At 35.2% G+C, this 144179-nt stretch overlaps 8 protein-coding genes and 2 long non-coding RNA genes across 14 annotated transcripts; 5 read left to right on the top strand and 5 right to left on the bottom strand.

The window, feature by feature from the left end:
* The first annotated feature begins 10157 nt into the window (after nt 1–10157).
* Nucleotides 10158–22021, top strand: LOC105320270 (uncharacterized). The gene is made up of 5 exons (XM_034482857.2): nt 10158–10383; nt 19562–19951; nt 20054–20204; nt 20743–21038; nt 21121–22021. The coding sequence occupies exons 1-5, from the start codon at nt 10374–10376 to the stop codon at nt 21222–21224; spliced, it is 951 nt and encodes a 316-aa protein (XP_034338748.2). The 5' UTR covers nt 10158–10373; the 3' UTR covers nt 21225–22021.
* Nucleotides 22022–40062: 18041 nt separating this feature from the next.
* On the top strand, nt 40063–52859 carry LOC105335137 (uncharacterized). The gene is made up of 7 exons (XM_011438893.4): nt 40063–40179; nt 46556–46622; nt 47087–47246; nt 47377–47600; nt 47775–48005; nt 50268–50345; nt 51414–52859. Exons 1-7 carry the CDS (start codon nt 40075–40077, stop codon nt 51665–51667), a joined length of 1119 nt encoding a protein of 372 aa, XP_011437195.3. The 5' UTR covers nt 40063–40074; the 3' UTR covers nt 51668–52859.
* A 5555-nt stretch (nt 52860–58414) lies between these two features.
* Nucleotides 58415–69761, bottom strand: LOC105335135 (conditioned medium factor receptor 1). 2 transcript variants are annotated; one of them, XM_066080695.1, is made up of 12 exons: nt 69639–69761; nt 69443–69503; nt 69271–69352; nt 68605–68753; nt 67157–67293; nt 66800–66911; nt 65624–65783; nt 64691–64870; nt 62355–62444; nt 61479–61623; nt 59397–59512; nt 58415–59085 (listed from the first exon to the last, which is right to left on the bottom strand). In XM_066080695.1, exons 4-12 carry the CDS (start codon nt 68653–68655, stop codon nt 58964–58966), a joined length of 1113 nt encoding a protein of 370 aa, XP_065936767.1. In that variant the 5' UTR covers nt 68656–68753; nt 69271–69352; nt 69443–69503; nt 69639–69761; the 3' UTR covers nt 58415–58963. The 2 variants fall into 2 exon arrangements, with proteins under 2 accessions (XP_065936767.1, XP_034338745.2); XM_034482854.2 differs by lacking the exon at nt 69639–69761 and having other exon boundaries at nt 69443–69632.
* Nucleotides 69762–69792: 31 nt separating this feature from the next.
* Nucleotides 69793–86653, top strand: LOC105335125 (phosphatidylinositol transfer protein alpha isoform). Its single transcript, XM_034482856.2, has 10 exons — nt 69793–69896; nt 70655–70685; nt 72590–72786; nt 73060–73159; nt 73748–73825; nt 74466–74546; nt 82060–82137; nt 83124–83219; nt 84991–85113; nt 85531–86653. The coding sequence occupies exons 1-10, from the start codon at nt 69868–69870 to the stop codon at nt 85582–85584; spliced, it is 867 nt and encodes a 288-aa protein (XP_034338747.1). The 5' UTR covers nt 69793–69867; the 3' UTR covers nt 85585–86653.
* A 962-nt stretch (nt 86654–87615) lies between these two features.
* LOC105335124 (ATP-binding cassette sub-family C member 3) lies at nt 87616–118419 on the top strand. 4 transcript variants are annotated; one of them, XM_034482850.2, is made up of 30 exons: nt 87616–87917; nt 104246–104428; nt 104889–105020; nt 105649–105777; nt 105989–106117; nt 106245–106339; nt 107865–108002; nt 108857–109117; nt 109288–109468; nt 109794–110114; nt 110354–110491; nt 110791–110937; nt 111551–111635; nt 111749–111818; nt 111973–112099; nt 112210–112386; nt 112512–112679; nt 112797–112989; nt 113105–113204; nt 113290–113404; nt 113499–113730; nt 113950–114260; nt 114487–114686; nt 115134–115254; nt 115369–115473; nt 115580–115723; nt 116424–116582; nt 116762–116928; nt 117010–117204; nt 117369–118419. In XM_034482850.2, exons 1-30 carry the CDS (start codon nt 87867–87869, stop codon nt 117751–117753), a joined length of 4959 nt encoding a protein of 1652 aa, XP_034338741.2. In that variant the 5' UTR covers nt 87616–87866; the 3' UTR covers nt 117754–118419. The 4 variants fall into 4 exon arrangements, with proteins under 4 accessions (XP_034338741.2, XP_065936765.1, XP_065936764.1 ...); XM_066080693.1 differs by lacking the exon at nt 87616–87917 and adding an exon at nt 90122–90390 and having other exon boundaries at nt 106278–106339; XM_066080692.1 differs by lacking the exon at nt 87616–87917 and adding an exon at nt 90122–90390.
* Nucleotides 96468–103819, bottom strand: LOC136274197 (RE1-silencing transcription factor B-like). The gene is made up of 2 exons (XM_066080696.1): nt 103629–103819; nt 96468–98040 (listed from the first exon to the last, which is right to left on the bottom strand). Exon 2 carries the CDS (start codon nt 98038–98040, stop codon nt 97339–97341), a length of 702 nt encoding a protein of 233 aa, XP_065936768.1. The 5' UTR covers nt 103629–103819; the 3' UTR covers nt 96468–97338.
* LOC136274199 (uncharacterized) lies at nt 110397–114057 on the bottom strand. The gene is made up of 2 exons (XR_010712525.1): nt 113926–114057; nt 110397–113771 (listed from the first exon to the last, which is right to left on the bottom strand). It is a non-coding gene; the product is annotated as an uncharacterized lncRNA (long non-coding RNA).
* Nucleotides 114452–115138, bottom strand: LOC136274198 (uncharacterized). Its single transcript, XR_010712524.1, has 2 exons — nt 114855–115138; nt 114452–114704 (listed from the first exon to the last, which is right to left on the bottom strand). It is a non-coding gene; the product is annotated as an uncharacterized lncRNA (long non-coding RNA).
* A 7610-nt stretch (nt 118420–126029) lies between the features above and the next one.
* LOC105346731 (large ribosomal subunit protein uL23) lies at nt 126030–133034 on the bottom strand. The gene is made up of 5 exons (XM_034482849.2): nt 132890–133034; nt 130453–130687; nt 128704–128880; nt 127502–127571; nt 126030–126095 (listed from the first exon to the last, which is right to left on the bottom strand). Exons 1-5 carry the CDS (start codon nt 132915–132917, stop codon nt 126081–126083), a joined length of 525 nt encoding a protein of 174 aa, XP_034338740.1. The 5' UTR covers nt 132918–133034; the 3' UTR covers nt 126030–126080.
* Nucleotides 133035–133127: 93 nt separating this feature from the next.
* Nucleotides 133128–143979, top strand: LOC105340450 (ras-related protein Rab-34). Its single transcript, XM_011446488.4, has 10 exons — nt 133128–133383; nt 133716–133805; nt 134944–135035; nt 135994–136059; nt 136357–136458; nt 136894–136958; nt 138389–138516; nt 139276–139366; nt 139950–140066; nt 140796–143979. The coding sequence occupies exons 2-10, from the start codon at nt 133737–133739 to the stop codon at nt 140858–140860; spliced, it is 795 nt and encodes a 264-aa protein (XP_011444790.1). The 5' UTR covers nt 133128–133383; nt 133716–133736; the 3' UTR covers nt 140861–143979.
* The last annotated feature ends 200 nt before the right edge of the window (nt 143980–144179 follow it).

Here is a 144179-nt window from a genome sequence, read left to right as displayed (position 1 = left end):
TTAGCCATCTAAACAATTTTTTATTCTTAAGTACTTCCATTCTCTACACAATACATTATCAAAAAATAGACTCGACGGAAACTATTTAAGAAGTTAAAAAAAAATGTTCTAAATTTCACAAACTTCCTGATAAATGTTTGATAAAGAAATAAAAGTCAAAGATTACTTTTTTCACATTTACTTCCAAATTAAATACTCAGACAAAAATAAACTTAGACAAAATTTATTTGCTTTAGTGATTGCCGATGTAGAAATTCCGAAATCAACAATATCTTGCTTATAATCAAACATGACTTATAACTCACATAACTGTTAAATGTAAATGCAATTAAATTATGCTTCTTGCAGCATATATTTACTTATTTGAAAGTCTTTGTAGTTTTGTTTCAAAAGCCCGAAATGTACGGAAAGGAATATTTGATCTTAAACACTGTAATTTAAAGTGTTCGTATTTTTCACGAATGGTAACTTCTGCCAACCTTTGAGCATGCAGGAATTCCAACTCTTGGGCTGACCAGGGAGCTTTCAAGGATGTAGAAATCGGGAAGCAAGTGGAAGTTCTTCGATGTCCGATGTCTTTATCAAATAGAATAGGGTCATCGTCAGCATTGTCATGATCGACGTATTTTGGGGGGAGTTCTTCGACTTTATTGTCATTGGTAGTAACCTCTTCTGATTGCTTTGTTTCTCCCTTCTTCGTACTTTTCTTTTCTGCACCTGTCAACATTTCAAGTTTATGTGGGATGGTGAAGTGCAAGCGATTTAACTGCAAATTGCGAAATCTAAAGCTGGCCAATTGCAACTTTGACAAAATCTCCAAGGCGATCAGTTTGTTTTTATCTACCGGTAGGTCGATCGTCAGTAAAGCTAACCTGTCATATTCGACATATTGGCCCTGCATCAAAAGTGCAATACAGCTGATATACGTCATTGTTATTACTAATTGTTCCATATCCATATTTTCTTTCTGGAGCCTTCGAAGGCACATTGTTAACCAAGGAAGAATCTTTGGGGTTTTCTTAATCTTACTTGGGTATATTAGCCCCCGTTTTTCCAATTCTCCTCTTACTAAATCTGATATTGTGACAAGTGTGTTTTCTGTGATATCTGTAGAACGTTTGTCATATACAACCGTCCAGAATTTATCATTAAATGACCAAGTCAGTGTCATATTCCCATGCCTGTCATATGTTGTAACAGCTGGAAAATGTTTAAGGTCAAGTTCAAGAATACCAGCTTTTATGACTTCTGCCACTGATATATTACTTTTATCCAAGAGCAGGTACAAGCTGGGGAAAACCATTTGGGAATTTGTTCTTCTGTTTGTTGTTAACAGTTTGACCAGCGATCTAATTGTTACAGCACCGACTGTCTTAAATGTTGTCTTGCAAGATTTTATCTCTCGTAGGAAATCTTCAAAAAGAACGTAACTGGCAGCCTTGCCAGTTTCGTGCAGGTCATGTAGTAAGGCAACAACCAAATGTCGACCAATGACTCCATAGCTGCCATCCAAGTGATCGTGCAATCCCACTGACCGTTTTATCATCTTAGATATGACCTCAGATGTTGTCCATATTTCTTGTGGGGGAATGCTATATTCGTTTTGCATACAGGTTGAGTACACTTCTAAAGATAGAAATCCATAGTGGTCAGTTGAACTTCTACTGGGACCAAGAGCTCCTGGTCCTAGATTGATAGAGTAAGATGTACTCCTTCCACAAAGTGGCTTTCCCCACAAAAGTTTTTCGGAGGCTAGTTCCAACTGATAGGATTGCCAGGTGGCACGCACATTTCCTGTTTTTTTATACTCGTTCAATAATTCTTTAAGTTCCTTGCAAATCCATAAACCCAAATGTCGAATGCATGTTAGAATATGCAAAGGAAAAGGCACCAACAGAGGTACAGTTTCTAAAAGTACTTCTAGATTGGTTAAATTAATAAAATCCATAGCATTTATATGGTCAGCAACTGAATCCTGCGAAACAACAAATTCAATCCTACATGTACTTCTCCTTAGTAATGTCCAGTTGCTTTGCAATGTAGATATATAATGATCAGCGTCGCGTAGGAATGCCTCTGCTGTCGATCGTGGGAAACACATACCTCCAACAATGCAACACGACACTGGATGATATCGACAATTGGGTTGACGATGTGGAATGTCAGCGTAAAGTTGAACAAACTGCACCTCGTGTGGAAAACGACAAATCGTCCGCAAACAAGTTTTGATATCCATTGGTCTTCCATCTAGATTGCTCTGATAGTTGGCACAGTCTTTGAATGATAAGCATGTACAAAGTGTTCCTCTGTGGCCGATGATTTGTTGCAATCCCGCAGTAGACCAAAGAAGATCAACTTCTTCAGAGTCTGACAGTATGTTTGCAGCAACATGGATAGTTGTACGCAATGTAAATTGGGTATTAAAATCTGACAATGATAATCCACAGGTCATTTTTTCACCAAAGCGGAAGCAAAATATGATTGGTCTCAAAAGTCCAGTTTGGGTCAGTTGGTTTAAAGATGCTTGCAAAGCATCGAGTATTGCATAACAATCGTCAGGTAAAATGAACATTTTTCGAACGTCATTTATGTCATTCTTTTCGAGAGTTCTTCTAGCCTCTCTACGCAAAGCAAGAGCCATTAGTGTATTTTTAAAATTCTCTCTCAGCTGAAGAAATGTGGCGAGGGCTTGTTGTCTCACTTGCTGAATGGATAATGCAACTGAATGCATCTGGTGCACAGGAATTAATGCTATCCAACATTCCCACCCTCTTTCATAAAATAACTGGAACCCTAAGCTGTTTGAGAAGGTCATAAGTTCGCTTTTACTGTATTCTGTTAATCTGACATGCTTTTCCAAAAAGCCTCTAACGTTCCGTAGACTTGCATTATCATTTGGAAACAGTGTGATATGTCTCACAGGCATTCTTATTGCGGCCAAAGATTTAAACTCCACAACGCATCCATCAATGTCAAAGGAATATCTCAACCATACTTCTCTTTCTACTTCATCGACTGTCAGGCATCTTCCAAAAATCCGATCATCCCTTCTTAAAAAGAGTTGTGGTGTTTCAGATACAGAATTGTACGCCTTGGCTAGGTTGAAATTCTCCAACACCGTTTCAGAAAAAGTTTGTTCCGTATCTTCCAAATCCATCTAAAATCTTAAAAAAATATGACACTAGTAATGAGCAAAGCTTAGAATTTTTTTTATAATATCTAATTTTCAAGCTGGATGATGATAAGAAATAATTACCCGGCATTATATCTGAATTAATTTATTTCTTAACAAAAATATATATTAAACTATATTCTCAAAGATCAACCGTGGGTTAAACCCAAGTATAGTCTAGGGTATATTCCGGGTTAAACCTAAATATAACTAAATATGACTTTACCATGGTTTAATCCAGGGTACACCCGGGTAAAACCCAAGGTATACACTGGGTTTAACCCAGGGTATACCCGGGTTTAACCCAGGGTATACCCGGGGTAAATCCAGGGTATACCCGGGGTAAACTCAGGGTATACCCGGGTTAAACCCAGGATATACCCGGGTTTAACCCAGGGTATACCCGAGTTTAACCCAGGGTATACCCGGGGTACACCAAGAGTATACCCGGGGTAAACCCGGGGTAAACCCAGGGTATACCCGGGGTATATCCAGGGTAAACCCAGGGTATACCTTAGTTGAACCCAGTGTATACACGGGTTTAACTCAGAGTAAAACAATGTTAGACCTTAAGCTTAATGAGCCAAACTTCTTAACGTAATTATCTTAATTAAGTAAATAAATTAAATAATATTAAATAACGATATTAAAAGATGCAATTACCTTTAACAAGTGAAAAATCCATATAATCCCAGAGTCACAATCTAAAGAATGATAAAAAACCAAATCATCAGATATTTATGGAAAGAAATGATTGACAGTCACGTGAGTAAAGGGGCGGAGTCCCGCATTCCCGCACACGCATCTCGTCAAAGTGCCTATACCCTAACCCTAACCCTAACCCCAACCCCAACCCTAACCCTAACCCAACCCAACCCAACCCTAACCATAACCCTAACCCAACCCAATCCTAACCCTAACCCTAACCCAACCCTAACCCTCACCCTAACCCAACCCTAACCCTAACCCAACCCTAACCCTAACCCAACCCTAACCCTCACCCTCACCCTCACCCTCACCCTAACCCAACCCTAACCCTCTAACCCTAACCCCCAACCCAACCCTAACCCCAACCCTAACCCTTCGGATAGCTTTAGCTTCATACCCACAGGGCGAAAAACCATCTTTAAGCAAGTCCTTAAAGGTGGCTTAAAGGTGACTTAAAGGAACTTAAAGGCTATACAACCTTTAAGCCGCCTTTAAGTCACCTTTAAGCAAGTGCTTATAGGTCCTTAATGTCCAAACGTCTTTAAGCTACCTTTAAGCCACCTTTAAGCCACCTTTAAGCATCTTTAAGTGGCATTTACGCTCTCTTTACACTGCCTTTACACTGTCTTTAAGTGGCCTTTAAGTCAATATTGATCAAGCTGAACAATAAAAACATATATTAAATGCAAAAGCTCTTTTATAGAGATGGGAGGGGGTCATCTGAGTGATAATATAATTTCCAAGGAAGGGTGGGGGGTGTTCCAGGCGGTTTTAATCGTCGCTCCATTAAACACAGATCGCTATCATCAGCACCGCTCTGATGGACACAGATTGCCGTTATAAAATTCTTTATAATTTTTTGGGGTTTCAAAATTATTGTAGGGATGAGCGCAGTCTCTGTATCTTGATATGTGCATAAAACTAATTAAAGTATGTTTGTTTCCTATTATAAATTAATCGGTGAAAAAAATATCTCTCTCTCTCTCTCTCTCTCTCTCTCTCTCTCTCTCTCTCTCTCTCTCTCTCTCTCTCAGTTCATCCGGTTATTTAACAAAATAAAGATAATGAACCAAAAATGCATGATTTAATTTGTTAATCGGTTTAAGGTTTGTATTTTTTTTTTCAATTTTCATTATTTCTAAATGCTAGATACATGTTAAAGATGAAAAGACTCTCAACTGCCTTTGTTATATCGGGCAGGATATTACTGCTTTGTTTGTCTAGACATAGTTTTGTTCGTTTGTGTATATCTAATTAGAGTCTATTGTTTGTCCAACTTAAGAAAACCCCTGGAACTAACACAGAATATACAAGATATACACAGCAGTTGTGTCGTGTGCCCAGGTGCATGTTTGTGTATATCTAATTAAAGTCTATTGTTTGTCCAACTTAAGAAAACCCCTGGAACTAACACAGAATATACAAGATATACACAACAGGTGTGTCGTGTGCCCAGGTGCACGTCAGGGTTTCTAAAGGCGTTGAATCTTAGTATGTACGAGTATACGATAAGTCTAGTGAATAAAAGTTAATTTACATTTGTAATTCATTTTCAAATTATTATTTCCTAGCTCTGGGTTTCAAAGATGTTACGTCTACAAATTAACGATACATGTATGTAAGAGTAAAATCTTGAGGCTAATCAATTAATGTACCAGTGATCATAAATAGGGGTTGATTATTTAAATATATGTATAAGGGTAAATATGTCAAATATGCCCGGCCTGGCACATCATACAATTGTATGTACAAGTCATTTGCAATTGCCACATGCAGTAAATACGTCACCGGTAATTGGTAATTTTGTTTGTTATAGAATTGATAGTTTAAAAACCATGTACATGTACATACAATTACATGTAAATATTTAAACATATTGGAACGGCGCTGCGATCATGAAAACTGGGAAATTGCGGGAAATTGAACAAATACCCTAATAGTATCAATGCATTTAATAAAAGAAATGATTTCATTTTCTTTTTTACATTTTTATAGCTATAAATTAGATGAACGTATATCTACTCGGTTTAAATTTATTAACTAAGAAAGCCTACTATAGTGAACCTAACGGTTTCCATTTAGGTATAATATATTTTTGTTCACTGAAGACCAAGTTCCGTATTTCATTCTAAATACATGCATGCCTGTAATTTATAAATTAGATATAATTGATTGTTACAAACTGAATGGTTTGTCAAAATCTTTTCAAGTAAACACATTCAATACAGTGATTCAATATCCACTGATATATAGGATATAAAAACGCTCATTCATATGTAAGTTGCCGTGGCGCAGAGGATGTGTGGTGATGCTAGTAAGCTAAGGGTCCCGGGTTCAACTCTCGCCGAGGCCTGTTTTTTTTTGTGTTTTTTTTTTCATTTTTCTTTCTAGAACAAAAACCGTTTTAATACCTTTTCTTTCATAAAGTTAATACATTTTGTTGGAAATTAAGCACAATATTGAATTAAATTTTTTTTAATGGCTTAAAGGTAGCTTAAAGGTAGCTTAAAGGTGGCTTAAAGGTTGCTTAAAGAAGTTTGGACATTAAGGACCTATAAGTTGTCCTTAAAGGTGGCTTAAAGGTGGCTTAAAGATAGTCTTTAAGCTGCCTTTAAGCCATCTTTACGCTTTCTTTAAGCCACCTTTAAGCAATACTTATAGCTTAAAGGTAGCTTAAAGGTGGCTTAAAGATCGTCTTTAAGCTACCTTTAAACACCTTTAAGCTATCTTTAAGGAGGACTTAAAGATGGTCATTCATCCTGTGACCGCAACAGTTAAATACTTTAACTCGATCGAATTCATATACGAGCTTACCTGCTTTTCTCTGAAGTCATTTTTGCAGATATTTGCTGTTGACTGAAATATAGCTGGAGATGGTGTGTTTCCGAAAACGTGAGCTTTCATTCGGTATTGTATTAAAGGTTTTTCAAAGTTGTTACCCTCGTACCAAAGAAATCTGAGGTAATCACGATGATCCTCATGAACACGAAATGCATAAAACATTTGCTGAATGTCACCACTGATAGCAATTGCATTTTCAGGGAAACGCATGAGGATTCCAACAAGGTTGTTTGTCAAATCTGGTCCAGACATTAACACACTGTTCAATGAAACGTCTTGAAACACAGCCGACGAATCAAATACTCCTCGGATTTGATCCGGTTTTTTCTAATTGTACACCCCAAAAAGGGGTAAATACCAGCATTCCCCAGGTATGTCGGAAGGAACAACTTCTGCTGCCCCACTAGGTAAGACTTTTGACATGAATGCAAAGAAGTGTTGACGTTTGTGATGATCTTTCTTTAAACTTGTGTTGAGGATCAAAGCACGTTTCCAGGCCTGTGAATAATTGTTAGACATCACTGGTATTGACTCATTGAAAGGTAATGGTGCGGACCAAAAACCATCAGTTTCTTTGTGGAACTCTGCGTCCATAAGAACTACAAACTTGCGGTCCTCAACAGAAGGTCCAATCTTGTTGTCAAATGGTGTTCGTATGAATATGTCATCATCATTGTCCTTGACAATTGCTATTGTTGTGACACACATGAAAGGTGGTGTACCTTCCGTCATTAAGAATATGCGTTTTGTTTATATTCACTTCCTCTGGAGGATGAACTTTACCAATACAAATTTCACCGATGACGATCCATCCTAGTGGAAGACGTTGAGCAAAGGGTTGACCTTGGCTGCCAGTAATTTGGTCGCGCACATGATGTACATCAGGTAAGTCACGTCCTATGAGCAGTTCAACATTCACATTGCGATCTTGGGGTGGTATGAAAGGTGCAATGCATTGTAGAGGCGGTTGTGATTGAGCGACTTTGGGAGTAGGTATTTCAAGATGTTCACTAGTCCAAGGCTTTGACACATAATCCGTTCACTCGGCATCCAGCAACTGTCGTTACACCGGAGCATGACGTAAGAGTGTAAGGTTTACATTCTCCTGTAACTCCGAGTCGATCTATCAAATAAGGGGACACCAATGTCCGGTTGCTCTGGTCATCGATTGTCGCATAAACACGGGTAATTTTCGCAGGATTTGATTGACAAAACACGTCCACTAAAACAATCTTCCCGCATGAACGACTCCCATGTTTTCCTTCTTCATACTCCCCGCCATTGTTTAAGGCAGTTTTCGCTGTTGAGACTGGTGTAGGGGATTCGGGTTTTAAAGGACGACGATCAATGTGCATCGCTGTAACATGATAAGGATTACCACAAATATCACATTTAATGTCCGCTGTACAAATTTTGGACGCATGACTTTGTGAGGCACATCGGAAACATAATTTCTTATCACGTAGACGCTCACGTAGTGATTTTCTTTTGAAGCCACGGCATTCGTTCAAAGAATGTCCAGCATTGTGTATGGGACAACGTGTTGACGAAGTTGGTGATACAATTTCAACTTTACGAGAAGTGACTGCGCCAGTAGGTCTAGGTTTGCTGTATGCCATGTTTGTGTTTGTGGATGGTTGACATACAAGTCCAGGATCATTACGGATTTCACACATTTCATGGATGATTTCGACAAAAAAGGGAAATGGAGGGAATGCTACATCATTCCGTTTTTTATATCCAGCTGCTTGAGAGGTCCACTTGTCTTGTAGAGATATGGGTAGTTTGGCAACTATGGGTAGTACTCCAGTAGATGAATTGAAGTAGCTCAGACAAATTTCGTATTTTGGATTAGTCATCGCCGATTCAATTTCGGTGAGAATGTCCACGACATCGTACAATTTGGCATGAACTTTTTTTTGTGATGGTTGGGAACGAGTGTAGTTTCTGTTTTAGAGCATGTTCCACCATCTCAGGTCTCCCATATTTATCGTTAAGTCTGTCCCAAATACGCTTTACACCTAGGCTAGGATTGTTGGTGTTTGCGGAGCGCAGTGTGCGTGCTAACTTTGACGACTCTGGACCCAACCATTTCACTAGTAAATCCATTTCCTCAAACTCTGTGACACCAAGTTCTAGTACTATTCTCTACAAACTAGTAATAATGTAGTCTAAAGACAATAATGTTCCCTTTTGTTGATACCAAAAGACATATAAGTATTTAATTTTTCTTCCACAAATTTTCTCTGTGGAAGAAAATCTAAATACTTATATGCCTTTTGGTATCAACAAAAGGGAAAATTATTGTCTTTAGACTACATTATTACTAGTTTGTAGAGACACTTTCTATATTTTATGTTCCGTAATCTATACATTTTTCATATATTATTTGTTTATGTACTAATTACGGCTATCAATGAGCTTTCTATAGACTCTCACCTTTATTTCATATGTTTTTGGCGCAATATTGCTGTATGACGTCACTTGCCAGACTGTATTCATATTGTGACGTCATAGTATATGTTCTACAAATATATGACTGGCGTCATGAGAAAAGGGCCCTTATCTTTCAACGTCACAATTATCAGAAAACAACGTCAAAGTTCGTGAACTTTTAACGTCAAAATCGCGCTAAAAAAATCCGGAAGTTTTATTTTATCCGGAAGGTAAAAGTTGCAAAATCCTGTTGTACAATTGTGTTATGCATTCAATGTTGATTATATGAAATAATATTCCGGAAAAGAAATTTTGAAGAATCGGATGCACTTATAATAGGTGATTTATACTGTCTTGTAAAAGTTCTTACTTAAATTACTGAATTAAAAGTCTTGATTAGTTCAATATTACAAAGCAGAAGTAAATCTTTTCTCGCATATTTAAATTGTAGCCAAATTTACCCCCTGCTTTCAAAACAGATCGATTGACACAACCGTATAAATATTTACTCGGAACTCTACATACACTATAGGTTACCTTGCTACATTCCATTCATGTTCCATTCAAAAGATATGAAGTTTTATTTTTTGAGGAAAAGTTATATGCGCTGTGTAAATTTGAACACGAGATCATGATTATAAAAACAATGTACTAATAACCCCAATGTGAAATTAACAAGAAATTCCAGAATGTATGCCTATTTATAGACATTGTTTACATGTTGCCATAGCAGGTATAAGGTGGTCTCGTAGAGCTTGCATTTTCGTACCGGTTGTATCGCCCTAAAAATTCAAATTTATATTTACTGTTTGAGTTGAGTAGGACTAGTTAATCGAATTTTTTTTTAATATATAAATCTGTTTATTAATGGTCTAACAATCAGTAAGTTTTTGAACGTAAATACACGTTATCAATCGTTCAATCGTTAAAAAAAAATTACAGGGAAACTGTTTCAATGTGAATCATCATGTAATTATTTTCTGCAGAAATTTATAATTATAAACAAGTTAAATACGATAAATAAAAAATGTGTACATTTCTAGGATCTTGATGAAGTGATTCGGGAATTCTTCCCGCAACAAGAACAAAACTCTTATCCTGATAATAGAGCAGACGATGAAGAAAAAATTGTCCCCGAATTGATAGAATCTGATGAAGAGTTCTTTATCAGACTTGCGTCAAATTTTTCACAAGATCATGAAGACGAGTTACAAGGATGTGCCGGGGTTAGTGGAAATTCTGATTTGAATCGTGCTAGAGATAAAATTTCAAGTGGTTGTTCTTGTCATTTTAATTGTTTTGACAAAATTCAATATGAAGAAATTAAAGATCATATACTTACTATGCGAGCACTTACTAGAGACGAAAAAGACATGTACATTATGGGAAAGCTAAAATGTAGAAATACTGGTAACTTCTTTCCAGAAAACTTTGTACAACTTAGGAAAGTTGGGCTATTGGTACTTTGCGGAACGGAACGGAACGGAACGGAACCATATAGAGGCCCCAAAAGGGGAAACAAGATTTTTTTTAAACGTCATTATTTCAATTTAACTTATCGTAAATGGAAGATTGTTTTACAAATTTTGCTGTTTTAATGAATTGTGTATTACATAAAATATGCTACTCATTGCTCTATAAGTCAATACACGCTTCTTTCCCGAGAAAACCTAAAGTCACTAGTTGTTTTATGATGTTTGATTGACACTGTAAATATAAAGTTGAGGTTTAAACCAGACTCAATTAATCTGTGTGTGTAACGTCGATGAAAATTACTTAAGTAATCTTTCTCCTGAATATATTTCTTCTGATTCCGTTCCGTTCCGCAAAATACCATTACCCGTGTGGATATTGGTATTTAACGGAACGGAACGGAACCGTTTAAAAATTTTTAAATAAAGGAAAACATCATACCAACTACTAGCTGTTTGTTTATTTCTATGTTCTTTTGAGATAAATGAAGCAAATCATTTCATCAATTCAAACATCTTGCATATGTGCATATCACTCCTGTGTTGTGTACAGCTATAACTTTTATTTCATCTATGATACTACATTACTTACACGGATGATATTACTAGTTTGTTCACCAAGCTAGCAATAACGCAATGTGCATCCCATATTACGTAGAATTCTAAAATATAACGAGCACATTCGCAAGGAAAAAGTTTAATATTCATCACTTACCATCCGTCTGATCAATTTTCTTCTGGTTCCGTTCCGTTCCGCAAAATACCATTACCCGTGTGGATATTGGTATTTAACGGAACGGAACGGAATCTTTCAAACTTTTTAAATAATGGAAAATATCATAACAACTACTCACCGTTCCTTGAATTTTTTATCAGATTCTTTAAAGACGAATGAGTCTATCAATCAAATCAATTCAGTCATCTTGTGTATTTGCTGATTATTAATTTTAGCGTTTGTCTGCGTGTGCTGCATACAACAACAACTCTGTTTTCATTTTTTTTTATCGATTTCATATCATTGTCACGACAGAACTAACTAGTTGGTTAATTAAGCTAGCAAAAACACAATGCTTAGATCAAGTAGAATTCATATTATACCAAGATCATTCGCAGCGCAGGGATAATATCGATAAAAATACTTGATAGTCTTATTTGAAATAAATTTGAATGAATGATGATATAACAAATGTTGTTACCATACTTATAAATAATTTTCTTCTGGTTCCGTTCCGTTCCGCAAAATACCATTACCCGTGTGGATATTGGTATTTAACGGAACGGAACGGAACCGTTTAAAAATTTTGATATATAAAATATATCATAACAACTACTAGCTGCTTGTTTATTTCTATGTTATTTTGAGATAAATGAAGCAAACCAACAAATCATTTCATCAATTCAAACATCTTGCATATGTGCATATCACTCCTGTGTTGTGTACAGCTATAACTTTTATTTCATCTCTGATACTACATTACTTACACGGATGATATTACTAGTTTGTTCATCAAGCTAGCAATAACGCAATGTGTAACCCTTATTACGTAGAATTCTAAAATATAACGAGCACATTCGCAAGGAAAAAGTTTAATATTCATCACTTACCTTCCGTCTGAACAATTTTCTTCTGGTTCCGTTCCGTTCCGCAAAATACCATTACCCGTGTGGATATTGGTATTTAACGGAACGGAACAGAATCTTTCAAACTTTTTAAATAATGGAAAATATCATAACAAGCACGGCATTTATTCAATCTATAACGAACATGTATTTGTTACGGGAGTTTACGGGAGATTTAACGAGTTTGTTTATCAAATTAAAAATACACAATGTTTACATCCAGTAGAATTTTATATTATATCAAACATATTCTGAGGGATAACATTATTTCCAAAAATAATTGATGGCTTTATTTGTAATACATTAAAATAGATATTAATATAAGAATATGGATTCCATACTTATTAATAATTTTCTCATGATTCCGTTCCGTTCCGCAAAATACCAATACCCGTGTGGATATTGGTATTTAACGGAACGGAACGGAATCTTTTACATTTTTTAAAGCCATCTCAGGGCTTTGTTCGTATGATCGGTTTTATAATAGAGATTAACTGCCACTGATCATGGCTAAATATACATTTACATGCTTTATATGTTAAAAATATAATGTGCACATTAAATGGATTGCATGTCACTGAATTTTCATATCCATGATACAGCAAGAGACAGATTATCATAATGTTGATTAAATGTGCTTAATCATGTGTCTCTGTATTCCGCTTGTAAGTTTGTGTTACTAATCAGTGTAGTCTAATTGCAACTTCTCGGGCCTTCCCGACAGGCTCGGAAAAAACATGAATGCATTAACATTACCGGATGTTAGAATTTTATACAAAATGGAGTTGCTTCCCATTTAAATAAGGATAGACTAAACAGCCTTGTGTGTCGTTTTTCGTGGTATAGTTTAGGATATATCGTTGGCTTTAATGAAGTCTATGTCAGATCTCAACAGATCATAGATTGTGTTGTATTTATATCAAGTTTTATAAAAATGGATGTTACCATGTACGCCTATCTAATACTTTCAATTGTGTCAATTTCAACTGTTACCCTCCAAAACAGGACTATTAATTTTTTTATACTGAATGTTTTAATTTTAGAGAACATTTTACTGCTTCTACATAGAAATGACGAGAATTATACAGCAAACCGTACGCGTATGTAACAGTTTGTGTGTTACCCGTTGCCAAGGGAGTTGCTAATGCTGAGGGTAATATAACGGATTATCAACTGCGTCTAAACCAATCAGATTTCAGTAAAAAAAAAATTTATTCGAACTTTCATGTACAAGTTATTCACATCTTATATACTAGTATTTAGTTTTACAGTGCATACACATCATATATTCACTTCATTTGAGATTTAGAATATAAGTATAATATAGACACAGTCACATACCGAAGATAAAAAAGCACATGTACAAACAAGTGTATACACCGACAGACAGACGTATATATGCACAAACAATCTCGAAAACTTGCTTTCAGAAATTAACATAGAATTATATAGAATTATAATAAAACAAAATACTCGGAAATGTATTTATTGGCCAATAAATCTCTCATCGACGGTAGAAACTAAAATATACATATAAAGACAAATGAATTCAAAGCACAAATCACACACCAACGCTAGATCAACATACAGACTTGAATCACAACGACAACTGATTACCCTTATGGCACGTCATACTATTACTTATTAGGTTAGTTACTGACTCACTACGCCTCGCCATCTATGAGATTGATCAACCCAATATATTTCCGTAGTGAGTCAGTAACTAACCTAATAAGTGTTTTGTTTTCCCAAGGACTATCAAGCGACATGTTTATTCACAAATAGCGATGATCTACGCAAAGCCATGTACAAGATGTCTAATATCTCGTGCAATTTAACTCATTTAAACTCTTCAAAATTTTCAATCTCACCTTTCAAATACTCTTTAAAAATCTTTGCTTCATCCATGTTTACTTACAATGTTTTGTTCCTATTCAATTTTGAATGTTTTCTCCCTTTCCTCTGCAGAGATTTGATCAAATATCGACGTTGCCATTTTGTTCTCCTCCAGACAAAACAATGTGACGTCAATATTCTAAGGGCAACTACTCTAATTTTAATGAATTTCAAAGGGCAACTACTCCAAATACATTAAGAACTTACGGCATGCGGTTTATGTATTGAATTCAATGAAATGTCGAAATGAGTAACGAAGCGTCGGCCAATGACGGCCATATTGCCTAATACTAGTATTATTTCTCACCGAACAAATATAGAGATATGTGCACGTGCTATGTTTAAACCAATGAAAGTGTAACATTTTAGTCCAAGGGAAAACAATTATATATTTTCTGCATAATAAACACATCGTTCCGAAATGTACTAGATACTCGCCAAACTTATCGAAAGCAACGGAAGTTGATGCAAACTCTCCATGTAATCACTGAGGAGATCCGAAAGCATTGGATAAACCAAGAGGAATATCTTTTCGCGGAATTTTTGCTCTCTCTGGATTTATCATACATTTTCGGAACATCTCAGTGATTATATGGAGAATTTACGTCACTCAAAAGTAAACTTCCGTTGCTTTCGATAAGTTTGGCAAGTATCTAGTACATTTCGGAAAGATGTGTTTATTATGCAGCGTACAGATGTAGTTAGACGATAGGAATAAGTAATTTTAACATTTTACAACCTATATATCGTCAGAAATCGTTGGAGAAACGGAAGAACTTGTTTAAAACATAGCTTGAAATGAGGACCCCCTATAAATCCAAAATGGCGAGTGTCGTCCCTTTACTTTTTTTAATGTACATTGAATAAACTTTTTTATCATGATTGAAACGGGGGGTTTCGGTGAATTTATTTATTGCAATACACAAAAATACACATAAGATTACCGATTTTAATCAATTTTTTCATCGGGAACAAATAATTAGGAAATTCACTATCCAACAACCAAGCCCCTGTGATTAAAGTATTCTCGTGCAAAATGTGACATAAAGTAAGCATTAAAGATTTTAATTGACAGATAACTGCAATGCGATAAGAATCTGTAATAAACAAAATACAAATAAAAATGACAGGTATTGGTTTCCATAGAAAAACAATTCAATAAAGCTTTCACATAGAATTAAGTAATGCAACATATCTTAAATATATTCTATAAATAAATTCATTCATTGAATAGAAAATAATGAGTTAAAACCGTAATCAATTGACTTTATTAAACTGACAGTACGTAATTATCAAGTTCAAAATGTAATGTTTGTCGACGAAATGGCGCACCATACTTGAAGCACATGGTAAACTAAAATCCATCGGTAACAAGAATATGCAAAACTAAGCATAGTTGACAATAAACACAGAGGTAAATTACATCACTAGAAGATTAATAATACATAATTATAACAGTCAAAACACTTACACAGTGGAATTCAAGGCTTACAAAAAACTGTAGTAATCGAGCGTTCAGAAATATGGCGCAGTACTCCACCCATAAACAAACAAGTCGTACACAAAATCTTTCGTACAAAATACATGTAGTAATCAAAATAAGATATGCACAAGACATAACAGAAATAAAAGTTAACGTTGTACACAAGATAAGCACACAAGATATTTATAATTTTATATTAATGAAATGGTTTGTTAGCTTGCTTCTTATATCCCAAAATGATGTTTTGATATTTTCCATTATTTTTTTTTTAAGATTCTGTTCTGTTCCGTTAAATACCAATATCCACACGGGTAATGGTATTTTGCGGAACGGAACGGAGTCATAAGAAAATTATTCAAAAGTTTCGTAACAACATTTGTTATATCATTATTCATTTCAATGTATAACAAACAAGCTATAGGTTAGCTTTTTAAAAAGAAAGTTAAGAAAGTCAGCCAGCGGAATATTATTTTAGGTCAAACATGAATACACAATCTATTAAAATACGGGTTATGTAGTTTTCAGAAGAATGATAATAGGCAAGTGTATTTTTAGTTTGCACGCTTATTTTCATGTCTGTATGAATATGTGCGGAGAGAAGCTTATATATTATAGCAAAGTCCTTACATTGTACGATTGCAAATCTACTTATTACTTAAAATTGTAATTTGCAAGATTGCACTCTGAATTTCATGGTCCTGTCGCAAACTACTGCCAATGCATTTTCTCTCCAATCTCACTAAGCTGATTCCGAAGACCCCGGCCCGTGAATGCAGACGATACTTATGGGCAGTCTTTCAAGATATATACATGTATCCAGTTTGACCTAGAATCTGCGAGTTTCTCTAACAAGGACTGTCTAATTCCTTCCCAGAATTTTAATTTACGGAAGCGCAATTGAAGTTTAATCCCAACTTAATAAGTCAGCCCACTCATAAGGCTATCAAGTATTTATTTTTAAAAATGATTATAACCCTGCAAATGGATTTGATATAAACTTCGACTTGATGTAAACATTGTCTTTCGCTAGCTTGATTAACCAACTAGCTAATTCTTCCTAAAATAAATCAAATGATTTATTATATAATGAATAAATGTTGCCTTTGTAAAATTATGTTTCACATTTTAAAAATTTTGAAAAATTCCGTTCCGTTCCGTTAAATACCAATATCCACACGGGTAATGGTATTTTGCGGAACGGAACGGAACCAGAAGAAAATTGTTCAGACGGAAGGTAAGTGATGAATATTAAACTTTTTCCTTGCGAATGTGCTCGTTATATTTTAGAATTCTACGTAATATGGGATACACATTGCGTTATTGCTAGCTTGATGAACAAACTAGTAATATCATCCGTGTTAGTAATGCAGTATCATAGATGAAATAAAAGTTATAGCTGTACACAACACAGGAGTGATATGCACATATGCAAGATGTTTGAATTGATGAAATGATTTGTTGGTTTGCTTCATTTATCTCAAAATAACATAGAAATAAACAAACAGCTAGTAGTTGTTATGATATATTTTATATTTCAAAATTTTTTAACGGTTCCGTTCCGTTCCGTTAAATACCAATATCCACACGGGTAATGGTATTTTGCGGAACGGAACGGAACCAGAAGAAAATTATTTATAAGTATGGTTACAACATTTGTTATATCATCATTCATTCAAATTTATTTCAAATAAGACTATCAAGTATTTTTATCGATATTATCCCTGCGCTGCGAATGATCTTGGTATAATATGAATTCTACTTGATATAAGCATTGTGTTTTTGCTAGCTTAATTAACCAACTAGTTAGTTCTGTCGTGACAATGATATGAAATTGATAAAAAAAATGAAAACAGAGTTGTTGATGTATGCAGAACACGCAGACAAACGCTGAAATTAATAATCAGCAAATACACAAGATGACTGAATTGATTTGATTGATAGACTCATTCATCTTTAAAGAATCTGATAAAAAATTCAAGGAACGGTGAGTAGTTGTTATGATATTTTCCATTATTTAAAAAGTTTGAAAGATTCCGTTCCGTTCCGTTAAATACCAATATCCACACGGGTAATGGTATTTTGCGGAACGGAACGGAACCAGAAGAAAATTGTTCAGACGGAAGGTAAGTGATGAAAATTAAACTTTTTCCTTGCAAATGTGCTCGTTATATTTTAGAATTCTACGTAATATGGGATGCACATTGCGTTATTGCTAGCTTGGTGAACAAACTAGTAATATCATCCGTGTAAGTAATGTAGTATCATAGATGAAATAAAAGTTATAGCTGTACACAACACAGGAGTGATATGCACATATGCAAGATGTTTGAATTGATGAAATGATTTGCTTCATTTATCTCAAAAGAACATAGAAATAAACAAACAGCTAGTAGTTGGTATGATGTTTTCCTTTATTTAAAAAGTTTGAAAGATTCCGTTCCGTTCCGTTAAGTACCAATATCCACACGGGTAATGGTATTTTACGGAACGGAACGGAATCAGAAGAAATATATTCAGAAGAAAGATTACTTAAGTAATTTTCATCGACGTTACACACACAGATTAATTGAGTCTGGTTTAAACCTCAACTTTATATTTACAGTGTCAATCAAACATCATAAAACAACTAGTGACTTTAGGTTTTCTCGGGAAACAAGCGTGTATTGACTTATAGAGCAATAAGTAGCATATTTTATGTAATACACAGTTCATTAAAACAGCAAAATTTGTAAAACAATTTTCCATTTACGATAAGTTAAATTGAAATAATGACGTTTAAAAAAATCTTGTTTCCCCTTTTGGGGCCTCTTAACTGGTTCCGTTCCGTTCCGTTCCGCAAAGTACCAATAGCCGAAAGTTGCAAGCAAGATTCTCCAAAATAGGGCTAGTGGTAACATTTCATGTTTGTGTTTGATTCATTAAAAAAAGAAGTTAACTAATACCTACTTTTATAACAATAAAATTTTAAGTCAAGAACATATTTCCTCATGGTCACTGATTGGTGGTCCTTGTCCAGTGACAAAAAACGCCAGCGATACATGTATAGTTTTGATGATAGGGAGGTCTGTAAAGTAGCTTTCCTTATCATACATGATCTTGGCGAAAAGCAGCTAAAAAATTTGTTGAAACATCTGAAAATAAATGGACCGGTTCCTAGGAACCATGGCAACAAAGGAAGAAAGCCGAAGCATGTCCTTTCATTTCTTGACATCAAAAGGGTGGTGAGTTTCATCATACGCTATAGTGAGGAATACGGGTTTCCCCTTCCAGCAGTGCCCCATGGAAATGCATCTGACGAAAATCCAGTCCTTCTGCCAGCATCCTCAACTAAAATTGATATCCATACTAGATAACAATCTGTTTGTGAGGAGAGCAATGAAAGGTATTGCATTTTTTTAAAAAATAAATTAAAATTTAGTTTGCGTGAGTGGCGTTTATGTTCCAATAAACACCAGAACAACATATGAATTTAAATGCTTTACTATCAAAGGTCTGTAGAACTTTCAACGTTTAAGAGCATATGGCTCCAATGTGTTCCTCACATCAAAATTGCCTCTCCACGAACTGATGTTTGTCCAAAATGCGAATTTCTAAGATGTGATGTGATAGGCGCTGTCTCAGAGGAGGAAAAACTAACTGCACTGGATGATTATAAAAGTCATGTAGAAATTTCCCAAGGTATATTAATATTTAAATAGACACTCGTATCCTTACACTTGCATTTATGTCCTTATCACCTTTTATCTGAAGATGTCTACAGATATATTGTAAAATATAAATGTATCAAAATAAATGTTGGTTCAAAAAATGTACATACTGAATTAACATTGTATAAAGATAAATCAAAACGACGAATAAGTGCATAACGCGTGAAAAATATAAATATATACATTCATACTAATTTTAATTTTTGAATGTTGTGAACCTTTTTAGCTGAACACGCAGTGTACCGTAAATGCGTTCACCTCGCCAGAGAGGAGCAGGCAGTGTATGGGCATCGTCCATTTGGCAGTCTACCATGCTCAAACGGTCTGGCGCATGTCCATTACACGTTTGACTTTGCCCAACAGTTGACCCTTCCACACCATTCCAGACAGGAAGGATCATTGTACTTCACGTCGCCAAGAAAAGTTCAGTTGTTCGGGGTATGCATAGAAGGGTCAGCAGAGCAATACAACTATTTGATAGATGAAAACAACACAATCGGCACTGATGGTTCTCAGTCCCACGGCCCAAACACTGTCATTTCTATGCTGCATCATGCATTTCAGCATTATGGTTTTGGCGAGATGGCATGTCATATTCACTGCGATAACTGTGCAGGTTCAAATATTATAAAATACATTAAAAAATTCTTAAAATGACAAAATCTTAAATTTACACAATCCCATTGGTCCTTTACATACGAATTCAATATATTTTCAGGACAGAATAAAAATTGCTATGTAATGGCGTACTTTTGCTGGCGGGTAATGGTCGGGTTACATCGTGAAGTGACGGTTAGATTTCAAATTCCTGGTCACACCAAATGTCTAGTTGATGCTGGATTCGCTCATATTAAGAAACTCTACAGACGGTAATATCGGTATTGCGTTCGCTTAGGACCCGGCCACACTGTTCAAAAAGCCGCGGAAAAGATAAATAGCGCAAGAACTATGGAACGATCATATGCGTTTTATCACTTATATGTCTGCTAGCGTTGATGAACGCGATAGTTGGCAACATTTATCTCAAACGATCACTTATAGTCCACGCATATTTCAAGCATTGTGCGCGTAAGAACTACAATATTTACGCAAAAACAATTAACGTAACATAGAGCTCATTGCATCGGAAACTCTTACACAAATCTAAGCACTCAAAGCCTGGAATCGTGCATAACGTATATCGGCGGACAACTACAGAGGTTCCACGTCAGAAAGAAAACCTGATGTAAACAAATGCTCAAATTGCGGATGTACATGTATCAAGTAAAAATCAAAATTTGTGCGCGTTTCGTGCGTTTACGCATTTCTGGGCAGTGTGACCGGGCCTTAAGATATCTAAGTTTAATCACTGCAAATTTAATTAAAAGAACATACAGAAATTCATTGACATGCATACAAAATTTCCAGGACCGACAATGATTCCCTTTTGGATTTGGTGAGAACGGTAGAAAAGTCATCGAAAGGCAACAAAGCCGTTGTCGTTGATGAAACATTTCAGTGGAGGGACTGGAAGTCCCTCCTTGCCGATGAGTTTTGTCCAATTCAAGGCATCAGAAGCTACCATCACTTCAGATTTAGTGCTCTTAATCCTGGGGTCGTGTTTGTAAAGAAGATTTCTGAGGATGATGAAAGGCCAATCACATTATGCCGCAGCCCCACCGCTGATTTTTCCAGCAGTACTCATCCTCTAGTATTAGCCAAAGGTATAGCTAGAATCGTTTCGTTTTTGATTAAAAAAAAAAGTAAACATGGAACTTAATATTTAAAAGATTTGTTTGTTTCCAGGCGGCCTTTCTTCTGAGAGACAAAGATATTTATATAAAAGTCTGAGACCGTTTGTGAGAGAACATGCGAGGGATCTGACGTGCCCCGCTCCTACTGAGGAATAAACTGACTGCTACCACATCCATTCATATCTTTGTTGAACTGTTATTCATTCATTCATTCATTAACATTGATCTTCACTAGAATTGTTATTCATTCAATTCATTCATCTATCGACGGATGTTATGTTCATTTTTGCTTAATTGTTTTTATTGAAAATAAGCTTTTGGATCTTTCTAAATGAATTATGAAGTTATCATTCAAATTGTTGAATTTCCCTTCGATCATTTAAAGTAAAGCGACAATTAAATTTGAAACGAAATGCATAATCATTTGAGATGGCAATTGTTAACCGATTGGTCTGTTGGAACGATTGTTTACGGCATTAAAAATTGGTGAGTTTGATTATATTTTTTTCTCGAATTTAATTTTGAAATAGTTAAAATTAAAATATCGGAACGTAGTAGCTGACACTTTATTTTTGTTTATTTATTTTTACTTAAATTACGAATAACTTGTATCATAAATTTCTTTCAGTTTAACATACAATGTATTACAAATTCTAATGATCAAATTAAAAGTGTTTAAAAAATATTAATGATTATCATGTACGTTAATTTGGAGTGTTTAAAGAATGATACGATTTACCAGTAAGATATACGAAACGGGACTTAAAGTTTACCGATTACCAAGTTATCCCTGATAATTATTGATACCTTCCATATGATATTAAGATTTTACGGCACGAAATCAAGTAAATGTTTGACAAATATTACTAAACGGACCAGCGTTATCACTCCGAAAATGTTTAACGTCATTTGACGTCAACATGTCCTCGTCGACGTTACAGATATTTTAAACATTGCATCACAAAAATACCCATAAAATCGTTAAATTATGTGCTATAAGCAAAAGTTTAGTATTTTTATAAATAAAAGATGACAACGAATTGATTTTACGAAAAAACAAAAAATGTGAAAATTTGACGTTAAGGGCCCTTTTCTCATGACGCCAGTCATATGTTTGTGTTTGTGGACGGTTGACATACAAGTCCAGGATCATTACGGATTGCACACATTTCACGGATTAACTCGACAAAAAAGGAAAATGGAGGGAATGCTCTTTCTCGTATTTTTATTACGTAAAAAGGCAATATAATTAGGATGTGCGCATGCGCCACCAACTTTCCACCAGGATCGGTAAACATTTGGGAGGAAATTCGAAAGCTTTTTGGAGGAACTTCGAACTGATATATGTGCAATAAAAAAAAGGAAAACGCGATTTCTATATCTTATAGTCATGAATGTGATAAGAATGTTATGAACATTTGGTTTATACTAGAAAGATTTGTTTTTAATTGAATATTTGAGAGGACAATGAAAGCAATGTTACAGGAAAACAACAGGCACGTAGCTTCAAAGAGGGGAGATGGGTGGCAGGGAGACAGGTCTTCCCACCCCCTTTTTACACCCCACTTTTGCTGAAAGCAAATATTTTCTTAAATTTACACATAAAGACGTGGATTAATATGGAGTTGCCCCCAACATTTTTAAATCATGTACAAAATTGAAGTGATAGAGAAGAAATAAACAGTGAAATTGAAGTATAAGGTACACTTAGCCTTACTATAGCTTCCCCCACGGTTTACTATTTTCGCATTTTTGAGAATTATTGTTTTGCATGTAAAGAATTTTTGAGTGAATCTCTCCCCACCCTTTCAACTTTTCTACTATCGTACCTGTTTGAACAAAATATCATGATTTCGTTACATACATTAGTAAGAAAGAATTGGGTTTATATATAAACCAATATTATTTCATGCACTGTGCCATTCACCTGGTTCTATAAACACCTAAGCTTAGTTTCAATTTTAAAAATCCAAAAATAGTAGGGGAGAGAGGTATAATTTATTTTGTTTTTCTTTTCTTGTCAAGAGTTTGGGGGTAAGTGGTTCAGAACACCGACTACTTGTAGATCTATCCACGACCCCTCACTTAAGTATGTGTGCCCATCACCAGGGTCTTTAAACACATAACTAGAGTCAGTATACCCATCACCAGGGTCAGAGTACATATCGCCAGGGTCTATGTGCCCATCACTACGGTGTGTATACCCATAGCCAGAATTCCACCTAACCATCATCAGGGTCTCAATACCTATTACCAGGGTCAGTGTACGTATCATCGGGGTCTTTATAGTAGTACCCATCACCAGAATCGGTATACCCATCACCGAATGAGTTAACCTCAATAACCAAGGTCACTGTACGTATCACAAGGGTCGCAATATTTATCACAAGATAGGTATTGAGACTCTGCTGATGTGCACCCAGACCCTGGTGAAACGTATAATGACCTTGGTGATATGCATCGAGACCCTAGAGTGATGGGTACACAGACCCTGGTGATACGCACACTGACCCTGATCATAGGTGTTGAGACCTTGGTTATGGGTCTACTGACCCTGGTGATTGGCAAACAGACCCTTATGATATGTACAGGGATCTTGGTGATAGATATTGAAATCTTGGTTATCGGTATACTAACAAAGGTTATAACCATACAGACCCTGGTGGTAGGCAAACAAACCTGGTGATACGTACTCTGACCCTGCTAATAGGTATTATGACCCTTGTGATGGTCAAAGAGACCGAGGTGATACGTACAATAACTCTGTTGATAGGTATTGAGACCCTGGTGGTGGGTATACTGACTCTGGTGATGGGCACATTGACCGTGGAGATGCGTAATGACCCTGGTGATAGGTATACTGACCCTGGTGATAGGTTTAAAAAATCGAGATGATACGTATAATGACCCTTATTATGTTTATAAAGACCTGTGGACATACAGACCCTGGTGATGGGTCATTGATAGATCTGCAAGGGATCGGAGTCCTGACAATCCCACCCATCCCTCAAATTATCCCAGATGAGAAATTAAAAAGAAAAACAACATGAATTATCCAACTCACTCTCCTAGCCTTGAATTTATAATTGAATCGGAGCTTAGGTGTTTATAAAACCTGGTGAACGACACAGAATGCAAGAGATAATATTGGTTTAAACCTGTAAAGTCTGTATTACTGGTATATGGTTTGTAATGATATCATGATATTTTGTTCAGGCACGTAACATTGTAGCAAAGTGGAGGTTTGGATAAAACCCATCAAGAAATCTTGACATGCAAAAAGAAAAATACTTCTCAAAAATTTGAAAATCCTAATGTGGGGGTAGGAGGACAAACTGTACCTTTATTTTCAATTTCACTGTTTATTTCCACCCTTCCACTTAAATTTTTGACATGCTCCTAACAAACTTTGGGGTTATGTTAGTTCACATTTTATATGTAAATTTAAGAAAAATGTTTGCTGCAACAAGTTTGGGGGGGGGGGGGGGAGCTGCCCCCTCCTTCTGAAGCTATGTGCCTGTTGTTTTCATGTAGCATTGCTTTTATTGTCCACTCAAACATTTTTATCACTTTTAAAGACTATATGATATAACGATTTTTCTTTTTCCTTTGTATTGCATATATATCATTTCGAAGTTCCTCCAAAAAGCACATCCTAGTTATGATGCATGGTTACGTATATAAAATACTATCAATTCTAAACCAGACCGGCATCGAATTAACTTTTTTAAGTATGAAGTAATCTCGCAATTGGTGATGTGATGAGATGAAAAATGCAGAAATTTGTTAATAAATCCGCATGCTCGTTGTTGAAAGCAGTGATTTAACAAATTTTTGAAATTTTGCGCAGAAACCAGATTTATTTCCTGGTGAAATTGCGTTGTTACATATATATAACAGTTCCTGTCTATGTAGGAATTCTGGAAAAGCCCATAAAGATGTGTCTTTTGGAGTTGTTACATCTGTTGGCATGATTACACCAACAGCTGTGATGATATGTTCCTCCATTTATGTTTTACATCAGTTTACTTCATTTGCCATTTTGTACTTCAACGTCAGTCAATTGATCAACGCATTTCAGCGTACGCCCATAAGGGACAAATGAAGTCTGCCCCGTTTAATTTTATCCCGCAATATATGAAATTTGTGTATGGACGCATCACAGTCAAAGACCGGGAAAATAAGCACTGCCTTCAAACTTACCTGGTCAGTGTACCCCTGTCAATCAACGGAATTGAGACATCAGATCGGATGTTAGAAAATGATTGAAATTCGTTTACTCGTCCCGTATGTACCACACACCGCTCACAATTATCGCGCAATTAACTTTTGTCTATTGATGCATACCGTGACGATTAAACGACATGTCCTAAAGCAATGTAATAAAAAGAAGGTATTGTCGACAGAATTTTTTTTCATCAAAAATTGATAAATATGAAATAAAAATTTACTCATAAGAAAGTACACGTTTGACATTTCTTTAAGAAATTTTACGAGCCGATACCGGAAGAGAAACAAGTACAGACATTTACGGTATGTGCGCAGCTAGTAGAATTATTGTTCACAAAAGCAACTGATCGGAGAAGTTATACAAACGTATGTTGCATGAATGTTGCATTAGTGTTTAAGTATATGGTACGATGATCATTTATTGCATAAAACATTGCAGCAAATATTCATTCACTCCTGTCGAAAAATTGTTCAAACAATCGAAGATTTTGTTCACGTCGCACATAGTAATCCACGTTATAATTCATTTCAACGATCGACAATTTGTTTTCCTAGTACATATATAAATACGATAATTTTCTAGATCATTGGAATAATCATGTTAAGAGCATTTTTAAGTCCAGTGCATAAAGACATGCATACCAAAGCGAGCATATTTGCCTTGGGGCTTCTTATCTTTATCAGTTGGGCTCCATCCCTACCTGAACTTCCTTTCATTTCATTTTATTCAGGTTAGTATATTAAAGAATGCCATGATTACGCATATAAAACACATCATATAATGCCTTGTGCATAGTTAACCCGAACACGAGCACTTTTCTCTCAACTTTATTCGTGCGTACTTGTGTATGTATGTATGGTAAGAAACTACAATATTACAGAAAGGAAAAATATCAGTACATATATCATTACCCAAAAAGCGTGTTCCGCAAACACAGAAAATACTAAAAATGTTTAACATTAATGCAATACACAAATAACTATTACGTGTTTACTCGTTACAATACTATGCAACTTTATCGAGACTTATAAAAACTTCACTTAAGAAGTAAATACTACGGTATCTTAGAACAGACTTAAATGTTATAACAAATGAGAAATGATATAATAATTAGTCAACTTTGATTAAAACAGCAAATAATTTGTAAACTTACATTTGTGACCTGACTGCAAACTACAGTTACATTGGCGGTAAAACTGCACGGACTAACGCTCTTCAGTAAAGAAGTCAAATATATATACCCTAGAAATTAATAGAATTTCGAACCCGATGGAAAAAACAATATTCCCTATCGTAACAGCACACTCCACGCCTAATATTAAGTAAATATTACCAATTTAAAAAAATTGTATAAACTTATAGAATTCATAGCGGAACGCTTTTAAACAAAGATAGTTCAAAACTTTCATGAAACATGAATGCAAAATATATTCACCATGGAACATGGGTAATATTCATACAAAGATACTTAAAAAATATATTTATGGAACATATATGCAAATTTTATATCTTCACCATGGAACATGGTTAAAAACTTAAGTTATGGACACTTGCAATGATCATAAGAAATTTCACATGGTTTAAGAACAATCATTCATTGTGGAACACAGTCAAAGATACACTATGGAACATAGTTACCAGTCATCAGATGTGGAGGTTCATTATAATTTTTGTGGAACACAAATTTCACGATCAACAATTTAGCATCACCATTTCACTAATAGGACGCGTGTAGATGACATTTTGTCCGTCTTTATGGACGCGAACGCGAGCTTTACGAACTTTACCGTCGCTGCTTTGGTAGGTTTCTGTTATGACACCAATAGGCCAGTCTGTTCGATGTACTGCACTGTCTTTTAAAAGAATAACGTCACCGACTTTTAAGTTTGGTCGATCATCTCTCCATTTCCGTCTGGTTTGAAGGTTCTGTAAATAATCTTGTCTCCAGTGTTTCCAAAATATTTTGGAGAGAACTTGTACATGTTTCCACTGGGCGCGGTACATATCTTTGATGTTATCACTTTCTGGCATCACAGGTAAGTAATTCACTTTTCCAGTTAACAGCATCATAGGGCTAAGAACTAAAGTTGAATCCGGGTCAGATGAAATCTGCACAAAAGGTCTTGAATTAATAACAGAACACACTTCTGCCATAAACCTTGTCAAAGTCTCATGTGTTAATTGTTTGGAATTTAGATCAAGTAATATCGCATCAAGGATTCTTCTTGTCAGACCAATCATCCTCTCCCAGGAGCCACCCATATGCGAAGAATGAGGAGAGTTAAATATCCAAACTATTCCATTTTCACGTAGATGTTTTTTAATCGGACCATCTTCAGCATTCAGAGTTTGTAATCCTAATTCATCTGCTGCTCCTACAAAATTTGTACCCTTGTCTGATCTAAATACTTTGACCGGTCCACGTAATGCTTCAAAGCGTCGTAAGGCGTTGATAAACGAAGAACTAGACATTTCTTCTATTACTTCGATATGTATGGCTCGTGTGGTTAAACAGCTGAACATGATTGCCCACCGTTTATTGTTTATAACTCCACCACGTGTCTTCCTTGCTAAAACTGTCTATGGACCGAATGTATCCACTCCTACTGTGGTGAATGGAGGACCAGGAGTAATTCTGTCAGAAGGTAAATCAGCCATTTTCTGTAATTCGAATTTCCACGTTTTCTACACGTGACACATTTGTGAATAAATGAAGACACCTCACGTTTTGCACCAATAATCCAGAGGCCATTCTTTCTAAGCGCTCCCTCGGTAAAATGTCTTCCTTGGTGTCTAACTGAATCATGGTAGAATCGAATCAGGAGTGTTGAAACAAGATGTTCATTTGGCAATATTATAGGATTGATTTCTCCAGTAGGTAACACATTCTTCACATTGTTAAGTCTCCCACCTACGCGAAGTAAACCTTCACTGTCAATGAATGGGGAAAGGGTTGAAATCCGACTATCCTTTGAAACAGTTTTTCCGTTTTGTAGAGAGAGTATTTCTTTGCTAAAACACTCTTTCTGTATTTCTTTCAACACAAATTTTTCAGCATCCCGACAGGATTGTACACTGATACTTTTTTCACACATATGCCATCCAGAACAAGAATAAGTTCTCTGCTTGAAAGACTTGATGACATGTCTTAAACAGGCGACAAATTTGATAAAGGTTTTCAATTTAGAAAATTTCTCTGCAAGTTCAGTTATACAGTTCTTTGACATCTTAGTGGTGGATTTCATGACCTGTACATCTGGACGAATGTACTTGTCATCCTGTGGATCTATTAATGGGAAGTCATAGTTCTTATTAACCTCATTTTCTTCATGTTGTTCTAAAAGCCACTGAGGTCCTTGAAACCATTCACTATTCTATAGCTGTTCACTCGAAAAGTTCCCTCGTGTCGCACAGTCGGCAGGATTTTTATGGGTCGGTACATAATTCCACTGGTCAGTAGAACTCACTTTTAAGATTTTGCTCACACGATTTGTCACATATGTATAGAATCTTTTCGATTGGTTGTAAATGTATCCAAGGACAACTTTACTGTCGGTGTAATATTTCACAACATTCGGTTTTACATCCAATTGTTCTAAAACAGTTTGTCCGATTTCTGAAGCAAGGACGGCTCCACAAAGTTCTAACCGTGGTATTGTATGTCCTTTCAATGGAGCTAGTTTGGGTTTTCCAAATGTAAATCCCAAATGGCTTGCGTTGTCATCATCAGTGATTTTCAAATATGCAGTTGCTGCAATCGCTTTTTCTGACGCGTCACAGAAGATATGTAATTCAATGTTGTTAACACAACTTAATGATACAGGTAAGAACATCCTAGGAATTCTCAAGTCTTGTAAACACTGTAGAGATGATTTCCACTCTTTCCATCTGTGATCTATTGTGGTTGATAATGGATGATCCCAATCGGCACCAACTGATTGTCGAAGAAGGATTTTCCCGGACAAGGTAATAGGTGACAAAAAGCCCAACGGATCAAAAATGCTATTCAGGAATGAAAGTAACCCTCTCCGAGTGTTTGGTTTTTCACTGTCTAGAATTTCAAACAAGAAGCTGTCATGATTTAAGTCCCATGATAAACCGAGACTATGCTGTAGGGGTAACACTGAGTTTTCTCCAAAGTGTACATTTCTAAGGTTCTTGTTCAAGTCCTCTTCACAGAAACAATTCAAAATCTCTCTATCATTCGAGGAAATCTTGTGTAACCGTAAATTGCCATTTTCTTTAAACACTGTTTTGGTTCTTTTAATCAAATCTATCACTTTTTCAAGGGACGTTGAGGACACTAAACCATCATCTACGTAAAAGTTTCTATTTACAAAGTCTTTAACATCAGACCCATAAGTGTTTTCACAATTCTCTACAGTTTTTCGTAATCCATATGTTGCTATGGCAGGAGACGGTGCATTTCCGAACACGTGAACGCACATTCGGTATTCAATAAGAGGAAGATCTGGATTGTTGTTTTTATACCAGAAAAAACAAAGAAAGTCTCTGTGTTCTTTTTTCACGTAAAACTGGTAGAACATCTGTTCAATATCAGCAATTACAGCATATCGATCTTGGCGAAAACGCAATAATATTCCTATAAGACTGTTTGTAAGATCAGGTCCTGTCATCAACACTTTGTTCAGAGAATGTCCTTCATAGATTGCGGACGAATCGAGCATTCCTCTCACTTGATTTGGTTTCTTAGAGTTGTATACACCAAAAATGGGTAAATACCACATTTCATTGTTGCTTTCATGATCGAGAACAGGAGCTATTTCTGCAGCACCACTATCAAACACTTTCTTCATAAATGCAATAAAATGAGTCTTTTTCACTTCATTTTTCTTCAAGCTAGCATCCAACATTTGAGCTCTTCTCCATGCTTGAGATCGATTGTTTGGCATCATGGGTTTCGGAGAACGAAAAGGAAGCGGAGTAATCCATTTTCCATTTCCATCCTTCTGAAATTCTTCATCCATAAGTGAAAGAAATTTACGGTCTTCTACAGACAAACCAATTTTGTCATCATCAGGGGACTTTTGAAACAAAGTGTCATATATGTTTTAAGCTTGATGTCCTTTCACTTGAAAATGATTTTCACATGGATTGAATTGTGTCGTACGTCCATTGTTAAGAACGGAGGTTTTCATCACACGAACAAGGTCTGGGCGATGAACTTTTCCGAGACATACATGTCCGATTATGACCCATCCTAATCCTAGCTTTTGAGCGAATGTAGTTTTCATTGGTCCAGTAATCTGATGAAACACATGATGTGCTTATGGAACATCTCTACCAATCAGTAGTTCAATGTTTACATCTTTTTCTATTGGTGGCAGCTCCTTGACAATTGAATTCAAATGATAATGAAAACGAGCAACATCTGGAGTAGGAATTTCCGATCTTTCATTTGGTATATCATCACATTCAATAGTTATTGGAAGTTCATATTGACAATCTTCATGCACTGATTGAACACACAGTCCTTCGATTCTTCTTCCTGTCATAGTTGTAGTTCCTGAACACAATGACAGAGAATATTGGGTGGAAGGGCCCTGAACATCCAGACGATCGCAAAGTCTGGGAGAAATGAGTGATCTATTGCTTTGATCATCCAGTATAGTGTAGACTTTTATGGCTTTGTTAGGATTTTGACGTAGAAACACATTCACTAACACTATTTTCCCACAAGAACGTCCTAAAGAGGGTTTGTCACACAACACGGTACATTTTGAGGCAACGCTTTCTGATGCGTTATCCTCCTCGACATTCTCTCTGACAGTTGAATGTTGGTTTTCAAAAGAGTTCGTTAATCTGTCAACATGCATCCATGTTCTGTGATTATTACTGCCACATTTTTCACATTTCAATTTAACCTTGCAGTCTCTGGACATATGATTTGTTGATTCGCAACACTTGAAACAAATGCGCTTATCTTTCAAAAACGTTTTGCGATTCAGAATACTGTCTCGTCTATTTCCACGTGCAGGTGTTGAACTTGGGGCGATACGCGGGTTGTCATACACAAATGCTGGATCATTTTTCAGTTCACTCATATCTCTAATGAAGTCAATAAACACAGACAGTGGTGGAAATGGTACTTTATACTGTTTCTTGTACGATGAGGCACGAGTTGTCCATTTTTCCTGAAGACCGTAGGGTAATTTGTTGATGATAGGATTGATCCCGGAGGAAGTGTCAAAATATGACAACATTTGTGAATAATGAACATCAGATTTTGTAGATTCTAACTCTGACAATATGTCCAATAAATCATAAAGTCTGTTCATTTCTTTACTTGAAAGTTTTGGAAAGTTGTCTAACTTTTTCTTTATGGTTGCTTCAACCATCTCTGGGCGCCCGTATCTGTCGTGTAGACGTTCCCATATCCTCTGAAGTCCTCTTTCAGGTGCATGAACATTGGAAGCACGGATACTAGAAGCAAATGTGCTGGAGGTTGGCCCCAGCCACTTTACTAGCAAGTCCATTTCTTCAAATGGTGAAACATTAAGTTCATTCACAATGCTCTTAAAACTAGTTTTCCACACAATAAATGTTTCAGGACTATCACTGAACTTGGAAAATCTGGTTAATAGTAAGTCTTTCTTGAGGAGAAATTGCACAAGTCCTCCTAGAACTGAGTCGTCTTGTACTGTGCTGTGTAGCTGAGAGTTTGGATTGTTTGGAACAGGAGGATCCTGATCATAAAATCTGTTGGGCTTCGGTGTTGCCTGAACTTTCAATTTTTCTCTAGGTTTTTCTAAACATAATGATTCAGCATAAAATGGTTCCTTTTCTTGTGGGATTTTGTATTCACAATATTGTTCTTTATTCAATTTTGTTTTCAAATAGAGATCTTCAATTGGTTTTGGATCACTAAAATGTTGCGACACATATTGTTCCGTTAAGTCCTTTTTGTTAACAAAGGATCGTTGAGAGGATGCACTAGATGATTCACTGTCTGAAATTCTATGTGATAAAACTTCAGCGGCTTCTAATTTCAATGCTTGAAGGCGAGTTAATACTGAGGTAACTACAGTCTCTTTTCTTTCAAATTCAATTTCACTTTTTCGGATCATTTCTTTGTCACTATTTCGAGTAAGAAATAACATAAAATCTCTGAACACAGCATTGTGCTTGGTACGAACTCTCTTCAACTCATCTTCTATCTTCCTAAGTCTCTGTAAATCACCAACTTCAGCTTTGTCCAGATTAATCAATAAATCTTCCATTTTTGTCTAATGTTTTTGTAACTTTTTTTGAAAATCATGAAGTTGACTTTGGTAAAATCCTTTACCTGCTGCCGTTTTTGTTCGTGCTCTTGCACCGAGTGATTTCGGGATGGCATCGATAGTTTTCTTATCTGCTTCATGAAAAGATTGTTGGTCTTTTTTATGGTCTAACTGTCCTAAATCAGGATTCTGATGAATTTCAGTTATCCCTGGGTCAGGGTCTTTGACGTTACCTGGATCAGGTTGTTCGTTTTGTCCTGGAACAGGTTTCTTTTCCTCCAACAAATCAGGTTCCCATACAGTATCTGTTTCTCCTGGATCAGGGTTTGATGCCATGGTATAAATCGTCTTACTATAATGCCTTGTGCATAGTTAACCCGAACACGAGCACTTTTCTATCAACTTTATTCGTGCGTACTTGTGTATGTATGTATGTATGGTAAGAAGCTTCAATATTACAGAAAGGAAAAATATCAGTACATATATCATAACCCAAAAAGCGTGTTCCGCAAACACAGAAAATACTAAAAATGTTTAACATTAATGCAATACACAAATAACTATTACGTGTTTACTCGTTACAATACTATGCAACTTTATCGAGACTTATAAAAACTTCACTTAAGAAGTAAATACTGCGGTATCTTAGAAAAGACTTAAATGTTATAACAAATGAGAATTGATATAATAATTAGTAAACTTTGATTAAAACAGCAAATAATTTGTAAACTTACATTTGTGACCTGACTGCAACCTACAGTTACATTGGCGGTAAAACTGCACGGACTAATGCTCTTCAGTAAAAAAAGTCAAATATATATACCCTAAAGATTAATAGAATTTCGAACCCGATGGAAAAAACAATATTGCCTATCGTAACAGCACACATCAAATAAAAAACCCAGACATTATCACAGCACTATGCAAGTTCATAAGAATCAATTTGTTCAAAATTGTTATGATATAGATTTCATGACATACAAACGATAATTATTACCTAAGTATAACCCATTAAAGCCTTGTTAGAAAGCTTATTTCCGATGGGGTCCTTACAGAACAGTTAATAACAACAAAAGTGCACGATAAATTTACATAATGGAAATAAGGCAGAATACTGAAGAGGAATATAGCACAATGCTTTGCAAAATGACATGTTTCCTTAATTATTTATTTTACTTGAAAGTAATAACAATACATAAGTTAAAAATGGATTTGGACAAGCAGTTATATGGTATCTCTTGCATTTGTAGATATGAAAGATTTTACGGCTTTCTTAAATTTTTGTTTAGAATTACTATTATAATAGTAATTTCCTTGATCTCCAAGGGCAATCCATTCCAGTCTTTGATAATATTGTAGAAAAAACATGAATTCTCTCTACCTTTCATCTTAGGTATAATGAAATTCTTATTTGTTGCACTTCATGTAATTGTTATTCAATACAAAATGATCATTAAGTTACTTACATGTATCTTAGGTAAAATGACCGGTTGAAAACCTCAGCCTTAAGGTACCTCACTACACCAACACTTATACTTTTTAAGACACCACGTCACAAGATGGCGATTTAAATGTTTTGTTTAAAGTGTTTATGTCGTTAAATTAGGTTGTATATCGTCGTAGCTCAGTGATTAAAGTATTGAGCTTCTGCACCGCAGATCAACCTGGGGCTTTTGTTCATGTTAACTGAATTAAATTTTTGAAAATGTAATTTTTCATTCAAAATTGCAAATTTTTTTGCCTATTAGACTTAAATACTTCTTATCCGTTATGATATCTATCATAACCAAGTAATTCTCTGCTGATTTGAGAAAATATTTCACGTTGTAGTGAGCCACCTTAAATTTCTTTACTGAAAACATGCATATGTTGAATGGTCGTGTATCATAAAACCTATATGAAATCATAAAATAAAATATATTCCAGTCACGTGTAGAAGCAGTTAAAAGGTCATCAACATGTTTTACTACCACGGCAGCTTCGTGTTAAAAATCACAATTTAATAAATTGATAGTTTAAAGTCATATTGAAGTATATGAAAATAGCTTGAAGAGATTCATTTAATATGATTAGTAAGCATATTCATCAGGACCGTGATAAACGTTTTAAAGGTCACTTTATACATATATCGAGAGCAAATCAAAGTATGTTGAACAATCTATTAAACCTAAACATGAAAATACTTTACAATTATTCGACACCAACAAAAGCACAACAAATAAATATACTGACAAAGCATAGATTAAAAAATATCACACAAAATACAACATATTTGGCCTTCTCGGGGGCTACTCATATATAAAACTGAAAAACTCCTGGGGTGACACCATCAGGAAATTATAAGCTGTACTTAAGAAACCCGGGTTGACACCGTCGGGTTAATAATGGTTCCCGGGTTGACACCATCGGGATTTAAAGAGTAATTCCCGGGTTGACACCATCGGGATTTAAGGAATGGTTCCCGGGTTGACACCATCGGGATTTAAGGAATGGAACCTGGGTTGACATCAGGTTTAAATGCAGGGACCCGGGTTGACACCAGCGGGTAGATATAACTAATTATATAATGCATAGAAATTTATCTGAATTGGGGGTAACCAGGCCAAAACGAATAAACATCATATTGTAGTGGATACTGATAATTGATGTGAGTGAGTGCCCCCAAGAAGATAAAATTACAATAATTTACAGTGAGCACATTTTTGTTTGTGCAGACTTGATAATATTTTGATTGATTCTAATGTACCTTGTATAACAGTCTGAATTCCAGCGACCGAATGACTGAATTAAGTGATCTTGAATACCCACTGCAGCAGCAGAAGTGGCTGCACCAATTCTGAGGGAATGCCCAGAATATCTTGCCTCATCAAAACCTAATCTACAGAGGATTAGGTTCACATGAAATGAGAAAAATTGCCTGGACATTGGGTTACCTTTGTCATCAATACATAAAGCAGCATGATCTTGAGTGTGACAAAGGTTCAAGCGTCTATCGAGATACATTTTCATAGTTTTAACTGGATTTAAATAAGAGTTCTCAAAAATTTTAATGTCAATCCCATGTCGAAAGGGATCTGTTTTTGATGAATTCAACCTTAAGATATAAAAAGACTCGTCCTCTGAAAATGTGACATCTTGTATAGTTAAAAAATCTTTCTGCTTGTGAAAATTTGTTGTAAATTCTCCACATCTTAGGAAACCAAAAAAAGGCATTTTACAGATACAGTCAAACATAAGATCTAACATTGGTGAAAAAAATACCTTTGTTCAGACAATCACACATTTGAGACAAAATTGAAAAGTTGATTGGTAATCTCTTTGATCTAATGTTGCATTGTTGCTTTTTGACACCACGCAAGACACAATGAAGCCTCTCAAAATCTTTAAACATAAGATATTGGCCATCTTTCAGGTAGAAAAAACGTAAACCAGCAAGATAAGTTTTGATTGTTTCATACCTCAATGTTAACATAAGTTGACAATGGGATACGAAATACACAAGGATATCTTCATTTATGACAGGTAATTTATCAAAGGCTGAGCACATTCGAGACATCAATAGAAACCTTAAAAAACAGTCTAGTCCTGCTCTGTATGTTGCAGTGCTGGCCTCAATGGAGGCATCAATTAAATGTTCGGCATGGTTCTTCAGATCGCGATGAGGCTCGAATATGCTGGGCATGGTTTCGGTACAGGGTCGGCTTGTGGGGCCAGATGTCGGAAGCGGTCCATCTGAAATCGAGGCATCACAAGGCATCAGCAGTACAGTTCTTGACACCACTTATATGTTAAGCAAGGATAATAAAATTGTTTTTTGTTGAACATAGAGTTAGTTTCCGCATAAACTTCATAATTAAGGGTATTTTTGAACGCCCTTTGTTAATGATGTGGACTGTCGCTTCATTGTCACAGTTGAATACAATTCTTAAACCAGACCACTGTGCCCCCCAGAGCACAGATGCGACGACGATAGGATAGAGCTCGAATAAAGCCATTGATAGGGATTGGTCTTCCGAGGTCAGTTCTTTGGGAAAATAACCTTGAAACCACTGATTTTTCCCGAGCTTAGGTGGAAAGCGAAATAAGATAAGCCAAAAATGATCTGCCATGAAGGACCACACGACTGGCAAAATTAAGATGACCGAGAAGACTGAGTAATTCACGTTTCGTGCAGGATTTCCTTGTAGAAAACTGCTGTACCAGTTGAGATATTCTAACCAATTTTTCTTCTGGTAACCTCGCCTCCATCCTGTCGGTATCCAAGGTAATTCCAAGATATTCTAGTTCTGTAGATGGTACCATTGTTTTCTTTTGTGATAATGGGATACTAAGTTTAGCAAAACATAGTGAACCAAGGCCATAGTTCGTGTTGCTTCAAAGTCTAGTGAATCAGTTGTTAAGCAATCATCAAGTAAATGAAGAATGTTTGAAATTCCATAATTTTCCCGCAAAATCCAATACAACACATATGATAGGTAGTCAAATATTTTTGGGCTTGATCGGCTACCAAAGACTAGTCTAGTGAAAAAATAATATTTGTTGTTGTTTTTAATCCCATGATATGGCCACAATGCAGGGTGAATTGGGTTAAGTTTGAAAGCGTCCATAATATCAGCTTTACATAGCCAGCTTCCTTTACCCAAAGATTGGATTATTCGCACTGCATGATCTATAGTCACATATTGTTACGAAAAATTCTCTTTGTTAATGAGTTCGTTTAGACTTGGATGATCTTGGTTATTGTGTGGAGCTGACATATCCACTATCAAACGCTTCTTTTTAGAGTATTTACTTTGTGCTAGTCCTAGGGGGTTGATCAAAAGGTATCTCCTCATACGGTCCAATGAGATAACCCTTATTAAGTCCATTGTCTATTAACCGAGTAATTGTGTCTGGATCTTGCCTTGCCAATAAATGATTTTTACATTCTAAAGGTATGGTGGGTAGGGGGTTAATTCCTGTGTGGAATCCTTCTATCAAACTTTTAATGAGAAAATTCACAAATGATTGGTCGGGATAATGTTTCAGTTCCTCTTGCAGCACGGATAGTTTTAAAGATGATGAAACACTAGACTGAAAATTAACCCCGCTTAATGTTTGGAGCGGGGTGTCTGGCCGTTTTTTGAGTCGTTGCATTTTTTGGCTGAATGATCTCCTTGGCACCGCAAACAAACATGGGCATTTCCAAATCTAGCATTTACACAACCTTTAAATGAGTTGAAGTTATTGCAAATTTCCCTGTCTTGATATGCTACACGAGGACGTCCTTGACTGTCTGATTCTTGACCTTTCCTTTGAATCTGTATAGTGGAGTTGTTCTTGGATGTTGTCAAAGGGCAAAATCCAGCAGTATAGTTAATGCTATTACATACATGTATGTAGCATGCAGAAGGACGCAAGTTTGCAAATATGTTGCAGAAAAGAGTTTTATCCCTAACAGACCAGTCTACAGGTATGTTTCAGTACTTCAAATGTGCTTCTCGTGCTAAAAAGGTTTTATGGTATTCATAAAAGCCCTTACCGCCATAGCGATTAGACATGTCTACAATGTCTCTCTCATACAAGTCCAGCTCCTCTCTTCTCTGCGGGTAGGTTTGGCACATGATATTTTTGTAAATGCCAAACGGATAGATGAATTCTGAGATTGACAGGCTTCTATAAAGTCTTGGATCTTTTTCCGGTTTCCCTTCTCCATATTTCATTTCTTTGTCCCTGAGAGAAATGGCGTTGGTCGTTGGTATCAGGAGCTGTGCTAGGTTTACGTCTTTGCCTTCAATAATGGCCTTACGAATCGAAGGGGACACAGTTTCCACAAAGGGCAATGATTTAATAGCATAACCAAACTTCGTTTTTTGAAGAAAGCTTGACCTACCCTCGACACTTTGGCTTGGATTCCGTAGAGCGGATTGTAGAGTGAAGCCATCGTGATGATCGTCTTAGGGCCTCAGCTGTTCCCGTGCGATCGACCGTCCCGTATCCACGTCATCAGAACTCGTTGCTTGATCGCTGTATACTTTACCATTCTTAGTATATCTTGTAGCTTAGACACTGTTTCCGTTAGAGTCAAGATCGTTTGCATTAGTTGGCGATGGTCGCCGCCATCTTGGTATGCGTTTCCGTTACTCGAGCCCGAGGCTAACTCTACAGGGCGATCTTCATGTTCCACGCGACTACGACTGAGGGTCAGGTCCTTCACCTTCTTCAAGAGCACACTCTTTTTGTCGGACTGACGAAAACTAACGTTGTTCTTTCTCAACTCCTCTCTGAGTTTCTCGACTGTCCAGTTCTCGGGTCTGTTGAGATCGTACGGGGCACCTGCACCAGATCTCGCTCGTGCACTTCGGCGGTCTGCCATTGTAAATCCTGTGAAATTAAAGAAAATGTTAATGGTTTGAAAAGCTGGTCAAAAGTTTGGAAAATAATAATTGAAAACACAATGCGGCTGCTTAGCTAGGGTCCGGACAAAGGAATGATGCTACAAGTAGTTACTGAAACTTAATACTGCTTAGATAAGAGAATCACGCGGTGGCTGACCACCAGAGATGTAGCTGCCCATTACGCAATGCATTACCTAATTTGGACATGGAATTTAGGTATCTGCAATAATTAGGGACCCACTGTCTGGTCTAAAAATAACTACTTACAGAGTGACCATCATGCTTGTTTGCATATAAAGTATAAAACAAAATCCTACATTGTTGACTATAAAATAATATCCAGCAAATGATTGCTTAAACCTAAATACATGTAGACTACACATTACATGAAGAATGAAAATATACACATGAAAATAATTGGTTTATATGTATAAACAAAATTTTTTATGCATAAAAAATAACATATAATATATGGCGCGTAAGGAGGTGCGTATTATATGCCACATAATCTAATAAAACACCACCTGCATCAAATTATAACAGGTATTGTAAAGTCGAAATACCGATTCGAATCTTTAAAATGCAGCAAACTTAAAAAATATAAAACACTTTATTCTTCAATCATATTTCTTTATGCTTTATTTTTTTTAACTGCATTGATTTCCTCTCTGTGTCATTTTGTAGCAGATGTGGTCATAATTAGAATTCCTGTGTGATCAGCCTCTCCTAAGTTTAAGTGTGGTAGAATTTAATTGATGACGGTTTTGTTATTAACTGCTTAGTTTCACTTATTAATTCACTGACAACTATTATAAGCTTACCGATTCTTTGACGCCATTATAGACATATCCCGTACATTTTTGTCTAAACTGACTTTTTTGGCAGTCTGAACAGAGCTGCACGTAATCAAAGTCTAATGGACTGATTCTGATTAATATATACCTGGTACTCAATCAGGGACTTATTGAATGAATTTGACACCGGATGTAAACTAGTGATTGTTTTCCTGTTTCTCAATTAATTTGCCTCAAACTTTCATTTTTAGAAAAACAAACATCTATTGTTAGCGTGAGGATGAATAATACAGCGTATAATCAATAAGTTGATTTGTTTTCAAAATCAATCAAATATACTGACTATGTCCTTTCAACGATTCCATGCTATACTACTCAGACATTAATCTTTTTATTGAAATAGTTATTTTAGGTATTTTGAATTGCTCATCAATGGATACTTTCATTCTTTGGATACAAGCTCTGAAGGTATTTAATTATTAATGTTGTATCTTAAATTATTTCCAGATCGATATAAAATGATTTAAGATATTGTAACGATATATTTTTATTGTTAAAAAACTGATGTACTATTATACGTTCGGGGAGTTCTTTTCTTTGTAATCAAATTGACTACACCAACATTGGACATTCTAGAACAAAATGTGTTCATTAAAGTAGAATTGATTATAAAAATAAGCGCTTAATATCCTATTTTGCAAAAAAGGATATTAAGCGCTTATTTTTATAATAATAAGTTTTTTTTTCTAATAAACCTTTATAAAATGATTTTGGAGAGAATTAATTCTTTCCAATTTTTACCGATTAGATTGCTAAATTGGTAATTAGTTATCAACTCGAGAAAAAACTTTTTTGTAAAATATTTTTTGGCCATACATTTTAATTTCAATTAATCCGTCATTGTTGTAAAAAGAAAACACATTCTTGATTTTTAACACTATTTATTGGCTTCAAAAGCCATGATAAATAGTAATATTGTTAGAATTTAATGTATACTCTATCAGACATATACGTTTAACGAATCGGTAATTTCTCGCATAATGAATCACCACGCTTTTGATGACACGTTGCTTGTGAGTTAAATTTGCATATTTTATTAAAGGTTTATTGCACAACAATACAAGAAGCTTTAATCTCATCAGTGTTCTACAATTATTGACTTAGCATATTGACATTTTTGTCCACTAGTATCATCCACACTTACCAAAAAACTTGAATATTAAGGGAAGACTGATATTAAATTTCAAAGTTGATAAAGATGAGGTAATTACGTTTCGTTTTATAATTCATCATCCGGACCTTAATCTGTTTTCAACTGTTGAACCAAACTCACAAGATTTAATGGTTTCTTTAAAGTCAAAATCAATTCCAGCAATGCTTTCAATGGTTAAAATTGTTCTCATTATTGTAAAACAAATCAAACAAAATAAATCATCTCATGACGACGAGCAGGGTTTTTTTTTTAATTAACGGCGTACTGTCCAGGATGTTTGTGTATAATCACAACACATCGTCATCTGATATCCCGTGAATCAAATTAAGAAATGATTTCCCTTTAATCAATTTTCTTAAGGCGTAGAACTTTGTATGAAAACAGGAAATTGTTCAAAAATTAAATCTAAAATGTATGGGTATTTTTATTTTTATTTATGATACAGTTTGGCGTAAAAGTAGTTTTTGAGATTAGAAGGTGGATCTGAATGTTTGTTTATCAAGCATCACATCTCTTTCACGTATATTTTATATTAGCAGTAACGATTACGTAACTTTTGAAATCAATGAATAAAGCATTAACTGTATAAACCTACTTGTAGGCTGATAGTGTGTAAATGAACTCTGGGAACTATGTGAGAAGTGATTGCTTAGAAAAGAGAAAGAATAACAAAGCATAAAAATATGCCTTAAAACTAGAAAAATTGTCTTATTTGATAAAATAGGGTTCATTATCCTGCTATATATCTATGCATTTTTTTTACCTCGACCCCGCCGTTTCGCAAATGCGCAATATTTATCATTCAATGGTTGTTAAGAATAACCGAAAATTGTAGATTTCACTGCAGTATTTTCCATGTTTGAATATGGCAACAGTTGAGTACCTCTTTAAAATGTTTAAAACAGAGAGATATTGCAGATATGCACGTTCCTGCATAATATCTTAGAGGTACTCACGTGGAACCAATATGTATTTTTACGAATTTTTGAAATGTTAAGAACAAGTAAAAACAAGATGATTAAACAGGATTATAAACAGTCTCGTTTGAAGTTCTATGGTCGATACAACGACCTTGTCAGCAAATACAATCTTCCACTGGGTCGCATGCTGACTGAAGTTTTTCATTCTAATTCCTAGACCAATTAATTAATCACTCAATTATCTATGGAGTTTTCCAGGGGTTTTTTTCCCGATTACCACAAATACCACACGGCGAGTATGACCGGTCAGCAGGGGATGCTCACTCCTCCTAGGCACTTACCTCTATCTTTTTAGAGGCCCGTGTTGCTCTGCTTTGTATTTGTATTTTGTTTTATTTATTTCATAAATGGTTGACAGTTTGTTACTGTCATTTTTCATAAGAACAGAAAATAAAAGAGAAAACACTATTTTTATGGTAATTATTTCCCTCATTTTTTTAATGAGCAGAAACTGATTAATAATGATAGTGACTTTTTGTGATAAACATATCACGTGTTATACTATTTAGATGGATAGGGTATAAGCTTAATTTACAAAAAAAAAACCTGTAAATGCATTTGTCAATACGTAATCAGCCACCTCGCGTGTTCAGTGTATTTCCAGTGAAGCATGCACCAGTCTATTGTCGGACTTCCCAGTTGAATTGATTGCAGATTTATCAACTCTAATGTTTTGATTTTAAACTCTTTCATTTTCTTCTTGTATCCCGTTACATGCAGTTAGAGATCGATCGTGTCCAATTCAGTTAGTATGGTTTCCGGTATGGTTTTCGGTATACACACTTTGGAATTCATAATAAATATGTCCACAGTAGAAATCTTATCGTAATGGTGATGTGATGTCTTTTTGATAATTCGTCCAAGAAAAAAATTAATCATCCCCAAAAATATGTACATTGGTGATTTTGATTAAAAATTCTTCGATTTTTGTGCGTACTAAATCTAAAGTTTGACTTTTATATCGTATAGAAAAGGACTGAGATTGCCGAACCCTTTTCCGAGTGCAGAAAAATTTGAAATATATTTGTATCTACCCCCCTCCCCCCGGAAAAATCTATGAATTCAGCCTCTCAAGACAATATCACAACATTATCTATGTGTTCTTGGCTTTAAATAATCAAATATTAATTTTAATGTTATCTTCGCTTCCAATATTGATCCCATAATCTCTCTCTCTCTCTCTCTCTCTCTCTCTCTCTCTCTCTCTCTCTCTCTCTCTCTCTCTCTCTCTCTCTCCATTAAATATGATCTTTTCTTAAGACATGTAAATGCATGTAAGAATAGTTAAAAGGTTCCAGATACGATTTGAAATCGAAATTTTATTTTTCATGTGTTATGTATAAAAGTGTCTACTTGTGCGCTTAGAAACATTGACTAACATCTGAATGTTATAAGTCAAGATGCGAGCGTAATGTAGATGTCAGAAGTCATTGTTATATAGGCAAAGGTCGAACTTTATATTTGTTTACATATAAAGTAAGGTACAGAAATTGTCTTTTCTTCGACACATTCGTGTCTAGGTCCCTTTAACACTTTAAACTCTTATCAAAAGAGATATGCATATCACTAGAACAAGAATAAAATGTAAATGAAGAAACGTATTTATAATGGCTTGCTAGCAAAGCATTCATACGGAGTAAATGTTTCATAGAAATATTTCTTGATAAATCTGTATTCCTTTTTCATTTTAATTAATGAATAATATACCCCGGCATCTAATTTTGTGTGAAAATATAAATGCCTTAAAACGAAGAAATAATAATATACACAGACTGAAATAATTCAAACTTCGATATTTACCTGTATCTTCTTTAAATTCAATTACCATATACCCGTCATTTTTCTACATTCATTTTTTTAAATTATAAAATCGGTATACTTCATTTCTTAAACCTCGGTATTACTACAAAGACACCTACATATTTAATCCTCGGTATTACTACAAAGACACCTACATATTTAATCCTCGGTATTACTACAAAGACACCTACATATTTATTCCTCGGTATTACTACAAAGACACCTACATATTTAATCCTCGGTATTACTACAAAGACACCTTCATATTTAATCCTCGGTATTACTACAAAGACACCTTCATATTTAATCCTCGGTATTACTACAAAGACACCTACATATTTAATCCTCGGTATTACTACAAAGTCACCTACATATTTAATCCTCGGTATTACTACAAAGACACCTACATATTTAAATGCACCACCGTAATGTTGTATATCAGCACTGATCCATGTTTTTATATGAAAAAAACTTTAAACAAATTTTCTTAAAGTAATTTTTTTTTCATCTATTAATTATAATGTCTAAAAAAATGTTATCATTTCATAACGTTTGTGTACAAAATCTGACGTCTGGCTTGCATTTTTCTCATCAAAATAGTAATATGGTAAACTCTGTTTGTAAAAGTATGATAAATCAGAAAAAGAAACACAGTAAACGCTAAAAATCTACACTATACCAACTGTGGTAATTTTTTAAGATTAGACAATTTTTTATGTGTGTCTCTAGCTCTTTGAAATGCAAGTAACTTTTACTAACACTCAATGCTATATAGAAAATAGAGGGGGAGAAGTGAATTTGTATAAAGTGCATAATCTGTTAATTCTTATTATAAAGCAATACATATCCAGAATTTCTAAAAACGAGTTTTAACATGCAGGGGGTAAACTATCTGTCTGACATTACTGTAGGATAAGGGTCTGCGTAGAATCAGACCTCAGAGAACAAAACAGATAAACGCAACGTATGTACAAGATCTTGGTATACCCTTATCAGGCTATGGATGAAACCGAGCACTATCTCAACTTCTCTATAAGGTGTCATAGACCAGTGGCCAAAACCAATGTCTCTTACCAAACGACCCAAACCAAGTGCCCAAGAACAAGGTCTTCGTGCTACCTGGTGAATCTTTACCAAGTCACTTCTCAGTAACAATGGTATCTGCGCTACTTCTCGCTTTATACAAGAGAAGTTCATACACCTCTTCCTGTCCCCTATGGAGGATACCAACACCTCTCCTAGACAAATTGCTCAACATAGGATACCCACGCCTCCAAGTATCCGATACCCTAGATAAGATGCCAACACTTCTCTTTTCTGAAACCCACTATGTGTTCAACCTTTCTAATTCTCTCTCGAGCTGTACCTACCGCTGTATGATGCCAACACCTCTCTCTCCATCGAGAACGTAACTAAAGTGTTCAACACTAACCCCGCAAAAAGTACTCACAAACAATAGTTTCAAGGATTTTAATATCATGGTTATGAACATGCAATTTATCTCAAACACACTTGGGAAGAGCCTTCTATATATAGACCGATCTGAACAATTAATGGCTGTTTAGTTTCATCCATGCCATATTTTAAAAAAATAATACTGCCTGTATTATACATAAACCTCTGTTATCTCTACATCTTAACTATTTATATACAATAATTATTATTGAAAAGAAGAATTAATAATAAACTAATGATTGAAAATAATTATCAAGCATTTTATTATAAAAATCAATACAACTAAGAGAGGTAACTCTTTTAACAAAAATGCGTGGCTTGCTACAAGTTTCAGTGCACTTAAAAATCTTATAAAAAACAGAATATCTTTTGCAAAATATATTTTGCTCAAAAACTGTAGATTCTCAGAGTTTTAGAGGCATTAATACAATACATGTGACTTATTATTATAGCAGACTTATTATATTTGTTGACCAAAATATAAGACAGTAGATAATAAATAATTAAACCCCGAGGCACTTCTTCGAGAACTTTTCTCTCTTTAACTGGCTTTATCTATCTTTTACATGTAGTTTGCCAGAACATGTGTAAATTAGTAAAATGTGTAGTTTTGTATAAGTGACCAATTTTATTCTCATGTTAATTTTAACAGATTTGTTTTATTTTAAGTAGAATGTACTTGTAATATTTTGTACTGTTTTATCAATAAAATGCATATATATTTTCATAAATGATATAAATTATTTGATCCTTTTTACATACACCCAGGTGCCAAAAGTATGTCATATTTTTTATTTCTTTTCACTATATATTTCGTTGAAAACCGACCTTTTTCAAAGATTCGTTAAAAATAACCCCTTGGTCGATTTTGAAAAGACTTGGATTGATAAATTTATAATGTCTCCAGTTTTGGGGGTTTTTTTGCATCATATTTAAATAATTGTCCAACCTTCAGTTCTTGAGATTTGATATGCACAATCCAAGGTAAGATCAATAACAATCTCTTCAAAATCTGTCAAAAAATATCAACAAAAACCCTTTTAAATACAAGTCTTGTTTTCAATGAAATATACAGGGAAAAAAGAAAAGTTGACATACTTTTGGTACGTTAGTGTATGTGATAGTTCATGCGCGGATCCAGAAAATTTTTCCCCGGGGGGGGGGGGGGGGGGGGGTCCGTAAGATAATTGTTTGCCCAGTGGGGGGGAGTGAGGTTTGTTTGTCATAATTATACTGTGTATATTTGATAAATTCTCTTTTTCTAGGGGGGTCGAGACTTTAAGGTCCGCGCATGTAATTTATAATGAGATAGCTAAAATTAGCAATAACAAATATCAAGGATTCCAGTTCTTAGATACCGCTGAAATATGTTACTCTTGGTTGCTAATGTTTACAGATGCATAGTTTATTCATCCTGATCATCTTGTGTATATTTGGTCCGAGGCCTTTGTTGAGTTTATCGGGTAAGTTCCGATATTACGTTTTTTCTTACATCTTTACAGGAATAAAATTAAGATAAATGCAAAATACGAATGTGTTCGTGTTGAATATGAAAATATTAAAGCAGAAATTTAAAAAAAAATTACAATAATAGTTCAAATCAAAAGCTACAGACACGATTAAACAATTATTCTTAAGCCATCCAATAAATTTAAGTACCTCATAACCATATGAAAATGAATCTAAAGAGGAGTGGATGTTGATGGTCATGTTAAGACTATGTTAATATCCATGCGACCACCACAGAGAAGACTGATTAAATAATATTTTGATAGACAAACTGAAAAATTACGAGTTAATACGAAAACAAAATATTCAATACCAATTATTGATACTTGAGTATGTATCGTATGAATGGGTGTTGTTTAATACTTGGACATATGCGTTTAAAGGTGTGGCACTATTTTAATTGGTTTTATTTACTTAGATAAAGATCCAAAATGTCGATATAGAGTGCACTTTCCGGAAGCGCCTTGGCACACGGCGTATGACGTTTGCTCACGTGACAACATGACCCTGGCAAAGGCGTCAACACCAATTGAGATACATCTTATTGACATCGTTCTCTACGAAGTACTACCCATATTGTAAGAAAGATTGATGATGATATGCTTATTTCACAAAATTTGTAAAGATTACAAATCGTGAAACATTTGCTTTTTGTTATAAATTTGTCAATGCAATGTTTGTTACTTATACTTGTATTTATTTTCAAAGGCAATCTGATACAATTGAGGTCTGGACTGGAGGGTTCTTTCAGACCATCAACAACAGAAGCATGACTCTAGATTGTCAGGTCCTTGACCCTCAGCTGACCATTAAGGGGAATGGAAACCTTTCCAGTGATGTTCTCTGTCTCTTCTATCATTTCGCTGAAAAAGCTGTCCGTGCCGGTGATTGTCAGGCAAAAAAGGCGTTCATATGTGAAACTTTAACATATGGTAAATCATCCGATGCTGGCAATGTTACATAAGTCTGGTTTTTTAGCATTTGAACTGATTAGGATTTCACCTTTTACTGGATTAAAGAACTAATTTTTTTCCATACAGACATACATATACTTCCAATATGACAAGATGGATTGAGTTTTAATTCTGTATTATGTATTATTTTAGATCCTAAAGACTGTCTTATAATGACAAACATGTCGTTCCTGGGGAATATAACTTTATACTGGTGGCTCTTTGAACCACTTGACCAGTGCAAACAATTGTGTTTGAATTCAACATCCTGTTATGGCATCATTAACGAAAGCAACAAGTGTTGCCAAATGTTTCGTTATGATGCAGAGTCAAAAAATAATTTGACCACAGAGGATTGGGGAAACATGCAAATCATGCACAAAAGTAAGTGACGCTGGAAGTGTGGTAGAAAACTTTGGAAAAGAATGGTGTTTCTGATTTCCGTTTTCATTGCCGAAATAGATTTAACAAAATCAAATTAAATTCATATTTATTTTAACGTAGATTTAAGAAAAATTTCGTTAACTGCTTGCTCATTCCCCGATTATGCATACCAGAAGGTTTACTCCAGTAAAAATTTGTATCTACCAATCATATTCACCAATTAAAGTTTTATATGTGTATATGGCATAAGAAAAAGTAAAATTTTCTATGTTTTTTTTTTAGATAAATGTCTTCTTTCCTTACTAATGAAGCAATATACAGTGGTTGCAACGTTTTTGTTAACAGAAGACACGCACAATTCTGATAACAGGAACGATCACTAACTTACTGAATTCTCACGATACACGAACAAAAACGATAAAACACGCAACCAAACGATTCTACACCATTAAACACGTAAAATCAAAATTAATTTTTAAGATTAGAATTAAGGAAACGTATTGATTTAATTTGTATTGCTTTATGTTTGTGTTTTATTGAAAAACGGCATGAACCGTAGCCATGCACTGTTTTATATTTTACGAGTAAACAATTTTACATATCCATACAAAAAATTATAGGATTCATACACAAATTATTTTTTTTTGTCTCCATAACGAATAACAACTTAAGTGGAAATGAAATGAAGATAATGCATAAACTACACGAAATTAGTTACATATATGTACGAGTTGACTGTTTATATTATCCAATTCCCTTAAGTACGATTTGATAGAGGTAAATTTGTTACCTTGTTACATAGAATTTCGATTTTACACATCAAATATTTTCATTATTTGCAGTACATAATTCATTTATTTCTATTTATTCTATATTTTAAATCGTCTTAATAAATCTTATTTCAAACAATGTTTACACAATGTACCAGTTACATGTAGGAATGAGCATCGTATTCTCATTTGAAAGAAAAACGTTGGGAATAATCGTTTAGTTTAAGACGGGGAATGGGTTAGCTTGGCCGCTTTCATTCAACGTGTCGCTCTGGCTAATATGATTAAAATCATGTGTCAAGACACAATGAATGTTTGATATAGGCTGATTATAGAATTATGCAAAACTAACTCGACCGAACAAAGGATTGAATGAGCTATGGAAATACTTACTAAATGTATATAACGACGACAGATAGAATTATATAATTCTTCTATAAAAAAGGTTTAAAATTCACATTGTTTTACAAAACTACTTGTCCTGGTTTTAAGAATAAATCCTGACATTACGTAAAAAAAAGTTACAAAACGAAAAAACCGCACGATCACGCACGTTAAAAAACGCAAACTAATTTTCCTGATACACGCACGATCCCGCACGTTACACGAACGATCACCCACGTTACACGAACTATTTAACATGATTGGCTTGTCAACAATAACCACTGTTACCACTGTACCTCATCACCTGCATATGGAGTTTTTGTTTCTTAGTTGATTCGATACGCAGGGTTTGCTCTATGTATCAACAATTTCTAAAACGAGGCAAGCTACGGTTGATAAAACATGATTATCAACAGTCATTGAAGTCATCATTTCTTAAGTTATAAGGTCGATACAACAAATGCTGACTGACGTTATTCATACTTATTGTTAGGCCAATATTACTCAACGAACTGTCTACGGATTTTTACGATAAAAAGCAAACGGCGGGTGTGACAGGTCAGCACAGGATGCCCACTCCACCATGGCGCGTGATTTACCCTCTGTTTTTTTTGTTTTTGTTTTTTTTTTGTAGAGGTCTAAATTTGCTCTTCTCCTGTTTTGTGCTTTTTCTTTGGACGTTTGATTTTAAACACTGTTCGTTATCAACATCTTTCACACTGTTTTATCATTTATTCTCGATAGGTACCACAATTAAAACAAATGTCATTTAATTAATTTCTTCTGGAAACGATCCTCTATTGTCTAGTTGTACATTATAATTCCAAAATTGAAACATTTCCCTTATACATGTATTTATTATTTTTAATTTCTTATATGATGTATTTGTAATTTTAAAAAGTAACAATATCTATGTTCTTTGGAAACTACTGGTGCATCGCTTATTCTCAGTCAGCTCATCAATGGTATCACAAATAAATCAAATGTCAAACTTGAAACATTCCCTTTATTTTTATTATTTTCAATATGGAGCGCGTTACATGTTCTTAACCGTCTATATATTGTTATGGTTCTTTTGTTTAATATGTATTGCTCTTTGTCTCTTTAGGTTTCTTTATTCCTCATAATACTATCTACACACCCTATCCAGTGTCGGCTCCAAAACCGTTCAATGATTTGTGTCAAGGTAAGAGTATTATTTCATACAGCGTGCCTCATAATATATGGTACCATTTTCTCTGTAAATAACATTTGATTAGATTTATTTAACAAACACATCAATGCATTTTCATAAAAATTTTCACTCCGAAAATTCCACAAACATTCATCAGTTATTGACAAATTGAGCGTTGATTATAAAACAACAGACATTTCGAGAGAGTGTTCAAAATGATGTCCGTTCTATCAATAACAACGTCAAGATGGTGAGTAAAATTCCTAGCTACAGCCACTGTACGGGTTCCTTTTATTCATACCTTCCACTGGGTCGCACACGGCGGGTGTGACCGGTCGGCAGAGGATGCTCACTCCTCCATGGCACCTGATCCTACCTCTAATTTGAATTTGTATTTCGTTTTATGGTTTTTTTTGAGATGGTTGACAGTTTGTTATTGTAATTTTTTCACCTTCTCAATACTCGAAGAATCTGTTGTTTGTTGGGTTGTTTTTCCCCAGTGTATTTTTTTTTTTTTTGCATAATTTTTATAACCGTAAATGGGTACTGTATTTGATAAAACGGTCGTTAAACTAAAGATTCCTGTTCTATTGCCAAATCCATTTTAAAAAATAATCATTTCAACCAAAGAAATATGATGCAATTGTGTGATGTTATAATAAAAATAGAAGAACTTTCTCCCCGATCTTTTTATAAGGGAAAAAATTAAATGATTTTATTTTTATTTCAGCTATTTTTAAAATTTTTGGGACAAATATTGTTTAATTTATACTAATCTTAAATGGTATTAAATATTCTGGGAGACCCTGTACTTAATCATAATAATAATATTCACTAAGACGATCTGACGAATAAAAAGCTTTCCAAAAACTTAAGCATCATGCAATGAATGATTTATTTTATCCTAAATTCTAGTAAGTAATAGCTGGTTTTTGAATCATCATTGGTATAAAATGATTTTCGATTAAATATCAGACGGATAATTGATATGAAGCAATCAATGATTGGTTATTTTACTGTTGATTTATTGATTGATATGAACTTCATATGATAATTGATTATATAATTTTGATAATACAGAAATCACAACGACTGTTATAGAAGAAAAGATTAAAAATATGCAGAAAAATCTGACGGTGAACAAGAAAGTAACAAGCCGGTACGTCCGTACCCTGACCAGCTCTCCAGACAAGCGACGATCAGCACAAAACGTGGGGTTCGTGGGCGTGTCCATCATTGCCACGGTGGTAGGCGTGGTCGTCCTGTCAGATTGTGTCAACGTCATCATAGCGCTCCAAAACAAACACAGAGGAGCAAAGGTCGACTGTAGCTGATTGAACTGCATCGTGCTTTTAGTGGTGAAAGGATAAACATCTCTATGTCTGTTTATACATTATCTTCGTTTCCGTTTTGTAAGTATGTAAAAAACTAAATATTTATCATGATGACACGTGTTGAAGATTCATTGACAATTTGCAATGTATTGCAAAATGTTGACATCGAAAGTACATATAAATGTCACTTTATACATGTACAAGACAATACAAATTACCATTGTTTTTTTGTGATTCGACGTACGTAGGCTAGTTAATGCTAAAATTGATTGGGAATTAGTTTTTTAACATTGAAACACTGACAACTATTTGTAAACAGATAGCCATGCCGTGACCTTGAATTGCTAGTATAACCTATTGTTCACTATGATACTTATGTATACCTAGATACTGCGCAATGAATAGTGGTAATGATAACTAACAGAATGAACTCTATGACTCTTGTAGCAATTCGTAGTATTCCCTAATGATGTTATGAAACCAGGAGCATAATACGGGAATAATATCCAAATAGAGAGTTCAAAATAAGTGTCATATTTGGCGATTATGTGTCTGCATCGATAGGTCTGGTACTCTATATTGAGTCATGTATTGCATATTCCATATCACCTTTGTAACCTTTTAAACCATGAACTCGTGTATCCAAATACTCTTAGTCCTAAGTGAGGCTAATTAATTCTGGCACAGTAAATCCAAACTGAAAATATATGAACAAGTTATCAACAAATTGTCATATTTGGCATCCTATGTCCGCAATGAAGCGCCTATTGCGAGTTAGTCTTGTAATGCTAATTAACCTTTGTAACCATTAAGCCATGTATGAATGAATACATTATGCGCAAGCGATGCATCACACCCAGGTAGGGGACTCAGAGACTCGGACTCGGAGACTCAAAACCTGCATCACAATATTATTTCTAACAGTTTAGTTGCTTATTAACTCTTGAATTTGACCACTAAATGTTCACTCATGACCATCGTAGAGGGGCCGAACTGGTCAAAACTGTCAATCAGAAGTAAAATGTTATATATACCCCTATAAAATGATGTTAGACGAGAATTTTAGAACTTTTAACTAGAATTGTATTTTGGGTTTTGATTCCGCTTATAGAGATTCTTTGATTTGGGCTGCTTTTAATTGTTGTAACTTTGACTATACGATCACGCTTTAATAAAACCGCTTGTGAAAGAACTACTAGACTTGGTTATTACTTAGTTTGAGCTTACCCTCAAGTGGATCAATAAGACGGAAGGGTTAAATATTTCTCGTTCCAGTACTTTCAAACTTACCACATTTGAAACTTTATGCATGTCTTCAATATTTTATTCAAATGATTTAATTAACTCTAAAAGCACAGTATTTGGGGTTTCTCTTTTGTCTGCATAAAATCTAATTAAAAAGGGAATAAAAAGTAAAGAAAAACTAAAGAAATATAATAGACAATGTCACAAACGTACCAACAGATACCAAAGAATAAAAAAAATCATTTAATAAAACTAAAAACAAAGTTTGTGATAACTTCCTCTTTACCCAAACTATGTTCTAAAAAAACGTTCTTTTTATTTTAATAGGGATTGGTGCGCTGATTCGATTGTAATGAAATTAAAATTGTTAATATTCGTTGAATATTGGTCGAAATCCATAACTGAACCTTCAATTTGAGCCATTCGATTGTATTACTATAAAAGCTTGTTCCTACGATAAAGTACTTGTATATCGCATGATATAATAACAAGGTATCTATTGTCTACAAAAACGCGGAATACACCATCTGTTACTGATATAAGCAAAAAACATATAGTTCATCGGCATAGTATCTACATAAACATGATATGTGGGTACATTCTTGAAATAAGTAACAACATTTTAAATGAAGATATCAAAAGTAGGTAATCACAGATTACAAATGTTACCGAGACGGGGCATCATCTTTATGAGACCACCTTAATCATATTATATGAAAATCATAGTCAGTGATCTTGGATATTCGTGGATACTATAGTGTACTTGACACAATATCATGTGTTAAAAATTGTTTGATAATCAAACTTTAATTTTATACGCTATTGTTATAAACCATTTTAATGAATATAGAAGCCTAATTTAAAACACAATATTGCATTTTATGATACTATATAATATTGTGTGATATGATTTATCGTATGATACAATATAATAATGTAATATATAATGAAACAAAATGATATTGTTACATATGACATTATATCAAGATATGGTATTTTATCATAAAATATAATATGTTATTGTATCATGTTAAATATAACCGTATTACATCGCATTATACAATATCATAATATGATAATCTATAGTATAATATGATAAAACTTCATTTCACATAATACATAACAATATTGTAACATATGGTATTATATTGTATGATATCATTTAAACAATAAAATGCTTTCTTTGGCGATTCATTCGGAATATGAAGGTAGTGACATTGTTGAAAAAATACATAACCCGCGTTAGCGGGTTATGTAAATTTTTTCTGCAATGATCACTACCTTCATAATCCGAATGAATCATCAAAGAAAGCATTTTATTGTTTATATTAACATCTTTCTTTAAGCTAATCGATCAAATTAATTAGAAAAAGTAAGCAAAATTCACTAAATTACTGTTTATGTACTTAAGTAAGTTAGCTAAAAGAAACAGCCAAATCGTCTCCCGTCAGAATTTGAGTCTGACATCGTCATTATTATTTCGTGCAGTCCGTGATTTTTCCTAGGTCGCTATAGGTTTGGACCAATCGATGAACAGGGCGTGTTGATATCTGCCCTGTCATTTTCTTATCAGTTTCAGCCGCTGTAGATTTCGACCAATCGATAAATGGGGCGTGTAGATTTCAGTCTGGCTGTTTCTATAGAGCTATGAATTACCTATAATTTTCCGTAAGAAATAGAGGGGGAAATACTTGGGAGATGTAAATATATAGAAATGATATTGTATAATATATGATACATACTAATTTGTATTATATGATGTGATGTTTTTTTATCGTATATTACAATATCATATGATACAAAATCATTAGATAAAAATTTTATATTACATAATTCAATATCATATTATACAATATCAAATCATATGATACAATATTATGTTTTTTACATTTTCATATGATACAATTTTATTTGATACAATAATACATTGTTTAATACAATAACATATAAAACTATTTTGAATCATATGATATAATATAATATTTAATACAATATTTATCACACAATACAATATTATTACAATATCACGTAATACAAAAATTTATTTCATAATAAAATATTATACAGTATCGTATCATAATATACAATATGATACATGTATATAAATATTTTATGATACAATATCATAATATACGAAAAAGTTTAATACAATTCTCACATTGTATCATGTTATTTCAATTACAATATAATATTATATGATTTAAATTTGTATCATATAATACAATAGTGTATCATATCATACAATACTGTTTTAAAAAAAAAATTCTATCAAGCAAAGTCGGGGTTTTTAGCATCCTTGATAATGAAGATCAGGCTCTATATCTGAAGATTCCTCTGCGATCATTTATATTATAGGTGAATCAACCATACAAGTTTGAAATAGAACTATTATCTATTAAACGTGTGACCTGCTCCAAAACACTAACTGTCGTCTGGCATCTTAAACCTATTGCTCCGATATAGCATCCTTGCCTGTGGAGTGCATTATATTCATAAGACGCACCATCTATGCAAGTTCGGTGAAGTTAGGCCCATCAATAACGAGGCTATAATCATCAGAGGGCACCTGCTCCAAAAACTTTCACCTGTTCCAAAAACCTTTACCTCATTCAGCATCCGAAACCATTAGCTCATATTCATCATTCAAGCCTATCATGTGCATCAGTATCATACGACGCACCATCTATGCAAGTCTGGTGATGTTAGGACTAGTTGTAGCTTAGAAATGGCTATCAAAGTGCACCTGCACCAAAACCTTCAACCTGCTCAAAAAACAATAACTTCCTCCATCATCTGGAATTCATGACCCAGATTCAGCATCCAAGTTTTTAGTCCATAAGTAGGTCCAGATGTATCATCCATGGAAGTTTGGTGAAGATAGGACAAGTAATAACTTAGATACAGGACCTGCAACAGAAACGTTAACCAGGTCCGGACACCGACGTCGATGCCGAGTCGAGATAATTATCCAAACGTTTATGTAAAAGGCCTATAAAGAGTTTCCCGAGACACCTTGTAAATGTATAACACTTAGAGTTCTATAATTGTGTTTGTATTATTGGGGTCTTTTTATGTATAATAATGTAATGAGTGAAAGATAAAATTCTTTGGCATCTTTCAATTTTGTAGCAAGATAATAAAAAAATTTGTAAGAATTGGTAATAGGATATTGTGGTTGACCTTGATAAACTCATTAAAAGTCAGGTACAGCACTTTAACAATTTTTTCAGCTTCAGATTGCTTTGATTTACTTCATTTTAAGTAGCTAAAGGTTTTAGTTCCATATATAGTTCAGTATAATTGTACTTTGAGCTTTCCTCGTCAGTATAATAAATGTTTAGAAGAGTTTGTAGTGATCGACAAATTCGAAAATTCCCGACAGTTTATGCATTCGTTTTCCTAAATTTGTTTTCTGTAGTGTTATTCCAGGAGTTATTTTTATTTTGTGGTGACTATGATCATGAGTTTATTTCATCTACAATATAATTGTAAACAATTGATTCAAGACTTTTCCTTAGCTTATTCTAAGTATTTCTACCTTTTGAAAAGGTGTTTAGTTACCAGTTATTCTGATATTTTTGTACTTTCTACCCCAAATTTCTTACTTCCTTTGGAAGTACACAACTTTTGTTTTTGTTTCATTTTCGGTCGTGTTTTTGTTTCATTTTCGGTCGTGTTTGCTGCATTAATCATAATACTTGATAGAGTCACATCAAGTTTATTTAGATCATATAATTTATCATCTTTTACTTGGTCAAGTAAATTATCAAGCATCAATGTTTGATTTTTAGTATCTCCTTCCATAAGAGCGTCTGGATATTTGTTTTTACAAATACTTGACCTAAGGTATAGTCCTTCCAAAAAGCATTTAAATTTTTCATTTCAAAGCACGTCAATGTTCATATAAATGCTTGCAGTTATAAGACAATGATTTGACATTTCTGTTGGGGGTAATACTATGAAATGTTCAACTTTGTAGTATATAACATATAATTAACAGTGCTTAAACCATTTGAATTATAAAATGTGAAATATCCTTGAAAGTCACAAAGAAATATCCCATTTTGAATAGAAAATCTACAAGTATATGTTTTACAAATAGTTGTGAGCAATTGCCCTTGAAAATTTGATGTCTTATCGAATTGACATCTGAATAAAGTTGTCTTCCGCTCGGTATTTTGTTGAAACAAACAATTTCATTGAAGTTGATTTCCATTTACATCGGCTCTGAATCCTTTTATAGATGTGAAATGTCGATAAATTTGACTTCCATTGAGAATCTCTTTATCTTTGCAGAGACAAACAATTCCAATGAAGATGACCTCGAAAGAGTACAGGCCTTTTCCCTTTAGATACAGACATGCCAATAAATTCACTTCCATAGAGTACCGTTATCTATCTTAATAGGGAAGGAAAATTCCAATGAAGTTGACTTCTATAAAGTATAATTGTTTATTTATAAATGGACGGACATGCCAATAAAACTGACTTCTAATGAAAACTGCTTTATATCTGAAAATAGACGGACATGCCAATGAAGTTGAATTCCACGAATTATAGCTTTTTATCTTTGAATAGACAGACACTGAAGATGACTTCCATCGTATACTGCTCTTTATCTTTGTAGAGACGGACATGCCAATAAAGTTTATCTCACTAGAATACCGCTCTTTACCTTTATAGAAAAGGACACTATCGATGAAGTTGAATTTTATAAAACAGTTTTTATTATCTTTGCAGAGACTGACATGCGTGTGAAGTTGACTTCCACAGAGAATCATTCTATGTCTTTTTGAGAGGGAGTTCATAATTCAGTTGACTTTTATAGAGTACAGTTTTTTTATCTTTGAATAAACGGACATGAAAATGAAGTTGACTTTCATAGAGTACTGCTATTATACAATATATTTTAAGTTACAGCAATGACAACAATGTTGACCTCCATAGAGTACCGCTCTCATCTTTGAAAAGGCAAACATGCCTATAAAACTGAATTCAACAGTGTAACGCTCTTTATTTTAACAGAAAAGGATATTTTCTGTGATTTCATAGAGTACCGCTCTTTTCTTTGGTGGAGACGGAGATACCAATATAGTTGACTTGTTCTTATAAATAAATGGACATATTATCAAAGAAGATAACTTGCAACTTTGTTGACAAGAACATACCATAGAAGCTGACTTATCTTTAAAAAGAAAGGGACATTATCAATAAAGTTAACTTGCATCTTTGTTGACACGGAACGCTCTTTTTCTTTATAAAAAAAAATGACCTCATTAATGAAGTTAATTTCCATTGAAAATAGCTATTTATCTGTGTAGAGACAGATAGACCAATGAAGTTGACTTCCATAGAGTACCACTCTTTATCTTTTGATAGACGGATAATAGCAAAGAAAATGGTATGTTGTGACAGAACAAGTGTTAGCATTATTAAATTTACGATAGATGGATATTTCCTTTTCTTATTTTTCAAGTCAAATCTAATTTGATAACACATAGACCAATCCAAAACAATCTATAATCTTAGTAGCATTTTTTTCCAGAGTTAAATCCACTGGCGCTATTTACTCCTTTGTGTAATAATCATACAATGTCTTCGATCTTTGAGAAATGTTTTGACACTTTTTATGTAGATGTGAGAAAATAAAGGTTAAAATACAAAACTATAAATTTGTAGTTTAATTTAATCGTTGTAGAGGAGCCTTTTCAAAAACTCCTGCTTCTTTGAGAAATGTTGCAATATACAGAAGGGCCCTTCTCCATATAATATTGGGTTCGATACATTGCTTTATTATTATACTATGGAATAAACTTCATCTCAAAGGCAAGAACACGTGGTCAAACAATTGCTCTAAGTAGCTACGTTATTCCCAACACAACTTTTATTAGAACGTAAGACTTATAGTGTACACTTACTCATTTTACTGTATAAATATTTGTTCAACAAAGAATCAGTACTCATTTCTTTCAATCAATATTTGTTTTAACTTAAAATCATTTATGATTATACTCTATCAATACTTACTTTACATATATAGAATCAGTGTTTTTACAGAGATTTATTTTCATTTTTCTTTTGACCGTTAAATCTGGCTATTAGTAGTCTCAATAATTCATATCCTAAAGTTAAGGAAAACTCTGGCTTCAGCATGTACATTTTTGGAACTCTTCCTGCAAAAACATATTTTAAGTTTTATTATTAATTCCTTTGAAATCTTATCATTTATGAGATATTGTGACATAAGAATAAAATAAATATGCTATTAAAATTGAACACAGCACCATTTAATTCATTTTTTTTTCAAGCATCAATCAATGCATATCAAAGTTTACCATAATGACTAAAACAGCGCACTTCTAAAGATATAACTATTCAAATCTGTAGCTTTTATTGACAGAAACTTTATAATGATGACAAAAAAGACAACCTAGTTTTCACTGTTTTATTTCACAGATGCAGTAACTCCATGATTTCAATTTACCTGTCATGATATCAGCCCATTTAGCAAGGAATTTGTCTCCCTTTCTCTTCAGAGCAGCCGCAGAGGCGTCCAATAAAATCGGATAGCGATACATCATTTGGCAGAAGATCATGGACCTTCAAAAACATAGTAAAAACAAAATAAGTACTACAACAAGCATAATCATGATGCTTTACAGAGTAACCATGTACAGGGCACTAAATTATACTAAATACATAAAAGGAGTACTAGGTAGTGGGCACTATGATACATTAACGGAGCACCAGGTAGTGGGCACTATGATACATAAGAGGAGTATCAGGTAGTGGGCACTATGATACATTAAAGGAGCACCAAGTAATAGCCACTATGATATATTAGATGGTTACCAGGTAGTGGACACTATGATACATTAGAGAAGTACAAGGTAGTGGGCACTATGATACATTAGAGGAGTACTAGGTAGTGGACACTATGATACATTAGAGAAGTACAAGGTAGTGGGCACTATGATACATTAGAGGAGTACTAGGTAGTGGGTACTATGATACATTACATGAGTACCAGGTAGTGGGCAATATGTTACATTAGAGGAGTACTAGGTAGTAGCCACTATGATATATTAGAGGAGTACCAGGTAGTAGGCACTATGATACATTAGAGGAATACCAGGTAGTGGGTACTATGATACACTAGAGGAGCACCAGGTAGTGGGCACTTAGAGGAGTTCCAGATAGTGGGCACTATGATACATTACATGAGTACTAGGTAGTGTGCACTATGATACATTAGAGGAGTACCAGGTAGTGGGTACTATGATACATTAAAGGAGTACCAGGTAGTGGGCACACTGATACTTAAGAGGAGTACCAGGTAATAGCCACTATGATATATTAGAGGAGTACCAGGTAGTGGGCACTATGATACATTAGAGGAGCACCAGGTAGTGGACACTATGATACATTAGAGAAGTACAAGGTAGTGGGCACTATGATATATTAGAGGAGTAAAAGGTAGTGGGCACTATGATACATTAGAGGAGTACCAGGTAGTAGACACTAATATAAATTAGAGGAGTACGATGTAGTGGGCGCTATGATACATTAGAGGAGTACCAGGTAGTGGACACTATGATACATTAGAGAAGTACAAGGTAGTTGGCATTATGATACACTAGAGGAGCACCAGGTAGTTGGCACTTAGAGGAGTACCAGATAGTGGGCACTATGATACATTACATGAGTACTAGGTAGTGGACACTATGATACATTAGAGGAGTACCAGGTAGTGGACACTATGATACATTAGAGGAGTACCAGTAAGTAGGCACTGTGATACATTAGAGGAGTAAAGGGTAGTAGGAAGGTATATAGAACATTAAAACAAAACAGTAAATGTGTTTAGTTCTAGCTAACCTATGATCCTTAACGATGTTACAGTGCAGTTGAGGCTTTGATACAGTAAAACGCAGCAAGCAATACAATTGCTGCTATGATTACAAAACTCCCTTGCAGGAGTGATTTTGTACATGCCAACTCTTTGTATTTTTATGCAAGCACCCTTTACTCAGCCTCTTATAAACTTCCAAATTTCCCTAACACTGAGAGCACTCTCCATTCTTCACTGCGTCAGGTATTTCATTCACCTGAACATATCAAATAAAACACCAACAAAAGTTCAAAAAGTGCACTGGAAGGACCTATCCAAGAAGACACCTAACAAACACATTAAATAAATTCAAGCCCACATGTTTCAAAAATCATATTTACAGAGCTTCTATCTTTGTCTGTCATGACATTTGACTGGTGTAGATGGTGCTGAGATGGTGTGTTTATTTGTAGAAACCGACAAAAATTATAACAATAGAATGAATTTGATATTGGAGCAAATTTTCCTATAAACGTTTTAATTTTCTACTGAGTGTACATTCTTTAATCAATTCTTTTTGCAAAATAAAGTGCAACTTCTTTGGAAGTAGAAGAATTTCATTCTTTTGCTCGAAGAGCAACTGACCAGTAAAATTATGTAACAGTTGAGAAACTATAAAAAAAAAATCAAATAGTGACAAATACTTTTTTGACTGGGTTAGTTTTAACAACTCACCACTTAAAATCAAAACCAAATTTGTTCATCCAACGCTGATGGTAAATTTTCATCAGGCCCTCATCATAGTTACCCTTTTTGATGGCTTCATCCAGAAACAAAGCAGCCAACTTCCCTCCCTCCATAGCATGGTGTATGCCTTCTCCTTGTCATCACAAATTTAAAATCAACAGTCACTGTCTAAATTAGCTGCAGGTCTGTAGCTCTTGGGCTGAGAAAATTTCAGATGGACAACCTGGGAGCTAGTTCCATATGGGTTATAAAAAATTGTGCTAGCTTTGGACTGATGTATCTTATTTCCACACAAATTCTAGAGATAAAATTACTACAATAAAATTCTTCCGGCAATTTTCTACTGATAATGATATGGTCACTTTACTTGCCCCAGACGTTCTATGTAATTCAGGTAAAGATTTAGAGTCACCATTTTGACATGTAAAAAAAAACTGCTCTTGATGTTTAAAAGAATATCGGAGACAAATGATGATATCTATAGTACCGGGTAGAATGTCTGTGAAATTTTTGGGAATCAAATTATTTGTTCAGAGTTTGTGTGAAAATAAAATTAATCAGTCCAAAACTAGCAAAACTTTTGTGTGCCATAAATTGCAACTTTTTAACATGTATGGAACAGTAGCTCTATTGCACTCCAAATTGTTTTAGACCCGAAGCTAAAGACCTGCAACTATGTCTAAGTCAGCTGCCTAACTTCAACCAATATGATTTTAATTCACATTCAATACAATTGGATAAGCTTTATGAGCAGAACACTTGTTTACTGAGATATGAGAGATTTCCCTTCTACAGAGAGATACACCTTAAAATAAATCTAACTGATGTAAGAGATCTTATCTTCAAACTATTACATTACCTTACCTGTTAATGGATCTATCATTCCTGCTGCATCCCCGACAATCAAAACATGATGTCCATACGACACTTGCTCTCCACCAAGTCTCAAACTGGCTACAATTAATATCACTCTGTTAGGGGCTTTAATAGATATCATGTTCTCTGACTAACTACAGTAACTTTATCATATATTCAGACTGGCTATAACCTTAAAACTTAAGCTAACTCTCCCATATCTTGACTTATATTAGTGACTTGCTTGCATTTATCCTCTCTTTAATAAGCCAACTTTCTCAGATCTTGACCTATGCTTGTGACTTACCTGCATTTATCCTCTTTATTTAATCATACTCTCTCAGAACTTGACTATTATTATTCATTCTTTATATCAAGGCACTTTTTCCGATCTTGAATGTTATTTCTGACTTACTTCTATTCACACTCTCTAAGCCAACTCTCTGAAATTTTGACTGTTATTTGTAACAAACCTGTACCCATTATCCCTATAAAAGACCACTCTTCTGGATCTTGACATATATTAGTGACTAGCTTGCATTTATCATCTCTATATAAGCCCACTCTAACAGATTTTGACATACATTAGTGACTTGCTTGCATTTATCTCCTCTATATAAGCCCTCTCTGACAGATCTTGACATATATTAGTGACTTGCTTGCTTTTATCATCTCTATATAAGCCCACTCTAACAGATCTTGACATAAATTAGTGACTAGCTTGCATTTATCCCCTCTATATAAGCCCTCTCTGACAGATCTTGACATAAATTAGTGACTAGCTTGCATTTATCCCCTCTATATAAGCCCTCTCTGACAGATCTTGACATAAATTAGTGACTTGCTTGCATTTATCCCCTCTATATAAGCCCTCTCTGACAGATCTTGACATAAATTAGTAACTTGCTTGCATTTATCTTCTCTATATAAGCCCACTCTAACAGATCTTGACATATATTAGAGACTAGCTTGCATTTATCCCCTCTATATAAGCCTACTCTAACACATCTTGACATATATTAGTGACTTGCTTGCATTTATCTTCTCTATATAAGCCCTCTCTGACAGATCTTGACATATATTAGTGACTTGCTTGCTTTTATCATCTCTATATAAGCCCACTCTAACAGATCTTGACATAAATTAGTGACTTGCTTGCATTTATCTTCTCTATATAAGCCCACTCTAACAGATCTTGACATATATTAGTGACTAGCTTGCATTTATCTTCTCTATATAAGCCCTCTCTGACAGATCTTGACATATATTAGTGACTTGCTTGCATTTATCTTCTCTATATAAGCCCTCTCTGACAGATCTTGACATAAATTAGTGACTTGCTTGCATTTATCATCTCTATATAAGCCTACTCTAACAGATCTTGACATAAATTAGTGACTTGCTTGCATTTATCATCTCTATATAAGCCCACTCTAACAGATCTTGACATATATTAGTGACTTGCTTGCATTTATCTTCTCTATATAAGCCCTCTCTGACAGATCTTGACATAAATTAGTGACTTGCTTGCATTTATCATCTCTATATAAGCCCACTCTAACAGATCTTGACATAAATTAGTGACTTGCTTGCATTTATCTTCTCTATATAAGCCCTCTCTGACAGATCTTGACATAAATTAGTGACTTGCTTGCATTTATCTTCTCTATATAAGCCCACTCTAACAGATCTTGACATATATTATTAGTGACTAGCTTGCATTTATCTTCTCTATATAAGCCCACTCTAACAGATCTTGACATATATTATTAGTGACTAGCTTGCATTTATCATCTCTATATAAGCCCACTCTCACAGATCTTGACATATATTTGTGACTAGCTTGCATTTATCCCCTCTATATAAGCCCACTCTCACAGATCTTGACATATATTAGAGACTTGCTTGCATTTATCCTCTCTATATAAGCCCACTCTAACAGATTTTGACATATATAAGTGACTTGCTTGCATTTATCCCCTCTCTATAAACCCACTCTAACAGATCTTGACATATATTAGAGAATAGCTTGCATTAATCCCCTCTATATAAGCCCACTCTAACAGATCTTGACATATTTTAGTGACTTGCTTGCATTTATCCTCTCTATATAAGCCCAATCTTACAGATCGTGACATATATTATTAGTGACTTGCTTGCATTTATCTTCTCTATATATGCCCAATCTTACAGATCGTGACATATATTATTAGTGACTTGCTTGCATTTATCTTCTCTATATAAGCCCACTCTAACAGATCTTGACATATATTAGTGACTAGCTTGCATTTATCCCTCCTATATAAGCCCACTCTCACAGACACTGACATATATTTGTGACTTACCAGCATTCATTCTCTCTATTTTGGCCTCTCCTCCCAGAGCTCGACTTATGTTAGGGTCGTTTGTTTGCAGATATTCATGCCAGTATTTCAGATCATCAGGGGTCACTTTTGGATTGCCAGGAATAATGTATACACAGTAGTTGAGCTCATCGTTTGGATGACGAAAAAGAGCAGAATATCCTGAAACAGATTGTACTAGCATGACAACATGGAAGACAGGGACTCGCAACATTGAAATAATTAACATACCTATATATTCACATCTACCGATTATGATTCCCTCTATTTCTTACAGAAACTAAAAGTTGATTCATAGCTCTATAGAAACCTAGAAACAGCCAGACTGTAATTTACAGGCCCCATTTATCAATTGGTCAAACAGCAACCACAGAAAAATAATGGACTGCATGAAAAATCATCATAATGTCAGACTAAAATTCCTATAAAAGACGATTTGGCTGTTTCTTTTAGCTAACATACTGATGTACATAACAGTAATTTAGTGAACTTTACTTACTTTTTACAATCAATTCATTAATTTGTTAAAAGAAAGATGTAAATATAAACAATAGAATGTTTTCTTTTATGGTTCTGGCAGGTTATGAAGGTTGCAATCATTGCAGAAAAAATAATTAATCCACTAACACAGGCAAGTTATTTTTTCTGCACTTTTCTGCATTTTCTGCTTTCTTTAATTTCAAAACCAGTGCAGGCACAAACAAAATACTGCTTGCTGTTAAGGCATTTCGTTTTACTAACATAGTATACTTTATTACTTATCAAACAGCTTATTCTTAAAAATCACATGCAAATGCCTTCTAAATGAAAAAGAGAAATCCACAGCTAATATTTTATTCAGGTGCATTTATATAAGAAAGATTTAATCATACTATATGTATGCCTGTCAACAATATAATCTAAACATTTGTTTACCTGGCAGCATTTCTTTATTGTAAAAGACAACACCATCGGCTTTGAATTTGTGGGTTCCTCCTTCCACATAAGCCCTTGAACAGGTGCTATCTGGGGGGCGAGTTATCAAACCAAGCTGTGTTCCCAGCCTAGAGGGGGCCCCATCTGCACACACCAACACCTGTAAAAAACAGTTCAATGTTCTAATTAGAACATTTGTAGTTTACTCCTATAAACAATGGGTCAGTTTTCTTATGAGAAACTTATAGTTTACTCCTGTAAACAACAGTTCAATGTTCTAATGGGAACACTTGTAGTTTACCTTTGTAAACAACGGATCAATGTTCTAATGAGAACAGTTGTAGTTTACTCTTGTAACCAAATGAGATCACTTGTAGCTTACTCCTGTAAATAACGGGTCAATGTCTAATGAGAAACATGTAGTTTACTCCTGTAAACAACAGTTCAATGTTCTATACTCTGTCCCGAGTTTTTGCTTCCACCACTTTTTGCATGATATTTCAATAATAGTAAATTCCTTTGTGCTCAAACTACGTTCATCCACTAATATGAAAAATGTCCAGATTACCTGTTTTGAAACGCCCCCTCTACCGCTTCAGGTTTCAATACACATCCAAAAATTGAAAGTCTATGGAGATTTTGCATTGCATCAGCCATTAATAAGCCCGGATGATAACGTTAAAAAATTGTGCGATGTATTCCGAGTGTATTCCGAATGGAGAAAAGATGTAATTTATAAACATTCCCCATTATAAATCTCCGTAAGAAAATTGTTTTCGTTCCTGTGAAATTTTATGAGTGAAAAGGGATAATTGTTCAATGAAGATATCTTGGATATATTCCCTTTCATCGATTTCAATTGTATTTCTTTCACAGGTATGTGTATTTTTATTAAAAATCATCAAAAATTGATGGAAGCAATAACTTGGGACAGACTATAATGAGAACGCATGCAGTTTACTTCTGTAAACAATGGATCAATATTCTTATGAGAACACTTGTAGTTTACTCTTGTAACCAAATGAGATCACTTGTAGTTTACTCCTGTAAACATTGGGTTAATGTTCTAATGAGAACAACCTATACCTGTAAACAACAGATAAATGTTTTTGGGAGCTCACATGTGGCTTACACATCATTGGCTTTGTTGACAAGATTATGTCTTTTTTTACTCACCCTTGCTTTGAATGTATCAGTTGCTCCTTCCCGATAAAGTGTCCAGAGACCAGCAGAGTTATCAAACTTGGCTTCATTGACAGCCCACTCTTCTCGAAGATCAGCACCCATCCTAATCAGCAACAAAAAATAATTTTACTAGAAGTCAGCATTCATCAAAACAAAAAAAAATTAACATTTAACAACAAGATCAACCCCATCCTACAAAAAATAAAAACCAAAAGAGCACCTATTCTATAAAACTAAAAGAATTATAGAACCAAATTATAAATAGTTAATTATTAACAATCTGAACCAAAAACTTTGGGATAATTATTGAAAAAATTTATCAGTTCTCTAACATGAAAAAGGCAGTACCTTTGGGCTGCTTTAGCAATGGCTTCATCCAAGTGTATCCGCTTGCAAGCAATGGCTGCAGGGATTTCGCCAAGAACCTCTTTGCTGCGCCCAATATAGCTCAAGCCCCCAGGACTGACTAGTCCCCCACTGTCTGCCTAAAAATAAAGCCACCATCAGTCTAGAAATATATTACATCTGTCTTCTAGAAGTATTATGGATAAAACAGTTCCAAACCTTACTCCTTTTGAAAACAAGTAGATTTACCCCTTAAAGGTGGGTGGCATCACAGAGTTGAAAATGTCATTAAATCATCATGATAACATTGCTAAAAACCCACGGATAGTCCCCACCCATTTTGTGACTGCGGGTAACTATTAACTCACAGATTTTCCTTTCACATGAAACTCCTTTATTCAGAGTACACATGAGTGTAACAGATTTACAGCTGATGTTATGAAAATATGTTATATTACAGATTATAGGTACTAAGGAATCATTTAAATTCGTGGGGGCCAATTTCGCAGCACTGTTCAGGTTTTCTTTGTGGTCGCCCCGACCAGAAGGTATGGGACATGTTAACTATGACATCATACAGAACAATAAGTCGTCAAATTCTACACGTTTTGTACAACTTGTAGAATTACGCGGTATGCGGAAAATGTGACATAATACACATAAAATTAGGGGATTCCCCTAGTTACAATAAACAATGAGAGTAGACTAAACATGTTGAAAACGTTGAATCTAATTATTTTACACGTACGCGTACACTTACAGTTATATAACATAATCCAAATTTTGGTACGTGTACGTGTAAACAGACTTGTAGCTTCACAGGTACCCGTAGACGTACACGATTAATTGCTTAACCTCTCTAATGTTTCACTTTATACTACGTACATGTACATTTACATCATGATAAAATAACTTTACATAAATATTTTGTTATAATAGATGCATCGTTTTATGAACATTTAAATCTGCAGATATTTTCATAGTAAGCCTTAACAGTGCTGCGTTACATAGATTGTTGGTTTTTTCGTTGAGGTTGTGAATTCACGGGGAAGGGCTACCAATAAATACCACAAAAATTGAGCCACCACGAATTCTAATGATTCTAATGATTCCACAGTAATCAGCTATATGCCGGACATCTGAGATTAACTGGTGCATATACTGCTCACATTGAGGGTCTTTTAATTTGATCAGACAGAGGCCAGACATTATAATATGTTAAAAAGGAAAATTCAATATGTTACTTGCATTAAACCCATTCTTAATTTTATGGAATCATTAAAAATATAAAAAGTTATGTGACCTTTCAATTTGCAAAAAGTCTATCAAAACAAGTTAAAAAGATTATAGGCATGCAGTTCAGCTGGACATTAAATTACCAGTTGAGAATACAAAGAATTAAATTATGGAAGTTTTTTCCTATATAAATCTTGTACATTATTTTTGTTTACCACGTGTGCCTTGTTTTCTCGAATGAGTTGATCATAAACGCCCATGTCCATCAAAATCTCTATAGCTGTTTTACAAACTGCATCTCCGCAATATTTGTCCCGAGGAAATTTCTTTTTTTCCAGAATGAGGCATTTCCAGCCAAGCTTAGCTGTGGTATTCAGTTTTACAAATATTTGGTAATTTTTGGTAATTATATATTGCATTAACAAACTGAAAATATTACCTATATACAAAGTAACATTTGATCCATACAGTCAAACTTTGTTATCTCAAACTAGATGGGACTGTTAAAAAAACTTAAATTGAGATATCAAAATATTCGATCAAGATATTGAGGGTAAAAAAGTTAAAAAATAAGTGGTTGGGACTAAATTTTTCAGATCACTTTGTATTTGAGATTTCAAAATTAAACTGTATATATATATATAGGATATGTTTTTCAAATAGGATTGTTTACAATTAAAACATTATTTCTCATTTCAATTTATTTTGTATTTAAATAAACCAAAGGCACAAAATTTCATGCCAACTCTGATTACAACAAATTAAATTACAAACTGCTAATTGGCTTTTTTCATATATAAATACTAGAATATCAAATTAATTAATCATTGTTTGGTAAAAGTTTTAATGTCCAAATAAGATCCTGCTGAAAATTCTCTTACCTAAATAATAGGCACAGGTACTGCCTGCCGGGCCTGCCCCACAGATCGCTACGTCATAGTGGACTTGTTCTGTGGGTTTGTTCTGTTCACAAGTAGAAAATCATCAGATGAATGGGCAGCAATATTTACCTATATTTCAAAAAGAGTAGTCTCTCTTTGACGAATATCTCACCTTTATTTTATCGGCTGGAAACTTTGACACAAAGTCTGAGATCTTTCTTTCGCCTTTCTTTCTGTAAAACAAATAGAACACGCATGCAGTTATAACTAAAAGGCATGACAATTCGAAGAAGTCCATCTTTTTGCACAAGGTTGATCTGTCACTTAATGAACAGCGTAATCGATGAACATGATCAGCACATGCTGACCTTTGAACTTTGATCCTCGGGAATCGCTTACAAGTTAGTTAACATAAAAAAATAAATGCCTAATTTTGAAAGGTTAATGCTTGTTTATAAGTTCTCCTTAAGAAATCTTAGGATCTCTTTTACCAGGTGGGTTTATTAACTGCGGTCTTAGTGTTGCTGCGGCGCAACTGACGTCACTTCGTTCCACCCCGTCAACTCAGAATTCACTGGAAACCGAGAGATCGCAGTCATGCCGTCCTCTCCCAACATTAGCGAGTAGTAAGTGACTCCATGAACTAACACGTTTTAAATTTGTTGTCATTTTGCCGTTAACGTGAGTTTTAGAACGAAGCAGTTCAGTGTGTGATTGTCGGCTTTTTGCCCTAGTTCTCCAGATTGTGTTGAGTCACAGGGAACCAGCTGATCTTGTTAAAATCACAATTATTCTCTTCTTAAGCTATCTTCTGGTTTAAGTCAAAGACATAGAAGTCCTGTGAAAAATGGAATTGGATTCGGCTTTTCAGCATGAAAATGAAACTGTATTTCGTCGTTGTCAATACTTGTGTAGTGTAGTGACATGCAAAGGGGATTGAAACCTTTGACGCACAAGTTTTAAGTAAATTAACTACACCAACCTTTACAAAAACTAGGTGTCGAGATAAATCAATCATCACAAATAGTGTTTATTGTCCTTGCTAGTTTCGGAATGTCCTGAAAATAGGGTCAAATTTGGCCACATCAGTATCCATGTTTTTTGTGAAAGATTATGAACTTTGAAATCTCACAAAGATTTCATTATCATAGTGAAACAGATAGCATTTGGACATCTATAATATCTGATGAAGAAATAAGTGAATATAAATAGTGATTGACCAGTGAATATGATTCACATTTCTTTAATTTCTTTAATATTAATTAGATAATATCTAATTAAAAAATCTTAAAGGCTCAGAGTTAAGAATCATGTTGATTTAACTAATCTGAAATGTATTTTTGTGCATGAATTGTTATTAAAGCGAATGTTTATTCTTTTTCAGTCGCATAGTTTTACCAATGACTGTTGATGAGGTAATGTTTTTTCTCTCTTGTGAGATTGCTTGTAGTATGATAGAATTCAATTTTATTTGACAGTTCTATAGCTGTTGATTATGTTGAATAATTCAATATCATTTTAAAATTAGTAAATATCCGTATTATCCCTCTTAAGCACCCTCTTCAGCTTTTTTCAATTGTCGGAAAATAAAGGCTTCATTTGTTAACTTGTAATGAAATTTTACTCTTTCATTGTGTTGCTGGTCCTTACATAGTCATAACACTTCTCCCTGTATATCTAAATCATCCAATTGTCTGTATTTTCCATTATGTATCGAAAGTCAGTCATTACGAAAAGAGTGTAACAATGAAGTTCAGTAATCTGCACATAAAGAAGTGCTAGTGTTAAAAACAAACAAATATTCTATGAACGACTCAATAAATGATAAATATTTCCTGAAAGTGATAGTTTCGGACTTTCCTATCAGTTGTGTATTAAACCATTTTTGCTATATATTTTTTCCATGGAAGTAAATCAATAAATAAAACTTGAGTGGATTATCTTATTGTAAAGGAAAGTATTTATAACAATCATTAAAAGGTTATATGAATTTCAATTTTTTTTCGAACATTTCTTAAACTAAAAAACGATCACAGAAAAGATTTTAATACAAATACCATAAAACTGTAGGTACATTCCATTTTCACAGTTTTCATAGTGGTTGGGGTGCTTGTTAGGGATGATATGATAAGCAGTATTACATTTAGTTTTTTATGACATCTATACTGTTTATAACTTTTGTTAGTGTGAAGATTCAATTTTGTATGAATAATTGTTGGTGAGAACTCAACAGCCATTATTTCTTTCATCCCTTTAATAATTGTATTCTAAATAACACAAGGTACAGATCTTTAATGAACAAAGTAATATTTGTTTTGATAAATACACACTGTCTTGAGTGCTGTGAATTATAAAGCAAGGGGAAAAAAGAGATGTTTAAGGAATTTTTTAGTGAAGCTAGAAAGCTATAAATCCCCAGTCTTAAGTTTATAAAAGTAATATCTCATATTGGTATCTTTTTAACACTGAGTGATCGTAGTATATGTATTGAGTGAGAGATAGTGTTACAGTAAATAGTTCTAATGATTAGTAATGTTGATCAAGGTGTTCTGATTGGTGCCCCTCTGTTACCTGTCTACCTGCTCAACTACCTGTGACAGGTGGGAAGAGAGTTTAGGTAGGAGAGGAAGGGCCCGGGGCTGACCGCTGTCCCAGCCCCAGGGTTCTTACATAGTTAAACCCGGTGTGATTGGATGCCAGCATATAGGTGCATCGGTCTGTTCTAAAATAATGCAATCCTCTATGTACATAAACAAGACTTCATCACACAGTGTTCAACCATTGATAGTTGAATTCTGTTTGTTGTAAGTGTATGTATATATATCAATAAAGATATGACAGAGCACACTAAAAATACCTAACAGCTGGCTTACAGAGCCAGCTAACTTCTTGTAGATTATACACACACTTCTTGATGATCTGATACACACATTTTTTTTATCTAGATCAATACTCTATAAACTAAGCACTCTAACATCCTCACAATCAGGATCTCTACAGATCAATAGTAAACAGTGGGCTGCTTAAATCAGCTTAATTTTTTTCTCTTTTAATGAAACTTCTGATTTTGTGTTTCAAGTAACATTGGCAATATTTTTAAAGTACTTCTTAAAAGGTATTTTTGGAAAATTGAAATTTCGACATTTTTTTTAGTGCTCTAGAGTAAAGGCAAGCAAACACCAGAATGTTTTATAAAATAAAAAATGACAATGTCACAGGGTTGATAACTCATTGTTTGAGAACAAGTTTAGAATGTAAGATCAATCAAACTGCTTTCCCAATGACCACCACTCACAAACTTGACATGAACCTATTTCAGTACCAAGTTGGACAGCTGTGGTCTGTAGCTGAAGCCAGCAAGAATGAGACCGGAGGAGGGGAGGGGATCGAAGTGAGGGTAAACGAACCATTTGATGAGAACAACTACCCACCAGAAAGTCCCCTACTCCCCCTTACCCCTGGGGGACCTCCCCTAACAAAGGGCCAGTACACCCACAAAGTGTACCACTTAGCAAGGTAGGAACATTGCCTCACAGCCAGTATGTATATCTGTCTGACAGATATAGACAGAAGGCTTAACAGGCTTTGGGTAATATTTGTAGGATTTTGTGATAAGGTTTTAGTTTTGTTTTTTTTCCTTCAAATAGTTAGACTTCTTCATTTACGATTTTTTAACCATTTAATGTGTGCAGATAGATGTATATATGTAGTGTATATAGATTGAGTATTTCAAAAATATTTGTGAAATTTCAGAAAAGTGTTACATTAAAAATAACCCTATTGTTTCAGTCGTGTCCCAGCCTTTATTCGACTGATTGCTCCCAAAGGATCACTAGAGATTCATGAGAAGGCTTGGAATGCCTACCCCTACTGTAGGACCATTGTGACGGTGAGTCTGCCCTTTCACCTGTTATCTGTGAGTCTGTGTATCACCTTTTATCTGTGAGTCTGTGTATCACCTGTTATTTCTGAGTCTGTGTATCACCTGTTATTTCGGAGTCTGTGTATCACCTTTTATCTGTGAGTCTGTGTATCACCTGTTATCTGTGAGTCTGTGTATCACCTGTTATCTCTGAGTCTGTGTATCACCTGTTATCTCTGAGTCTGTGTATCACCTGTTATTTCGGAGTCTGTGTATCACCTGTTATCTCTGAGTCTGTGTATCACCTGTTATCTCTGAGTCTGTGTATCACCTGTTATTTCTGAGTCTGTGTATCACCTGTTATTTCGGAGTCTGTGTATCACCTGTTATTTCTGAGTCTGTGTATCACCTGTTATCTGTGAGTCTGTGTATCACCTGTTATCTCTGAGTCTGTGTATCACCTGTTATTTCTGAGTCTGCTGTTTCACCTGTTTTCTCTCAGTGTTTTCCTTACTCAGTGGGCAGATGAAATTGCAATAAAACCTCTGCCGTTAATGTTACATGTCTTATGTGTCTCTTACTCTACATTTACTAGAGATTGTTTTTGTTTTTTAGAACCCTGACTATATGAAGGAGAATTTCTACATCAAAATTGAGACAATGCACTGTCCAGACAGGGGAACTCAGGAAAATGTACGTATATTATGGCAGATTAATTATAGATCTACTTACAGTGATACACATTTATAACAAGGCACTGATGACATGCATATTTACTCTGTTGTAAATCTACCTTGTTAAGAGCTACAACATTCTACTATTTTTTGTTAAATGCATGAATTTCATATTCGTGTGAGGGGCAATAAAAAATGATGAAAACTTGTGTCATGTTTCAAAGATTACTGTGCTACGTGATGACAAAACATGTTGTTTTTAAAATCGGATAACAAAAGTACCATTCCATTGAACTGACTGAAACTTCACTTATCAATAAAATAAGTGTTGGTGCCTAGATTTATTTCTTAGATAGTACTTTTATGAAAAAATATGATAAACAGCCAGTTTGTATTTTTTATTGACCCTTGTAATTTAGCTTTGAAAGAGATATAGCAAAGACAGTATTAGCTGGTTTTTGGCACCAGTTCTTTTTAAGCATGATTTAGTGTGAAAGGTCTCACTGATGAAGTAAAATGTCATAAAAAGAAAGGACACTGTTTAGAGACACTGATACCAACATCACAGTCATTAATGTTGTACTATGTATATAATTTTAATGTTTCTATGGATACTCCAACTCCCAATGTATTAAATTATATGTGTGTATTTTCTACAGATACACCAACTGCCCCCTGACGATTTGAAGATTAGGAAGATAGAAAACATTGATATTGCTAACGATCCTATCAAGTCCTCTGTAAGTATTTCTTAGGTTTATGTTACTGGTGGCCCAACCAAAGTCAACTATAGTCTGTCCCAAGTTATCGCTTCCATCACTTTTTTATGATTTTAACCGGGTTTTCCAACGAAAAAATCCGGTTATTAAAATGGTGAAAATGGCGGGCGGGTGGGCTGTTGCCAAAAGGGTACCCTCATTGTACGGATAACTATTCCTACAGTTTTCAAGATAATAAGTTGTTCTTTTGCAGATCAATTGTACATATATTAGAGGTGTGCATATTGCTAGGATTTTAATTCCCGATAATTTATGAAAAAAATACCAGCTTTTGAACGTAGTCATTTTTTTGCAAAATATTTCATATAGGGTACCCTCATTGTAGGGATAACTCCTCCTACAATTTTCAAGATAGGAAGTTGTTCTTTTGCAGATCAATTGTACATATATCAGAGATGTTCATATTACAAGGATTTTGATATCTGATAATTAATAAAAAAAATACCAGCTTTTGAACTTAGTCATTTTTTGGCAAAATATTGCATATAGGGTACTCCATTTCACTGGATACGGGTTAACATGGATTATGGATACAGTTCACAGAAAAGAAAACCAGGTTTGCTGTCACATTGACAGCTTTTCACTTGTTAATTAATATACCGGTAATCATACCTGTGAAGTGTCAGTGAAGTACAATTCAAATCCATAAAAGACAATAAATCCAAAATATTTTCTTTGATACATCATCTGCTTTTACCCGGAGAATTTCAAAGAAACAAAAACAAGCATCATATGGAGATTCAAAATAAGAAGTGTTTACATTTTCTCTCGATTTGGAAGTACATGTACTTAAAGGGGCATGGTCACAATTTTAGTCAAAAATTATTTTTTCGATTTTAATGTTTACAATGCTTCAGTTAGGCATTTTTAATAGGCATCCAAAATTTGAGTGTCAATTCTTTGAGATATTAGCGAGTTACAGAGCGTTCAATTCTTTACAATATAAACAAAGCTTTTGTTTACATTTTGAATAATGGAGAGAAATTTCCAGTTTTAGACCTAAAATGAATGTGTTAATCGTTAGGAACTGTTTATTCATGCTTAGAATGAGTAAGAAGATAGAAAAATCAGCTTGAAAAAGATTTTTACTGGTATATTAAACCTATGTAAACAAAAAAAGGGCACGAGCCTTGTTTACATGACGAAGGATTGTGAGCTCTGTGTCTTGCTTAAAACTCATCGACTGGCACCCAAATTGCATTTGATCATTAAAAATACATTCCTGAAGCATTTTAAATAATAAAAACAGAAAAATAAAATTTGACAAAAATCGTGACCATGCCCCTTTAAGGCTCCTCACACAATTGTTCAACATTATCATCCTTATACTTTCATGTCTTTTGCAATGCAAAATCCCAGTAGACTTTCTTTTTTGGACTGTGTATTAAACCTGAAGTTGCAGAGGAGGCATTTCTAAACATATGATCTGGATTTTTTTCATCCTAGTGAATGGGTATAGTTTGGGCTCAAAGGTATTTATGAATATCAAGATATTACTCAAAAAGTGGTGGAAGTAGAAACTTGGGACAGAGTATAGAAGTATATCATTATGTAATGCTCTTGGTAGGTCATACTTAATCATTTAGATATACATGGTTGTCTGTTGCTATAACCAACAAAGTCATCTAGATGTTTATCATTGTCTTGTACAATAGCTGTTTTAAGGTATCTTGGTATAACACTGACAAAGTTGTTTGTTTTGATCATGTCTTACATGCTTAATGCAATAACAAAGTTTAAATCCATGCTTTCTGTCTTTTTCTGAATAAAAAGATTCTTGCTAGTGCTTGGATATAAAGCTCAAATATAACAAACAAGTTTTGCATCCAAAGTTAATATATGTAAATGTAGGAGTGTTGAAGTCCAAAGGTCAAACAAAATGAATTACAAGGTTGGAAAATGCTGTTCAGCTTGTTCCCAGTGTCAGCAACATTATCACTGGGTGATGATGCCTGGCCAGGAGACTGTAGACATAAAGAGACCTTGACCCCCCTCTTGTTGTCCTTGAACTTCCCCAAAAACCATGTCATCCATTATGTACCCACAGCTGTGGTGGTAAATTTGCATGCATCATGTTTTGTTTTTATATTTTATGACCTGCAGAGGGTAAGATATATGTTTCCCTGATTGTCACATTTTGTGAATCTCTAATCTACATTATAACAAGATGTTGACATCTCTCTGAACAATTATTTTTCTCTATGCACTACAATGATTTACATAGCAATTAGTCTAATTCATACCACTACAATGATTTACATAGCAATTAGTCTAATTCATACCACTACAATGATTTACATAGCAATTAGTCTAATTCATACCACTACAATGATTTACATAGCAATTAGTCTAATTCATACCACTACAATGATTTACATAGCAATTAGTCTAATTCATACCACTACAATGATTTACATAGCAATTAGTCTAATTCATACCACTACAATGATTACATAGCAATTAGTCTAATTCATACCACTACAATGATTTACATAGCAATTAGTCTAATTCATACCACTACAATGATTTACATAGCAATTAGTCTAATTCATACCACTACAATGATTTACATAGCAATTAGTCTAATTCATACCACTACAATGATTTACATAGCAATTAGTCTAATTCATACCACTACAATGATTACATAGCAATTAGTCTAATTCATACCACTACAATGATTTACATAGCAATTAGTCTAATTCATACCACTACAATGATTTACATAGCAATTAGTCTAATTCATACCACTACAATGATTTACATAGCAATTAGTCTAATTCATACCACTACAATGATTTACATAGCAATTAGTCTAATTCATACCACTACAATGATTTACATAGCAATTAGTCTAATTCATACCACTACAATGATTTACATAGCAATTAGTCTAATTCATACCAGTTTCTAATCTCAACACAGTTTTCAATATATGTGTATATGTTGACAATGCAGAATAATATCTTCCCAATAGATTTTCTTAAAGCTTTTGGTGCAGAATTGGCAAAGGTTTTATTTAGCATTAATGCTTTCAGTTTAAAACTCTATGGAGTTTGTAAGACTTTGTGGTTTGCTTATTTATCTCAGACACCAGATGTTTCTAGAATCCAGTGAGGATGGCTTACTCAGCATTGTTATTAGACATCACACATTACTATACCAAACTATAGACACATTTTTAGCACATTGAATAATTTGTATGAAAATTCAAGATTCCAACTGAAATTAATTAAACTATAGAACATATTTTAGGTATATGAGATTATAATGTTAACATTTTGTATGAAAAATATTATCTTAGCTCTAAGTTTGAACTTATAAATAAAATATTTTAGACAATTTACCAGTAGAGAATCAACATCAAGTAAATTTATTTTAATGGTTGACACTTGCATACATGATGATATTCTTAGTTGGCAATAGTTAACACAAAACAAGAGTAGAGGAGGAAACAGAAATAAATTATTCTGTCAATACAAATTATTATTAAAAATTATTCTTTTGGAGCGTCAGAACCTATTCAATTAATATTATGAATGTTCATTATGCATGATGTTTATTATACATGAGCTAGATGACCGTGAGACTTAGAAAAAGACATCCAGTAGTTTACTGATACCATTGTTAGAGCGTGGAATATTTATTGATGCCATTGTTAGAGCATGGAATATTTACTGATGCCATTGTAAGAGCGTGGAATATTAACTGATGCTATTGTTAGAGCGTGGAATATTTACTGATGCCATTGTTAGAGCGTGGAATATTTACTGATGCCATTGTTAGAGCGTGGAATATTTACTGATGCCATTGTTAGAGCGTGGAATATTTACTGATGCCATTTGTTAGAGCGTGGAATATTTACTGATGCCATTGTTAGAGCGTGGAATATTTACTGATGCCATTGTTAGAGCGTGGAATATTTACTGATGCCATTGTTAGAGCGTGGAATATTAACTGATGCTATTGTTAGAGTGCGGAATATTTACTGATGCCATTGTTAGAGCGTGGAATATTAACTGAAGCAATTGTTAGAGCGTGGAATATTTACTGATTATATTGTTAGAGCGTGGAATATTTACTGATGCCATTGTAAGAGCATGGAATATTTACTGATGCCATTGTAAGAGTGCGGAATATTTACTGATGCCATTGTTAGAGCATGGAATATTAACTGAAGCAATTGTTAGAGCGTGGAATATTTACTGATTATATTGTTAGAGCGTAGAATATTTACTGATGCCATTGTTAGAGCGTGGAATATTTACTGATGCCATTGTTAGAGCGTGGAATATTTACTGATGCCATTGTTAGAGCGTGGAATATTTACTGATGCCATTGTTAGAGCGTGGAATATTTACTGACGCCATTGTTAGAGCGTGGAATATTTACTGATGCCATTGTAAGAGCGTGGAATATTTACTGATGCCATTGTTAGAGCGTGGAATATTTACTGATGCCATTGTTAGAGCCTGGAATATTTACTGATTATATTGTTAGAGCCTGGAATATTTACTGATGCCATTGTTAGAGCGTGGAATATTTACTGAAGCAATTGTTAGAGCGTGGAATATTTACTGATGCCATTGTAAGAGCGTGGAATATTTACTGATGCCATTGTAAGAGCGTGAAATATTTACTGATGCCATTGTTAGAGCGTGGAATAATTACTGATGCCATTGTTAGAGCGTGGAATATTTACTGATGCCATTGTTAGAGCGTGGAATATTTACTGATTATATTGTTAGAGCGTGGAATATTTATTGATGCCATTGTAAGAGTGTGGAATATTTACTGAAGCAATTGTTAGAGCGTGGAATATTTACTGATGCCATTGTAAGAGCGTGGAATATTTACTGATGCCATTGTTAGAGCCTGGAATATTTACTGATGCCATTGTTAGAGCGTGGAATAATTACTGATGCCATTGTAAGAGCGTGGAATATTTACTGATTATATTGTTAGAGCGTGGAATATTTACTGATGCCATTGTTAGAGCGTGGAATAATTACTGATGCCATTGTTAGAGCGTGGAATATTTACTGATGCCATTGTTAGAGCGTGGAATATTTACTGATGCCATTGTTAGAGCGTGGAATATTTACTGATTATATTGTTAGAGCGTGGAATATTTACTGATGCCATTGTTAGAGCGTGGAATATTTACTGATGCCATTGTTAGAGCCTGGAATATTTACTGATTATATTGTTAGAGCCTGGAATATTTACTGATGCCATTGTAAGAGCGTGGAATATTTACTGAAGCAATTGTTAGAGCGTGGAATATTTACTGATGCCATTGTAAGAGCGTGGAATATTTACTGATGCCATTGTAAGAGCGTGAAATATTTACTGATGCCATTGTTAGAGCGTGGAATAATTACTGATGCCATTGTTAGAGCGTGGAATATTTACTGATGCCATTGTTAGAGCGTGGAATATTTACTGATTATATTGTTAGAGCGTGGAATATTTATTGATGCCATTGTAAGAGTGTGGAATATTTACTGAAGCAATTGTTAGAGCGTGGAATATTTACTGATGCCATTGTAAGAGCGTGGAATATTTACTGATGCCATTGTTAGAGCATGGAATATTTACTGATGCCATTGTTAGAGCGTGGAATAATTACTGATGCCATTGTAAGAGCGTGGAATATTTACTGATTATATTGTTAGAGCGTGAAATATTTACTGATGCCATTGTTAGAGCGTGGAATAATTACTGATGCCATTGTTAGAGCGTGGAATATTTACTGATGCCATTGTTAGAGCGTGGAATATTTACTGATGCCATTGTTAGAGCGTGGAATATTTACTGATGCCATTGTTAGAGCGTGGAATATTTACTGATTATATTGTTAGAGCGTGGAATATTTACTGATGCCATTGTAAGAGCGTGGAATATTTACTGACACTGTTGTTTGAACTTAGAAAATTTACAGCTCTTTCATTTATAAAAAATAAGAGTGTATACCTATACAGCAAAACTCGGTTAATTTGTAAGATGTTAATAATAATATAAAGTTTACTGAAGGAGTTGATGGATATTAATAGCTACATAGAGAGCTTAGATTAGAAGCAACCATGCTTTCCAGCCGTCCGTTCAGTACTTTCGTTGAGACGTAACGGTGGTCAGGCCGTCAACAGACATTCAGGTGTTGTTAAGAACAGCCTGAATCACTTGCGATGTCAGCAATGAACCCTACATTTAAAACATGTAACAATATAGAAATACATGCTATATAATGATGAATATAGTCACAACATTACAACAACACAAGATATAATGATTACTGTGCGTTACGTTTACAGAGGTCCTGATAGTTTTTAATTGACAAAGCTTAAGATCTATCCATAAAGAATGAGAATCAATGGGATGACAAATGGTCAGTGAGAAATAGTCTATCACAAGACCTAGGTAGTACACTGTAGACCTTTATTATAACAATGAATAGCATTACCTGATCTCTTCCCAACAACTCCAATAATTCCACTAATTTCTTCATCATATAACCATACTTGATGTTCATTTAACAATCTATGTATGAATTTGGGTGAGGTCAGGTAGAAGTATTTTTTTTCTAAAGTAATCTGGTTATTAAAGCTAACAGTATTGAGGGTAAAATGTTCATGAGAAGAAATATAACCCTGTAGATTTATAGAAAAATATAACTTTGATGACGTTATAGGATTACAAAGAAGTATGGATAAATAATGTTGATGTTATAGGATTACAAAAAATATAAATAAATGTAATGTTGATGATGTTATAGGATAACAAATGCAATGTTGATGATGTTATCGTATTACAAAGAAGTATAGATAAAAGTAATGTTAATGATGTTAAAGGATTACAAAGAAGTATAGATAAATGTTAAGTTGATGATGTTATAGGATTACAAAGAAGTATAAATAAATGTTAAGTTGATGATGTTATAGGATTACAAAGAAGTATAAATAAATGTAATGTTGATGATGTTATTGGATTACAAAGAAGTATAGATAAATGTAATGTTGATGATGTTAAAGGATTACAAAGAAATTTAGATAAATGCAATGTTGTTGATGTTATAGGATAACAAAGAATTATAAATAAATGCAATGTTAATGATGTTATCGGATTACAAAGAAGTATAGATAAATGTAATGTTGATGATGTTATAGGATTATAAAGAAGTATAGCTAAATGTAAAGTTGATGATGTAATAGGATTACAAAGAAGTATAAATAAATGTAAAGTTGATGATGTTATAGGATTACAAAGAAGTATAGATAAATTGATGATGTTATAGGATTACAAAGAAGTGTAATTATATGTAAAGTTGATGATGTAATAGGATTACAAAGAAGTATAGATAAATGCAATGTTGATGATGTCATAGGATTACAAAGAAGAGTAGATAAATGTAATGTTGATGATGTTAAAGGTTAACAAAGAAGTATAGATAAATGTAATGTTGATGATGTTATAGGATTACAAAGAAGAATGGGATCCTTCAAAAGTGAAATCTGAGAAAACTGGAAGGGGTCCCCTGCAGGGAGACTGGAAGGTAATATATATATATATATATATCACTGTATCCTAATTAACACTAAAGGTAACATTTAAATTTATTATACTTTCATGTTAAATACTAAAATCTGATTGGTTGAGATGCAATTGATAATCCGTTCAATTACCCTCAACGTTAGCAACACACTTGGCAACGGGTAACACAACGAATTGTTCCATGCGTGTAACTTATGTGTATCAATTCACCATAAATTTCACGTCATTCCTATATAAAAGCAGTGAAGTTTTCTTTAAAATTAAGACATTCAGTATAATAAAATAAATTGTGCCTGTTTGGGAGGGTTAGAGTTGAAATTGACACATGTCGGATGACAATGGTTTTCTCGGGGTGTCAATTTCAACTCTTACCCTCCCAATCAGGCACTATTTTTATAATATCTCACTGTATTCTTATTAACACTAAAGGTAGCATATATATTATCTCATGGTAACCAAATTAACACTAAAAATTACATATCTACCTCACTATATCTTAACTAGCACTATAACTTGTATACTTTACTGTGTCTTATTAGCAAATAAAGTTACATATTTACCTCACTATCACCTAATTAACACTAAAAGTAACATATCTACCAATCTGTTCCCAAATTAGCAATGAAGGTAACATCTCTACCTCACTTTATCCTTATTAACAGAGCAACAAATCTTCCTCACTAATTATCAGGAAGGGTAATAGACCTTCCTTACTGTATCCTAATTAATAGTTAAGTTAACATATCTCCCCCATGGTGTCCCAGTAAACAGTAGGTAACATATCTACCTATTATTTATAGGAAGTTAAACCTCTATTATAATATGTGGTGCATTTAATGCATACCCTGTCATTTATATTGTTCAGCAAGAGATTTGTTTGTGTGGGCTTGCTCACTTCTTTTTTCTTTGGGTTCACATTTAGTGGATCAGTGTTTCTGTATCAATTTAATTTTGGCTTCATCAAGTACAGATTTCATTGCTTTGTAGAAAACCTGTGAACCTGTGATGTGCTGCTATAAATTAGTGTCAGTCAAATTCAAGTGGTTTGGTCTACAAAACCGTGTGGAGAAGTTTATTCAAACAGTAAGTAAAAACGAGTAACCAATGTGCATGAGAGCGTTTATCAATGATGCTGTAATCTATTGGTTTCCCATGTGTTATGAGACAGTCCATCACTGATGCTGTAATCTATTGGTTTCCCATATGTTATGAGACAGTCTATCAATGATGCTGTAATCTATTGGTTTCCCATGTGTTATGAGACAGTCTATCAATGATGTAGAAATCTATTGGTTTCCCATTTTAATGAGACAGTCTATCAATGATGCTGTAATCTATTGGTTTCCCATGAGACAGTCTATCAATGATGCTGTAATCTATTGGTTTCCCATGTGTTATTAGACAGTCTATCAATGATGTAGAAATCTATTGGTTTCCCATGTGTTATGAGACAGTCTATCAATGATGCTGTAATCTATTGGTTTCCCATGTGTTATGAGACAGTCTATCAATGATGCTGTAATCTATTGGTTTCCCATGTGTTATTAGACAGTCTATCAATGATGCTGTAATCTATTGGTTTCCCATGTGTTATGAGACGGTCTATCAATGATGCTGTAATCTATTGGTTTCCCATGTGTTATGAGACAGTCTATCAATGATGCTGTAATCTATTGGTTTCCCATGAGACAGTTTATCTATGATGCTGAAATCTATTGGTTTCCCATGTGTTATGAGACAGTCTATCAATGATGCTGTAATCTATTGGTTTCCCATGTGTTATGAGACGGTCTATCAATGATGCTGTAATCTATTGGTTTCCCATGAGACAGTCTATCAATGATGCTGTAATCTATTGGTTTCCCATGTGTTATGAGACGGTCTATCAATGATGCTGTAATCTTTTGGTTTCCCATGAGACAGTCTATCAATGATGCTGTAATATATTGGTTTCCCATGTGTTATGAGACAGTCTATCAATGATGCTGTAATCTATTGGTTTCCCATGAGACAGTCTATCAATGATGCTGTAATCTATTGGTTTCCCATGTGTTTTTGTTATTATTAATTTTCTATTTCTGGGCTGGACCAAAATTGGACCTACAATATATACCAATTATTTTGATTTTTTTGATGGATCCATATAACTTCAATAAGAACTAACTGTCAGTTTATTTCTTAACATCAGAGAAGTAAACAAAATTTCGAAGTTGCCATCAGGTGGTGGTAAAATTTGACTTCCGATTCTGAGTACACACTCCATTATTTATTCTCCTTAAAAAAGAATAATGCTAAAACCAGAAAAGTTTATTAAAAAATTCTGTTATTTATTATGTTTCCTTTTGATTTACGTTAGTGTTGCTTTATGTAAGTGTATTGACTTCCATGAAGGGTTATCTTTCTTTTTATCAACTTTGACATTCTTTTATGTGTGACACTGAACTCATAATCAGGGTTGTCTCTAAAAATTGAAGTAGAAGGAGGATATGAAAAAGTAGAAGGGGGTCTGGGGGTCTTGCTTATAGTTACATTGTGTTTGAAATGCAGAAATAGCTGGATAATTAAGGCATTATAGGCAGGGGAATTGGATGTTAGAGACAACCCTGCACAATTCATATTTAACTCTGAAATGAAATTAAGAACCTGTTTTTGTGAAAACCTAATGATAAATGTATGGCTCATGAAGCATAAATACAATCCCCATACAATCCACTTGGAACTATGCAAAGAATGAAGGTTTTCAATTGTTAACCTTGTGTGTTATATCCAATTTACTGTATAACCTCATCATTCTGCCTGTGCAAAATTATGCTACGATAATTTCATTGAAACCTTTCATTTATTGTGTTTTTAGCAAGAAAAGAGAATATTCACGAATTTCCACCGACAAGTTTATTGTTGGCTAGATAAATACCATGGTTTAACAATGGATGACATTCGAAGAATAGAAGAACAAACAAAGAAAGAACTAGATGAGGTATGTACAAAGCTTTTGAAATAATGTGAACGCAAGCCATTATAACCCCAACAAAAATATATAAAAAATATATGTATCTCGCATACTGTCTACAAGTGTACACAAACACCACATCTTTATATACACACACAGACATATCACCTTTTTTACCAATGTAAACATACATATTCAAATACTACAAACTTATATATATATACACACACAGACATATCACATTGTATACTAATGTAAACACACACACACACACAAACACTACAAATATAACACAAACAGCACACTTTATAACACTTATATTCAGAGACAGATACATTATGTAATTTTTTTATATTTTTGGATCGATTTTGGTGTTCATTTTCTAAGAATGTTGCTGGTAGTAGGTTGTGTGATCACTCATTAATGGTTGTGTTTCTGTTACAGGCTCGCAGTAAAGGTGAAATACGTGGAACCACAGCTGCCGATGAAAAAGAGTGATAACATTAGCATTCTAGGTCATTCCAATCGCCATGACAACACCCAGTGGACAACATTGTCACTGACCTTTCACAAAATGTCCATTTTTGAAAAGAGAAAATATTTTCTGTAGATCCCTTTTTGTATTTTTTAAATGAGATTTTATTGATGATAAATTTTGAGAATTCACCATATTTAGTGTGAGGAGAGATGACCAATCTCCGCCATCACTGGACTGTAATTTAAGGTTGTAGACCATGTCTTAGACTGTCCACTCTGTGGGGATACCACCCTTTGTGAATACAAAGGGAGATAATCTCATAGTTGTCATGTGCTTTATTTTTTTATTTTTTTTGTTAAGGTTTATGTATTATTTATTGAGATTCTGGCTTTTGAATGCAACAATGTAACAATATTTTTTTTGTTTATCAAGACTTGTACTGCTGCTGTAGAAATATAAAATGTCAGAATACGGGATTCTTTCATAACCATGGCAACATTTTCTTCTTTGTTAATGATACTCATCTTTAAAGTTTCCTTTCATATCCTAGCTCTTATAATTCAATAGTGTTAACATACCATAGATAATTCAATAGGGTTTACACCAGAGATAACTTATTTGTATTAACCACACGAAAGGTAATTGGATATATTAACACCAGAGATAATTGGTAATGTTAAAACCAGAGATTATTGTATAATGTTAACACACAGTTAATATTGCCCGTTACAGTTGGTTGTGGTTGGCACTAAGTTGTCTGGTAGGGGCTGATATCTGGTGGACACTTAATAATTGTCTGTGTTAGACACTGTGAAAGTTTGGGGCTGAGTTATCTGTGGTGGACACTATATTTTTGTCTGTGATAGACACAGTAGCGGTTTGCGGTGATCTGTGGGTAGGCTGGCTTCCTGTCCAGTGACAACAGCGACCTCTACATTAGTCAGACAACACTATTGAACATAAGTGCAATATAAAAGCCCATCTTAAAGCAACACAATGAAATCCTTACTTATCTTGATACAGAACACATAATAATCATGCATTACCATTGATGTGTAAATTGTAATAAAGGTGAAAACTTACAATTAATTGACAGTTTTGTGTTTCTTTGCTGAACTATACAAACCTGCCCGACGGACCACAATAAAGATTCGCTGTATATGTGTATGGGCTAGAGAATTATAATTATATACCTCGCTCGTTATATTTTGGTAAAAATTGTCATTACTTGTTTGCCCCTGCTACATGGAACAGTTGGGGTTCAGCCCGTTTCGTTCAAATTTTCTTTCTTCTATATTTGAATTTAAATTAATGTCTTTCAACATAAATTTGGGCCCAGCACCGCCTCCCTTGTTGCTACATGCCTTGATAATTGCGAGTTAACAGAAACAAAGTGAGATTATTTTCTACGAAAGTTATCTCTCTTATCAGAGGGACATTCCACCTTAATGAGCTCCCAAAAAAGAAATTATTTCTCCATTTACATAATTAACTTTATATTTACGTCAGTATGTACTTTTTAAAACTTATATCCGTGCAGTATTTTACAAAACAATTATTCTGATGTGTACAAAAAAATATTTTATGAAGGTGTTTTGCTGCTTCAATTCGATGCACTGGATTCGATGTTGAATACGGTAATACCGGCCGCTTCTTTGTAAAATGTAGTCGCTCTGATGTATATTAATGCAATATGAGTCTACAAATATCCCTGTAAATTGCGACTATCACATGCCGACATGATACAAATTGCTTTAGGCTTATCAATATATATTAAAGAAGTGAGATATTTAACATTTTCTACGTAAAGTTAAGATCCCAGATCTCTCCTACTTAAATGACTTGAAACTTACGGGTTGCAAAGGATGTCCTATGAATGGGCTTTGATAGAGAGGAACAGAAACAACAAACTTCCTTTTGTGGTGAACAAAGCGGAACTTCATTCTAAACCCCTTACAACATCAGCGTAGAACACTCGAATTATTGTTTTTTAAGCGCACATGGAAATTAGTGTATAAAATAATGACACATTGTTCGGGGGGGGGGGGGTGTCACTCTCTCTTCTCTATTGTCGTCATACTGTGTTTTCTATCTTCGTAACGCGGACCTTACCAAGGTAAAGATTCCGTGTGCTATTTATAGACTGGCGTTGACAGACCTTGAGCGTATACGCATGGCCAATACACACAGCCTTGGAAGCATGTGACATCCTCGCTACTCTCAGCGACAATATTCTCCGACTATTAATTCACTGCAAGTTTAGTGCATTCAATGATGGGTGATAATGTAAGATAATTCAGTAATGGCGACGGACGAAAATCTCCAGGAATTCTGTAATACTTCCGTGTTCTGGGTAAGTCTTTAAAACCTCTTGACGGAAAGTAGCGCTCTTGTAGTGTAAAACGCATCAAAATCTCTATTTCTAGGCATCAATTATCAATGATAATAATCTAGCGTATAAAAAAGCTTACGCTCTATTTTCGTTACAAAATTGGACGGGACAGGCTTTATAGAGTTAAAATGTACATATATTCATGTATTGAATGAATATATAATGACGATCAAGGAGGTGTGATTTCTATAATTATGCGTGGATCCAGAAAACATTTCGCGGGGGGGGGGGGGGTCAAAGGGATATCCATGTTTTCCGGGGGGTGTCAGAGGCCTATTTGGTAATCTTATAAATTATCTTAAAAATGTCCCCCCCCCCCGCCCCTTAAATCCCCTCATAATGATTTAATTATTCTCTCTCTCTCTCTCTCGCTCTCTCTCTCTCTCTCTCTCTCTCTCTCTCCATTGAAATTGTATGAATATTTATATACTTTTAAATAGATTCATGTGATGATCATGAGCTAACTTTCGAAATTCAAGTACATGTATACTACAAACGAGTATAGAGAGATTTTAAAATAAGAAATAGACCGGTAAGGAACAGTGTTACCATGTCCGGAGAGATCCGACTAGGACGACATAGTATAATATAATGGTGTCCCAGAACTTCTTAGGTTTCCCTACACACACTTTTTGATAGCAGGTTTATGGGCAGGTAAACGGGTTGTCATGCACTAAAACAAACAGATACGAACATCTCAAGGTGGAATATAACACACCTCAGAAAAATGTCAAATCAACAGTAAAGAAACTGGGCGCACAAGATTACTAGTATAAGTTTGTAGGATTCATCGACACGGATCAGTAGTGAATTAAATGTCTATAACCTAGAAAGGCTATACAGGTTTGAACAAAATTTAATTACTCAAACTTGCGAGTTAAAGTACATGTCTATTCCGGCTATTAAGAAAACCCTCAAAAGCTTTCTAAAAATGACATTGAGGGGGTAAACCGATGCATACATATTTTAATTCACTTATATTGTATATATCTTAATAAACTAGTAATAAGAACAGAAAATAGTGTTCATACGGCAAAAACCAATAACGTCAAATTAAAATATACCTGAGGAATGGCCATGTAAATTTGACCGGAAAATTTTTAGCCGAAAAAGTGTAATTTGCAGTGACAACTTATTTGGGATTTTACAGAATTCCTAATCGTAAGTTATGAACATCTTCGGATATAGTTTTTGACAATTTTAAATACCGAAAAGACGTTTATTTGTGAAAATGTCAACAAACCAACAACAACAAAGGGTCACTAAAAAGTCCGAGCAGTGTTCACCGAGTTCATCGAGCCAGGTAAACAAAGATGTAAACAAACGTATTCAGGAGTTACAGACCTCGATAAACAATTTAAAGCACAAACTCTTTAAATATGAATCTTTGGTTGACGATGTTGCCAAAATAAAATCTATAATCGAAGATGAGGATTCTGGGGTAGTCAAATCACTGAAATATGTGTCCGAACAATCGGAATGCAATTACGATGAGATTCACTGTATTCGTTCTGAAAATGCGCAACTTCCAGGTGAAGTCGATTTATTACGTGAGATGATTATTAAGATGGATCGAAAGATGGGCCACCTCGAACATGAAATAACAGATTTACGTTCGCGTTCAATGCGAGATAACATTTTGATTCATAATTTTGCTTACACCCCCGGCGAGAACCTATCAGAAAGTATTCCTCAGCTAATTCATGAAGTTTTAGGGGTGCATGTCTCGTTTGTTCGTATTCACAGGAACAGTGTAAAGGGCATGATTAACTCGAGACCTGTGTCAATAACCGCAAAATTGGTAGACAGAAGCAAGAAAGACGAGATTCTGCAAGCACAGAAAGCTAACAAACTACAAAGGGTTAAATTACCATTCTTTATAACATCACAAGACCCACCTAGCTGTAGTACTTGAAGAGCGCAAAAGGTTATATGCCATTTCAGATTCTCTCCGGTAGCAAAAAATTAAGTCAAAGGTGGACCGAGGGCGGTTGGTCCTACCTAATGGTGAATATTACCAAGATCCTGCTCCAAAGATTGAGATGGCGGATGCCCTGCAGATAACACCAGACGCGATCGATGCCCTACAACTACCAACACATTCTACGCAGCCTACTAAACTTACGGGTTCCGAATTTTTTGCAACGGGTGTAAAAGTTAGCTCGGTGGAAAAGGTCCAGGGCCTGTACAGAAAGGTGTGTGTTGATCCATATTCTGCGGCGGCGGATCACCGTATTCTGATCTATAGGTGGATTCTGCGGGGAAAACTCATGAAAGTTTCTGGGATGACGGGGAGCATGGTGCCGGCCGACGCCTTCTCCAATACATGAAAACAAATCAAATAAACAATGTGGGCGTGGTCATTACGCGCTGGAGTGGCCCTAGACACCTTGGTCCGGACCGTTGGCGAATCATGGAGGAACACTTGTGTGAGGTAGCCAATACTCTGGATGGGTGATCTTATTATATCGTATTGTTAAATTACATCCTAGCCAATACAATGACAAGGAATAATGATTACATAAATTTTATCTTGAGAATATTTCACTTGTATGGACAGATATTGAGATTATTTTTGGTTCACTAAATTCACTAAAAGTTGTCATCCAAACAGGCAAACACTGAATTATTAAACATTCTGATTTAATGATTGATTTCTGCATTAAAACTTGAGAATTGAGATACCCTAGCTAATTCACATCATAAGTTAAATTGTTAATGTGTCTTCATTCATTGACGTATCATAGATCTTGTGGGTGACGGAGTTAGGTTCATAAGTTATGATAGCGCGTGTGATAAACGTCGTATTCAGAGGGCTTATTTAAATAATAATAAAAATATTTTTGTTAATAATTTTATAAATAATAATGTTTCAGATTATACATGATAAAAACCGCAAAAAATAATTTACCGAGAAACGCGGAATGTTTTCTGCTTATGGTGACGGAGTTTGGGTACTCGGGGATAATTTAATCTGAGTTTGTCTGACAAATGTCTTGCATTTAATGTGCAATGCATATTTATGATTGTGAATGCTGATAAGTACTTCCTATTATGCATAATTTTTACGTATTTATAATGCATCTTGCCCCCCAAAAAACTTCCTTTTTGCTTTTATTTTCATGGCTGATTTGGGGTAATTTGAATATTTATTGTATTTTTTAATCATATACGAATGATTTACACATTTTTTTGGGGGGGGGATTAGAATGGGGAAATATTTTACAACATGTCTGTCAAAGATTATGATGTGTACAAAATTTACTTTTGATTATCTTTAGTTTTTATAGAATTGGTTAATGGTGGTAACTTAATTTTTTTGTTTTGAATTCTAATAATTAATTTGAATTTTGGGTACGAAATGACCTGGATATGAGTATGTCAGGCTACGATTTGAGCTAAACCCTAAAAAACGAAATTTTAAATTGAAAGTAGGAGAAAAAACGTCTTTGGTGTTTTCAAAAAGTAATCAGAAAGCAAATTCAATTAAAATGCATGATGTTATTTTAATAACAATGAAATAAAACTGCTTCACTGTTGAAACACGTTTTTAGTCCAATCAGATGTCTTGAAATTCATATGATCGGATCTAATGCAACTGTTGAAAGTTGTAGGAAACGAAAATTTGTTTTCTTAATTAGGAACACAGGCGCTTGTTTCATACAGGAAGTCTATTAACTATACACAATAACACAAGGTCTCCATCTTTTTTTAGGTAAAAAATGTAACGTTAGGTCACCGATTCAACCCCCAATATCTTTATTCATAATCCGTATATCGCGACAGTAACTCATGCACTGCTTCGCGGAAACCCTTTCCAGCACCCCTTACTTTCATCCTCACTCCCTCGAGAACCCTGACAATGACCCTAATAATCCATGGTTCACCACTCACGAAAATAAGTGCAGCTCTAAATAGTCTCGTTCAACCAGACGCTCGGCTGTCTCCGTAAATCTCCGACGAGCAGAGATTTACGGAGACAGCCGAGCGTCTGGTTGAACGAGACTAAGCTCCAAACTGCTCAGAACTTCCGGTTTGGCGATCGCGATTTGTTACACGCGATCTCATTCGTTCACGACTCTCTCGGGTGTTTTCCATTCATTAGAATAACAAGTATTCCTTTTAAAGGAATGATCGGCAATTATGATATCAGGCACGTAGCATCAGGGGGGGCCAGGGGGGGCCTGGCCCCCCCACTTTTTCTCGCAGCAGCAAATTTTTTAAAATTTACACATAAAAAATGAATTATAATGGAGTTGGCCCCCCCACTTTTTTGGAAGTTAGTAAAAAATTGGTATGAAAATTAGGAAATGAGTAGTCAAATTGAAGTTACCACCCCCCCCCCCCCCCCCCCCCCCACGGATTAGGAATTTCATGATTTGGAGGAAAAAATATTTTGGTAGGGAAGAATTTTTTTTTTTTAAGCTGAGTCTACACCCCCCCCCCCCCCCCCCCCCCCCCCCCACGGATTAGGATTTTGAAGATTTTTGGAAAACTTAAAATTTCCCTTTTTTTGCTTGTCAAGATTTTTTGGATGGGTCTGGCCCCCCCACTTTCAAAAACGATGCTACGTGCCTGGATATATTGATAGCAAGAAGCAATCAACATGATCAGTTTGATTTAAAATATTTTAAAAAGTACTGTATTTTTAAAAAATATAGAATATTTTGAATCTGTACATCATAAATTCATCATTAAAAACCGTCAACAAATTTAATTTTGAAATAAATTTGGGGAAAGCCGTTCGTAAACTCCTTGTGTAGTTTATATTTTTAACGTAATTATTAAATTTTAATGTATCTTCTTCTGAATACTGAGTAGGGCTCTAAAAGAGCATTAACACGTATACAAAGAAAGAGTTGTATTAAAATAATTTAATGCGACTGAAAAAAAATTGAATGCCATCATAACTTGCTATTGAGGTCGCATTATAACGTAATCTTGTTTATAAATCAAGCCGTCTTCCTAGCTTCTATTATGCAACATCAATAGATCGAGGTCAGTTCATGGAGCATCTTCTTATGATTGAGGTCAGTTCATCGAGGTCAACTGCATTACTGAATGAATCTTTCGATCGAAATTCTTACGCGTGAGACAAAATGTGCATTCTTGAATTAACAGGTCGAACTGTATTTTATTTATGTTTGCATCTCTTATGGTAAATGAATTGAAACAAGTGAAAAGCTGTCAATGTGACAGCAAACCGGGTTTTCTTTTATGTAAACTATATCCATAATCCATGTCAACCCTTATCCAGTGAAATGGAGTACCCTACATGTATATGCAACATTTTGCCAAAAAATGACTAAGTTCAAAAGCTAGTATTTTTTTCATAAATTATCGGAAATCAAAATCCTAGCAAAATGCACACCTCTGATATATGTACAATTGATCTGCAAAAGAACAACTTCCTATCTTGAGAACTGTAGGAGGAGTTATCCGTACAATGAGGGTACCCTATATGCAATATTTTGCCAAAAAATGACTAAGTTCAAAAGCTGGTATTTTTTCGATAAATTATCAGAAATCAAAATCCTAGCAATATGCACACCTCTGATATATGTACAATTAATCTGCAAAAGAACAACTTCCTATCTTGAGAACTGTAGGAGGAGTTATCCGTACAATGAGGGTACCCTATATGCAATATTTTGCCAAAAAATGACTAAGTTCAAAAGCTGGTATTTTTTCGATAAATTATCGGAAATCAAAATTCTAGCAATATGCACACCTCTGATATATGTACAATTGATCTGCAAAAGAACAACTTCCTATCTTGAAAACTGTAGGAGGAGTTATCCGTACAATGAGGGTACCCTATCTGCAATATTTTGCCAAAAAATGACTAAGTTCAAAAGCTGGTATTTTTTCGATAAATTATCGGAAATCAAAATCCTAGCAATATGCACACCTCTGATATATGTACAATTGATCTGCAAAAGAACAACTTCCTATCTTGAAAACTGTAGGAGGAGTTATCCGTACAATGAGGGTACCCTTTTGACAGCCGCCCGCCCGCCCGCCCGCCCGCCATTTTCACCATTTTAATAACCGGATTTTTCCGTTGGAAAACCCGGTTAATAAAAATGAGTAAAATGTTATATAAATACTAAACCAAACTTCAAGTATTTATAAGAACTACTTATGCAAGCGGAATGTTTGCGCACGTGGAAGCATTTGCCGGATGCCTCATATGGACACAATAGTGATCGGCCGAAGCCGATCACAAAAACAATATATTTAGCGCTAAATTCGAAATCGGTAGGCTATATTTATTACTAAAGAGCTCGAGCCAATGAGATCAAATTAAATGACCAAACTGGTTTCATCTCTGGAAGATATAATGGGGAAAATAATAGATTGATTTATGATCTGATGAACTATACAGAAAATAATTATATTTCAGGGGTATTAGTTTTGATTGATTTTGAGAAAGCTTTTGATTCTGTAGCTTGGGTATTTATACAAAATACGCTCAATTATTTTAATTTTGGCCCATTTAAATCTGTAACTGGATTAAAACTTTTCAATGTAATGCTATGTCCTGTGTGTCCCAGGCAGGCCTTTTATCAAACTTGGGCGAGGCTGTAGACAAGGTGATCCAATATCGCGTTATATTTTTTTTTATGTGCGGAAATATTGTCAATTAAAATTAAAAATAATGAAGATATTACAGGAATCAAAATTAATAACACCCATTATTTAATATCACAATATGCAGATGATACATCAATAATCCTTGATGGATCTGAAAAATCATTAAGGGCAACCATGAAAGAAATAGATGACTATTATAAATTATCTGGTCTTAAAATAAACCAAGAAAAACTCAGATTGTGTGGATAGGGAGTAAGAACTATTCTGAAGATAAAAGCTGTTCAGAAATGAATTTTCAATGGACAACTCAATTCAAACTTTTGGGCATATGTTATGATGTAGATTTAGATAAAATTATAAAACTTAATTATGACAAGAAACTTGTTAGGATAAAATCTGTAATCGAACAATGGAGCAAACGACACTTGACTCCAATTGGAAGGATAACACTGGTTAAGTCTCTTTTAATTTCACAATTAAACCACTTATTTATAGCCTTACCAAACCCTAAGAGTAAAACAATAAAAGAATTAAACAATATTCTATTCAATTTTGTTTGGAATTCAAAATGTGATAAAATTAAAAGACAAGTATGTACTCAGAAGTATGAACATGGTGGGTTAATGATGGTTGATATGAATTCCTATATTAAAGGATTAAAGTCTACTTGGATTAGGAGATTAATTAAGGATAATAATTCAAAATGGAAAACACTACTGGAGAATACTATTAATATAGAAAAGTAATGAAATACAGGTTCATACTATATATTGCAAATGCAGGAAATGATGTTAAGAAATGATTTTTGGAAGGAAGTTACCATAGCTTTTAAAGAAATCCAAGATAAGTCAAATGTAAAATCCTGGCATGATTATTGTTGCCAGCCATTGTGGAACAATAATAAATTTAAGATAGGAAATCAGTCCTTTTTTCATAAATCAAAGTATGTTAAAGGAGTAAGATGTGTAATTGACTTGTTTGATGAAAATAAAAACTTTATAGATTTTGAAATGTTAAAAAGAAAATTTAATATTCAAACAAATTATTTAACATATATGGGAGTAAGATAAGCTGTACTTTCAGATCTCAGGAAATACAATTTAATCAGAAATGAAGTTTTCAAACCTTTTATACCATTTAATATTAAAACCTTTGTATTAACAAAAAAAGGTTCAAAACCAATGTATGATATATTAAATCAGACAAATGTAACACCAGTGGGAAGGAAAAATGGAGTAGACATTTTGATTTTACAAAAAAACAATGGGCTTCAATACAATGCATTTCATTTACCTTTTACAATTACCTCGACTCTAAATTTCAATGGTTGCAGTACAGAATAAACCATTATATATTAACAACAAACAGTTTTATGTATAAAATGGGTAACATGGATACTAATATATGTACCTTTTGTGAAGATGCTGAGGAAACAATATTATGGGAATGTCCAAGGGTACAGCATTTACTAGCAGAATTTGTTAGAGTTTGCAACTCTAAAGGAATTAGATTAGTCCTTGATAATAAAACTTTTATTTTTGGTGTCTTAGATGGTTTGAAGTCAAAAGTGTTCAATATTGTACTCTTCGTGATAAAAAAATACATATACAGAAGTAGGTGCCAGAAAAACCAATTACCAGTAAATGCCCTTATGAATGAATTTAAACAGTTATATAAAGTATTCCAATTCTGTGCAATAGAAAGAAGTGAAATGGATAAGTTCAATACAGACTGGGAAATTTGGACCCCTGTGATTAAGTAGTAGTTACCCCATTTAATATTGTTGGTTATGTGCAGATACCCGATGGGCGTGGTCATAATGACAATCACAAAGACACCATGTGCATGTATATGTTGGCGTCTTTGTGATTGTCATAAGTCAGATGTTCATGTCTGTTTTAGGTGTCATTGTTGTAACGTGTCGAGGGGTCCGTACCTAGTCAATTCTAGGGTCTGGGGGTTGAATATAAAGAAAATATCGAACAATAATAATTTTCCTCTCTAAAATGATTAGTGATTACAATTGGCCTACAAATATTTACAAAATGGCCTTCCCTTACTTAGGGTAAAATCACAAATGAATCTGGTCGGCCGGGATTGTAACTTTATTAATACCACGAGGTAAACACTATTATATGCCTTATTCAGGCGGTAGTGAATACCCGCGGCACGCCCTAGCTGGGTAACCTACTGAAGAGGTAAACCCTTAGTAGAGGCAGTCACTGTGTTAATGCCTTATGCAGGACGGACAGTGAACAACCTCTAACTAAAGGCGTACCCCTTCCCTAATACTACTAGAGTATCAGCGACGACTAAGCCAGGCTAACCTCCGAGAGGACAGCCTCTATAATAACCAACTAGTGGCAAACACGGTTGGTCCTATTAACTATGAAAATGTGGTAAGCCTCTCTCTCAAGGCAACCCACCTACCAAAACCGTACCTTAGTCTCGCAATTTCTCTCTCTCTTCTCTATGAAGACTGCTAGGGAAAAGAACGCTGCAGCTGCGATGCGCTCGTTTATATACCCTCTGTGGGTCACGTGACAATCTCCGCTGGTTGCTAGGCGACAATACAAACACAGCTATCATGTGCCGTACGCATGATTCAACATTACATAACTTAAAATCGTTACACTACCCACGCCTTCGATGACATGCGACCCGCATGTAAATAAAATGTGAAAACTACCAAGTTATATTTATTTAACATCAGTACTCAAACTACAAAGTTTCTTAACTTTGCAGAAATAAACAATTTTCCTTTAAAAAGTGCATTTCAAATGATTCACATATCAAACACAACTTTTTCTTTAGAAACGATCTTAGTGTCAACATTTCCATCTCTGAACTTCTTGACAGTTCTCGTTGTCAGGATTCTTTTCAAAGGATCCGTTTGAGTTCCGCAGTCCCTCCTGCTTCCAAACGAGTTTCCAAAGTGTTCACCACCTAATGAAGTCTGCACGGCTTGATCCTCCTTTCTCAACTTTTTAGGTTGTGCAGGAGACAAGTGAACATCCGAGGATTTCCGCTTACTAATTATCGGAAGCGAAGGCGTTGTCGGCTTCCTAAACATCCTTCCCTCAAGCAAACTTTCATCTACCTCTTTCTCTTGAGATTCAGCTTCTTTATCACTCGTGGTGTCTCCATCATCGTCTTTATCGCTATCCTCATCTGAAATTTCTCCAATAAGATCTCCCGGATCTTGAGCAAGCCAATCGTCTTCCCGCTGTTCTTTCACTTCTTCACACTTATCCTCCTTGCTTCCCAACTTAACGACTTCTTCCTTGGCTAGGCCAGGGTGACATCTCTTCATGTGTCGCTTCAGGTTAGCTTCTTTATTATTACAGAAGTCGCACACAGGACATTGGAAGGTCCGCATAGCACACTTGAAGACGTGTCCTTTGTAGTCTTCTTCACTTCTTGCTGAATAGGAACACATTGGACAACGCCGAAACTCATAATTTGGAGTGGTCTTAGTCTTTGCCATCTACAACAAATGAAAAGAGTATAAGTCACTGTACTCTTACAGACATTATCATACTTAACACTATTTATCTGGTTTATCAACATAATAATCATGAAGCCATTTAGGTGGCCTTCTATCTCTAACAGGTCTATTATTACGGACAGGGCTATCATATGCAACATCATCTTTGCCCTCTTTATCCAGTGGCTCTTGATCTTCCTCTAGTGGTGGAAGTTCCTCATTTGAAAGTACCTGCGGATACTTCTTTCGCATACGGTCAACGTGTATAACTTGTTCACCCCCTTTAGGACCACAGTTGATCAAATACGTTATGTCAGACATCTTTTTGATAACCCTATATGGACCTTGCCAATAGCTTGTAAATTTTGAAGAGGTCCCGGGCTTTCGTCTCGGAAAGAAAACATATACCTCTTCACTGCTAACAAATGTTTTCCATTTCAGTTTTCTATCATGGTAGTGCTTTTGTCTAACCATGGCTTGTCCAATATTCTCTCGGACAACATTGTGAGCAATCTCTAGGCGTTCTTGGAGTTCCCATACCCATTTGTTTGACGGAGACTGTTTAATGTTACGAGGTGGTTCATACATAACATCTAGTGGCGTCTTTGTCTCTCGGCCTAACATTAACATATTTGGAGTCATCCCAGTAGTTTCCTGTATGGATGATCGATAGGCCATCATAACATATGGCAAATGGACATCCCAATCGGAGTGGTGCTGATTTACAAAGGCACTGAGCATCGTTGTTAAAGTCCGATTAAAACGCTCTACCATACCATCTGACTGTGGGTGGTAGGGAGTCGTATGTGTCTTTTGAATGTCAAGTAGCTTACATGTCTCCTGGAAAAGTTCACTTTCGTATTGTCGACCTTGATCCGAGTGTATTGTGTCTGGGACACCAAGTCGAGTAATCACCTCTTCTACAATTTTTGTAGCTACTGTTTTCGACTCCATGTTAGGCATTGCAAAGCACTCCGTCCACTTAGTAAAATAATCAGCTACAACTAGTATATATCTGTTGCCATTATCAGTCTCAGGCAGTTCTCCAAGAATGTCAGTGGCTATTCTTTCCATAGGAGATCCTGAACCAATTATTTGCATCGGGGCTTTATTTGTCATAGTAGGCGCCTTCCTCTTGGTGCAAACCTCACAACCTCTAATGTATTGTCTGACATCTCTTTGCAAGCCCGGCCAGTAGTAAGACTGTCGTATTTTTGCCAAGGTTTTATGCACACCGAGATGACCAGCTGCTCGATCATCATGGCAGAATTTTAGAGTTGTTCTCCTTTCTTCGTTTGGGATTACAGCTTGTAATTTTTGACTCTTTGAAATCAAATCATCCCACTTTCTGTATAGAACACCTTCATGTAAAATCAATCTATCCCATTGAGACCATAACGATTTTACAGTCATGGACTCCCCTGATATGGCATTGTATTCAGGACGCTTTTTATTTGCCAACCACTTCTTTACCATACCTAGATTTCTATCGGAATCCTGCATTTCACTCAAAGTAACATCTTCTGTGAAACCAAAGGCATTGTCTGAATCCTGCTTTAAAGCAAGGCAACCCAGTCTATGATCACTCTTACACTGCTTGCATGGCATTCTGCTCAAACTGTCCGCGTTATTGTGAAACTTTCCTGGCCTATGTTCTATATAGAAGTCATAACTTGACAGCATTTCTATCCAACGAGCCAGCTGCCCCTGGGGATCTTTAAAGTTCATCAACCATTTTAATGAACTATGGTCAGTCCTTATTTTAAACTTTCGGCCATACAAGTATTGTCGAAAATGTTTGACGAATAGCACAACAGCTAAGAGTTCTTTGCGAGTAACGCAGTACTTCCTTTCAGACTTCGATAGACTTTTACTCGCAAATGCTACAGGTCTCTCTACTCCATTGTGTATTTGCGAGAGCACCCCGCCTACGGCTTCATTGCTAGCGTCAGTATCAAGTATGAATTCTTGATCGAAATCGGGGTGAGCTAAAACTGGAGCTGTCGCTAGTTCTTTCCTTAGCCTATCGAAGGCATTTTGACAGTCATCGTTCCATCTAAAGCTTATATTCTTCTTCGTCAAGTCATGTAACGGTTTTGCAATCATTGCAAAATTTGGCACAAACCTTCTATAGTAACTGCAGAAGCCTACAAATGACCTTAACTCAGTGAGGTTAGATGGAATAGGCCACTGTTTAACCACTTTGATCTTTTCGGGGCTCGTTGCTATCCCTCTTTCAGATACGATATGACCTAAATACTCTACTTCTTTTGCAAACAATGTGCATTTACGCGCTTTTAATTTGAGACCAGCAGCCAGTAAGCGGTCGAACACTAGAGTAAGATTTTGAATCATATCCTCTATAGTATTTCCTACCACAATGATATCATCTAGATACACTAGACAGATATCCCATTGAAGATTTCTTAGAACTGTCTCCATCAGACGCTCAAAGGTTGCCGGGGCATTACAAAGCCCGAATGGCATGACCTTAAATTGATACAAGCCTCTTCTTGTAGCAAAAGCTGTCTTGCTACGATCATCCGGAGACATTTCCACTTGCCAGTATCCAGAGTTTAAATCAAGAGTGGAAAACCACTTGACTCCATTCAACTGATCTAGTGAGTCGTCAATCCTTGGCAAGGGGTAAGCGTCTTTGATTGTCACGCCATTAAGCTTGCGATAATCGACGCAAAATCTGGTTGTACCGTCTTTCTTTTTAACAAGGACGACAGGTGACGACCATGGACTTGTTGACTCTTCAATAACATTTCTCTTCATCATGTCATCCACATGTTTATCAACCTCTGTTTGCATGTGAAATGGAAGTCGTCTTGGGCGTTGTTTGATGGGCTGTGCACTTCCAGTATCAATCTTATGCTCAGTCACATTTGTCTTCCCTAATTCTGCATCTGATACAGCAAATAACTTTGAATACCGCATTAAAAACTTATATATCAAACTGGCATCTTTGGCACCCATTCCTTTTATTGTTCGTTCGTAAAGATCATGGAGGTGATCAGGCATTGCTCGTTGATTGTCGTCAAAGCATTCATCATCCTTTACATCCTCTACATTTTCTATTGGCACCAGGTTTGCCACTAATGTCCCCTTATACACATTAAGAACTTGATCAGACAAGTTCAACATTCTAACTGGTGCAAATTTTTCTCCAGTTACAAGAGCTCGCGCTACTAAGGCTCTGTCTGACTCCATAAACCGACATGAAGGTTCTATTAGACCTAATTCTGGGACTTTATCAAATATTGGAGGTAAAACATTGCACTTGGCGACAACCTCACAACTCGGTGGTATACAAACATCATCTGCTAATGTGACCCTGCAACAGCCAATTTTACCTTCCATGTGTAAAGCATGCCGTTTGCCTCCTACTTTCAGTGACAGGGATTCCATATCTATGAAGCAATGGTGGTCTTTCAGAAAATCAAGACCTAGTATACCATCAACCCCTATTTCTGCAACGGCAAACGCTTGTGCAAAATTGTCATTCCCTAACTGCATGTTGATTGTTAGTAGACCGTCAGTCTTTAGTGGTGTACCATTTGCAGTTACTATTGGTCTACTCAGCCTCACAAGCTGTGAGTTCCGAAAACCAACGGAGTTTAAGATATCCGGAGATAATATGCTCAGGGTAGCTCCTGAATCTACCAGCAATTTAACAGCTTTGCCATTTACTAATGCATGTAAAAACATGCCAGCCTCTCCAACTTTGTAGGTGACACCAGACCTTCCTGCAGAACTTTTTGTATTTGGTTTGTTGGATTTAGGCAGACCATTCTTCGATGGACCTTGGTCTGAACTCTTTGTCTTATCTAATAACTTTAAGTACTTGAAACACTTGGCTTTGACATGTCCTTCCCGTTTACAATAATGACAAACTACAGTAGATTTTTGTCCGCCTCTTTTATGCGTATCTACTGTGGGATGGTCTCTGTCTTTCTTCAGAATTTTTATTTCATTTTGAAGGTCAAGTACCGCCTTTGTCAACACCGATATTGGGTCTAACTTTTCTTCATCACTCTGTGTAGACCTTGCATAGGTTGGACTGTCGTGCATTCGATGGTCTGCCGCCTGAAAAGCATCCAACTCAACAGCATGTCTCACGGCATCATTGAGATCAATGGGCCTTGCTTGTCGAACCCTTAGACGCATGTCTCTATCTCTCAGGGCGTCTATAAACTGCTCTTTGGAAAGCGTCTCTTTTACCTCAACTGGTGCTGTTGGGTAGGCAAGATTGGAAAGCCTCCTTATATCCTGACCTAATTCAGGCAATGAATCTGAGGCTTTCTGTCGTCTCTCACGCAGTTGAGCTCTATAGAGCTCTGTCTGATTTGTCGGGGAGAACCTCTCTTCAAGCGCCTTGCACAATAGTCTGTAGTTGCACTTCTCACCCTCTGGTAGGTTTCCTAAAACACCCTGGGCTTGACCCCTCAATGATACCGCCAAATGCATCCCCTTGTCTGAAACAGACCATTTGTTAAGGGCGGCACAAATTTCAAAATGTGATTTGAAATCAACCCAGGATGAACTACCATCAAACTTGTCTGCCTTAACTCCTGATCGGACGGGCTCATTGTCATCCTTTTTCTGACGCCTGCGTGTTACATTGTCCTTGTAAGGCCTTGAGTCATCTGGGTCATCAATGGCTGCAGAGTCGATATATGGTGTACTTGATACACGTTGCTTGCGGTTTGTCAGCTCATTGAAATTTTCCACAAAACTAGGCTCGTCATCTCCAAGAAAACTGGTGGTCTTCTTTAATTGCTTAGGTTTCGCACCAGAACTCTTATATGACTTTTCACCCAGTAATGTGGTGTGCCTGCTGTCAGGTATGCCTGAATCTCTGGCGTGCGATTTCTCAGCTGTCTTAGGCAACCCGTCATGCAACTGCCGCAATTCTTTTTCTAATGCGCTCATCATAATTTAAAATTAAACACAATACAATCAAAAGAATTTATTCCGACCAAAATTCACATAAAGTAATCAGCTAATAATTCAACAGTTACCCAGATCCCACCGCGCTGCCACCATTTATTTTTGTAACGTGTCGAGGGGTCCGTACCTAGTCAATTCTAGGGTCTGGGGGTTGAATATAAAGAAAATATCGAACAATAATAATTTTCCTCTCTAAAATGATTAGTGATTACAATTGGCCTACAAATATTTACAAAATGGCCTTCCCTTACTTAGGGTAAAATCACAAATGAATCTGGTCGGCCGGGATTGTAACTTTATCAATACCACGAGGTAAACACTATTATATGCCTTATTCAGGCGGTAGTGAATACCCGCGGCACGCCCTAGCTGGGTAACCTACTGAAGAGGTAAACCCTTAGTAGAGGCAGTCACTGTGTTAATGCCTTATGCAGGACGGACAGTGAACAACCTCTAACTAAAGGCGTACCCCTTCCCTAATACTACTAGAGTATCAGCGACGACTAAGCCAGGCTAACCTCCGAGAGGACAGCCTCTATAATAACCAACTAGTGGCAAACACGGTTGGTCCTATTAACTATGAAAATGTGGTAAGCCTCTCTCTCAAGGCAACCCACCTACCAAAACCGTACCTTAGTCTCGCAATTTCTCTCTCTCTTCTCTATGAAGACTGCTAGGGAAAAGAACGCTGCAGCTGCGATGCGCTCGTTTATATACCCTCTGTGGGTCACGTGACAATCTCCGCTGGTTGCTAGGCGACAATACAAACACAGCTATCATGTGCCGTACGCATGATTCAACATTACATAACTTAAAATCGTTACATTGTGATTGTCATAAGTCTGATGTTCAGGTCTGTGTTATGTGTCTTTGTGATTGTCATAAGTCAAATTTTAAATTTCTTTGCATCGTGAAAAATTAAACAATAAACAATCCAAACATGCCAGAAAAGAATAGTTTGCCTTCATTTGTAAATTGTAAGTCTTCATTGCTCTTAGTGGCGGGTATCCAACGCCTTAAGCGTCCTCGTCCTTGCAGAACGCACATGAAACTAAGTCCTTGATACTTAAATATTCCACTATACCTTGTCGATGCTGCAGTATCACCGTAAGGTTTGCCACGCCCCGCTTCAAAGAAGAATATTGTATGAGTGTGACTGGGGAGTCGTGTTTCAATTGTTACCCATTTAACAGGACCTGTTTAAGAAGCTCTCCCCCAATGATGTCTGTAATGCTTTTACTCTCTACAGAACAGCACGGAGTTTGTGAACAGTCCATGGCCCCGCGTGCCGCCGTGCTTCCAGACGACAGTGCTGACGTGGATCCCGTGCGCCTGGTTATGGCTGACTCTGCCTCCCTACTGCTACTTCCTGTACCACTCCGACAACAGGAAAAGGAACATCCCAGCAAACGCCCTCAGCGCCATCAAATCTGTAAGTAATCGCTGCGAACGCCCTCAGCGCCATCAAATCTGTAAGTAATCGCTGCGAACGCCCTCAGCGCCATCAAATTTATAAGTAATCCCAGCGAACACCCTCAGTGTAATCAAATCTGTAAGTAATCACAGCAAACGCCCTCAGCCCAAACAATTCTAGAAGTTAACCCAGCAAAAAACCCCAGTGCCATCAAATCTTTAAGTTACAATGTACCCCTGCGATTGCTCTCAGCTTCATCAAACTGTAAGCAACAAATCATGCTGTCAAATCATTGGACAAGGTGTACAAATTAAATTGTTCATTCAGTTAAACAAAGGATAATATCGTTCTGATCCAAAGTCGAATAATTGAATCTGGATAGGGCAAGCAAAACATTTCAAAGTGGCCTAAATATTGCTTAAATTGACGAGTTTTATATACATTTGAGTCCACTTTTACATGTTTGTGTATCTTTCAGGGAATCAGTTTCATGCTTGGGATCATGGTACTAGTGGGCTTGATCCATGACATCACAAAGGATGTGGGCGGACGGCTGTCCAATGTGCCCCCCGCCGTCCTACTGAGCGTCTTCCTACGACTGGCCACCTTTGTAAGGACTATACACGACAAGCTGTACATCCCGACCTACCATCCACTGTGCTCATGTCTATTCTCAGTCCCAAGATGTTTATGACACAATTTTTTTTTAATTATTTGATATTTTATAAATAGCTCGGGGTTTAAACGATGTTCATTCAATATTATGAAAACACCCCAAAATTTCTATTTTAAAACGCCCCCCCCCCCCAGCTGGTCAGAGTTTAATACAAGGCATTACAACAGACATGGAAGAACTCAGATAATAATTCTCCGTAACAAAACTGTTTTCGTTCTTGTTTTTCTTTGTAAGAGTAAAAATGATAATGTTTCATCAAGATATCCCTTTCATCGATTTCAAGTGCATATCTTTTACAGGTATGCGTATTTTCATTAAAATATCATGGGATAGACTATAGTTATTATCAAGATCTTTACAAAAAATATATATTTTCTAAATTTCAATATTCAATAGTATACCCTTTTTTATTAAAAACATATAAAAGTTAAGGTAGCTTTCGAATGGCTTCTGATGTCAATTTAAGATCCAGTTGAGATACAATAATCAGGTCAATGCAGGACTAAGCTTCTCGGCCGCCGGTCATCCAATGGACGTTATATCCTGTTTGTCTTTTGGACAGGTGTTAGCTGGAATTCTGAGTCAAGTGGAGCGGCTTTGTGGCATCGTTTCCTCTGGTATACAATTTCTGTTCTGGATGATGTTGCTCGTCTTCAATATTGTACCATTTTATTCGAAAATCATAATAAAGGTAAACAGTATATAAACAGTTTCTGTAAAAAAAAAAAATAAAATTCATTTTAAAAAAAATCGGATATCATATACATATTACAACGTTAATGAGTCTTTTCCTACGATGCCTGCTTGTGTGTTGATTTTACACTCGTTGAAAATAGGAATTTCAAAAAATGATTAAGAAGGCAATCTGTAAATATTCTCTGTATACATATTTTATTTTTCAGGAATATGACAAAGACCTGTTTAAATTTATTATATTTTACCTGTATTTCGCCGCCATATTGTGTCAGTTCATTCTCCATTGTGTGGCAGAGAAGTCGGACGATGCTGATCCATCGACTCCAGAGGAGAAGGTACCACTGATGCTCATATCTTATCATCCTAAATCATCGTTCATAACGGCTGAAATGAGACCGCCAAAGCCATTATATGTATACCAGTTATTAATACGACCCTTCCCTTCTTTTGTATTCCATTTAGAGTAAACTGTCTCCCCTATATTGTTTCAAACAGACGGCGAGTCCTGAGAAAACCAGCTCTGTGTTAAACAGACTATACTTCTGGTGGCTCAATCCGTAAGTATGGCATCAACAGAGACTTCTACAAGACTAACTTATTGACAACAGTCTATCTTATATCTACAGTCTAGTATTATGTTCAGAAGTCCACAAGTCTAGCAGTTTGTCTTCATATCCGAATGTACATCATTTTATCCACAAGTCAAGCATAATATCCACAAGTCAAGCACTATTTCTATTATTGTCAAGCATTATATTCACAAGTCTAACAGTCTGGCTTCATATTCCTAGGTCTACACACAACATTTTATCCACAAGTCCAACATTATATCCATAAGTCTAGATTAATATCCACAGGTCCAGCATTATGAAACAAGTTCGGCATTATATCCAAAAATCTAACTTCATAACTACAAGTCTAATATAACATCAAATCCACAAGTCAAACATTATATTCACAGTATATCATCATTATCAATACACGTCTAGCATAATATTCACAAAACTAACTTTAATTTATATCCAGAAGTCGCGCCTTATATCTACAAGTTCAGTATTATATCCACAAGTCTAGCTTTATATCAACAAGCCCAGCATTATATCCACAAGTCAAGCACTATTTCTAATTGTCGAGCATTATATTCACAAGTCTAACAGTCTGGCTTCATATTCCTAGGTCTCCACACAACATTTTATTCAGCTTTATATCCACAAGTCTAACATTATATCTGTCAGTTTAGCCTAATATCCACAAGTCCAGCATTATATCCACATGTCTAGCTTTATATCCACAAGTTAAGCATTATTTTCAATTGTTAAGCACTATATCTACAGGTCTAGCAATCTAGCTTCATATCCACAAGTCTAATGCAACATCAAATCCACAAGTCAACCGTTATATCCACAGTCTATCATCATACTTAATACAAGTCCAGCATTATATCCACATGTCTAGCTTTATATCCACAAGTTAAGCATTATTTTCAATTGTTAAGCACTATATCTACAGGTCTAGCAATCTAGCTTCATATCCACAAGTCTATTGTAACATCAAATCCACAAGTCAACCATTATATCCACAGTCTATCATCATAATTAATACAAGTCTAGCATTATATCCTATTATATAACCTTATATCCACAAGTCCAGCATTATATCTGCAAGTCCAGCATTATATTTACATGTAAAACATTATATCTACAAATCTACCAGTCTGGATTAATAACCACAAGTATACAACTAGTATTATGTCCACAAGTCCGTCATCACTATCCACAAGTCAAGTATTATATCCTCGAGTTTTATTTCCACAAACCCAGCATTATATCCAAAAGTTGAGCTTTATATCCACAAGTCTATCATCATTATCGATGCATGTCTAGCATTATATTCCTATGTCTAACTTTATATCCAAAGTCTAGCATTATTGACAAATTCAGCATTATATATACATGTCAAGCATTATTTCCACAAGTCATCAGGCATCAAGCAATGTTGTAAAAGATCGGTTTTAAAATACCTAGAATATATTCAAAATCTCATGTCTAAGCTAATTACCTGACATGAATTTTGATTTTATAGACTTGTTATATCGTCTGTGAAAACAACACTAAAACTGGAAGACATGTGGCGACTGAACGAAGAGGACAAAAACAGTACACTGACCGCCAAGTTTGAGAAACACTGGCGACAGCAAATAATCAACTCCAAAATCAAGTTGTAAGTAAGAAACAGTCAACGCCAAATTCAAGTTGTAATTAAGAAATAATAAACTCAAAAATAAAGTTAAAAGTAAGAAATAATCATCTCAAAATCAAGTTGTAATTAAGAAATAATCGACTCCAAAATCAAGTTAAGAGTAAGAAATAATCAACTCCTGAATTAGTTTATATGTAAGAAACAATTTATTCAAAAATTATTAATTTTTAATTAGCAAATAGTCAACTCCAAATCAAGTTGTAATTGAAAAATTAACAACTCTATAAGAAGGTTGTAAGGAAAATGATCAATTCCAATTTCAAGTTGTAAGTGTAAAACAGCCAACTTCTAAATCGAGAATGTAAAACTGGGATAATTTAGATAATGATTTAAATCACTGACTACATGTTATAACTTATTGTATACCCAAGTTGTAGGTAAGACATTAGCGAAATGAAAGACTTATTTCCAAAATCAATTGCAGAACCTTAGCGATAGGAGAAAACAATATATGGAACCCGAAATCAAGTTTTATGGCAAGGAAAACATGGATGTAATCAACCTCATAGTCAGATTTAATTTAAAGTAAAACATCAACTAAACAATAAAGTCGATATTGACGCCAGAAAACATCCAACGACATTTTTTAGCGACAAATTTAAGAGAAGTCAAGTAAATCAAAATTAACATTTTTGTCTCTATCAATAAAACTGTGGCGAATGAATTATCGTTTATGATTAACAAATTCGGCCTAAAACAGAAGACTATAAATACAAAACACTAATTTATCTTCCGTTAGTATAAAGTATATCCCCATGTCAAGCACCGCAGACAAGGCAAATCATAAACACGAAGTATTTTGTCTTTCCACCCAGACAGAAAATAATGGCATCAGTCAGGAGAAAACAGAACGTCTACACAAAGGCGTCCGAAACTAGCGAGAAAACCCCCCTACTTGGCGGGAAATCTGGCCCGGTGTTCAAGGAGGGTCGTGTCCCTGACCCGCCCGTCCCCCCGTCCGCCACCCCCTCTCTCTCCACCGCACTAGTCAAAACCTTTGGGTTTATGTACCTGGTGTCTCTGGCATTCAAATTCATCTCGGATGTGTTGCAGTTTGCCAGTCCTTTGTTACTAGGGTAAGTAGAAGTACAGAACTTGATGTAAAAACGTAGGCTTGCTCTATTGCTGTAATTTTGATATATGCCTCGGGTGGGACCCTGATGGGCTTTATTCGTATACCTGTTATTACCACTGGAAGGATCCCGATAAACAGTTATTTGATATTTCCCTGTGTGAATTCCTGTAGAATCCTGATAGACTACGCTGACAACAGGGGAGAGTTTTCCTCGTGGAGGGGCTACATGCCCGCCATTGCGCTGTTCCTGGCCTCTTGTGTCCAGTCGGTCTTCTATCACCAGAACTACCATGTTGGTATGGCGGTAGGAATGAGGATCCGATCAACGCTTATCGCCGCCATATTTAGAAAGGTACACAACAGAAAGCGACAACAACCTGGATAAAACATAGAATCCAAAAGATGTTAATTAATCTGCATTAGTTAAAGATCGGCTTATTGTGACTAGTTGTACAAGGGTTGATCCTAAAGTAATGTCACACTATGCACTGCTTTTCACACTGGCGATGTATTGTATAAATCAAAATTCTAATTTGAAGAAAAATTTTGACTAAATTTCTTTGGACACTTTACAAGATATTGATGTTTACAGCATGATATATACGAGACATCCCCGCGTCGTGAATTAACGTCTTTTTAAGGCTTGTATTTATGTATAAATTACATACTCTATTCAGGCCCTGACGCTGAGTCCCTCGTCACGGAAGGACAGTACTCTGGGTGAGATCGTGAATCTGATGTCGGTGGACTGTCAGCGGATACAGGACACCTTCACTTACTCCTGGTCTCTAATGACCTGCCCCTTACAACTGGCTCTGGGAATCTACTTGCTCTGGAACGTGGTGGGCGCCTCCTGTATCGCCGGCCTGGTGGTGCTGATCCTGATGGTTCCACTCAACTCCTACGTGGTGGTCAAACAGCGCAAACTCAATGTCAAGGTGCTGCGCCTCAAGGGACAGAGGACCAAGCTGATGACGGACATTCTGAACGGAATAAAGGTAAAACCAAGGGACAGCGAACAGGCATCCTAAATATCACAAAGGTAAAGGTCATGACGTGGCCTAGAAAGGCAAAGGTTGGATTAAATTTAGCTTCAAGATGACGTCATTAGAAGAATTGCGATAGCATATCTATAAAAGAAAATGGTTTTTACTACTTTGAACATAATAATGGGTTATATTGAAAATTGATAATTAATTTTGATATCCTTTTCATCATTTTTTACACATGTTCATAGGTCCTAAAGATGTATGCCTGGGAACCATTTTTTCAAGAAAAAGTCAAGAATATCCGTGATCAAGAGCTAAAAGACCTGAAAAAGGTTGCGTGGCTGCAAGGAAGTACAACGTTTTGTTGGATTCTAGCCCCCTACCTGGTAAAGGATAATTAAATCCTATGTCAATTGGTTGTTGTATGGTAAAGGATATTTACATCCTATGTCAATTGGTTGTTGTATGGTAAAGGATAATTAAATCCTATGTCAATTGGTTGTTGTATGGTAAAGGATAATTAAATCCTATGTCAATTGGTTGTTGTATGGTAAAGGATTATTAAATCCTATGTCAATTGGTTGTTGTATGGTAAAGGATAATTAAATCCTATGTCAATTGGTTGTTGTATGCATTGAGCTCTGTGATTCTAACATGTATACAAACAGAATACACTAACTTACAGGTGACCCTGGCCACCTTTGCTACATACATCTTGGTGTCCCCTGACAATCTCCTAGATGCCAAGAAAGCCTTTGTTGCCCTGGCTCTGTTCAACATCCTGAGACTCCCCATCAACCTGATGTCACAGACAATTTCTCTGCTAGTGCAGGTAAATACTGCTGCCCCAAAGTATATACTAGTTTAAAGATAAATAAGTTTAAATGAGCAAAAGTAATATGATGGTACATTTGATTCTGTAACAGGTTGTCGTATTGATATTACATTCTGTAACATGTTGTCGTATCGATATTACATTCTGTAACAGGTTGTCGTATTGATATTACATTCTGTAACAGGTTGTCGTATCGATATTACATTCTGTAACAGGTTGTTTTATCGATATTAATCACCCTCTCCGAATGAGGGGATTTTTCGGAGAGGGGGGTATACTGTTTTACCCTTGTCTGTCTATCTATCCGTCCGTCTGTCCATAACAAATATTTCTGTCGCATTTTTCTCAGAAACTTTTTATCGCAGATGCTTGAAATTTTAACATATTAATTGTTTAGGCATCCATGCCATATCGTGGGATATTTTTTTGTACAAATCGGATGTCAAATTCTTGTTCAATGTCGATTTTGCTTATTTTGCATATTCACATCAGAGCGGGGGTATCACTAGTGAGCTTTGGCTCACAGATTTCTTGTTGATTCTGTTACAGGCTGTCGTATCGAAACTTGATCTGTTAAAAGTTTTCGTTTCTACATTTGATTTTGTAACAGGCGGTTGTATCAATAAGGAGAATCCAGGATTTCTTGGTCCTGACAGATTTGGATCCAACCAATGTACACCATTCTACTCTCTCGGGTATGTTACAGTTGACTGTTAACTTACTTAACCAAAGGGTATCAATTCTTTGTTGTATTGTCAAAAACTAAGAAACAACTAGTAGCTATATACCGATATTCTATTTAATCTAGACTACGCCATTGAAGTAGAAAATGGATCTTTTTCTTGGGACGTCGATGCCCCAACGCCAATTTTGCGAGAGTGAGTATATATAGATTAATTATAGTGATATAACTGATCACTTTATATTGTATGGTCCCCAGTTTTCATGTCCTTTGATAATATTTTTTTATTTCGTTTATCTCGACATATATGAATACATATTCTGCTTTAACAATGTTGATATTTTGGCCAGCATAAACTTAAAGATTCCCGAGGGAATGTTGATAGCAGTAGTTGGCCAGGTCGGTAGTGGCAAGTCCTCCCTCGTCTCTGCTCTCCTGGGGGAGATGAATAAACTAGAGGGAACCGTCAATTTCCGGGTAAGAAGCCAACACAGGAATATTAGTGTTTGGAGTTTATATTATTTAGATTTATTCGTTGGAATTTCCTGCTTTAATTAAGAAATTTAAAATGACCTTACGTCGTTTAGGGATCTACCGCGTACGTCCCGCAGGAGGCGTGGATACAGAACGCCACGCTGATGAACAACATTCTGTTTGGGAAACCCTTTATACAGAAGAAGTACCAGAAAGTGATTGAGGCGTGCGCCCTGGTGCCGGACCTCGACATGTTGCCGGGCAGAGACCACACGGAGATCGGCGAAAAGGTAATGACCATTAACAACACGCTTAGAATATGAGCGACAAAAGTCACGAAAGCGTTGTCAAAGCTTACATAAGAATGGAAATATTTTCGGATATCAATAGTTATGCTTGGTTTTATCGATAACAGGGGATAAACATCAGCGGCGGACAGAAGCAGCGAGTGAGCCTTGCGCGCGCTGTGTACAGTAACTCCAACGTCTACCTGCTGGACGACCCCCTGTCAGCTGTGGACTCTCACGTCGGAAAGCACATCTTTGACCGCGTCATAGGGCCAAAGGGGCTCCTCAAAAACAAGGTGAAGGGTTTTCCTCATCCTCATTGCAGGTCCAGTCTGTGAAATATTTATAAGGCATACATCTTTTCCTAACTGTAGTGGATCTTGTTTAGGGTGTTATATTGTCATTCCTTGTAGACAAGAGTTCTGGTGACCCACGGTGTTCATTGGCTCCCGATGGTTGACGTAGTGGTTGTCATGGTGAATGGTAAAATCACGGAGACCGGAAGCTATGACCAACTTATTACACATGACGGTCCGTTTGCACAGTTCCTGCGGCAGTACTTCATTAATGAACCGGATACGGAAATAGAGAATGAGCATCCGGATGGTAAGAACTGTTGCTGGGGCCAATTATGCGTCAACTTAGTTCTTCTTCAGCTTATAACAAAAGTTGTTTGTCTTTTATTGTTGCAGTATTGTTTTAAAAAACTCTTTTCAAACAGTGTCCAAAATAAAGACGCAGATGTTAGAAAAGGTGGAGTCTGTGACGTCAGACGCCCTGACCTCTGACACCGACGGCCGGAGGCTCAGTCTCTCCGTCAGGTGACAAACATTTATCATTCTTTTGATAGTTTTTTTTTCGATTGTGCATGCAGATGAAAATATTATTTTAAATTTGGTATTATAGACGAGAATCAAAAAAGCTAGAATTAGGAAAATCATCTTATCCAAAGCCTTTAGAACAACCAGTCACAAACCAGCACCAGAAATTGACGTCCGAGGAGGTATCGCAGGAAGGGCAGGTAATAGTCGGAGACTTGGTATACTTCATTTGGTGTTTGTGTAGTTTGTGAATGTCCGAGCTGATTGGTGAATGACTGTTTTGGTGTCCTGTAGGTGAAGTGGTCTGTGTTCACGGAGTACGGTAAGGGGGTGGGGGTGTTGACCTCTGTGGTGGTGCTGGTCGTATTCTCGCTCTACCACTCCACCAGTGTCTTCTCCAACTACTGGCTCACGTTTTGGACGGAGGACCAGCTCCTGTTAAATCGAACCGAAAGAAACACCACCCAGTATTACAACAGGAAGATGTACTACCTCACTGTGTACGGTGTGCTCGGCGGGATACAAGGTTCGCATTGTCACTGCTTATTATGACTCCGCAATTAATTGCTAAATAAAATTTCAAATAATTCTTTTAAAAAATTCTGTAAAACTAGGCAATAAAACATATACATGTAGTATTAAAATGTGTCTTTCATAAAATCCAATATTGCAAACCCCTCAAAAGGGAAAACAAATAGAAATAGTTTGAATTAGATATAACCTGCCATGTTCGATTTTTTTGCAGGAGTGCTGGTCTTCCTGTATGCCATCATCCTGTCTCTGGGAATGGTAACAGCGGCAGGAAGACTTCACCACAAAATGCTCAGGAAAATCCTCCGCGCACCAATGGCGTTCTTCGACACAACTCCAGTCGGGCGGATCACCAATCGTTTCTCCGCCGACATCGACATCATGGACAATACCCTGCCCCTGACATTCCGGATAACGTTAAATTCCCTGTTCCTTGCTCTGAGTACACTCATTGTGTGTACCATCAACACGCCCTACTTTGCAGCAGTCATTGTTCCTATGGCCATTCTCTATTATTTCATAATGGTAAACACATAATTCAAATTTGCTAATTCCAAAAGTTTGGCTTTTAATATATGTCTATATTGTATCTATAGGTATTAAGAAAATAAATAAGACTTCCCTTATTGTCCAATTCACAATTACGTTTTATTTGTTGCTTAGGTTTTCATGCTTTTTTATTCTTAAGTCTATGAAACGGTAGAAAATTGTTCCCCACCCTGTTTTTACGCTTTGTTTTCCGTCCCCACAGAAATTCTACATTCCCACGGCGTCACAGCTGAAGCGCATGGAGTCGGTGACTCGGTCGCCGGTCTTTAACCACTTCAGTGAGACAGTGACAGGCGCCAGCGTCATCCGGGCCTACAAGGTCCAAGAGCGCTTCCGGGACGAGTCCGCCAACCGCGTGGACCGGAACATGGAGCCTTACTACATCAATTTCTCCTCATCAAGGTGGGCAGAAAATGTGTCCTAAAGAAAAAGGAAAATGTTATATAATACTGAGCATATGAGATCAGTTTTCTGTATTTTAACCAAGTCTTTATAGTTCTACAAATGATAAAGTACGTGAGAGATGAGGTGTCCAGGTAGCGTATAGTGGTCAATGTACTCGCGTCTTACCTCTACGACCCGAGTTTGTTCCCCTTATCCACAGTATATGAAAGGTTATATATATCCACTTGGACACGTGGGTTTTCTTCGGGCACTCCAGCTTCCTCCCATATTAATGACCCTCTCGAGCTAACAACCTTATCAACGATAGATATTAGTATAAGTTGTAGGAGGTGTTTATGAAACGTTGCAAAATAAAGTTCAGTTTCAATAAGAATGGAAATGTATGTGTGTCTAGCTGTATATGCTAACGGTTGTCAATGAGTCACGTGACCGTTGTCTCTGTAGGTGGCTGGGGGTACGGCTGGAGTTTTTGGGGAACTGCCTCGTTCTTGGCGCAACCTTGTTTAGCATCTTCTCTGACCTCAACGGTGCCATTGTGGGATTGTCCATTACCTATGCATTACAGGTAAGTACTTATCACGTACATGGAAGTAATTTCACTTCAACAGTTTTGTATTGAACACATTTTAAGAGAACACTAGTAATCATTGTTTTTATCATCTACCTGTTTTTCCTCAAGGCCACCGGGATTTTGAATTTGCTGGTGGTGAACTTCAGTGATCTGGCTAACAACATCGTGTGCGTAGAACGAATCAAAGAATACTACACTGATGTTTCAAGCGAGGTAATACCGAGGCTTGGTTTGATGAATTCAGAGAGATAACAAAATATGCTCTATCAATTTTAATACTGATGAATCACCAATGCATCCATGCTCTCTTACTCTGTAGGCAGAGTGGACCAGCCCCAACCCTCCTCCCCCCGACTGGCCGCTGTCTGGACAGATCACGTTCAACAACTACAAAACCAGGTACCGCGATGGACTGGATTTGGTCCTGAAAGGTGTAACACTTACCATCAACCACGGAGAAAAGGTAACTACCACACAACTAAAAGTGTGAAACTATCACACCAGTAATGGTGTAAAACAGACTATATCAACAACGGAGGAAATGAAACATAACTTAAGGTTTGAGGGTGACCTAATGAATCACGGAAAAAAGTAACTTTCACTTAACTAAAGGTATGACACAGACTAGCAACCACGGAGAAAAAGGTAACTACCACATCACTACAGTAAGGTTGTGAAACTTCTCCTGAATCAGAGAAAAGTGAACTATGGCGCGTGGGTACATTATGTATTGAATACTTGTCTTTGGGTAAAACTGGAATCTAGACTTCGAAGTTTTTATAAGCATCAACCATTCGGAAGGTAGCAATAATATTTCACAAATGTAAATGTATTATCTAATGCGGATCCCATTGTCTTGCAAGCAACCGTCGTATTTTTGTTCATGAAACGTTTAACCTCCACGCAGTATTTGAAATAAACTGAAGTGTTAAAACGTCTTCTCGAAAGAAAAAAAAGTTACCTCAAAACATTAAAGCATTAACGCAAAACATTTTGATAGGCTGAGACATCATCAATCGCTGATATTCTAGTATACGAAAAGTGTTTCGATAGTATTGTACAAGTTTGATTATTGATACTGGGTGTTAGACACACGAACTATTTCTCGATAGACGTACTGTATTCTACGTCTGTCTTTGACGTGACCTTTATGTTATTTGTAGATCGGGATCGTGGGTCGGACAGGGGCTGGCAAATCCTCAATGACGCTTTCTCTGTTCCGGTTAATAGAGAGCGCAGGCGGTGAGATCACAATTGACGGCGTAAGAATATCTGATCTGGGAATTCACGAACTGAGGTCAAAAATTACAATCTTACCGCAAGTAAGTATATCAAATGTACTGTCTGTTACTCGTTCTTTCGAATGTAGATCAGAGGGTAAAGAGAATTTTAGATATTTTATTTAAAATCGAAATTCCGCATTAATTTAATGTACATGTATTCTGGTACATGTGATCAAAGTAACCTTTTTGAAATTCAATGAGCACGTTCTTGACTTTAGGACCCTGTCATTTTCTCTGGAAGTCTGCGGTTGAACCTTGACCCGTTTAATGAGTACACGGACCTCCAGTTATGGAAGGCCCTAGAGACGGCCCATCTCAAGTCGTTCGTCCAGTCACTGACGGGACAGCTTCAGTACGACTGTGGGGAGGGCGGGATGAGCCTGAGGTAATGGCCGCCGTGGATTGATTGTTACATTGACTGCGATGTTGTAATGATGTGTGACTGATAGAACGTCTGTTGTTGTAGCGTGGGACAGCGGCAGTTGCTGTGTCTGGCCCGAACTCTCCTCAAGAAGACAAAGATTCTGATCCTGGACGAGGCCACGGCCGCCGTTGACTTCCAGACGGACGAGCTGATCCAAGAGACCATACAGAAGGAGTTCCGGGACTGTACTATCCTGTCCATAGCCCACCGTCTCAACACTATCATAGATTACGACAGGTAGCCCCGCCGTATCTCACGGCCCGATCACTAATAGTTAATTGTAAAGCTTTAATTAACATGTTATTGCAACATTCAGAGTTATGAATTACCTATACATTGTTAGTTATAACAACAGGCATGTTCAGTGTGATTGTCTGTTGATGTGAGTTCCTTTCATTCAGGGTCATGGTGCTTGACAGCGGACACGTGACGGAGTTTGACAGCCCGGATAACCTGCTGGCCCGTAAGGACAGCCTTTTCTACAGCATGGCAAAGAACGCGGGCCTGGTCGTTGACATTCGGGGCGGCAAACCAGTCTCCCCCTTGGTCACCTCAGAACCTCCACGGGACCCCACCAGTCGACCCGGGTCAGCATCTAGCCAGGAAGGGGTACCCCCACCCGCCTCCCCTGTGGGGCCCCGGCCCATCTCCCCCATAGGACCCCCGCTTACCCCTATCAGTAGAATGGACAGTCAGGATACACTGCCGCGCTCATCAAGCTCAGAATTTGAGACGAATGACCAATCGGGGTCAGCAAACGGAAAGAAAGGCGAATCCGAGGTCTGATGACAGGACAACTAGAGATAATGGAACCGACGAGACTTAATCACTTTTAGACAATCTATTCTGTACAGAGAAAGGAATAAAATGCATAATATATTTTGTTTCTTGGATTTGGTTTAGATAGAGAGTAGCGGCTCGCAGGTATAAGATGAATTCGGTAATTGGCTATACATCTCTAGAAAGTGTCAAGTGAACTCTGTGAGGTTTATCTGTCTTTAGCCAACTTTAAAATTATAATGTAATGTGTGATTCAATATTGAACAAAGAGTTACAAAGACAGTTAATGGTTGCTAAATTTTCACTAGATAAGAACAAATTATAACTTCTAATGAATACCGGTTCCTAAATAGTGTCATCATTCTTGGTAGTGAAGATGAAAAAGACAGCTATCTGTCTAATAATTTTTAATTGTTTATGTTAGAAACTGATTTCTTTTTGTACGTGTGTATTTATACGATTTATAGAATTAATCTTTTTTTATATACCTTATTCAAATTTCCCTTCACTGAGTCACGTGTGGACATTAGATATTCTGTCACGTGACTCATAATCTTGTGACAAAAACCTGGATCAGTGTGACTGGAGACCTTGAAAGATTCAAACTACAATATGAAACCAATCCTGACATGTTAACTCTGTTGGTTTTAACAATTAAAACATATTTTTTCATCGTGTTTTATTATCAATCATTTATACAAAACATAGTGCCACAGTTTTCCTTAATAAAATATACATCATATACATAAATACTTGACGCAAAGATATATAGCGTACAATATGTATCACTTTGAAGCTTTGGAATTGAGTTGATCACACACTGATCTTGAAGGCATCAGACACTAGTGTGTAGAGAAAAGGGATACCATATTACACTGTACAGATACAAATTATCCAACACATCCCACTTTATTGAAGAGATACAATTTATCCCATTATACTGTATAGATATATATACGTTATCCTATTACACTGTATAGATATATATACGTTATCCTATTACACTGTATAGATATATATACGTTATCCTATTACACTGTATAGATATATATACGTTATCCTATTACACTGTATAGATACACATTATTCTTTTACAATGTATCACACATTATCCTATTACAATGTATCACACATTATCCTATTACACTGTATAGCAACACGTATTATCCTCTCATACTGTATTACATATTATCTTATATCACTTTATATAATCACATCATCCCATTACATATTATCCTTTTACACTGTATTATACATAATTATATTACACCTCATCTATTTCATTCTATATAATCATATTACACTGTATTACAAAACATCTTATTATACTTTCATGTTAAATACTGAAATCTGTTTGGTTTAGACGCAGTTAGTAATCCGTTTTATTTTACTTTCATGTTAAATACTGAAATCTGATTGGTGTAGACGCCGTTGATAATCCGTTCTATTACCCCTAGCGTTAGCAACGCACTTAGCAACGGGTAACACAACGAACTGCTCCATGCGCGTAAATTATGCGCATACGGTTCGCCGTAGAATTCACGTCATTTCTATATAAAAGCAATATAAAAATTCTCTAAAATTAAGACATTCAGTATAATAAAATAAATAGTGCCTGTTTTTGAGGATAACAGTTGAAATTGACACCCCGAGGAAACCAATGTCAACCTCCGCTTTGAGTTGGTTGTCAATGGTTTCCTCGGGGTGTCAATTTCAACTGTTACTCTCCCAAACAGGCACTATTTATATACTATTACACTGTATAGATACACATTATCCCATTTCACTGTTCATAGATAAACATCCTATTTGACTGTATAGATACACATTATTCTATTACACTGCATGACACATAAATCTATTATACTGTATATCTACGAATTATCCTATTTCACTGTATAGATACACATTATCCTATTTCATTGTATAGATACACATTATCCTATTTCACTGTACAGATACACATTATCCTATTTCACTGTACAGATACACATTATCCTATTTCACCGTACAGATACACATTATCCTATTTCACTGTACAGATTCACATTATCCTATTTCATTGTATAGATAAACATTATCTTATTTCACTGTACAGATACACGTTATCCTATTACACTGTATAGATACACATTATCCTATTTCACTGTATGGAATCACATTATCCTATTTCACTGTACAGATACACATTATCCTATTTCATTGTATAGATACACATTATCCTATTTCACTGTACAGATACACATTATCCTATTTCACTGTACAGATACACATTATCCTATTTCACTGTACAGATACACATTATCCTATTACACTGTATAGATACACATTATCCTATTTCACTGTACAGATACACATTATCCTATTACACTGTATAGATACACATTATCCTATTTCACTGTATAGATACACATTATCTTTTTACACTGCATAACACATAAATCTTTTACACTGTATAAATACACATTATCCTACTTCACTGTTTAGATACACATTATTCTTTTACAGTAAAAGATACACTTTATCCTATTTTACTGTATAGATACACACTATCCTTTTACACTGTATATATACACATAATCACATTACACTGTTTAAATAAAAATAACTTACACAGATTATCCTATTACACTGTGTAGACACATGTTATCCTATTACATTGTGTAAATACATGTTATCCTATTACATTGTGTAGATACACATTATCCTATTACACTGGGTAGACACGTGTTATCCTATTACACTGTGTAGATACACATTATCCTATTACACTGTGTAGACACGATATCCTATTACATTGTGTAGATACACATTATCTTATTACACTGTGTAGATACACATTATCCTATTACACTGTGTAGACACGTTATCCTATTTCACTGTGTAGACACATGTTATCCTGTTACATTGTGTAGATACACATTATCCTATTACACTGTGTAGATACACATTATCCTATTTCATTGTATAGATACACATTATCCTATTACACTGTATAGATACACATTACCTTTTTACACTGCATAACACATAAATCTATAACACTGTACAGATACACATAATCCTACTTCACTGTTTAGATACACATTATCCTATTACACTGTGTAGACACGTTATCCTATTTCACTGTGTAGACACATGTTATCCTGTTACATTGTGTAGATACACATTATCCTATTACACTGTGTAGACATGTTATCCTATTACACTGTGTAGACACATGTTATCCTATTACACTGTGTAGATACACATTATCCTATTACACTGTGTAGATACACATTATCCTATTACACTGTGTAGATACACATTATCCTATTACACTGTGTAGACACTTTATCCTATTACACTGTGTAGACACATGTTATCCTATTACATTGCGTAGATACACATTATCCTATTACACTGTGTAGATACACATTATCCTATTACACTGTGTAGACACATGTTATCCTATTACACTGTGTAGACACGTGTTATCCTATTACACTGTGTAGACACATGTTATCCTATTACACTGTGTAGATACACGTTATCCTATTACACTGTGTAGACATGTTATCCTATTACACTGTGTAAATACATGTTATCCTATTACACTGTGTAGACACATGTTATCCTATTACACTGTGTAGACACGTTTTATCCTATTACTGTATTGATGACCAATAAACTATTTGGTGTCTGTACTGCTACTTCACTTTATACTGAAAGCAAGGAAAAAGATTTATTGATGCAGGAATATTTGTGACACTATATATTTTGGACTGAAACCATAGCTTTATTGTCCTTCCTTTCTAGACACTGAATGGACGACTTACATGGCTTTGTTTAGACTTTAAGTACCTTTTCTAATAACCACTACACGTCTTTTATTACAGTATAGCTTTGTATTGACTTACTATTGTATAAGTCACTGCATATGTCCTGTATGGCTTAGTATTGACTTACCTTTTTTAGAAGCCACTGTATATTCTGTTTTGCTTTGTGTTGACATACCTTTGGTAGAAGTCACTGCATGCCCTGTATGGGTATGCATTGACTTACCTTTTGTTGTTACCACTGCATGCCATGTCTGGCTTTTTATTGATATAGCTTTGGAAGAAGTAACTGTATGTCCTTTCTGGCTTAGTATTGACTTACCTTTTCTAGAAGCCATTGCATGTCCTGTATTACTTTGTATTCAATTGACTTACTTTTTCTAGAAGCCATTGCATGTCCTGTATGGCTTTGCTCATGATCTGTTTAATTCGTTCTGGGTCTGTCTCATCTGTATGACTATTAAAGTTCTGTTAAAATATAAAATGTCTGAATTAATTAATGGAAATAACAAACTTGTCATCATGAATTTCATTTAAAGAACTTCCAGACTTGCATTATTTTAGAAGTTTTAAAACACTAATTACTTTTAAGAATATCTTTTGAAATTTTACATTTGAAATGCCAATATATGCCTTAAATACTTAACCTTTATGATTTTTTACCCACAAAAATGAGAGAGAGTCGATAATGGGGGCTAATTTAATAAGACTTCTACCATTTACATTTAAAATACTAAATATTATTATTTTTTAACTTGTCAAGAAAAGGACGTTATAGAGTCTTTTTCATTTAATCAGAAAAATATTTAAGATTATAAAAATCGTTATATAGATTGTTTTTGTTCTTCTTGTCAAATTCAGCAACAAAGATATGACAGTTGTAAACGAGGAACTATTGTAGTTATGACAGGTATGGGTCTTCATACATTCATTTTCTTTTACTTGCAACATTCTATGGCCTTTATGGGTTAAACATTGGCGATAGACCCATTGAACTTTTCAATGTTTTCGTGTCTTGCAATAAAAAGAATAGTCCCGTTTATATTTGCACACCGTTTTAGAATTTACAGGTTCAAAAATTCTGCCAATCATACGAAGTATTTACCTGTCTAATATAATGTCTGTAATGGCTTTGACTTTCCTTGGGTAGCTTTCGGACGTTTCTAAGAAGATTTCGATATAACTGTACCGGTGTCATTTCGTCACGTCCTACACATTTCTGGTAAAATCACTAAATGTCCTTGCTTCGACACATCCAAGTTTACCTAACGTGTGTAGGTATTATGGAACGCTGGTGAGAGCATAACATATGCAGTCTACACAAGGTTTATCGCATGCAGGGGTTCGGTTGTCGGATAGTGGAAATCTTTTTTTATTTAAAAAAGAAGACAAAAATGAATAAAATTGAAAGTAACCTTAAGCGTATTTATGTGTATTGCATTAAAAACATTCACTCAAAACCTCTGTTTCACATGTATACGAGTCCGAACCTGAGGGCTGGGGGGGGGGGGGAGCTTACCCCCCCCCCTACTTTTTTGCAAAGTTAGACCTAACCAATAGCCACATAGCATCAGGGAGGGGCCACCCCCACCCACCCCCAACTTTTTTACCGCAGCAAACATAATTGTTCCCCAATTACCATAACTTGAAAAGATGGGTTAATGTATTCTGTGAATACCAAAATATTCCCGACACATCACAGTTCTACTACTGATAAACCACTTATTTGCCTTAAACATTTTCCTAAACACCCTAACCTCGGAAAGTTAATTTTATTCAATTCACGTAAAGATTGACAGTCTTCATTTTAGCCTGTAAACAAGACACCATTTCATCCAACATGGGGCTGGTGAGGGTGAAGCCAGGGCCAAGAAAGGTCATTACATCAAAAGTATAAAAATAAGTCAGGAATTGTTTGGTATTAAACTTTTTACATAATATTTTCCTTAATTACTAATATATGTCCAAAACCTGCCTGTGCGCAGTATAGTTTACTGCATGGATGGAACTGTGGCTACACGGTCTTTTAACCCAAATTTCCCATGGAGCTACAGTTCAGCGTCTATCGTTAACGAAGCAAAAGTCTTATACTTGAATTTTGCCAAGCTAAAACCTTATACTAGCATTTACCAAGCTAAAATCTGAAACTTATATTTACCAAGCTAAACCCAATACTTGCATTTACCAAGCTTAAACGTGAAACTTCGGGCTTTATTGGATTTGACCACGCCCCGACCGAAATAATTTCTTCATAGTACTCAAAGAATGATTCCTTATTCCTTAATTATGCCCAATTTATAGAGATATTACTTTCAACATTATATATGGCTTATTTTTGTCATAACACAAATTTTGACCGTGTGCCGTGCCCTCATTTTTGCAGGATTAGATTTTAAATTATTATTAGAAATAAATGTATCCCACTCCTCGATGTTCTTGTATTAAGAATTTCTTGATAAGTATATAATTGAAATCTGCAGACAAATATACTTGAAAAATACAAAGATAAATGGAGGTCAGTGTTCATCCCTCTGAGTTATGTATATGGCCAATTCAATTTGACCTTTTTGCACCTAAAATGCGATTTCAGCCCGATTAGGATTTGTTGTCAGTATTTTCGATTAAGCAAACTCTCTTGAAATATTGTTTTAAATGTTCACACTGAATAGAGGGATTACGGGAAAAAAAATTGTACTAAGCTGCATAAATTTTGTGTGTGACCTTTTTGCACTTAACATAGACAATTTCTATAATAGTTACAATTTGATTTGAAATAAAAACATTTCGAATATCAAGAATTTTTTAAGATTAATCCAGTTTGCCTAGATATGTATTCTGGAATATCATTTTGACATAATAAAACATGGGGGCAATGATGTCAAATTTTACATATATGGCTTCAGATGTAAAATTCTCGCAATATTTGGCTTCGAAAATTCGGACATTTGCAATATATAGTTGCACGATTTGATGCTAAAGTCTATCATTCTCTCAAAATTTAGTTTTGTACAAGTCACACAGGACCTATAGAACATGTCACATTTTCAATATAATGAACATAGATCTGCGCAATGGAATCAAGCCGTGAGGAGTGAGATATAATGGACCCTCCTACTTGCATTTGCCAAGCTAAAACCTGATACTTGCATGAACCAATTAAAGCCCGATTCTTGCATTAACAAAGCTAAAACCTGATACAGCATTAAACAAGCTAAAAAATAAAAGTTGCATTTACCAACCTACATGTAAATCCTGATACTTGCATTGACTAAGCAAAAGTCTGATATTTGCATTAACCCAGCTAAAACCCGATACTTGCCTTAACCATTTAAGCTACGTTTAAAACCCGATATTTGCATTAACCTTGCGGCAGAACTGTAGCTCCAAGGGAGTTTGGGAATTATTAAATAATTGTAGGAATAGATTTTGTTAATATTAAAAAATTCCTGAGGTATTTTACTTCAGTGACTGATTAACAACTTATTTGCCTCAAACATTTTCCTCAACACCCTAACCCTAAAGTGTATTTTGTCACGTGAGGATTGCGTCTTGGTTATTTTTAGCTGTAAACAAGCCACCATTTCATTATATACACGGGGCTGGTGAGGGTGATTAGAAGATATCCAGAGCCAACAAAGGTTATGACATCGAAAGTAAAAATGTTGCCGGGAATATTTTGGTATTAAACTTTTTACATAATATTTTCCTAAATTAGGTTGACAAGTGCAAAACCTGTATATTTTATTATAAAAAATAATAATTATTATTATATTATAATAATAATAAAAAATATTATTAAAAATAATATAAAAAAAAGCTAAAACCTTATACTTGCATAAACAAAGCTAGCTAAAACCTGATACTATAAACTAAGCCAAAGCCGTATACAGGCATTAACTAAGCTTAAACCTTATGCTTGCAAAAACCTAGCTAAACACTGATACTTGCATTCGCTAAGCCAAAACCGTATACAGGTATGTACTTGCATTAACAGAGATGGAACCCGACACTTGCATTAACCAAGCTAAAACCTTATACATGCACTTGCATTAATTAAGCTATAACCTGATATTTGCATTAACTAAGCTAAAGCCTTTTACATGTATGTACTTGCATTAACCAAAATAGAACCCAATACTTGCATTAACCAAGCTAAAATCTAATACTTGCTTTAACTAAGCTAAAAACCTTATAATTGCATTAACCAAGCTAAACTCTGGCACTTGCATTAACTATGCTTAAACCTGATACTTGCATTTACCAAGCCATGACGACCAGATGCCAGTAGACTAATTTCAGTGAATCAACAGCAAGTTTTAATGTTGATAGGTCAGCCCTTGAACCACTTACTCCTGACCAGTAGAGTAGCGGTACCAGCACATCTTCAAAAGTTGATGTACTGTTATTCGCTCACCCAATTCTTCATACAGGTAAGATATGTATATCATTTTATAACAAAAACAATTTTCATTCTTTTTTTTTATTTCCCCATATATACATAAAATGATTTTCTGTTTAGATGATACCAATCTGGAAAGAAAATCAAAATCACATTATAAATCTGAGGTATAAATATGGCCAAATACATCTTGGTTCTTTATACATGTACGTTAATACAAAAAATATATATTGTTCTTTTTAATTAATTACAAAAGACACAGGGTCTTTACTTTGTTCTAAAAACTCACAACTTTCAAATTTAAATCCCTAAATCCCTAAATATGTACATCTTTTATATCCATATGTATGTTCCTTTAAACTGAGTTCATCTTCAAACTTCTTAGTCATTAAGATTCAAAAATGTTTTAATAGGCTTTTCATAAAACACCCAAGTCTGGATGAAACATTTGAGTTGTGTTTAAATAAATCTAGTAATGTTGTTAAAGCTGCTTGGTCCGATTTTATATCAAATTTTATGCACGCTTTTAACCAATGGCTATGCTTAGTATATGTACAATAATAGACATTGCAGTAGTTTTACCCGTCAATTATGCCAAATTTCAATGAAGAAAAATATGTACAAAATTTGCTAACAAAACAAACGACATTAAAAGGTACCGCGTTATTTCGCCTCATGTTAAATTTCACCCCTGACGACGAGACAGGTATGGTTGTATTACGAATTTGACATCGCTTTAAATAAAGGTCGAAATGATCAGAAAAATTATAAATAAACATGTATACGTTTTGTTCGCTAATATTTCTGAAGTCTGCTTTCTTTACAACCGATGCATAGCATGCGGGTTGAATAACCCCAATCATTCGGGGGACGAAACCAAGCGGTTTCATTTTCTAAACATTCCCGTGATGCATTTTGGTTTGTTTTTTCGTTTGCCCAAAGAGAAATTATTTTTATTTACTTTGAATATTTCTAACTTTGAATGGAGACTGATTCTGCTGGTGTAAATAGGAGAAAGTCCATAACTTTCCAAGATAAATGATTTGTATGGAAAAAATTTTGATACTGTAAAAACAATAAAATCGGACCAAGCAGCTTTAAATACAATATGGAACAAGTACTTTCTCTAATATGTTCCTAATTTAAAGTAAAACAATTGTTCTTTCCTAATCTACATAGGTATGAAACCCATTGCTATCTCCTAACATAATACCAAGGGTCATTTGATATTTGTTATTCTAGTCTGTTCTATTAAATGTTTTGTTTGTATGTTTTCCAGCATTATCAATGTCAATTGTTTTACTGAAGGCTGCATCTTAAATGCAGTTAGAAATTCTGGATTTATTTTTTTATTTTTCAGGTATAAGGGAGAACATGAAAGAAATGTTATTCCATTTATCTGAGGATAAAAATGTGTAATGTACATTGTTACCTTAGATCAGATACTGGCAGGCCCGGGAACCATGTAATTGATTATTTAAGCCTCAAAGATTGACAAATATCTCATTTAAAGAACACTTTTCACATGCAGTCATACCTTGTTGGCCACATCTAATGCATCGTAATCTGGGGCCAGTCTAACATATGCCTTCTTCTCTCCATCAGGCCTGAAATAACGTGTCAGATCAGAAATCATGTGAAATTAAATTATTAAAAGAAGTTGTGATAATAAGAGAACAAGACTGAGGGAATGACTGATGGACAGGTCAAAAACAATTTACCTTGGAATCCTCCACAACTTTTGTTAGCGTAGGTGTTTTATTTACTATTAAGAAGCAAGGTAAATGCATAGGACTAACTCCGACTAAGTTATCTACATAAGGCAAGATTCACTCCCTTAAAGGGGCATGGTCACGATTTCGGTCAAATATTATTTTCTGTTTTTATTATTCATAATGCTTTAGGAATGCATATCTAATAATATATTGAAATTTTAGAGTCAGTCCCAGAGTTATAAGCAAGATCCAGGGCTCACAATTCTTTGTAATGAAAACAATGCTCATGCCCTGTTTTTGTTTACATAGGTTCAATATACCGGTAAAAAATATTTTTCCAGTTGATTTGTCTATATTCTTATTCATTTTAAGAATATTAAACAAACAGTCCCTAACGACTAACATATTCACTTCAACATTCAAAATGTATTTTGTAAACAAAAGCTTTGTTTACATAGCAAAGAATTGTAAGCTCTGTAACTAGCTAATAACTCACCGAATGACTCTCAAATTTTGGTTGCCTATTAGAAATGCCCTACTGAAGCATTGTAAACATTAAAAGCGGAAAATAATTTTTGATCAAAATCATGACCATGCCCCTTTAACTGAAAGACTTCAAACCTGTTCACACTTACTACAAATAGTCTTATTCACACTTACTATAAATAGTCTTGTTCACACTTACTATAAATAGACTCGTTCACACTGATGATATAGACTTGTTCACACTGATGATAAATAGACTCGTTCACAGTGATGATAAACAGACTTGTTCACAGTGATGATAAATAGACTCGTTCACAGTGATGATAAATAGACTCGTTCACACTGATGATAAATAGACTCGTTCACACTGATGATAAATAGACTCGTTCACACTGATGATATAGACTTGTTCACACTGATGATAAATAGACTCGTTCACAGTGATGATAAACAGACTTGTTCACAGTGATGATAAATAGAGGACAGATTCCTCACCTGGCCGGTGTGTCGACCTTAGTGACATCATTGTTGTACTCACCTGACCAGTGTGTTGACCTTGGCGACATCAATGTCGTACAGCTTCTTGACGGCCTGTTTGACCTGTGGTTTGTTCGCCCTTTTATCCACGATGAACACCAGAGTGTTGTTGTCTTCAATCTTCTTCATGGCAGACTCTGTAGTTAGGGGGAACTTCACAATGCTAAATCGATCTAATCTGAAAGATGCAAACATTAGAATATCAACCTCATTCAAAAATAAACCAGACTTAATTGATCTGGTCCATGACTGACCATGAGATACCAACACTAGAATAAGTTCAAATTTATTGACATAGATCTAATAAGAAAGGCACTGTTTGAATTTTTTTAAATTTTAACAGTGCAGATCAGATCTAATGTGACATAGACCAAGAAAGACCAAAAATCTGGTGAAATTACACTAGCCTATATATATCGGATTATAGTGATCAATGACCCATAACACAGTTGGTATTTTCTATAAAAATTTAATTATCAAGAACTAGCTTCGGCTCAGAATTAAAAAGAGCTTCTAAATAAGTAAAACTGCCTTTCATATATTCTTAATCAGTGAGCATACACAGTGTCCATTGGAAGATTGCAGACAAGCCTGCAGGCATGATCATCTAGCGATGAATTCCTGACTGCTTATTGAAAATTCTTAATTACTGAACAACATAATGAAGATAAAAGTGCACTCTTTTATAGGCCGAGATTCAATTTGAAAATGATCTCAAGGGGTCCAGAGGACCCCTCTTAATCATAACTCTGAGTTCAAGCCAATAACAATGAGTTCATATTTTATTCCATAAAGAACATGAATATCAAACACGATACATTTATGTTGACTAAAAATTTGAATGACCATACTAATAGGCAGGCTATGTGCCGTCACTGGTACTGTCACTGGTACTCTTCCCAGTTTTCTCCTCTATCATTTAATTCACATTTTGGATCAGCATTCCTTTCAGCATGAACCATTTGTTGTAATTAATGTCAGATTAAATGCCACTTATCTACTTTTTCATAAACCCCTGCTTAATCTATCATGGTTCGAGAATAATTTTACTTGTTTTATTCCGTGGCATCGTGATCGACATCAATTTCCCCGCCCTGATGTCATGTTTTAATGAATCTCATTGGTTAATCACCAAGTGCTGACCAATGAGATTGGGGCTTTTGTAGTGGTTTTTTTTTATTTGAAACATTTCAAGCATCTATTTTGTGAATTAAAAAAGGATCAATCGATGTTCTAGAATTTCTTAACAAAAAAAGTGTATACATGAGCTTTTCTCAGTTTATCGCATCCTTTGGGATGCACATATAATGAAATCATTTTAAGAAGGATGTACGTCAAAATGAATCACTATATAGACACAAAGATTTAATTACAAAAAAAACTTTATACTATTGTTTAATGCATAAATAAGGTTGCAAGCTCAATTCCCATTTTTGTTTTATCGTGCGAGTTCCATATCCTTCCTTCATGCCATACTGGCTAAATCAAAAGACTTTGTGGCATGCTGATGAATTTTCAAATACTGGTAATATCAATGTCAAAATTTTAACATGTTGTAACTTACAAGTCAACCAATCACATTCATTTTTCACATCACAAGTTTCAACATTTTCATATGATGAAATGTTTCCAGTGATATGTAAACTTGAATTATTTAAGAATCGGTATACCCTCACATCAAAAGTTTACAATTTGCGTCCTACAATAACACACAGATTTAGTATCTGCTAACTCCATCTCTTCTACTTACTTGCACACTCTGGAGACGCTCTTCTTGGGGTATTTTGGAGCCCTGGGGAGGGACAGGGTCTTGGGTCTCCTGAAGTGAACTGAGGGCCTGAATTTCTTGTTCCTCTTGCTGTGGACTCCACGGAGCACTGCTTTCTTGGCCTTCACTGCCTTCTCTGCTGCCTTTGGGGGCTTTGCCTTGGAGTCTTTCTTTGCTCCACCCTCCTTCTTGGCGGCAGTCTTGGCTGCTGGGGCTTCTACAACACATAGATAATGATGTCAACATGCTTTATGTAGTTTTCTTTATAAGTGCACATAATATTACACAAAAAAAGCCTTGCTCATAGCGCACATTATACCGATTGCAGCAAGGGGCGGGGAAAGTCTGCCTTGTGAAGCGATGATTAATGGTAACACATATATCAGTGAAAAAAGAGAGTTGAATATGGGGTACTATGGGCTAAAATATTTTCTTCCAGCACTGGGCATTGCCATATTGGCTGCTATTTTGTTTTCAAACGGTAACTTCGATCATTGATTGACTGGCACATATCGATGTTTATTGCCCCTTAACTCGATTAAAAACTTTCCAAAGTTTTAATTGAAGATAATTCAAATTAAGAGAAATTAAAGTGAAAACCAGATAAGTTTAAATAGTGCTCAAATCAAGAAACAGGACTAGTTCTACATATGTATTATAAAATCATCAGCTGGAAAATCAAAACATTTACATCAAGGAACAGGGGTGTGCAATTACAAAATTTGGCCACTAGCCCAGGGGCTAGTGGGAGTACCAAAGTTACTAGCCCAAGATTCAAAGTTACTAGCCAGACTATTTCGGACATGTCGACATTTCATTTTATAAAAAAAAAACCTGTATGATACTATTATTTAATTATTAATATACGAAATATTTATTACTTGCATGTTTTCTGTGGTAGACTAGTTCAAAAATATTCAACTTCATTGTTCTCTCACATTTTAGTTAAAAAATTGGTTTGGGTACCGTTTATATAATAAAACCCAAACAATACATTGTGAATGTGAACAGACTCTATAAAATCACTGCAACTATCTATTTTAGCATTTTATCCAGTTTAATTTCCATTTACAAAATACAACTATGCAATTAATTACGTAATGGTAAATTTTAATTAAAAATAATGGAAAATGCACAAATAATAATGTGCAAAATATGAATTTTTTTTTAATTCACCAAGCAGGTCACTTTAAAATGTGTTCATGAGAATAGTTAGTGCAGAAATTTATAAAATCTCTGTAATGCATCTCTCTCTCTCTCTGTAAAAAAATTATATCTAAAAAAGCCAATGAATACATATTACAGAAAAAGGAATCATTTTACAGCGATGTCACTTGAAACAGCTGCACAGGTAACTACGGAAGCTATGTGCAGTGAGGCGTGACTATCTCGTCTAGCCACTGGTCAGGTCAACACTGTCGGTAAAACTTCAAAGTGTGAAACTTACAGCAGAATGTTTTTTCTCAGAAGAATGTAGCACGAGAAAAAAATGCTTAAGAAATTTTTAGGCTATCATGACTTAAAAGGAGCAGATATTATGCCTCTGTGATAACAATGACAATACACTTTTCCTCCTAGGACACTGCAAATTTACCGGCATATTTTGCCAACTCTGGTTATGATTTACTAGCCCGACGGGCTACCACAGTTAATGTTTTTGCTAGCCCAACCTCTAAAATCGGTAGCCCCGGGCGTCGGGCGATGGTAATTGCACACCCCTGAAGGAAGGATCTTTTAGATACTGAATAAAGTATTAAATTTTATTAACGGTAGTCAACATACAAATTAATAAACGATGAAAGAAAAAATATTGGAATCATGCAACTTTATTTGAATATTCACAAATACAAAACTTGGACGTTTTACGTATGAAAAATGACATACTGTACACTGAGCACACATCGTTTAGTTTAATTTTGACTAATAATTTGAGTTGGCAACCAGGTGGATCCTATATTGTGCATTTCGAATAAATTGTTCTACAATACACAAACTGCACTGTCTTAATTCTGCGCTCGAACCAACGGTCACACCGTTTTCATATTATATATATGTCAATGAAAGCTTTTAAAACCCCATTAACACCGGCTTCATTGTAATCATAAAAAAAATTGTGAAACTCGATAAAGACTATTCATTTTTTACATCCTTTACAACTTAACACCACTGAATCAAAGAATGTTTCATTTAAAAGTTGTAATCTAAATTTTCCTTCATATGTACATGGTATAAAAAATACTGATGTTTAATTTACATTCTTCGTTAAAATTCAGTTAACTCAATATCCTTTATTCTGGCCGCTTTCAGAAGTGTTCTTCCCATTAAAAATATTACATATGTTAGGATCAAATGTATTTGTATCAAATGGCATATGTTGGAATTCAAATATATTCATTTTTGAAGATTTTTATGACCATACTTTCTGATCCCTTCTTCTTGGGAGCCATGTTAATTCTGAAAAGAACGATTCGTGCGCAGCACGTGTTGACTTTCCGTCTGTGTTATTTTTAGTGGCGATTATGGACACTCATTCTGTTAAGCTTTCAAGTGACTTGACTATTTTTCCTAGTACCTCGTACGTTGGAATTTCGTCACATTTTTATTTAAACAAAAGCCCATGTTGGCTAATTCGAATGTTAAAATTTATTAATGTATTTTCTTTCAGAACATATAAAAATCGACATGATTTTTCTGTAGAAGAGATTTTACAGAATCAACGACTGAGTTGATTAAAAGAAGGCGTTCCTAGATGCAACTTCCGGTGAAATAGTTGAGTGGAACATGTTGAACACGATTTGATGATGAGACAATAAACGGATTGCCAGAGGAGGGTTATACATAATTCAAGGCGTCATAAATTTTAAGCCATGAGAAAAGATTGAGATATTTTTAGTTATTTGTGATATACTTCATGTGAGTGGTTTTTATCTATTCTGTTAGAACAAAATTTCTTTTAGTAATTTCTTTACATTAAGTACAATCTCTAGAGTTAGCTTTAAAGCATCAGTTAGCTCTAATGTTTTATTAAGGTTGTTTTTAACCTGTTTAAAATAAATTTTGAATTAATGTTTACATTTGAATATCTTTTGCTATTTTAAATGCCTTCCTTTCCATGTACCCTTTATAGGAGTCGAGCAAAACATTAAATACTGTGAATATTGCAATATTAAGGATCCACATATCTAGGTTGACAAAGCCTTCTCCTTCTGTGATTCTTTCATATGTATCTTGAATTTTATTTCCAGACATTCAGCTATCACTGAAAGATGTCAGCGGGAAGAACAATTCTTACAAACAATGTGGCCAAAGACAGGATGATTACAAAATTTCCACAGGTGAGTGGTCAATTCAAACTTTTCAATTTATGAAGCATTCCAATCATTCCTGGATTTTTTATTGGTTTTTTAAAAATTTATTGTGGATTCTACAAATGCAGGCTTTACATTCTATAGCTGATTTTTACGCTTGCCTATCACAGGGTTCGACACTAACTTTTTTATGCATCAGTCCAGCCGGACTAGTGCCTGTTTATTTTAACTAGTCCTCAGGCAATTTTATGTGCCCGTCAAAAATAAATTAAAATGCATTACCGTATTTGCCTTATATATAGTACGGAGTTTTTAGATAGCATTTGTAAGAAAGGGGTGCATAATATACACTATAATGTTTTTTCTTACAGGTGTTGCACTTGTTTAGTTGTATTGTGCTGTGCAGTACATAGCAATGAGCTGCATATTCACTATCTCCGTGCACTTGGTGTATGCCGCCATTACAGATGTTATAAATAGATCTATGCAAATTAGATCCAGGCTATGAGCTACCTTGTTCTTCTCCTTATCTAAGTTCTTTAAAAATCTGTTTAAAATATTAAGCAATTTATCAGAAATTATTTAAAGTAAAACAATTCATTTAAATTAAACAACTCACAGGAGATTCCTTTCACTTTAATTTTTTTAAAACACATAAGCATCCCTATCGAAGCTGTTGTTGTGAACACGTGCGCTTGTCACCTATTTTCTCGGACATCCCCTTACGGCAAAGAAATAATCAAGTCACCCATAACATCCTGCATACATCTCTTGTTTACGCTCGGTAACTCTATAATCACTGCAATGTATCATATGCTAGATAATAAAAATATACTTAGGGGTTTCCATTAAAATGTTGACAATCACACATTGTTAATTTACACATTTTTTAAGCCAAACTTTTTATTAGTCCGACCGGACTGACTACACAGAAATTTTGTTAGTCTGTATGAAAATCTATTAGTCTGTGACTAACGGACTAAGGTTAGTGTCGAACCCTGCTATCAAACCAATTGTTTTATGTTTGACAGCGGTGTGTTAACTAAGAGCAGTAAAGAATCACTGAACTGTTTATGAGATAGATCTGTTCTTGTTTTGTGATTTTAATAGAATGATTTGATTTGTATTGATTGCTGTTATACGAGATCAAATGTTTCTACTTTAGGCATTTCATCCAGATGCGACACCATATCAGAAAATGAATTTTCACCCAAAAGTGAGACAGGCTTGTGGAGAAAATCGAACAGGGCGTGTGGGGTAGGTACAACAAAAATAGTGTGTATGTGGTAATGATAGGTATATGGCATTTATACTAGATCTGGCTTGTGGGTTATAACCCTTTGGCTTGATCAGTAAAGTTCTAGATGTGCGTGCCAGAGGACCTGGGTTCACACCCCAGCAAAGGCAATATTTTTTTCTCTGTTAGATTTGGCACCCACGTTGGGTCTACAGGATTTTCCAGGAAATACTGGTGATGGGAATTACCAGTGGGAAATACTAGTACTTCCCATTCCGGGAAATACTGCTGATTTCTTTAAACTGAGAAGTACTGGGAAATACAAATCTAATTTTTCATTTGTTGGATTTAATCAATGTAAAAAAATTGTTTAGGAAATAAGATATAAACAGTAAGCATACAGACACAATTCAGCAAATCAGTACAGTTAGAACATGAGCATTCTCTGATGTGTGAGACAGATTGCTCCATAGGTTTTCGTACTCTTGATGAGTCGAGGACGACTCTTTCCTTTAAGTGGGACAATGTGGGAGAGTCAAGTATATGCCATTCCCACTACATGTAGCTCTGGCTAGTGGGTTAACCCTTTAGCTTGATTGTTAGAGTGCTGGATGTGCATGCCTAGGTTTAGATCACAATAGAGGCAACATTTGTCTCTGTAACACATAGAAAATAGCACTAGTGTTGTGTATCTCAAAAAATGTTGAGGATTTGCTATTATAAAAAAAATAGGGAAGTTGGTGCTAAAAGGATAGATGAGGTAAAAAATGAGACCTTTGGCAAATAGTTGCAGCAAGTTCAGATTCTGCCTGCAGCAAATTTATTTTTTGTTTCTACTGCTCCTTCTTTATGTATTTGAAAAGTTAAAGAAGACTTTATTTTTTTATCATTGTCACACAATATTACGTTTTTGTGACATTCTTTTGTAAATCTATTTAACAAAACCAACTAATATAGTAAACCATATGTTACTTTCAGGTTGAAAATTTGTAAAGCTGTCTTGGTTGGAGATGTCTCTGTTGGGAAAACAAGCTTAGTTAACAGGTGATGATTTAAATCATTAAAACAAGCTTAATTAACAGGTGATAATTTAAATCATTAACACCATCTTAGTTAACAGGTGACGATTTAATCAATAAAACAAGCTTATTCAATAACTAATTAACCCAACAAGCTCTAAAAGAAGGATAGTAGGAACATAATCAAGCATCATCTCTATTCAAAGATGTCCATAATTATAAAGTTAGTTTCAGTACCATAAGTACAAACTGTAAGAAAATTAGCCAGTTGAGTTTTGATACTGACTGATTGACAAATCAAGTTTATGGTTGGATTGAACAGATTTTGCCATGATGTCTTTGATCGGGACTACAAGGCAACCATAGGCGTGGACTTTGAAGTGGAGAAGTTCTCTGTGCTGTCTGTACCGTTCACTCTCCAAATGTAAGTGTAAAGCAATTCTCCAAATGTAAGTGTAAAGTGATTCTCCAAATGTAGTTGTAAAGTGATTCTCCAAATGTAAGTGTAAAGTGAATGTTCAAATGAAAGTGTAAAGTGACAAATGTAAGTGTAAGGCATCTCTCCAAATGTAAAAGTAAAGCCAGTCTACAAATGTAAGTGTAAAGTGAATGTTCAAATGTAAGTTAAAAGTGATTTTCCAAATGTAAGTGTTAAGAGATTCTGCAAATGTAAGTAAAGGGATTCTATCCACAGTCATTCTAAAAGTATAATGGCTTACACATTACAGGGATTCAGTAAAAAGCATGAAGAAATTTTCAGTGATGATAAAGTTTCTTAACTGTCAAGTAAGAAGTTTGTAATATGCTTCTTTTTATGTTCGCCTTGGCATTACAAAGATTTTTTTCATTTTGATTTCAGCTGGGACACAGCAGGGCAGGAAAGGTTTAAATGTATTGCTGCTTCCTACTACAGAGGAACCAATGGTAAGATACTTTGCATGTAAATACATGCATGCTCTCTAAATGTTACCAATGGTAAGATACTTTTTTAAAACATATAACCAATTGTAAAATACCTTATATGTACATCTAAACATGCAAACTTTCTAAATGTAACCAATGGTAAAATACTTTGCATGTAAACACATGCATGCTCTCAAAATGCTACCAATGGTAAGATACTCCTTTACATATCACAAATTGTAAGATATCTTACATGTACATCTAAACATGCATGCCCTCTAAATGTTACCAATGGTAAGATACTTTACATGTAAATACATGCATGATCTCTTCATGTTACAAATGGTTAGATACTTCTTTACATATCACCAATTGTAAGATATCTTACATGTACATCTAAACATGAATGCTCTCTTAATTTACCCAATGGTAAGGTACTTCTTTACTGATAACCAATTGTAAGATATCTTACATGTACATCTAAACATGCATGATCACTAAATTTAACCAATGATAAGATACTTCTGTACACATTACCAATTATAAGATACATTACATTTAAACATGCATTCTTTCTGAATGTAACCAATGATTAGATACTTCTCTACAGATTATCAATTGTAAGATACCTTACATATAAAAATGCATGCTCTATAAATGTAACCAATGGTTAGATACTTCTCTACAGATTACCAATTGTAAGATACCTTACATATAAAAATGCATGCTCTCTAAATGTAACCAATGGTTATATACTTCTCTACAGATAACCAGATGTGAGATACTTTTCATATAAATACAGAACACCTCTTTGTATGTATCCAATGGAAGAAAGTTACATGTAAATACAATGAACATGGCAGTTCTTGAAATGTAATCAATTGAAAGATACTTTACATATAGTGCATAACAGCTCTCTATACATGTATCCAATTGTTAGATAATCTACAGGTAGTACATGTCAGCTCTCTAAATGCAACAAGTAGTTTGATACATGTAGTTTATATATAGTCTATGACAGCTCTCTACATGTAATCAATTATTAGATACTTTACATGTCATACATTTCAGCTCTCTAAATGTAACCAGTGGTTTGATACATGTAGTTCATATATATAGTCTATGACAGCTCTCTACATGTAATCAATTATTAGATACTTTACATGTAGTACATGTCAGCTCTCAAAATGTAACCAGTGGTTAGATAGGTCACATAAAAACATTATATTTCTCCATGTACCAGTACCAAATGGAAAGATACATTACATGTAGAACATTGAAACCAATAAATAGATATATCACATTAACAAACATGTAACCAGCCTTTATTAGGGTCCATAACAATGTGAAATGACTCATTGATTACAAAACCAGTGTTTGATTCATTGTTTGATCAAAGTTGCTGCACTTAGGACAATTTGTTTACACACCTGAGTGCATTCTTCTTTCAGTTGTGATGGTAGTTTTTGACTTGAGTGATGAGCGGTCTTTATCAAATGCCTCACGCTGGATGGCCGATGCCTGCGAGAATGCAGACGAACCTGTTAAATTTCTGGTCGGAACCAAAAAGGATAAACTGGTCGGTATACTGGTTGCTTTGTTCAATTAACAGAAGTTGATGGTTGTAAATATCAAGTAATTTAACCCCAGCATACAAAGTTTGTCTGTTCCCTACCTGAAAATTTCTGGATTTAATTGCAGGTGTATATCATAGAGTCATGTAAACAGGGTATACTGTAATTACTGGAATGTGTCTTTGTATTATTATTGGAAATTATTTCTTTATAACTATATTGCAAACAACCTTGGTAAGAGTATTTTATCTACTTAATAACTTTCTAATGGAGAAGCATTGGAAATTCCTATTTTACAAAAAGTTTGCTTTTGGCTTGCATAGCATGATCTCATCCAAAGGTAATCTGGGCAAGTTCAGTTCAGTTGACAAAATCGTATAATTCCTGTCCTGGCCATATTTTGTACATGTAATGGAAAAAGATTGCTAGCTTATGGACAAACAACACATATCTTCCATTATTTTCTGATTTTTTTCTATCTCAGCTATGGGAAGATTTCTACCAAGTAATCCACAGGGGCCAAGCCCGTTTTAACATTAATTTCAATGTAATTATACATTGAAATTAATGTTAAAATGGGCTTGGCCCCTGTGAAGTAATTTTGTAATTATGTATCATTTTATGTGATGCTTTTCTATTTGGATATATAGTTTCAATTGAAAATATATACTTTAACTTTATTTACATACAATAAAAAACATAGTAAACTTGTAACTTACCTATTTATTGATTTTTTTATTTTGCCAATTTTCTACTTTCTTTAGTCCCCAGCTGCTTATGAGAATGTAGAAAGGAGGGCAGCTGAAGTGGCAAGGACCCTGGGAGCTGAGTACTGGGCAGTGTCCTCTAAATCAGGTAAGTCAACTCCAGCCACCCTCAGTACTGATCTCTCAAAGTAGGTCAACTCCAGCCACCCTCGGTACTGATCTCTCAAAATAGGTCAACTCAAGCCACCCTCGGTACTGATCTCTCAAAGTAGGTCAACACCAGCCACCCTCAGTGCAGATCTTTCAAAGTTGGTCAACTCAGCCACCCTTAGTACTGATCTTTCAAAGTAGGTCAACTCCAGACACCCTCAATACTGATCTCTCAAAGTTGGTTAACTCAAGCCACAGTCAGCACTGATATCCCCAACTAGGTCCTTTGAAGCCACCCTCAGTATATATAACAACATCTCAAAGAAATTCCGTTCCAGCCACTCTTAGTATTGACCCCAATCGTGACAAATGTGCCATACAGTTTACTGAAAACAATTTTTAGAACTGTATTACTAATGGTGACCGTTAGATCTAAAGAATTAGATAAACTTTGGCTTTGCTTCAGTCGGCTCCTATAATGGCATGGATGTATTGTTTCCTCAACCTTACTGTAGTAATATAAACCGCATCATATCATCACTTTATGCTTGAATTAATTGTGTCCTCTTGTTTGTTTACAGGAGAGAATGTGAATGACTATTTTTTTCGAGTTGTATGTTTGACATTTGAGGCAGCAGTGCTCAGAGAGCTAGAGTCCAGTCCAACACAGACAAAACATATTGGAAATGACTTAATTAGTAAGTGTTGTTGGTATGCATTTTAATCAGTAATTAAGTATTGATGGATATGATTTAATCAGTAATTATCATTGGAAATGTTTTAATCAGTAATTATTATTGGTAATATTTAATCAGTAAGTATTATTGGTAATATTTAATCAGTAAGTATTATTGGTAATATTTAATCAGTAAGTATTATTGGTAATATTTAATCAGTAAGTATTATTGGTAATATTTAATCAGTAAGTATTATCTGAAATGATTTAATTGATAAGCACTATTGGAAAGGATTTAATCTGTAAGTATTACTGAAAACAACTTAAAAGTAAGTATTTTTGAAAATGATTTAAATTGTAATTATTACTGGAAATGACTTCATCAATCAGTAAGTATGATTGGAAACAATTTGATTAGTATGAATTACTAGAAGGGATTGAATCAGTAAATGTATGTGTTACTGGAAATGATTTACAGAAACAAATATTTGAAAGTATGTCTGGAAATAATCTGTTCGGTAACCATTACCCATGGTGCAATTTTTTTAATTTTGTTGATCAGGATTAGGCATTTTAGAATTAAAAAAAGGTTCAGGGCCCTCTTTATTGCTTTTAAAATTACACTTCAATATATATATATTAAAGATAATATGACAATGTGAGTCTGGCGAGTCACTGAAGTGATCCATGAGCAAGACTATATACTGATTATCACTTATTTCTTTTTCTACCCTTTTCTTCATTCTTTCAGAAATGGAGAAAAATGACTTATATGAAGAAAAAAGGAAAAAGTCTATAAAATGCTGCAATGCTTAGCCAAGTGATCCCACCATTTTATTCCTGTAGTCCAGCTAACAAGATTCTTGTGATATTGTTAAATGATGACCGTTTCCTTGACTACAGCAGATTGATTCATTCCCACACATTACTGTACAAAACGAAACATAGATACGTTTTGTTCTTCCATTGATGTCACAATACACCACAGAAACCCTAGTAGATGTGTATAGATATGTATGCACAGACAGAGACAGATTAACATGTTACACCTATGGTGTATTAGTAAACACAAGATTCAAATTCTGGGTTAGAGTTTGATATGCTTTGTTTTGATTGAATCTCTTGCACATTGTGTACCTGTTGTATACTAAGGAACAATTTATTTTGTTATATAAAAGCTGATTTGTTGATATATTAAATGATATGTGTTTATCACAGAAGATGTAAATCATGTAATACACAATTATTGTACATTGTAAATTGTATAAGAAGTTTTTGAATGTATCAACAGTTGATCTAAATGTTCATATCATTTTTGAACACTTTACTGGTATTTATTTTTTAGGTCACCTGAGTAAACTCAGGTGACCTATTGCTATCTGTTTTCGTCCGTCGTCGCGCGTTAACAATTTACATTTTTAACTTCTTCTTAAAAACTACAAGGCTGATTGTTACCATTTTTGTTGTGAGGCATCTCTATGGTAAGAGGAATCAAGTTATGAAATCCATGGCTCTACCACCCCCGGGGGGCCACATGTGGGGCCAAATATTATGCAAAAAAAAGCCAAATTTTCAAAAATCTTCTTCTCTACTCCCACACATGTGAGGAAAAAACTGGTTGCATAGTTATGATGTCCATGAAGCCTTCTACCAAAATTGTGAAATTCATGACCCCTGGGTCAGGGGTTCAGGCTCTAGGGTGGGGCCAATATGGCCATATAGTAAGAATGTAATATTAAATCTTACAAAATCTTTTTCTCTACTCCCATATATATTTGTTAAAAACTAAATGCATGATTATGATGTCCAAGAAGCCCTCTACCAAAATTGTGAAATTCATGACCCCTGGGTCAGGGGTTCAGGCTCTAGGGTGGGGCCAATATGGCCATATTGTTAAAATGTATTAAATCTTAGAAAATCTTCTCTACTCCCATATATACTTGTTAAAAACTAAATGCATGATTATGATATCTATGAGACCCTCTACCAAAATTGTGAAATTCATGACCCCTGGGTCAGGGGTTCAGGCTCTAGGGTGGGGCCAATATGGCCATATAGTAAGAATGTAATATTAAATCTTACAAAATCTTTTTCTATACTCCCATGTATATTTGTTAAAAACTAAATGCATGATTATGATGTCCATGAAACTTTCAACCAAAATTGTGAAATTCATGGCCCCTGTGTCAGGGGTTCGGACTCTAGGGTGGGGCCAGTATGGCCATATAGTAAAAATGTATTAAATCTTAAAAAATCTTTTTCTTTACTCCCACACATGTGGGCAAAAAACTGAATACATGGTTATGATGTCCACTAACTCCTCTACCAAAATTGTGAAATTCATGGCCCCTGGGTCAGGGGTTCAGGACTTGGGGCAAAATAGTGTTAATGCATATAATGTTTAAAAATCTTCTTCTCTATTCTCACACATCTGTATGAAAAACTGTCTTCATAATTATGTTTACCAGGAAGTCCTCTACAAAAAGATTTTAAATTTCATGTCCCCTGTAGTATGGGTTTTGACTCTAGGGCAGGGCCAAAATGGATGTATAGGTGTTAATGCATATAATGTTTAAAAGTTATCTTCTTTACCCCCACACACCTGAAAGGAAAACTGAATTCATGATTTTGTAGACCAGATCTTTAAGTTTTTCACCAAAATTATAGGTTTCATAGTTCGTTTTGAAAGATTTCAGGCAGGGAGGTGGTCGTTATTACAGATTAATATTTTTTCTACTCCAGAATGAAAACTAATTAAATGCTTATACGAGACTCCTTGACAAGTTTGTTATGGGTTATATGCTACTCAGGTGACCGTTAAGGCCAATTGGCCTCTTGTCTCCACCATGCAATGGGTAGACATATGTTATCCATTTCTTTTGATTTTTAAAATACAAACCTACAGCAAAAATGTCATTTATTTATTGCTATTTTTCAAAAGTTACAGTGTATTTTAAATCGAGACAACTCTTTGGTAAGACTATGGTGTGGTGTTGGAGCCCGATCTGATTTGAGGCTCGGAAGGAAATGACCTGGTTAGACGTTAGACCTGATATTTATTTTTGTGTTTTTGAAATAAGTTTTCTGCTTTTAGATAGAAGGGTACAAAACTGCTGAGATTCATTAATCTTTTTGTGATTTGGATTTGAGTGCTTGATCTGATATTAATAAATGGTGTCAGATCTCTGATGCAGTTATTGCCTATAGAATATCTACAGCCGTCCGTTTTACCCCATATCAGATTGTTTATTGATGGTTCTGATATTAGATTGGTGCATATTGTTTCTGATTTATTATAACTGATATTTTGTACTTGTTTTTTTAAGGGTGTGAAATATGGGAAATGATTTAAAAATCAGCTACTAAATTTCAAATGATATAATGTTTTAAAAAATCTCTTTCTTGTTAGAAAAATAATCTGGGTTCTAATTATCTTGTAAAGTTTTATATACATGCTATTGTTCCAGTTTTTCAGAATTTTCAGAGTTTCATCTCTGAGGTGAAGTACATGTATTTAATACTATTCCAAGGACTACATGTGCATTTATTGGTGCTATACAGTTTATCTTTGCCCATGGTCTGTTAATAACTTTTAAAATTTAATAAAACATGTACTTTCTCATTTAAATTTTTAAATTATATTTTGATAAGTATGTTATGTTTAGTATTTTATAGGGTTGTGAAGTTTCTTATGCACCAAAAAAAGTCCTTTCCCGGTTGTGGTGTGTTTAAGAAGGTTGTAACATTCATTAAACGTTGTTTATGATTTATTTTTACAGCACTTTTACACACTATGCATTTAAGTAATTTGATCTGTGCATGTTTCTTATGCAGTTCAACATTTTTTCATGTAAATATTTTGAACTGCACAATGGCTAGTCAACTTGGATTTGCTTACATGTATTAAATTGAATTAAAACAAAATAATAATTGTATTTTGAGTATCTTTTTTTGTTTTGGACATCTACTATTGTATTAGTTAAATATTACAGCCAAACGCTAACAAACTGATATATTTCTGTAGGTTTTGAGTATCTTTTTTTGTTTTGGACATCTACTATTGTATTAGTTAAATATTACAGCCAAACGCTAACAAACTGATATATTTCTGTAGGTTTATTTGATTATGTGTAAA

Source organism: Magallana gigas, chromosome 3 (assembly GCF_963853765.1).
Source record: "Magallana gigas chromosome 3, xbMagGiga1.1, whole genome shotgun sequence".
Lineage (NCBI taxonomy): Eukaryota > Metazoa > Mollusca > Bivalvia > Ostreida > Ostreidae > Magallana > Magallana gigas.
The sequence above is the reverse complement of the archived record's forward strand: the minus strand, read 5'-3'. Positions and strand labels throughout refer to the sequence as shown.

What these genes read in the sequence shown, in the direction of transcription:
- LOC105320270 (XM_034482857.2), top strand. An exon ending in ATTAAGAAACTCTACAGACG is followed by an intron (nt 20,205 to 20,742) that starts GTAATATCGGTA and finishes CAAAATTTCCAG; the next exon opens with GACCGACAATGATTCCCTTT. An exon ending in TCCTCTAGTATTAGCCAAAG is followed by an intron (nt 21,039 to 21,120) that starts GTATAGCTAGAA and finishes GTTTGTTTCCAG; the next exon opens with GCGGCCTTTCTTCTGAGAGA.
- LOC105335137 (XM_011438893.4), top strand. Translation starts at nt 40,075, where the DNA reads ATGCTATACTACTCAGACATTAATCTTTTTATTGAAATAGTTATTTTA. An exon ending in TTTGGATACAAGCTCTGAAG is followed by an intron (nt 40,180 to 46,555) that starts GTATTTAATTAT and finishes TAATGTTTACAG; the next exon opens with ATGCATAGTTTATTCATCCT. An exon ending in GTTCAATGATTTGTGTCAAG is followed by an intron (nt 50,346 to 51,413) that starts GTAAGAGTATTA and finishes TTGATAATACAG; the next exon opens with AAATCACAACGACTGTTATA.
- LOC105335135 (XM_034482854.2), bottom strand. Translation starts at nt 69,568, where the DNA reads ATGGACTTCTTCGAATTGTCATGCCTTTTAGTTATAACTGCATGCGTG. An exon ending in ATTGCTAAAGCAGCCCAAAG is followed by an intron (nt 66,912 to 67,156) that starts GTACTGCCTTTT and finishes GTTGCTGATTAG; the next exon opens with GATGGGTGCTGATCTTCGAG. An exon ending in CAATAAAGAAATGCTGCCAG is followed by an intron (nt 64,871 to 65,623) that starts GTAAACAAATGT and finishes AATCTGTTTCAG; the next exon opens with GATATTCTGCTCTTTTTCGT.
- LOC105335125 (XM_034482856.2), top strand. Translation starts at nt 69,868, where the DNA reads ATGCCGTCCTCTCCCAACATTAGCGAGTA. An exon ending in AAAGTGTACCACTTAGCAAG is followed by an intron (nt 72,787 to 73,059) that starts GTAGGAACATTG and finishes CTATTGTTTCAG; the next exon opens with TCGTGTCCCAGCCTTTATTC. An exon ending in ACAGGGGAACTCAGGAAAAT is followed by an intron (nt 73,826 to 74,465) that starts GTACGTATATTA and finishes TATTTTCTACAG; the next exon opens with ATACACCAACTGCCCCCTGA.
- LOC105335124 (XM_066080692.1), top strand. Translation starts at nt 90,283, where the DNA reads ATGAAAACAAATCAAATAAACAATGTGGGCGTGGTCATTACGCGCTGG. An exon ending in ACATTCTGAACGGAATAAAG is followed by an intron (nt 110,115 to 110,353) that starts GTAAAACCAAGG and finishes ACATGTTCATAG; the next exon opens with GTCCTAAAGATGTATGCCTG. An exon ending in AAATTACAATCTTACCGCAA is followed by an intron (nt 116,583 to 116,761) that starts GTAAGTATATCA and finishes TCTTGACTTTAG; the next exon opens with GACCCTGTCATTTTCTCTGG.
- LOC136274197 (XM_066080696.1), bottom strand. Translation starts at nt 98,040, where the DNA reads ATGGCAAAGACTAAGACCACTCCAAATTATGAGTTTCGGCGTTGTCCA.
- LOC105346731 (XM_034482849.2), bottom strand. Translation starts at nt 132,917, where the DNA reads ATGGCTCCCAAGAAGAAGGGATCAGAAA. An exon ending in AGCGTCTCCAGAGTGTGCAA is followed by an intron (nt 128,881 to 130,452) that starts GTAAGTAGAAGA and finishes TGCATCTTTCAG; the next exon opens with ATTAGATCGATTTAGCATTG. An exon ending in AAGGTCAACACACTGGTCAG is followed by an intron (nt 127,572 to 128,703) that starts GTGAGTACAACA and finishes ACGTTATTTCAG; the next exon opens with GCCTGATGGAGAGAAGAAGG.
- LOC105340450 (XM_011446488.4), top strand. Translation starts at nt 133,737, where the DNA reads ATGTCAGCGGGAAGAACAATTCTTACAAACAATGTGGCCAAAGACAGG. An exon ending in TGATTACAAAATTTCCACAG is followed by an intron (nt 133,806 to 134,943) that starts GTGAGTGGTCAA and finishes TTTCTACTTTAG; the next exon opens with GCATTTCATCCAGATGCGAC. An exon ending in AAAACAAGCTTAGTTAACAG is followed by an intron (nt 136,060 to 136,356) that starts GTGATGATTTAA and finishes TGGATTGAACAG; the next exon opens with ATTTTGCCATGATGTCTTTG.